Source organism: Melospiza melodia, chromosome Z (genome assembly GCF_035770615.1).
Source record: "Melospiza melodia melodia isolate bMelMel2 chromosome Z, bMelMel2.pri, whole genome shotgun sequence".
In the NCBI taxonomy this organism is placed as follows: domain Eukaryota; kingdom Metazoa; phylum Chordata; class Aves; order Passeriformes; family Passerellidae; genus Melospiza; species Melospiza melodia.
Genome location: NC_086226.1, coordinates 13,852,697 through 13,996,386, shown reverse-complemented (window position 1 = coordinate 13,996,386; position 143,690 = coordinate 13,852,697).

The following is a 143,690-nucleotide window of genomic DNA, read 5'->3' as shown; positions in this document are numbered from 1 at the left end:
AATGTATTATATATCATATATCAATAAATCCAGCCTTCTGATCAAGAAACAAGATTCCCGTCTCTCTCTCACCTCCAGCGACCCACTCAGGACGCTATAATAGTGCTACCACAGTGAGCATTCCTGTGCTACATGGGCCATGTTCAAGGCGTGATGGAATGCCCTGCCAAGCCCTATCTCCTCAAATGAACCAATATCCTTTTGGTAATTTTCATGGATATTGATCAGGCTTTGAAAGCACGTCCCAACTGTTTGAATAATTACACCAAAACCTTAAATTTCTGTATGCAAATTAATGGGGAGTAACATTGTACTTTGGAGGATCACCTTCTCACCAATCCTTGACTGTAAACATAAGGCAGAAATCCACTGTAAAAGGACCAAGGATTTCTAAGTCTGGGGGTTCAGGTACTGCTTTGGGAAGTTCTTTGCCCCAAATGTTCCCATGCAATACAGGATTACTTCCATTGTCAGTTTCACCAGGCTTACTATTGAGTTGTTTTTTGACCGAGGGCAAATGCTTTACTGACACACTGACTAGACAGGTTGAGAAAGGCTTTTCTGGTTCAAAATTAGACAAAGATGTGGTATCCAAGCCTAGTGCCTTGGCTAAAGTCACTCAAACATTTGGTTTTGGTTGTTCCACAGGCAAATCTGGACTACAAGAAGCAATTAAAACCAACCAACACCAGCGTATCATTTGATTTCACTCCATGCATTTTGTGAGCTAATTTTTGGCAAAAGATCCTCCCATATATATAAATTTTAAAACTTTTATTTTTACCTTTTACCTAAAATTTCACCTTTGAAAGTCCAATAGCGTGATCTATGATATCAAAAAACAAAAACCACGCCGAAAGAGCTCTATGATACCAACAATTGACACATTTATAAATAGTGTAAAATCAGAGTTTGCAGGTTCCACTAATGAACAGGGAATATGAGGCATGACCTGTGATCCCTCTGTTCAGTTCACATCAGTGTACTTGAATGAATTGTCATAATTGTTTTTAATCAATTTCTTCTTTTAATCAAGAAGAGTTCATTGGCCATTTTAGGCTTGGAAATTTTCCTTTGTGTTGAAGGGGAAAGGAACAAAGTCTCTTTGGCCACCAGCTATTTCACTGCCACTAGTGCGAAGTTATTATTATCCTGGTTGGTGTTTTTATGGAGACTCCAAGGCCTGTTGCCATTGTTATTTTTGTCTATTTTAGAAGGATTCTGCAAGCTGAGGTTTGAATAGTTCCAAGTCTGTTTCTAAATACCATCTTGCAAAAGCAGAATGAGCTCTCTCCCTCTGGCTTGTCAGCGTGTTAGATCTTGGTTCCGCATGTACCACATTGGATAATGTTTCCCTGATATCTTGGCAAATTACACTGTAATTCCTTGGCCTGAGGAGTATCAGAAAGACCTGCTGAGCTCCATGAACACTGTCAGCTGCATGGAAGTGAGCATCCTTGGCTTTGCTGAAGAAACTGGAGCTCAGCTTAGGTTAGATGCTCTTGAGCAGGAGAAAGGCTGGAATCGTCAGGTGTTTCCAGAGGCCGCGTGCCCAGAGGGACTGAGTTCTGGGGAGGAGCTGGATGTTTCTGCACATCATGGAAGGGAATTGCCAGACAGCTCAAGCCTCACCACAGGCAAACACTCCCAACTCTCCTCAGGCGACATTTGCTTTGGGTTTCAAGTTGTTCCCACTTGTACGTCTATGGAGATGCCCCTAAAACCACAAGACAAACCTCTCAGAACTGGTGTTACATTTCCAGAAATGAAGAAAAGAAGCCCAAACACAAGAAAGTTGCTAAGGCACTGGTTTTTAGAGAGGAACTTAATCCCCTGTGCAGTTTCTTCTCACTGGGAAACATGCCTGAAACCTGGGCATGAGGGTGTAAAGGCCACAGACTCTCTTCTGCTTCTTGTGCAGTGCTGCTGAAACACTCAGTGACTGTGTTTCTCTCCTAGCCCAAGGCACATTCTCCACATCACCAAGCCAGAGCCTGCCAAAACTGCACTGTCTTAACTTCAGTTGATGCCAATTTTGCTTTGGGAGTCAGTTCCTGACTTCGTCCATTCCCAAGGTCAAATCCAAACTCCCTGTATCCTGTTTCCCACATGTGTCAACTATGAAAAAACCCATCTACTTTACATATACTTTCCCAAATTCCCAATAATTTTCCCAAATTACTGACATAATTACAATTTTGTTAGCACGAATCACAAGACATTTGCATTAATGCAGAAAAGAGATATCTAAAAGGAGGGCAGGAACAAACAACAAAGTTATTTACACTCATGTTCCTTATGTCTGTTAGAAAGGCCAAGAAAGTGCAATCTTTGCTCTTCTGACACAGCTCTTTGTTCTTGATGCGGGGCAGCAAGTGCCAATATGCAGGAGCTGATGAAAGAGACAGGGACAAGGATGCAGCAGGCACAGTGCCAAGCTGACAGAGGGATGATCTCTGGCAGTGGCACTGAAGGAAAACACTTTGCAGGCAGGATAGAAAAAGGTTCTTTGTTTCATATCTTCTTTCAGTGCTGCTAAGAATGTAGCCTGGAGCAAGCTGGGAACACCAGAGCATGGAGCCCTTTCCAGGCAGGGCTGCATCTGCTGAAGGGCAGAGGAAGCCCAGTAGGGATCAGACACAAACCAGCTGGGGACTGAGGACCCCCTGTGCTGGCAGTGAGCAGCCTTGGGTTCTGCTCACTGCTGGTGGCATTTTCTATTGAACCATCTCCAAGGACTTCTGCTATGCTCTGTATTTCTAAGTGTCTTCCCTCTTGTTTTTTTTTGCTTGTCTCCTGCACCTTTATTTCTCCAAATTTTCCTACCCTGTCAGCAGCAGCCCCTGTCCAGAACTGACTATAAAATGTGAGCAAAGCAGCTGGGAACAGCAATGTGTGAAATCCTGTGGCTCAGGAATTCTTATGTCAGAGCCCTTCCTGTGCTTTTTGTTTGCCAGCACCTCCTTTTCTGTGCAAAAACTAGTCATCAGTGGAGTTTTTTTGTCTAAGAGCTCCTGAAAAGCAAATGTTGTGCTGGCATTCTCATGAGTGTATCCATTAAGTTCATTGCTAAGAAACAGAAAGTAAGGCCAGGGTAGCAGAGCAGGTGGGAGCTGGTCACTCCCTGCAAAGGGCTGGTGTATGATGTGAGAACACCACGTTCCAGGATGGGCCAGAAGGGTAGATGTGCTCCAAGGTGCTGCAGGTGAGGTTCGGGTTGACTCAGAGGGCAGTAAAGGCTGGTGAGCACCGGAAGATCCAGCTGCAGGCCTCATCCATGTCCCCTTCAGTGCTGGCATTCAGATGTCTGCAGCCTGGATCCAGAGCCCCTGGGGGGCTCCTGGGGCTGCCTTTGCACTCAGGGCGAGGATGCCCAGGAGCTGCTGAGGCCGGCAGCGGGGACCAGGGCTGGGGCTTGTGGCCTGGCAGGTGTGGCTGTGGGGACTGTGACATGCCAGGGCACGGGTCACAGTGGGAGCTGTGAGCAGGGGCACAGCCAGCTTGGCAGCTGAATGACATGGTTCTGCTGGCTGTGACATCACAGAGGACAGGTCACTCTGGCACCTCTGTCCAGGGGCAGCACCGGGCAGTTGGATTCTCGCAGCCAGTGAGTGCACACACATGGGACAGCTGGGCTGGCTGAGGGCTGGGAAAGGTGCCCTGGGGGTTTAAAGCCAGAGGGAGAGCTGGGACCCTCAGGACAGGGCACTGTCCCCAAGGCTGGGGGAAGTGGGGCTTGGGGCTCTCAGCATGGCTGGTGCCCAGAGAGGCTCTGGGGACATTCCAGGTGCTACCAGCCCCCTGCTCCCTCCCAGCCAGATGTACTCACCCCCCTTTCTTCCACCAGGCCATGTCTCCAACACTGGCCCTCATCCTGGCCCTGTTATGCACCCCCAGTGGGTTGAAAGCAGATATGAAAATTGATAAGGATGTGGTCAAGCGGATGTGGGAGCGCGAGGAGTTTCTGCATCAGGAGATGACTCGGCTCCTGCAGGAGGTGGATAACAACAATTCCATCATGGAAAGCCTGCTCCTTTCTGCACAGCAGCTGCTGTGGCTGCCTTGGTTCACTAATGCTGGGCAGAAGGAGAATTCAGAAACTGAAAAGAGTGAAACTGAACGGATGCAGGAGAGTGAGGAGTATCTGCTTCAGGAAATTACTCGGCTCCTGCAGGAGATTGATGGCAACAATTCCAATGGGGAAAGCCTATTCCTTTCTGCATGGCAGCTGCTGTGGCTGCTTTTGCTCATCAAGGCTCTTGTGCTCTCTCTGGCCTTCTGGTTGGTCAGGAGATGGAACTGTGGCTCTACCAGCTGCAGGATGCAGGAGGGATCCAGCAGCAAGTGGAACGTTGTCAGGGAGAAGTTCAGCAGCAAGGAGAAGGTCAGTGAGCATGAGAAGAACAAGGGTGCAGACTGCAGTGGCAGCACTTTGGCTGTGCCCAGCCCATCCCCGATGGGCACATCCAGGATAAAGCTGGAGTGGGCTATCAGCAACCTGATCTCATTGAGAATGTCCCTGCTCATTGCTGTGGGGTCACACTGGATGGTCCTTAAAGGTCACTCCCAAGCCCAACTGTTCTGTGATTCTGCAGCAGGGCCTGCCCAGCACTAAGGTGATGCAGGAGCTGATGGACGAGCTCCTTGGTGTCTGCCGAGTGCTCTCCAGGAGGAGCTTCATGCCAGAGCTGCACCCAGCTGTTGGGATGGACACCAGCCCTGCAGCCTGCAGTTTCCGGGAGAACAGCAGCACCTACCACCCACTGATCATCCTGCGGCCACCCCCCGGCCACTCCTTCATCCTGGAGAGCACCAAGTGGCCGCCAGCCAGGCGCATCCGTGTGGCGCTGGAGTGCCTGTGCTCCAGGGAGCAGCTGCTGGGGCACACGTGCTTTCTGCATGCCTCCGGTGGCCAGTTGCCCACAGATCAGGAGTGGTACCTGATGGACACCCTGTGCACGGGCTCCTACTTGGATGCCAAGAAAGTGACCCGCTGGGTGCAAACATTGGTGCTGTCGGCCTGGCTGCTCCTGCCGCAGTCATGCCACTGCCAGCTCACAGCGCTGCCCTGCGGCAAGTCCTGCAGCTTCCGGCTGAGCAGTGCCTCTGGCCTGCACTGCAGCATCGAGATGTCTCTGGCCGTGCAGCGAGGCTGCTCAGGTGCCTGCCTGAGCCTTGAGTAGGCAGCAGCAGCTCTGCCAGCAGCACCGTGTGGACCAGAGAGCTGCCGCCTCTCAGACTCGCTGCCACGATGCCACTGCTGCTGAGGTGACAGTGTTGTAACCAAAAAGAAGTTGAGGAAGGTGAAGAGAACCATTCCTCATGGGACATTTTTTGTTTTCTGTTAGGATTCTTTAGTTCCTTATTATGAAATCTGAAAGATGTAGCCAGACCATAATATTTCTAAAACCTCCCAAGGCAGAGCTGGGAAGGTTAACATGAATTCAAATATGTAGAAGTTTATGTTGAGAAAAATTATACATCCATAGGAGTTTTCCTACACCACTTTTTTTTCATTAAAAAGTAAAATGAAGTGCTTTGACTCATATTTGGTCTCCCAACATTGTTGTGCTGTAATGTCCCATTTTAGACTTCCAGGTCACTTCCCCAGGTCTGCCTATACCTCTCTCCCTTCCCTTGCCCCCCTGCTGAGTGAGTCCTGTCAATCAGGCTTAGCATTCCAGCAAGGTGTCGTGTGGTTGGTCAAGTTCAAAGGATGCCCCTCAGGCCCAGGGGTCATTGGCCTGTCTGGGTGTCATCTTCCCCTGAGACCCTGCCCCTCTCACCTGGTTGGTGGCTCACCTGTACCTCCCCTCCCCCTGTCCCTGAGCTTAAAAGGTGAATCAGACCATGCGGACGGGTTTCTGTTGGAGCAGTTGCCTACATTCAGACCTCTGTAAGCGTGGAATAAACCTCTGGATTTAAACCCTCCAGCAGAATCCATCTCTTTTTCTCTTCACCATCGCCTGAAGCTCTCCTCTTGAGGTAAACAGAGTTCCTAACAAACCTGGACTTGTTCAGTGCCCAGCTGCAACCTCCAGCAAGCCAAGGTATCTCTGGGGTGACTACACCACAGTTGTTGCCTTTGGCCCAGCAGCGAGGGTCAGACTGGCCCAGGCACAATATAACTGGTAATACTGGGATTCATATTCCAATACAACATGTCTCTTGAGATGAGAATACAGGCGAATGATAAACATTAGTAAATTGTCAATAGAAGCAACTATGGTGGCAATTCAAGATTTTGTTTGCTCTCCCACCACTCCATCTCAACTCTAGGAAGGTTTCTATAAAAAGAAAAAGAAAATTTGGCCCACTACATACCCGTTATTAAAAGGAAGGAAAAGCCTCTTGTATCTATGCCAAGGGTGACAGAGCCTAAGTGAAAAATGATCATCGCATCTCAATTTAAAACTGCTGGCAGCTACCCCGCACTGAGATTGGTTCTTCTGATCTTCAGCAGGGAGCTGGGGGTGTTCCTAGGAAAAGAAAACAACACAAACTTCCTGGGCAAAACCAAGCTGTGTAACTGCATAAACTTGGGATCTTTTGGGCTGGGTTCTGACTTGTACTGCGTGAAGTGCTCGCTGCACTGCTCTTGTTGATTCCCCCAAGTTAATAACTACTATGACAGTACTTGGAAGCATAACTTAGCACCAGCAGAGGACCTCCTCTTTGTCTTCCTTCTGGGTTAGAACAAAATAAATTTGAAGAGGAATATTGCCTGAAAAATTGTTCCTCTACAGCTCCAAGTTGATCCATAACAATTCTAACTAAGAGACAGCAAGAGACTATCAACTCTTCCAGAAGCTCTTGTGTGGTCGTGGCTGAGGGAGCTTTTCCTGCAGCCCTGGAAAGGTCTCCACTGGCTCTTGTCCAAGGATGGGGATCAGGGCTCAGGGAAAAGAACCAAAGGGCTCAAGGCAAAGGCTGAGAGAGCATAGCTGCCCCAGTGAGGCACAGAGAAAGCCCCATCATTTTTTTTCCTTTATATTTTGCTGTGAGGGAATGAAACTAAAGAAATTGGTCTCAGCATGCCTTCTGGAACTGCAGAGATCCCCACACATCAAACCCCAGGTGAACCTTTACCCTTACTAATTAGACTAGTCTTGCATTTCTCCCTCACTTACAAACTGTATGAAAACTCTGAGGCAAAGACTTAGGGATGCCAGATGTGAGTAATGGCCTCCTTCTAGTGACTGCATCTCTGTGCACTTTGCAAACTTGCAGAGTTTTCAAGAGAACTTAAACAATGAAACAGTTTTTGTCTCTCCTATCTCCTCCCACAAAATCCCTGATGTTTCTGGTCGTTTGGTGTTTTTTCTTTATGGTAAGAACAAAAGTGTGCTTAATCAACAGCACATTGCTATGGCATTCTTCCAACGGGCAAAAATATTCCATCTTCTGCTCACAGATTCTAAAGAAGAAAGAAAATCAGAAAAAATTGAGGTATTCAGAGGTGTTAGAAGGAAAAACAAACTTGTGAGACTACAAACTCTGTCTTATCACTTGATCATACATGGGTTTTGCCAGTCAGTGTGCTTGGAGAAAGATTCCCTTTGGGAGGTATTTTAAAAGTATTCCTTGGAATTGAGGGACACGATGTCACAATCCATCCCCCTGTGATGACACAGCCCACTGCTCTCTGACACCAGCCTCCAACCCCTGTGACAGCACAAAAGGCATTGAAACTCCTTGGAATTCCAAGATAAGCAGTGAGGGAACATGAGGTCACAATCCAGCACTGCTTGATGTCATCATGCAGAGTTTGGTGACATCAGAGTCCTCTACCCTGTTGTGAGAGATGAGGTAATATTTTGCTAAGACTAAAAGATTATTAGGTAAAAAAATGAAAGTTGTTGGTTCTGTGTGTTGTTATTTCTGGTTTGGATTTGCTCTAGTTAATTTGTTGTGTGTGGCTGTGAGATGGGAAAGCAGCTAGGTTAAAGAGCTGACCAAAAAGGAAGTAGGATCAGAGGAGAGGGGACAGAAAAGTAGGTGGTCAGGAGAGAATAGAAATTCCCAGGTACCCAGCCAATGGGAAAAGGGTCAGGGACTGCCCCAGGCCAGGAAAGGGGATAAAATGTAGTCCTTCTTTTGGAGGGTGTGTAGGTTTGGCTCTTGGGGGAAAGAGGTGAATTGTAACTAATAAACAGATTTCTTTTCCCTCCACGACTTTGTCTCCCCACTAAATTGTATCTAAAAATTCATTTTTAATACTGTGATGACACAGTAGGCCTTCCATCCCTGCAGGCACATGTTGTCAGAGAACAAAGGAAATACCATTTCCTAGCTTAAATTTCTACATCTCCATGATGCTCTCCCTCAGCCACCTGCATCACATGTCCTTGGCCTTGTCTCTGATTCGGGCTCCTGACACCTTGCCATGGTTTCCTGGCGACAGTCCTGGTGTCTGTTCACAGGGCCTCTCCTCTCTCTCCCTGGGAGAGGCCATCACATCCAGGCCTTTCAGGCCAGGCCCTGTACAAGGTTTTGTCCCTTTTGGTTTAAGGTCAGAGTTTGTCCTCTCTGCAGCCCTGCTGGATTGAGGCTGATGGCAACAAGGACACTTAGCACCTGTGTTTAGGGCTGTGGGACTGCTCAGCTTTGCTTGCTTAGTGGAATGGGTTCTGTCTAGGGGGCTCCAAACTCAGGAAGGAATTCTCTGCCTTTTGTTTCTGCAGCAGTGACAGAGAGGTGACTGTAACAGTATGTAGGCCCCTGAACAAAAGAAATCTGCTGATACACAAATGTCCAGAGAGATTGGAGCCTTGGATTTCCTGCGGGAAAAGGTGCTTCCCCCATGGCCCTGGGCCTAGGGCTGTGCCCCACAGGACATGGGTGCCACCCAAGGTGGGGCACAAGGGGAAGGCTGAGAAAGCAGAGCTCAGAGACTCTGTGGGGGAAATAGCAACAATTTCTTTCTTTTTTCTAAAAAAGGGTTTGAAAGAGCCTTGCTAGTGGTTCTGGCAGGAGGTCTCTTGCAGGGGTGGGGAGAGTCCTCAGGGTCTGGGGCCTTTCTCTTTAGGGACCGCCGGGGCTGCCCAGGTGAGCAGTGCCTGCTGTGGGGGGGAGCAGAGGGGCTGGGGTTGGGGCCCTGGACAGAGGGACCTGCCTCCTCCTGGGGCTGGTCCTGCTCTGGGACCAGCTGGGGGATGGCTTTGAGCCCTGGGGAGAGTGATCTCAGGAAGGAGCTGGAGTTGCTGTCCCAGCAGAGTGGGGTACAAGGACCAGAGGAACCCTGTCATGACTCTGGAGACCCCCTTTTTCCTGGGGTAACTAAGGCCACAGATAGTCTAGGTTTGCATTTCATGCTTGAAGAGGACCCTTGGCCAAGATGCTGATTTCATCTTGAGTTCCTTGAGCATCTGTGGCCCAGAATATCCCCCCATTAACTTCCTGCCACAGTCACATTTAATTTCTTTATCTCCCCTGTCCCATGTGCTCTGAAATGATGAAATGACAGAAGGGGTGGGGATAGAAGGGACCTTTAGAGATCATCTAGACCAAGCCCCCTGCCATGGTCAGGGACACTTTCCACTAGACCAGGTTCCTCAGTCCCTCACCCAACCTGACCCTGAACACTACCAATGATGGGACATCCACAACATCCATGGGCATTTTGCTCCTGGCTTTCACTCAAGCAGAGGAGCAGAATTCCCTCCCTTGACCGGTGGGACATCCCTATTTAGACACAGAGGTACAGAGGGGTTTCAGGGCTGCAAGCACACAGTGCCAGATCATATCCAATGTTTCCTTCTCAAGGATCTCTCCCAGTCCTTCTCCAAAGGGCTGCTCTCAATCCATTCATCACCCCTGCTGTTTTGCTAAGTTCTGGAATATGCCTTTCTGAAGAGGAGGCACTGGGAAAGAAGTTGTAGGTCTAAGAAAAGGAGGCTGAGCCAAGTGGTAGCATTGAAATACAGGTGGGGTAGGCATTCTAACTCTGCAGTATTTACTTTACATTTGAATACAGGCTGGTAGAAGGAGAGATCTGGCTTTACTTTCTCCCCAAGTTACCTGTTGCACTTTCAGGTTAGGAGTAGATGTAAAGTTCAGCTAATCACTCTCTCTATCCATGAATAATCCACTAGTGAAGTGACATATAGAAACATCCTTTTTCTCTTTTCTATCTTCTTAAGTGGTGCCCAATGAACAGAACACTTGCATAAATCACACAGAAAATCACTAAAATTGCTGAAATTAACACTGAATTCCATGATAGAAGCTTCTGAGAAAAGACTTGACAGGATCACTGAATAAACTCAAACTTGGGAGAGAAACATGCATTTTAGCACTGATCAAGGGGAAAGAAAAAGAAATGCTGTAAAAATTCCAAGTGGAAGATAAGGAGAAAGACAGGCAGCACAGGAAGTGCAAGGCCCTGTCAGATGACCTGTGGAAGGTAACTTTGTTCCCCAGCACTGTTAGAGGACATTCCCTGTAATTGGTACAAGCAGCTGGAGACATAAATACTGATTGATTTGGGGCCACAATCTTGGTAAGTGCAGAGGTGGTTCGATAACGTGACATGAGGGAGTTCCCTCAGAGCAACTGGGATGCCTGAAAGAAGTGAACAGCTCACCACAGCCTGGCCTGCTCGGCTGCTTTCTCTTTCTGACCCTCCTGGGGAGGCTCTGACATTTCCTCTTCCCGGATGGAAGTGCAGCTGCTGCCAAGGGAAACGTCCCCATACTCACTCAGTGTTCCCTTTGCTTGCCAGATGTCCCATCTGCTGTCCCTGTCCAGGAGAGCTGCTCTGCATGGGAGGAGGAGCCCGAGGGAAAGGCTTTGAAGATGGAGCAGCTGGGATCCCTCTGCTTGGAGCTCTGTTGAAAGGTACACGGACTTGCATGTGAACAGGGATTTTATATGGACTTGTACATATGTAGCCTGCTATTTGTACAGGCATATTTCTGTACATATGGTATCAGATTTATGAATGTACTATGTATATATATACATATAGATACCTGCATACATACAAGTTTTCAGTCACATATTTGTTTGTATATGTGTCTAGTTCTTTATGTGTATTGTAATATCTGTGTTTAGATTTCTGTGTGTACACAGTTGTGTAGGTATCTATTTTTATTGATGTAGATTTCAGCATATGTCTTTTTAAGTACGTATATTGGTATTTGTTTTGGTATATATGTATTTTTATATTTTTATGTATATTGATCTATTTCTATATATACTATATTTACATAAATTTCAAGATGTATAGCTGTGTATTTATATTGATGCAGTTGTATAGATATTTAGATTGGTAGTGATGCCTGTCTTTATAGATTGGTTTGTTTTATGTATCTCTTTCTTGAATGCAATAGGTAACATTTAATCTGTATTGTCATCTGTATATTGTAGTGGTTATTTATGTATTCAGTTCTATTTAAATGTGTATGGAGTTGTATAGTGGTGGAATTCTATTTGTTGAGTACTTGGTATTACAGGGAAATACTGATATTTTTGTATTTCTATATGGGCTGTATGTTTGCCATAATATGCAATAAATAAGGTTGTTAATTTTCCCTTGCTCTCTATGTATAGTGAGTGTTTGTAGAGGTTTGCAATAGATTCGTTTTTGTTAACAGAAGTTGTTATTTGTATGTTTTTAAATAGTGTGATGTAAAAAATTACTAATTTAAAATTTAACAGAGATCAGAGATTCTATGCTGTCAGCGCTGGTGTAGCAATTTATAAGAAATGCCATTTGTCAAGTGAGATGGATGCATTGTGAGTCAGAGAGGAGCAGAGGGTGGAGCTTCCTGAGTTGCTGCTGAGTGGCTGAAGTATATAATAGATCGTTGAGCAGGTGTGCCGATTGCATTGTGAGTCAGAGAGGAGCAGAGGGTGGAGCTTCCTCAGTTGCTGCTGAGTGGCTGATTATAAGAGGTGTCTGGGGAGCGTGGCAACCCGGAGCACAGCGAACAGGAGCAGGCAAACAAGGGTGTGGTGAGTCTCTGGGGAGTATACAAGGCAGTTTGGGCAGGCAGGTCAAGCAGGCAGGGTTGCCAGCTTTCTTGCTAGTAAGGAGTGCTCTGTGTTGTTTGAGGTCTTTCTGCTGCCTGGTTATTTTTGAGGTGTTTGTCAGTAATGGTTTCTACACGGTCAAAAGCTGTAGCTGGTATAAGTGACCAAGTCAGACCCTCCAAAAAGGATGCGTCTGTACAGACCCATCCGTGTCCAGAGTGTTTGAGCTTATTGGTGGCATCAGGGAGTGTTGTGGAGGAGTCCTGCCTGCGCTGTGAACAAGTGAATGACCTCCTTTCACTGGTGGCTGAGCTTAGGGAGGAAGTCGAAAGGTTAAGGAGTATCAGGGAAAGTGAAAGGGAAATAGACTGGTGGAGTTCAGCCCTACCATATTTAAGGGAGGCTTCTGACCAAGAGACTGAGGACTTATATGCCTCCTGCTCTCAGGTAATAGAAGGGCACCTGGTAGATGAAGAGGAATGGAAACGGGTCCCCATTCGGGGAGGTAATAGCAAAACGTCCTCCCCCTCCCCATCATCATCCAGCCAAGTACCACTTCAGAATAGGTATGAGATCCTGGATAGAGAGACCCAACTAGATGATTTAGGAGAGAATTGCCTGCCCAGTGAACCACCCAATTATGATTCATCTGCAAGATGGATCACTACCTCTAGCATCAAGAAGAAAAGAAGGGTAATCGTAGTAGGTGATTCCCTCCTGAAGGGAACTGAGAGCCCCACATGTCGACCAGACCCATCCCACAGGGAAGTCTGTTGCTTCCCTGGGGCCCGGGTACAAAATATCACTGAGAGACTTCCTGGGCTGATTCAGCCCCCTGATTATTACCCACAGCTGATACTCCAGGCTGGCAGTGATGAGATTGAGGAGTGTCAAGGCAATTAGAAAGGACTTCAGGGTACTGGGTCAGGTAGTTGATAGGGCAGGAGCACAGGTAGTGTTCTGCTCAGTCCCTTTGGTGGCGGAAGAAAACGATGAAAGAAACAGAAGAATCCACATCATCAAGTGTCTTAAGGTTGGTGTCATCGGCAAAATTTTGGATTCTTTGATCATGGGGAAACTTTTACAGCATCTTCTCTGCTGGAACCAGATAGGGTACACCTCTCTGTTAAGGGCAAAAGGTTTTTAGCTCGTGAACTGGCAGACCTCATTGAGAGAGCTTTAAACTAGGTTTGAAGGGGGAAGAGGAACCAGCTGAGTTATCTAGAAACAGGCCCAAGAATTGCAAGGCTGAGTTAGGGGTGAAGTCAGTAGCCCAGATGAGGTGCATGTATACCAATGCACGCAGCTTGGGCAACAAACAAGAAGAGCTGGAGGCCATGGGGCAACTGCAGAGCTATGATGTAGTTGCCATCACGGAAACATGGTGGGACGACTCACATAACTGGAGTACTGCACTGGATGGATACAAGCTCTTCAGGAGAGACAGGAAAGGAAGAAGAGGTGGAGGGGTGGCCCTTTATATTAAGCAAACTTTTGATGCCATCGAAATTGAAACTAAGGAAGATGGAGTTGAATGTCTATGGGTAAGAATAAAGGGGAAGGCCAACAAGGCTGACACCATACTGGGAGTCTGTTATCATCCACCCGACTAGGAAGAAGAGGTAGATCACTTATTCTATAAGCAGCTAGGTAATGTTTCAAGATCATCAGCCCTTGTTCTTGTGGGTGACTTCAACCTACCAGACATCTGCTGGGAACTTAATACAGCAATAAAGAGGCAGTCCAGGAAATTCTTAGAATGTATGGAGGACAACTTTTTGTGGCAGCTGATGGGTGAACCCACCAGGGGAGGGACTATGTTAGATCTGCTGTTTGCAAATAGAGATGGGCTGGTGGGAGATGTGGTGGTTGGAGGTCGCTTGGGGCAGAGTAATCACGAAATAATAGAGTTCTCAATATTTGGTGAAGTCAGGAAGAGCACCAGTAAAACTCTTGCATTGGACTTCCAGAGGGCAGACTTTGGCCTGTTTAGGAGACTTATTCAGAGCGTCCCTTGGGAAGCAGTCCTAAAAAACAAAGGAGTTCAGGAAGGGTGGGCATACCTCAAAACAGAGATCTTGAGGGCACAGGAACAGACCATCCCTGTGTGCCGAAAGATCAGTCAATGGGGTAAACGTCCAGCCTGGCTGGGCAAGGAGATTTTGGAGTAACTTAAAAATAAAAAGGGGATGTATCAGCCTTGGAAGAAGGGTCAGGTCTCTAAGGAAGTATTCAAGAAGGCTGCTAGAGCATGCAGAAAAAAATTAGGGAGGCCAAAGCTCAGTTTGAACTTAGAATGGCAACTTCTGTGAAGGATAATAAAAAATGTTTTTACAAATACATTAATGGTAGAAGGAAAGGTAAGACCAGCCTTTGTTCTTTATTGGACAAAGGAGGGAACTTAGTACCTGAAGATGAGGAAAAGGCAGAAGTGCTTAATGCCTATTTTGCCTCAGTTTTTAGTGGGAAGATGACTTGCCCTCAAGACACCTGCCCGCCTGGGCTGGTTGATGGTGACAGGGAGAAGAATGGTCCCCCCATTATCCAACAGGAGGCAGTCATAGAACTACTGAAATGCTTGGATATTCATAAATCTATGGGACCAGATGGGATCCACCCCAGGGTAATGAGAGAGCTGGCAAACGAGCTTGCAAAGCCACTCTCCATCATTTACCAACAGTCATGGCTCACTGGTGAGGTTCCAGATGACTGGAAGCTGGCCAATGTGATACCCATTCACAAAAAAGGTGCAAAGGAAGATCCTGGTAATTATAGACCAGTCAGCCTGACCTCAGTACCTGGCAAAATAATGGAACAGTTTATATTAAGCGCCATCACGCAAAATTTACAAGATGGCCAGGGTATCAGACCCAGCCAGCATGGATTTAGGAGGGGTAGGTCATGTTTGACCAACCTGGTCACCTTTTATGACCAGGTAACCTGCCTAGTGGATGCAGGGAAGGCTGTAGATGTTGTTTACTTGGATTTCAGCAAGGCCTTTGACACTGTCTCCCACAGCATACTCCTAGACAAACTGGCAGGCCGTGGCTTGTACAGCACTCTTTGCTGGGTTCAGAACTGGCTGCATGGCCGGGCCCAGAGAGTGGTGGTGAATTGTGCTGCATCCAGCTGGCGACCAGTCACCAGTGGTGTCCCTCAGGGGTCTGTGCTGGGGCCAGTTCTGTTTAATATTTTTATGATGACGTGGATGAGGGTTTAGAGTCCTTTATTAGCAAATTTACAGAGGACACTAAGCTGGGAACATGTGTTGATCTGTTAGAGGGACAGAGGGCTTTGCAGAGGGACTTGGAACGGTTGGATGGATGGGCAGAATCTAATGGGATGAAGTTCAATAAGTCCAAGTGCCGAGTCCTCCACTTGGGCCACAATAACCCCCTGCAACAATATAAGCTAGGGACAGTGTGGCTGGAGAGTGTTCAGGTGGAAAGGGACCTGGGGGTGCTGGTTGACAGTCAGCTGAACGCGAGCCAGCAGTGTGCCCAGGTGGCCAAGAAGGCCAATGGCATCCTGGCCAGCATCAGGAACGGTGTGGCCAGCAGGAGCAGGGAGGTCATTTTTCCCCTGTACTCAGCACTGGTGAGGCCTCACCTGGAGTACTGCGTCCAGTTCTGGGCCCCTCACTTTAGGAGGGATGTTGAGATGCTTGAACGTGTCCAAAGGAGAGCAACGAGGCTGGTGAGGGGCTTGGAACACAAGCCATATGAAGAACGACTGAGGGAGCTGGGGTTGTTCAGCCTGGAGAAAAGGAGACTCAGGGGTGACCTTATCACTCTCTTCAGCTTCCTGAAGGGTGGCTGTGGTGAGCTGGGGGTCGGTCTCTTTCTCCAGGCAACAACAGACAGAACAAGAGGACACAGTCTCAAGCTGCGCCAAGGAGATACAGGCTAGAATTAAGGAGGAAGTATTTTACAGAAAGAGTAATAAATACTGGAATCATCTACCCAGGGAGGTGGTAGAGTCACCATCCCTCAAAGAGTTTTAAAAAAGACTGGATGTGGCACTTGGTGCCATGATCTAGTTGAGGTGTTAGAACATGGGTTGGACTTGATGATCTTAAAGGTCTCTTCCAACCTAGAATTTCTGTGATTCTGTGATTCTGTAATGTGTTGTAATTTGTGCTACTCAAAGTCATGGGCAGATGTACATGCTGGAGGATTTTGGCCATGCAAATCTCCAGCCATGCCCAGCACGTGCCCCACCTGCACTCAGGCTGGGCAAGGGAAGCCCAGATTTGGGCTGGCAGCAGAGCCACAGTTGGCTCAGAACTCACTGCAAAGGCCTGCTGGCTGAGGAAAAGGTCAGGGCTATATTTTATATATTCTATTTCTTGGAGAACATATATTAAAATATATATTACATAGTATATTGTGGGAATCAGTAAAATCAGAAGGTTTTTGGAAAGCTGCTCCTTAATGAGGAGGATTTTTAGCCTAGAGGAACATAAAAATAAACAGAAGACCATGGACAGTGCCACTGCCAGGGGCCCAGGCTGTTAAAAGGAGGAATGGATTGTCCTCTTGGCCATCTGTAGCTGATACCCCTGTCAGCAATAAGTAGCAACTCTGGGGACTCCTGGGCAACGAGATGGGAAACCATCTATCTAAACCAGAATGGGACATCTTTTTCCGGCTTCTGACAATTTTACAGGATAAAGGACATGCAGACATTCAAAACATGAACTAAAAGACTTATTAATCTGGGTAAAAGCAAATACTCAAAATATAGACTTGAAGTCTCCTTTTACCTTTGACTGGATAAACTGGAAATTTTATAATCTAGTCTCTCTCAAAAAGGAAGAGACTTTGGTCAAACTAATGCCTGTCTCCAGAGCTTTAATGCAGGGCTTTGATCAGAATGATTGCAACAGAGACTTTCTCAAACAACAAAATAGAACACCTGGCTCTGAGACTTTAATTCCAAGTGGTGCTGGGCCTTCATCCTCCTCTGGGGGAATTTCAACTTTTGTTTGGGGTTCCTTCCCTTCTCCTGGTGTGTCCAGAGTTTCTCCAGGCTGTGTGGACAGCACCTCGATCCCTGGGAAAGGGGAATGAGATCAGCTTCCAGCTTTGGTCATGTCCTCTGTTTTTTCCAGGATTCCGTGCGTCACTGGTGCTTAGACAGGCTGTCCTCCCAACTCCTCCATGAAAACATCCACCCCCAGAATTCCCAGGAAAGTGTTTGGGATTTTTGTTGCATTCCAAGAATTTGGGGGGTAAGAGGTCATGTTCTGGGGAGGTTGGGAGTCAAACAAGTCCAGGAGATGAGAGTTTGGGGAAGCTTTGCAAAACAGGGGCTGCTGTTTCTGTGCCCTGCTCCTCTTCCAAACAAGATGCGGCTGAATCTTGTCCTGAAATTGTGCAGGCAGGGTCAGCCAAGGGGGACTCTGGATCTGCTCTGCCTGGCCAAGGAGCTGCAGGGTCACCCTTGCCACCGTTTCCCCTTTCAAGACTCTTCTGGGATTTTTGCTGCTGTTGGCTCCCAAGCCTCAGATTACAGCAGGTGGGAGGGCTTTGGATTTGGCTCTGCCTGCAGGGGAGTAGGCAGGGGGACGGCCAGAGGTGGAGTGTGGTAGCCAGGGTGTGAGCAGGGCAGGGATGGTTCTGCCCAGAGAGGTGGATGGGGTGGAGGTGGGAGAGCTCAGGAAAGTTTCAGTGGAGATACAGACAGTTCATTCAGAAGTCTTGAAGCCTGTCTCATTCTCTACTGGAGGGGAAAAAGCATGCTGAGATTGCAGCTTGGACCTGAGAGTTTTCCAGCTGTATCCCTGTGGGCAGGGATACCGTGTGGAACCTGTAACAGTTTATTGGAAAGTGTCACAAATACAAATTCCGGATCTGAAGCTGGAGAGCAGCCTGATTTGTATGAATCTAAAAAGATCCAATTTAGTGAATCCAGACATGAGTTAGCAGGCTCTGGCTTTCTTCCTGTCACCAAGAACTTGGAGCTCTTCTCCCCAGCCCTTCCTGGCATGGCTTCTGGGAAAATTTGTTGCTGTGGTGACAACCCTACTGCCAAGAATTTGGAGATTCTTGGCAGGGTTCCTGGGACAGCTAATTGCTGTGACAGCCCTACCTGTTGTTCTGGATCAGCTACAGTAGTGATGAAAGGGAAAAACAAAACACAGTCTAAATCAGTGGTAAACCTTCCATTGCAACTACCTAATTGGTCTAATATTAATCAAAATTTTTTAAAAAATTTGGATTCAAATAAACAACTCCTTGCCTTACCTGTATGTCCTGGGGTGACATTATGATGGTTGTATCCCCATTCATATGTTCTGTGCCTTTAAGACTGTCTCTGAAGAGTGAAGGTTTTGTTTGGGTTTCTCTTATCAAGGACACAGAGACGGACAGTACATAGGGCTGCTTTTGCCTTTTGCTTTTGGCTTTCTGCTTTGCTCTCTCTCTCTCTGTCTGCTCTCACTTCTGCTTGCTTTTGCTTCTGCTTATTATAGCTAAAAAGTCCAAATTCCTTCCTGGACTGTTTCTCCTCTTCTTTTTCTTCAATCATCTCGAACCTGCTTCAGACTGGGACCCGGAAACACCGAGGATTTGCACCGTTTGGCCTGCAGCAGCTGCGCCAGCACTGGAGGGACTAACAGAGCGACCACCCCCAAAAGAGACTTTCTGATTTTGTCACCTTTTTCAGAGCAGTGTCATCCGGTATTGTTCAATTTGTGCGCTGGGGGTTGCTGTGCCTGTCAAATAAACAGATTCTTTCCACTTCTCTCTGAGGAATTCTTCCCGAACTGGTGTGGGTTTGCTTTCTGGAGGAGCCCTCCTATAGAGATTCTCTACCAAATTTGCCCTAAACCAGGACACTGTAAGATATGGTTGTAATGATGTAAATCCACAATACAAAACTCTTTCTCACCATGATATCAAAGAACTTATAAGAAGAATGTAAAAAATTATCATAACTTTACCTGATCAGCCTCCAGCCGTAACATAGATGCTAACAGCCTGCAGTAAGCTCACCTCTCCAAAACATCTTGCTAATGTGCAAGTCAATGCTTTTGGAAAGCAGATTGCGCAATCTCTAGACAAGTTAGGAAAATTTGGGACAAAAAATGGAAAAGCTTGAAAAGACCCTTGAAGCACAAACAAACATTTTCAAAAAATCTGTACAGTTGGACTCTGATAAGAAGTCTTGTTGCTTTCCATGTGGTAAAGCAGGACACATGAAAAGAGACTGTCCTACAACAACAATCAAACCTAAGCCACTTTCTATTTGCCCTTGATGTGGGAAAGGAAGCCTCCTGCTAAGTACTGTCATTCTCAATTTGACATCGATGGCAAAGCTTTGTCATTAAACTCAAAAAAGAGCGCGGATTACCACCGCACCTCAACACAAGTAGTGACCTCCTTACAGTCAATTACCCAGTCAAGTGGCATTGATACCTCAGTCATTTATCCCTCAGTCAACCATCCCTCAAATGGTATCAGGTCAATACCCTCAAGTACAAGGTTTGAATTGGAGTCCTCAAAAATTGATACACCTTTTAAATAATTTCTGTTATGACAGTATTTCTACTGGAATTATCAGGTTTTTTTCAACAAAGACAAGATTTTTTGATTCTAGGCAAAGCCAACAAAAAAACTTTCAGACTTTTAGTCCTTCCAGCTGCTATTTCAATAAATTGTAACAAAGAGCTAATATATTTATCTCCTGCATTTAATGTTCCTATAGTGACTCCACCAAAAACACCTCTAGCTATTGCATTTCTTCTACCCATGAGCCAAGCAAAACAACTTTCTAGAGAATTAAGTGATGTTTGTGCCATTTGGAAGCTCAGGTTCTGAGTTCTTTTGGGGGTAATGTGTGGACTGCAATCAACCAAAACTGTCTTGCTGCCTGACTCACTGTGGTAAAAGATTTACATTACAGGCATGCTGGATACTGGTGCTGATCTGGTCACTGTAATCTCTCACATGTTTTGTCCCAGCAATTGGAATATGGTAGCTCCTGCAGGTTCCCTCACAGGGATTGTATGTTTGCAAAGTGCATCCATGATTAAGATTAGAGGTCCTGAAGGAAATACAGCAATGGTGCATCCTTTCATTGTTCAGAAGCTTCTCACCGTCTAGAGGAGAGACGTCCTGTCCCAATGGGGAGCAGAGCTGGAGGTGGGCCTGTGATGGAAACCATGTCAAAACCTGCCACTTGAAAGCTGAACTGGAAAACTGGTCTTCCTATATGCATTGATCAATGGCCTTTAGGAGAGAAAAAATCATATAGCCTTAAAAGATTGGTAAAGGAGCAATTACAAGAAGGTCACATCACACCCACAAATAGTCCCTGGAATTCACCAGTATTTGTCATCCACAGGAAGACATTGGACTCCTGGAGGTTGCTTCATGACCTGAGGATGATCAATCAAGTGATTGAGGGCATGGGACCTCTTCAACCTTGACTTCCTTCTTTATCAATGATCCCAAAACACTGGCCTCTCATTGTCATTGATTTAAAGCATTGTTTTTTCCACATCCCACTTCATCCCAATGATGCTCCAGGATTTGCCTTTTCAGTTCCTGTCGTCAATCAAAGAGAACCCATGCAGAGGTAGCACTGGAAAACATTGCCTCTAGAAATTAAGAATTCGCCTCTAATTTGCCAATATTTTACAAGCACAAGTTTTGTCTCCAGTTCGATAGAAGTATCCAAGCTCCATGACTTCACACTACATGGATGATTTGCTCATCGCAGCTCCAATGCAGCCTGAGATGGAGCAAACACATGCTAGTGTTGTTGCTGAAATCCAAAATGCTGGACTTAAAATTTCTATGACAAAAATTCAAGAAGTTCCACCCTGGAAGTATCTGGGTTGGAAGATGACTGAAAAAACAATAACACCACAGAAGATACAGCTCCAGACTAGTGTCAACACTCTGCAAGATTTATAACAGCTTCTAGGAAAAATCAATTGGGTCAGACCTGTTTTGGGAATCACCAACAATGAACTGGGTCCACTTTTTAATTTATTGAGAGGAAGCTGCATCATCAACTCTCCTAGAACTCTAATACCTGAAGCTTGTGCAGCCATTGACAAGGTCATGGAAGCTCTCCAAAGACAACAAGCTCATCGCTGTATTCCAGAAAAACCATTCTTTTTTGCAATTTTAGGAGAAAAAATGCAACTTTCTGGTCTCATTTTTCAATGAGACCCTTCTGAGAGAGATCCTTTGTTGATAATAGAATGGGTTTGTTTTCCCTACAGGTTTCTCAAGACTATTTTGACAGTTTTAGTGATGATAGCACAAATTCTGATTAAGGCCAGAACAAGATTGTTAAGTTTAGCAGGTCAAGAATTTGCAGTTATCTACTTACCATTGAAAAAGGATTATCTTCATTGAGCAGTACAAAATTCTGATGCAATATGCATTGGTATATTTTCCAGGTATTTGTTCTGTTCATTACCCAGCTCACAAATTATTGTAGGCAAAATTGAGTTTTAGAGAAAAACCTATGTTAAGTAAAGAACCTTTAAATACAGTAACTCTCTTCACTGATGGATCTAGCAAAAGTCACAAATCAGTTGTAACTTGGTTGAACCAAGCAACTAAAGCTAGGGAATCAGATATTCAAATAGTAGAAGGATCTCCTCAGATTGTTGAGCTTGCTGCTGTGGTTCAGGCTTTTCAGCTCTTCCCACAATCTTTTTAATTTAATATAATGAATTCTGCTTATGTTGCTAATGTGGTTAAAAGAATAGAAAGATCATTTCTAAAGAATGCTTGTAATGACACTTGATATCGTTGGCTTTCATGGCTTTATATAACTTTGCAATAACAAACTAATCCATATTTTCTCACATCAGGACTCATTCTTTCCTTCCTGGATTTTTAGTGGAAGGAAACGCCAGAGCAAACAAAGTGACAATGGTTATTTCAAACACCTTGCCAAACATTTTAGAACAAGCAAAACTGAGTCGTGCCTTTTTTCACCAAAACATGCAACACTTGTGTGAATGTTTCAAATTTCCAAAAGTCAAGCTAAAGCTATTATTAGTACTTGCCCTGACCATCAGCTTGTGCAGCCTCCTATTTCTGCAGGAGCAGTCAACGCACAAGGTTTGCAAAGCCTGCAGTTATGGCAAATGGATATCACTAAATATCCTTCCTTTGGTAAATTTAACAATAGTCATGTTTCAGTGGACACGTTCTCTGGTGCAGTTTTTGCTTCTCTTCACACAGGTGAAACATGTAATCATGTCTGTCAACATTTTTTGCACAGCTTTTGCTTCACTGGGTGTGCCCCAAGAAGTAAAAACTGACAACGATCCCGCATATATATCTCAAAAATTGGCCACATTTCTAAAAGAATGGGGTGTTCATCACATCCTTGGTATTCCTCATTCTCCCATAAGTCAAGCAATTATTGAGAGGACACATCAGACAATAGAATGCATTCTTGATCAAATGAAGGGAGAAGTAGAGGTCACACCAGAGATGAGGTTAAACAAAGCTTTATGTGTTTATAATTTCTTAAACAGCTCGGTTGCAGAACCCAAGCCACCAATTTTTAGACTTTTTTCAATTAACATGCAGGTAAAACTGAAAGAAAATCCCCGTTTTAATTAGAGAGAGAACAAATTGAAGGTCCTTTCAATTAATTACTTGGGGCAAAGGTTATGCTTCTGTCTCTACAGGTGCAGGAATTAAGTGGGTCCCAGTCAAAAACGTCAAACCATATTGCACCCAAGAACAGTTGACGAGTTCAAGACCGTAGAAGCAAGTACAAAGATGTGAGCGAAATACAGGGATCACGGGTTGCACCTGATGTTCCTTGTTCATTCGTGGGACCTGCAAACTCAGATTTTATGCACTTTATATATGTGTCAATTGTTTCGTAGAGCTTTTCGGCAAAAGCATGGTTTTTGCTTTGTTATGTTATAGATTCCCTCTACTGGACTCTGAAAGAAGAAATTTTTATTAAAGGTCAAGGGCAAAGTTTTAAAATTTATTTATATGGGAGGATCTTTTGCCAAAAATTAGCTCATGAAAAGGATGGAGAAAAATTGAATGTTATCCTGATTTGTTTGGTTTTAATTGCTTCTTGTAGTCCAGATTTGCCTGTGGAACAATAAAAAACAGATGTTTGGGTGACTTTAGCCAAGGCAGCAGGCTTGAATACCATATGTTTGTCTAATTTTGAACCAGAAAAGCCTTTATCAATCTGTCTAGTCGATGTGCCAGTAAAGGATTTGCCCTTGGTCAAAAAGCAACTCAATAGTAAGCCTGGTGACATTCACAATGGGAGCAATCCTCTACTGGATTGGAACCTTTGGGGCAAAGAATTTCCCAAAGCAGTACCTGAACCCCAAGACTTAGAAATCCTTGGTCCTTTTACAATGGATTTCTGCCTTATGTTTACAGTCAATGATTGGTGAGAAGGTGATCCTCCAAAGTACAATGTAAATTTTGGTAAATTTGTACTAAATAAAATTAAAATAAAATGGTATCCCATTATTTTGCATACAGAAATTCAAGGTTTTGGTGTAGTTACTCAGAATGTTGGGATATGCTTTCCAAGGCTGACCAATATTCACAACAATTACCAAAAGGATGTTGGTTCACCTGTGGAGATAGGGCTTGACAGGGCATCCCATCACGCCTTGAACATGGTCCATGTAGCACAGGAATGCTCACTGTGGTAGCACCTACTGCCAAAGCAGTCATTATGAAACATAGAGGAACAAGATCTGCTCATCACTATGATCAAAATTGTAAGTGATTTCATGCCTTGGAATGCCGCCAAAAGGGTTTCAGCAGGTTTGTTTTTACCCCAACTGGCTCCAGCAATGGCATTGAAACAATTAGATCAGATGTCGGATTAGATTGGATGTTGGCTGAGTAAACAAGATAATGCCACATCCACTGCTGACAGATGTTAAGAGTGTTGGGCATGCTACCCTTCAAAATAGAGCAGCAATTGATTTTCTTTTACTGGCACATGGACATGGTTGTGAAAATTTCAAGGATTGTGTGGTGTAAACCTCTCTGATCACATCCATCCACAAAAGCATACAAAAGCTGAAAGATTTGTCAGCTCAAATTAAAGAAGATAGTGAGTTGTGGTTAGATGATTTGTTCTAAGAATGGAGCTTTGCACCATGGCTAAGGGAACTTTGTAGAATAGGTCTCTATGTGTTGGGTGTTTTGGCAGTGATACTAGTAGTAATAGCTTGCATACGTTGGTGTGTGTGACAAATGATGGACGAAACTATCAAAGAAGTTTTTATCACACAAGAGAGACAGGTAGGAAATGGATTCAGAGAGTTGTCAAAATCTCACAGCGATGGTGGATGAAAACATAGACATTGAAGAAAAATTTTGAGTTAAGACCTTAGAACAAGTGAGACTTTTTTGAACAACGAATCGTAATTGCTATCAGACATGGCTTATGCCCTTTGAACTGACTGGACCTTCACAGCATCAAAATTGCTGCGTTGTAACATAGCAAGGCTTAATGTGAGCAAAAAAGATGCTTTAAACAAGTTATAAGCAGATATGCTATAGTAAAGCTATGAAAGGCAAGGTAGTTAATAAACAACATAACTATGAAAATTTCTTTTTAGTTGTATGTAAAGGGGGAATTGTGGGAATCCTTCAAATCAGAGGGGTTTTGGGAAAGCTGCAAAAGGCAGCCCTCAGAGACAGCAGAACTGTGATTAGAGCTAAGCAGTAGGCATAAGATTTGTCAACAAAAAAGGTATATAAGTAGAAAAGTAAGGACAAATAGAGCAATGATTTGTGTATTAACGCTTGGCTAGAATGACTCCCTAAGCTACAGAAAAGTATATCCAGTGAGATATTAGGATTGAAGCTAAATAATGGAGATCTATGCATTGTGTTTTAAGGCTTACAAGCTGGTTTTTTATTTGAAAAAAGCAAGCATTTCCACCCCGCCGCCAGCTGCTGCTTGTTGGCCACGCTCCAGTGCTTGGTGCAGACAAGGAGACTGAGGCGGTTGCAGCAATGCAGGAGTGGAGCCAGGCCCCGGCATTGCCCGGCGCAGCTGTGGAAGCTGTAGCAGTGGAGCTGTAGCACGAAGCTGCAGACCTGAGTGGCTTGGAAGGAGTACAGGGCTGCCCGGCAGGTGTTGCCTGAGCTGAGCAGCACTCGCTGGAAAAGGGAGCGGTTGATGAGTAGCCCCTGGGCTTGGCTGTCCCAGTGCACGGAGTGGACTCAGGGGCTGTTCACCAGGCGCCAGAGCTTGGCAGGGAAGGTGCTGGAGCTGAGCCCAGCAGGAAGCGGCATCTCCGCCATGGCGCCGATCACCGACTGTGGCCACAACGCCCGCAGCGCAACGGCCACAGCTGCACCGGCAGAGCATCGCCTGAGGGGTCGCTGTGCTTGGGCCCATGCGTGCCCAGTGCAGCCCTGGCCCGGGTCGGACTTGGCGGGGACGAGCGTGGCAGAGCCCGGGCTGCAGGCACAGCGCAGGTGGGGTGGCTCCCGCGGCTGGCCAGGCTCGACTTGACACGGCACAGCACAGCACAGCACAGCAAGTTATGGTGGGAGTTGGTGGGCAAGGCAGGCAGGGAAGGGCAGGGCAGGGCACTGGCAGCAGTGACAGGCTCTGTCCCCACGCTGAATCCCCTGCCTGGGTCACCATCCGTGGCAGAGAGGAAGGATATTGTTGTGGCTTGGCTGGGGAAAGGATGAAAAGGAGGAGTTAGAAAACATTCATTTGGACTCCTTTTCAGCAGACTAGCTGGTTCTATCTCACCATGTCTACCTGTCTTTGGCAGAGTTGGCACATTTCTCATTATTTGGAGTCAGCTACATCAGCAGGAATGGGCAGCAATTTTATCAGCATTGATATCAAAGCTAAAGTGCTGCCCCATGGATGGATGTTGCTTTCTTCAAAGGATTTTTGGCCTAGAGTTGTAGCAAACTCACGCTGGTGTCTTCCCAAACAGGGCTGCCTTTTTCTTTCCTCAGGAATCACTTCTTCTTTTTCTTCCCCTAATCTGGGGAGAGTTCCCATGCAAATGCCTCCTGCAGCCAACTCTTGTCACTGTAGACTGACAAAGGAGATCTTGCAATGGAGACTCCCTAGAGCTGCTGTGGGGAGCTGAAGGGGGAAGCTTTGTCCCTTAGTCTTGAAGTCTTGTTGGGAGCTGCTTGTGCTCTGTGGGACGGACAGCAATGATGTTTATCCAAGCCTTGCAGGTTCATTCCTGAGCTTCCTGACACACCACAGAGACTTCGGGGTTGTCGTATTGGCAAACAAATTTCAGTCTGGACACTTTTTGAAATGCTTCAAGAGTTCTTTTTTTCTTTTCTGCAGAAATATTGTCATCATTTATTGCTTCTAGAGAATCTCTTCCTCCTTTTTGGGGAATTTCCTTTTGCTGCCTTCCAAGATCAAGCCAATTCCCAGGGCTCCTTCCCAAACCGAGGTGTAACCCTTGGATTACTTATGCAGCTTTTCATTGCTTGTTTAGCATACATTTTTTCCTAATTTAATTTAATAAACTTTGTCATTATTGTTTGATTAATCATACGCAGTGTATTGATCACAAGCAGTGTATCAGTCTTAAGCATTGTAATTTTCTGCTCCAGAGAGAAGGTAGTTAAGTGTCTTTTGACAGACTCTTCTCAGAGTTAATGTTAAATCACCAAAAGTTTTAGTTTTGCTAAACTAACACTGATAACCTTCAAGGAACAAAGCCTGAGGACGTAAAAGTCTGGACATCTGGAATTTAGACTTGGTACCCAGCCAAGAGCATGTTGGAGTAACCAGAAGACAAAGAAAAATAAGAAACACATTTCAACCTCAGAACTCAAATCAACTCTATTGGCATTAGGAACTAGCCAGAGGCAGATTTCAAAAGTACTGCCAAAGTGGGAAATGGCTGGGGACCAAGACCACATGTTAATAGTAAAAGCACTTAGTACAGTTCAAGATAATGTATCTTTAGCTTTTAGTTGTATACAAGCACAGTTATGGATGCAGGCAACAGCAGCTCTGATCATATGGGAAGGGTGTGAAGGTAATTTTCCAGATGAAATTCGGAAAATTGTGTGAGATAATGCAACTGATTTTGAAAAGGAGTTTCAGTCTTGGTGGACTATGGTGAATTTCACCTATGATCCTTCTTCTAATGTGGCCACTGCCTTTGTGCTTACCACACGTAATGCCACTGTTTATGTTATCCATCCCATCACTGCCCTAGGATTAAACCATGAAAAACAATAATCTACCCTTCAGAACATAGAGCGTAGGCACAAAAGATGAATGAAAAGTGGCAAACAGTAAACTTAGAATCCTGCATTACTAGAGAACAGATGAGATTCATTTGTGAAAGCAATACTATTAATGCTCAGGATGTGTGTTTAGACACTGAACAGAGTATTTGCCACTTTGAAATTCATCCAGTCACTGACCAGAAAACTGTGCTTGTATATACTAGAAAAGGGGGTGTATGCCTGAGAACTGCCTGTGCTGCTGTAAAAATTGATAGCAATGATGTTATTCTGTCTAGTAGAAATCATTCTAATTTCTGTATTTGTAATTTTGTTAAGATTATCGAGTGTGATTTTTCATACTTAGCCCCAGTGACATCCCACCAGCTGATTAAAACCAATTATACAATGTATCACAGACTATCACCTACCCCTATTGAGATGAACCTTATATTAGTAAAACAATTAATTAAGCACCAAGACCTACTGAAGATCTTGAAAGAAATCCAAGAAAGTGGAAAGAAAACCTTAATTACTGTCCAACATCATCACTGGTAGGATGTGATCTTTGGGTGGTCACCAACTGCAAATAGAATCTTTAATAATTTGTGTCATCCCATTGTAGTTTTGTTAATATTAGTTGCGATAAGCTTATCTATTATATTGCTAATCTGGAACTAGAGAATACTACAACTAACAGCTGTATTAGCCTCTTTATCAAACGTACATAGTAAAACATTAAGAGACACTTATTGTCGTAAAGGTTTGCATTAAGTAAAAGAATTTACTTATTTCCTAGGAAAGGGGGGAATTAGAGTGAAAAATCCCCCAGAGTAAAAATCCATTTTGAATTAGGTGAAGTGTCTAGGAGATGTGAAAAGTCTGTAAGGCCAAAGCTGAAGGGAACACTGCAGGACAGCGATAGTGAGGAGACACAGATAAAAAAACAGAAACAGCTACAAGGCCAGTCTGCCCTAAGAATTATTTTAATAAAGAAGAACTGGCGATAAATGTCACGCGGAATGAATATGTATGAACCTATTGTGAAACTCTATGAATATGTATTTAGAAGAGAAGATAAAAAAGAGATCTAAAGTCCTCAGAAGCACACATGCTTTTTTTGAGGAGATCAATCTCCACATGCATCCAGCGCTGTAATAAGCATACCAAGCTTTACAACTTTTACAAAGTTGCGAGGTTTCTTCTTTTCTCCGCAAAACATCTGGCTCACCCTGACGGGCATGGCATGTGGGACGCAGTGCGGATTGGGCCCCTGCGGAACTCACTGGATCCTGCCCAGGCCCGCAGCTCTGCCATCCCGCTCTGCCTCGGCTGCTCCCGCTCCCACACACACACTGATCCTGCTGAATAATCTGCAAATGTAGAATACTTCTTAGGAAAATGTGTTCCTGGATTTTTGGCTATTGCACCTTCCAAGGCACATCAACAAGAAGGGAGATGATTCCCATGAAGCAGCCAACAAGCTGGAAGTGATGGCCAGGCCTTGGAAAGGCAGGTGACTTCTTGCCTGCATTGCCTTGTTGAGGTGCAGGGTACGACAGGCTTCAGTAACCTCAGACACAGGCCAGGACAGCAAGGCTTGGGAAGAAGGATGAACCACTCATGGTGGATACAAAGCATCCAGAATTTATGGGCACAAGGGCATTTGGACAAATCCTTGAAAAAAGGAACAAACTGATCAAGCCAATGCAGCAACTGTGCTGAATCAGCTCCGGCAGGGTAAAAGGCCATTCCGGCAGAGGCAGAAGACAAACACCCACTGGAGAAACCTCTCACTAAGAAGAAGGGAGAGACTGAGCATGCAGAATAATGAGCATGAGAAGGGAGAGGATCATAACCCACAGAAGACAGAATACTCATTATGAAGAGAACTAGAGAACTTGCAGTCAATGAACGCTAATTCCTTTCTTTGCTCAAATGTATAAATACTCAAACACTTTGGGTTCTCATGCTGCTGGCTTTGTGAATTTGTCCCTGAGCCCCCCTTTCTTCACAGAACTGTAAATAATTACCTCTACTCTGTGTGTGGATTGGGCTCTTGAACAACGGGTGGTTGAACCAATGGGCGCTGATAGAATAGGGGAAAAAATGTCAGTTTATTTGCCACACATGGTTATGTCTGGTGTAGAGCAAAACGGAGCTCACTGGTTTTCCTAAAGTAACAACTGGCACTCCTGGAACAAAAGATGTGGTGCTAAAGACAGCTTCTCCCTTGAACCCTTCCATGTTCCTCAATCCTTCTGCAACAGATGCAGCATCCCTAAATACATCAGTTTGAGAAAGACAGATGGAGAGAAGAAAGGGATAAACAATGAGGTTCTAACAAGAAATAAAGAAGAAAGCTGAAGTTCTTCTCATGCCATGTTTTTATCCCCGCTTCCCTGCCAATTCCAGAGGCCCACAGTTCCAATGAGTGCCTGCACTCTTGTCAGCAGGAAAGCCAATTCCACTCTATAGGGCTTACTGGTACTAAGGCTCCAATACCCTGCAGCCAAACCCAGTGCTGCTCATTAACGTGGCAAAATGGGGTTGGAAACAGCTCTGCACTTGTGAATTGTCCTGTGCCTCTTGGGAAAGGCATTTGGGAAGCATTGCACACATAACCTTGAAGCCCTCTTTCCAAAGAAATGTTCAAGAATTACCATGATAATAAAAAGAGCTGCCATAAGGAAAAATCAGCTGAAACAGGAAGGAACACACAGGATTCCTGTAATTTCTCTCTAATTTCCATTTCAGGTTTAGTGTCAAGCATAAAAACCCAGAAGACTCTTTGTATTCCTTATGAGTTTCCATTGCCATGGTTTACACAAAGTAGTCTTGTTAAAACTCAGCCATTCTTGAAAATCTTAAACCTATGTGAGCTTTGATTCTTGAGGAAAGAACTATTGTCTGATGTTCCACTTGCTTTTGTTGATTTTAGTGTTAAAATTATTACATGGTATAGCAGAAGAATGAAAAGAAGTGTAAAAGTGGCAATACAACTGGACAGGAATACCAATAGTCACAGTATGTTCCACATAACTTGGAAGAACAGCTTTGCTGTGAGCATTTCATTTCCAAAAGCGTGTTTCCTCTCATGGCTCAGTCCACATGACAGCTTCAGCCTAAGCCCAGGCTTAAAAGCCAGAAGAGATTTTTTCCTTCTCCAGCTGGGCAGAAATTGGGAACTGGCTCCTGAAGAAAGCTGCCAATGTGTTTATAGATTCAAGCAGAAATCCTTCCAAAGGCATCCCAAAGTTTGCAGGTACCGTGTGTATGTCCAGAAGAAATGTGGAAAGACCATTTCAAAGCTCCTGTCTCTACAAGCACACCACCACTTGCAAGAGGCATGAACACACTCCAAACCTGCCTCCAGACTGAACCCAGCTTGTCATTTGCAAGGTCCACCTGCAAAAGTGACAGCTCACCAATTTAACACAGCAGCTGCACTGCTGGCTGTGTCCCTATCATCAGAAATCAAGTCTTATTTATTTCTGTTTAGCATTTCAATGTTGTTTTCAGTATGTACTACTTCCACAGCTTTTGAAGAATGAAATTCTGCAGCCAGGATGGAGAGGAATCTGCCAGCCCAGTTCAAAGTAGAACTCCAGGAAACCACAGCCCAGGTTTTGTAGCTTTTGCAGTTTCCATGAAAAGGCTGAGTTCAATGAACAACCATGGAATCCCTGAGATTTGATCAACATGTTTCAGTAAACTAGTCGGCAATAAATTTGGGACGGGTTTCTGCCTTCAGCATGCAGCCTTGAAAATCTGCTGATGGAAAAATGCTGTCTCAGTCAACACTTGTGATTTTACTAGAAATCAGATGGAAAGAAAAAAAAATCCATTCCATTTGGCTTCTAGTGTCTGGATCTTCCTTTTAACCACATTCTTCCAACAGTAATCTATTTCATATTTCTTTGTTCTTGATTGGTTTTGCACTACTTAGAGGGAGAATTTCTGAAAATGAAAGTACTTTTAGACAAGGTTCCAGCAGTGCAAGTTCTGACCTTTGCTGTTGTTGTCTTTTAAACCAAGAGTTACAATGGAATAAAAAATATAGTCTTGATTTATCATGACCATCCAGCAGGGATAATGGCAGAGCAGTCATGTAGAGCAGCGCCTTCATGTATTCAGTGCCTGATTTCAAAGCTCCTTTTCACAAGGTGCAAAACACAATTCACTATTTCAGAATGCAGACAAAGAAGGATATTCCCATAAGATAAGCCACCACAACAGGAGTTTGAGAGAAACACAATTGGCAAGAAGAAAAGCACTTGGCCTAAAAGAGGTGAAGGTTTTGAATTAGGACACCAGACAAAACCTCCAGTGCAGAGTTTTTGCGTAAGGAAAATCAGTGCTTGCCTGGCTTCTAGCACAAGATGTGGGGACAGCTGTGACCACCCTGTGGATACTCCAGTCTTGGACAGTATAAAGGTGGTACCTCCAGAGAGACCTGGGGACCTCCACCACTGAGAAGACCAAGGGTGAAGAAGGACAGGCTGGACAACAGAGAGTCCATGTGGTGATGATATCTCCCCACTTGATGTCTCTCTCTTCCCCTTACCCTGCCTCTCTTCTCTCATTTCTATCTCCCTAGTTTGCATTTACTGTTCAATAATATTTTTACTATTGGCTATGCAAAAGGTTCTGCTTGCATCTTAATTTGGAAAGAAGCTTCTCTTAATAACCAAATAATTACACCACAGTTATCCACACAGGAGTCAGGAAAACCACCACACCAATACCTTCATCGAAATCCAAGCGGTGCCACTGCTTCAGCCTCCCCAATTCATATTTCTCCCTGTTTGAATTGGGTGTCTCCTCCTGTACCATGACAGGTGCTGGGACGCTGGAACTCTGAAATTTCTCTGTTTGCTGCACCACATGGGTGCATGGGGAAACAGAGCCGGCACTTGGAGACATGTCCAAAGAGAACAGAGATGTGGAAGGCAGAAGGAAGGAAGAAAAGTGGCCACCAGCTGCTGGCTGGACATGACTGGGCTGGTGGCCAATTCCCCTCTTCTTGCTCATCACAGGACTGGTACAGTCAGAAGCCAGAGGCCATTTCTGCATCAATAACAAAATAATTCATCCATTAATTTATGATCAGGGTGAGCCTTTGCGCTCATTCTGAAAAAGCAGCATTTCTGAATTGGGCAAGCTTGAACACATACTTTTCTTCACCAAAACGAGCATTCAAACCAGGAAGTACTGCAGGTAAGTACAGACTCTGTCCCATTCCTACGTTCCCATCTTAGCACCCAGTAAGTCCTACTTCAAGTCTGTGCTTTGGGAGAAAACACTCCCTTAAGAGCTCCATCAAAGTCTTCCCCAAAAGGGAAGGTCCTCAGCATTCACATGACAATTTAACACCACCAGCAGGTATGCTAAAATTTCCCATAGAGTCCAGAATGTTAAAAATGCACAAAATACCTGAGCAGGTCTTGCTGGAGCATCTCTCTCAGAAGGTGCCAGAGATGTCGCTTGGCTGGAGTTGGTGCTGTTCTGAGATGGAGCTGATTTTCTGTATGGATGGGCCAATATTTCATGTTACAAAGCCTAAATATCAACTGTCAAAATTTGTTCATTACAGGGAAAACAGAGTCCTTTAGTGTCAAGACTCAAGGAAACAGCATGAAGGTGAGTTGAGGGAGGTTTAGGCAGGATATCAGGAAAACATTCATGGCCCAGAGGGTGCTTGAGCACTGCAACAGGCTCCCCAGGCCAGTGGTCACTGCAGGAAGCTTCAAGTCTTTGGACAATACTCTTGGGCACCTGCTGTGGTTCTCATGGTGTCCTGTGCAGGGCCAGGATCCTGGCAGGTCCCTGCTACCTCACCATATTCTCACAATCTAAGCTTCATTAACCAGGCATTTTTTTTTCTTTTTCCCTTTCTCTGAGAGACTGAACTTACCCAGAAAGTATTGACTTCAAATTCTGTCTGTCTATTTCAGTGTAGCCAGGCCAATCAATCTGAAGGGTTTGAAAGAGATGTTCCTTCAGACTGAAGGAATTATCCTTTGCATTCCACTTGGCTACCTACAAGCAGACATGTAGCAAAACAAATCTTTATTATGCTTGCTTCACACAAACTACAGAAATGTGATTGATCCTGAACAGCTGATTGTGAGAACCCAGTTAAAACTAATTAATATCCTTTTGTAGAGAGCTTCATTATTCCTCCACCACATGAGTTTTAAGCCATAATAATGTTTCACCAACTGGAAGTAACCATGGATCTCCATTCATATCTAGCAAGAGTTCCTTTGAAAACAACATTGAGAACTACAATGTGGAAGGCGAGCAAGTAACTCTGGTTTCTTGTAAGTCCTCAGAGCAAGTAAATGAATCACCCTGTCCCTGTAGGGTCACCGATAAACAGCACTGCAAGGATTCTCTTCATTCTCTGCAGGCTTCATGGGCTTTGTTCTCTTCTCCTCAGGGGTACAACATGAAGCATTTGGTTTGGCTCTTCTCACATCTGCTTGTTTTCCCAAAGGAAAGGAAAACAGAAAAAGAAGTGTCAAATGGGAAGTTGGCAGAAGGCAAACTAGTTGATTTAAAATGATGATGGATCATCTTGGGGACAGAGCTGATTTGGAATATCCTTGTTGATGGCTTTGAACTCAGCATATTCTCTGTTTCTCTGACAATGCCCCGTCCCTCACTGGTACTGTATGGATCATATTGCAAAGGCACCCTGTACTCTACCAGCAACCAGACCTGTCTCACCTGAGTTTCTCTGTGCCAGCCCAAAGGAAAACTGACACCAACTTCCACAATTGATTCACTGCTGCCGTGACAAACATCCCAGGTACTCAATGTTAAATATTACCTTAGAATCTATGTAGACCACCACCAAGAATCACACAAATCATCACTCACATCTGAAACAGCACAACCCCAATGAGAAATTCAGAAGTTGAGTTTTGTCTCACCCAAAAAGCCACCATGATGCTGCCTTAAAATGCTCTGCACTTGGCTAAGACAGAGCAAGAGCTGCACTTGCAGGGGCAGGGATGTCCCTGCAGGCAGGTGACTGCAGCCACAGCCAGGTCAGAGCCTGTTTTTCTCAGGGCAGCTGGCTGGGCCTGGCTCAGCTCACTGCTGCAGGCAGCACCACTGAGTGCCTGGAAGGGGAATGTGCAGCTGGTGTCTGCCTGGAGCCAGGCTCCTTGGGGAAACAGCACTCAGAACACATTAATACAAATGGCACCTCCTAAGCACATTGTGCTTTGTGGGAAATGTTGGAATCTATGTGCAAGATGACACCAATATTTTCCTTTCACTTTCCTTGAAAAGAACCCAGTGTAGTTATGTGGCAACATTCACTTATTAATGACGAAGGCAAAAAATAAATCAAGCATAGATTTCTATATTGACCTTATGAATTTCTCTCTGCGATTTTCTCAAGGTCATTTTCTTTCTATTTCCCCAATTAAATTTAATGGATAATGACAGTGCTTAGGTACTCCAAAACCAAAATCTTAGCTACCAAAGCAGTGAAATTGAGTACATAAGGTGGTCCAAACCTTAACTTCCATGCTCAAATTTCAACCCATCAAACAGTATGGGAACAAGGAAGGACAGGAAGGCTTTCTCAGAGGAAAACAAACCAGTGGCTGAATGCAGTGACAAGAGACTGCAAGGCTGACCTGAGGCCAAATCACCTCCAGGTTGAGATCTCAGAACACAAGAGATTCCCTTTCCAATGAATATGCTACAGAATTGAATTACCAAGTTGAAAATCTTACAGACATTGAGCAACATTATGAAAGGCAACCATACCTCCAAATGAGTTACACGATATGACATCCTGTGCACTTCCAATGTGAGACACCTCACTGGCATTTGTCTAAAAACCAAAACAAATTTTCTGTAAAACTTCAGCCTACTCTTTATTACTGCTTATTAACTAGGCCCTCCATTTTAAACAAGCGCTATATTTGCAAAGGTTTCTTGTCACATCACTAAAAAGGGCTGCTTTGACACACTTCTCCCTCTGAAACAGGCAGCTGCAAAAGTGCTGTGAGGGAGCAACCCTCACTTAGCCTCTAATGCAACCAAGCTTCAAAGTAGCAAGTCGTCCTTTCCCAACTACAGGAATTTCTAGGCACATGTTTCCCTTGAAATTAAGTGCCTGAGAACAATTGAACTGGCCAGCTTATCTCAGCTAACAATCCTGATGAGTGTGGTTTACAAAGATTTATCAAGAATTCAGGGCAGAACCCAGGACTGGGATTTATTTGGCACGGTGGAAGCACATCATGGTGTAAGCTCCAAGAAGAGTTTCATCTGCACAATCTGAATTTCTACTCTCCACAGGCATGAAAACCCTTTCTCTTTTCCCCAGTTCTAGATGCAATTTTTTGCATAGATGTGAAATGGAAACAGTTTATCCTAGGTTAGTCAGAGGTTACAAAATTTGGGTTGCTTGGCTGAACTCATCATTTATACAGAATGTGTCACATTCTAGTGGAATTAAAAAATCACTAAAATGTTTATTAGCCTAAGTACACTTTTAAATAATAACAACTACTGCCATCTACCTTCTTCTTTCTGAAGGCAAAATTGTCTGAGATAAAATCTAAAATGCTATGATAAATGGACTGAAAATTCTGGATTAATTACCATGAAAAGGGAGATATCACTACCCAATAGAAGATAGAATATTATTCTATGGAAGGAATTCTGTAATTTAGAACGAATGAAGATTAATTTCTTTGTTTACTAAAAGTGTATCATAACTAGAAAAGCTTTGAAATGGTGCACATGTGGGTGCAGTTTTCCACTATGCATCAGAGCCAGGAATAAAGTAATGCTACTCCTAATACTAAAAAATAATTTCAGGAAGTTTCCTTTGTCCTGACATGTTCTGTGAGTGCAGTACAAACATGGAACCATGAGAAATCCATGCATTTTGGCCATGAGTCATGTCCAGAGCATGAATTTCCTGAATGTTGAAGCACAGAGAATGTCTGATTATCACCGACAACTCCTCTATGTCATCCCTGAGCACCATTTCCATCCCTGAGAGCAACCTCCCACTTCCACAGACACCTCCTTATGTCATCTCTGTGAGTTGCTTCTCCCCGGGCAGCTGCCTCAAAGGGGCCCTTGGAGCACCACTGGGGCCCCAGCCCTGCCCAACAGGTCCCGTGGGCTCAGCAGCACCTGACACCAACACCATGGCCAAGCCCCCCCCTGCTGCCAACCCACAGAGCCCCACACCTGCCCCTCACCTCTTGCCCCTGGCACCTCTGGCTCACCCTGACGGGCATGGCAGTGCTGGTGGGGACCCTGTGAGACACAGTGCAGACTGGGGCCCTGAGGAACTCACTGGATCCTGCCCAGGCCCGCAGCTCTGCCATCCCGCTCTGCCTCGGCTGCTCCAGCTCCCACACAAACACTGATCCTGCTGAAAATCTGCACAATGCAAAACATTTCTTAGGAAAATGTGTTCCTGTATATTTGGCATTTGTGGCTTCTAAGCCTCATCAAGAAGAAGGGAGATGATTCCCATGAAACAAGAATTACCCAACAAGCTGGAAGTGATGGCCAGGCCTTGGAAAGGCAGGTGACTTCTTGGCTGAATTGCCTTGTTGAGGTGCAGGGCTTGACAGGTTTCAGTGACATCAGACACAGGGCAGTAAGCAAGGCTTGGGAAGAAGAATGTACCACTGATGGTGGACACCAAGAATGCAGAATTTATGGGCACAAGGACATTTGGACGCTTCCCTGAAAAAAGGAACAAACTGATCAAGCCAATGCAGCAAATGCGCTGAATCAGCTCCGGCAGGGTAAATGGCCATTCCAGCAGGGGCAGACCATGGGCACCCACTGGAGAAATCTCTCACTAAGAAGAAGGGAGAGACTGAGCATGCAGAATAATGAGCATGGGAAATGAGAGGATCATTACCTGACAGCAGACACTTATTATGGAGACAACTAGGGAAGCTGCAGGCAATGAACACTAATTCCTTTCTTTGCTCAAATGTATAAATACTCAAACACTCTGGGTTCTCGTGCTGCTGGCTTTGTGAATTTGTCCCTGAGCCACCCTTTCTGCACAGAACTGTAAATAATTACCTCCACTCTGTGGGTGGATTGGGCTCTTGAAAAATGGGTGCTGCAACCAGCCAAGTTGGAACAACCCTCGCTGTGGCTCTGACACCCCCGCTCTCGCTGCAGCCACTGAAGGCTCTGAGTGGTCCTGCCCTGTGCTGGTGACAATGGCCACGTGTCCTTGGAAATGGGCAGTTCCATGTGCCAGGCTGGCCGGGACGTCGCTGAGGAGCGGGACATGACACAGTGGGGACAGAGGGATTTCACAATGGCACAGGTAAGGAATGCCCCGCCCTGTCCCAATCCTGGCTCTGCTCATTTCCAAGTGCAGAAAGGGGCACCCCACCAACCCCAGTAGCTGCAGCTGTGCAAACCAGGGCTAATGAAGTGTTTCTGCACAAATGTGCTGCACTTGGCTCTGAGTGTCCAGGTTTAGAGCAAATTTGGGGAAGAATCCCCCAAAGGAGCTCCGGTGGGAAAAGCAGATCCAATTGGCCCCTCCTCCCAACTGGTCCGGGAGGGAAAAAAATGCTTCCTTGGAGAAAGGTGGAAAAAAACTGTTTATTAAACAATAAAACCAAAACAACATCAAACAACGAGAGCCCTTGCCGCTCTAAAAGAGATGACAAACTGAGAAAACCCCGGGTTGAAGCTCAGCTCACTCAGTCTCTGATCAGTCCCTCCGGTGCTGGAATTGTTGCAGGCCAGGCCCAGCCCAGTGGGCCACAGCTGCAGCTGCCGGTGCTCTCCTGGGTGTTCAGTCCAGAGCAGTTTCAAGAGGTCCAAAGAAAAAGGAAAAAAAACAGGGAACTTCTCTGCCTCAGCTAGCTAGAACTAACTAAAAGCAAAGGAGAGCTCTGTCCCGCTGTCTGTTCATCCACAGACAACACAGCTCAGGAGCAGGAATTTGGAGGAGGAGTGCACTGTCTGAAAACAAAACTGCGCGCTTCTTCTCTCCCCCCTTTCATCCTCTGGAACACTCTTAAAGGTACAAAACTTATTATTCAACACAAACAGAATGAGATGATTTGGGATAAAAGCATCATATAGTCAACCCAGGACACTGAGGCAAAGGAGCAGCTCAACACCTCTAACCAGGGCAGCAATGTGCAGCCCTGCCAGCTCTGGGTGATCCTGTCATGGGCCTGTCAGTCTGTGAGGCTTCCAGCATGTACACGATCACTCAAATGTAATCTCTTTGACACAACCACCCGGCCTTGCCTCATCCCAGTTTCCTCAAAGGAAACAAGCCAGCAGCATGCCCAGGCACCCGGGTGCTCTGCAGGAGGAGCTGACATGGAAAGGCCAGGGAGGAGCATGAACACAATTCCAGGCTGACAGTTGTGCTGACTGGAGGTGGCCATTGAAGTTACTGACACATATAGAAATGTATATTACTCAGTTTATGATGGTTTTACTATAATTTTCTCCAGACCCAAGATTATTCCTCATTTCAGTCCGCTGGCACCAATAATAAGTGTTGTCCAGTCATTACAGGGAGAAATAATCAAGCGTGTTCTTGAAATTGGGTTCAATATTACCATCCAAAGCTCATTTTCAATGACATCTTGTCTTTGTCTTCAAGATCATGTTCATATCTTCCCATGTCTTATCTCCCGGATGCGACAGTCACAAGGACAGTGCTGTATGGGGACACAAAAGGAGGAAGCAATTTGTAAACACCAGAGCCCAGATCTGTAAAGGAACTGTATCCCTTTTTGGGAATGACTGGATTGTGTTGATTATGGATCCCTAGTTGTGAACTATTGGAAAAGCCTTTGTATGAACCAGAAAGGAATCCGTGGAGGTGTTAACACTGGGCTCTGGAATGTCCAACAGCCTTTCCATATGTTTTAAAAGTTATTGATGACAACCCCTGCTGTGGAGTTAGCAGATTTGATGGAACCTTTTGCACTGTTCATACATGAGTGCCTTTGCCTTGTACAGTAACTCCATATTTAGCTCAAAAAATGGGAATAGAGGAAGGAACCCTGTGGTATTTTGAGTATATTTCTCAAAAAACGACTAAACATTGTACTCGAGGGATGGCCAATGCACCTCAGAGCAGGAGCCACCACGGTCCTGATTGATAGAATATACTTGAAAATAAATGGGAAAAAAGTGACTGTTTATGTTTGCATGTGGTTATGCCTGGTGTAGAGCCAAAAGGAGGTCACTAGTTATCCCTGAGCAGAATCTTAAAGTGACACGTGGTACTCCTGGAACAAAAGACATGGTGCTAAAGACAGCTACTGCCTTGAATCCTGCTGGATTTGTTACAAGAATCCTGACTGATTTGATACCCAGCAAGTTGGAATATCATCAATCAAGAAAAGAAATGTAAGAAAGAGAGAAGACTAAAAGTCCCCACTCTTGGTGGGACTGGCTTTCCTCATGGCTCCCAGACCTTTAAAGGCTTAAAGAATAATTTATAACCCATGCTGGAATTCTTGCTGTTTGCATTTTTCCCTGTGTGATAATTCATTGTATTTCAGCTTTCATGAGATGTTTTGCAAATATTTGTAAGAGCAAACATTATTATCATAGAAAAGGAAATAAGTTTTTAGAAGTGAGACTTCCAAGAAAAATCTTGAAAGTATCTATATGGAAGATTGGTGCAAATAGCTTGGGAGGAAGTGGTGGGTAGTGGAACACTGAAAGCTCTGAAACCAACGACATCCCAAGCCAAGCCAGAGCAATAAAGCTTGTTCAAGAACATATTCTGCAGCTCAGATAAGCAAGATGAAAATGACTACTGTATGGAAGACCACAATGAAAGGTCAACTGAAGTCCAAAAGCTCAGTGAACACCCAGGGGTCTCCAAAGATCCCCAACTAGACCCTCAGAGACTATCTGCGCAGACTCGAGCAATTTATGCACATTTAATGATTTCTGAGAAACAGAATGTGTATGTACTGTATACACCATTGTGACCTCATGGCTGGTATTGGCTCTGCCACCGTGTGCTCCGCGCCGGCACCTATATAAAAAAGCAGGGCAGACACACATGCAGCATTCATCCAAAACCACAAACCACCATGCCCTGCCACGGTTGGAGAGGACGCCAGAGCAGGAGCCGGAGCCGGAGCAGAAGCCGCAGGCCCTCCCGGAGCCAGGCCATGCGGTGGAGGCCCCGGGCCATGTCCCGCCGCCGCGGGTATCACTGGCACTGCAGCCGGGGCCGCCGCCGCCGCTACCGCTGAGCCGAGCCCGGGGCTCGCCGCATTCAGCAAGAGCCTGGAGAGCGCCAGCCATGACTTGGCTTGGCTCTGCCAGTAAAGCACAGCAAGCTCACACCACAGTGTGCGTGTCCTGTGGTTCCTGTGCGCCAGCAGCAGGTGTCACTCGGTGTCTGCCCTGTGTCTACGCCTCTCTGCTCCCCCAGGACTTCCCGGCCTCAGGAGCTTCCCCCGTTCTCCACGCTTGACTGCTCCACTGTTGGTTGTGCCCCTCAGAAACAGGGCTCCTATTGCATGAGTGAATGCCTTGAGACCCAGCCCCTCAAAAAGTTTCTTTGTCCTTGCTGCACATGTGCCTAGAGTGACATGTGAGTCACCTTCCTGCCAGGTCAGTATGTGCAGAACTGTACTTAAGTGCTACTTCTGGTCAAAGTTCTCTGGAGGCAAAAAGGAAGCTGGAGCAGGGGCAGAGGGGGTGATGTCAGCAAGTGAGAGGTTGTCCTGAAGTCCCTCTTGCCAGGACAGATGCCATGGGGGTCTCTCACACAGAGCAAGACAGAGCAAGAGCCAGGACCCGCGGGGCAGATCCTGTGTCCTGGATCCAACCAGGAGGGAAATCTTTGCAGCAGTCAGGAGGAGCACGGCCAGGGCCTTGGGGTAATTGGATACCACCTGCCACGCGGCAGGTGGAAATGGAAGGGGTTTGTTCTTCCTCCACCGGTGTGCTCTAAGTCATGGGGTTTGCCAAGTTCTGTGTGGTGAACGATCATGTGTGACTTGTTCGCCTCTTGTACACTCTCCTTTTAGTGTTGTTACTACCATTTGTGTTCTTTTTCACTGCTGTTTCCAGTAAATTGTTCTTATCTCAATCCGTGATCTTTACCTATTTGTCCTCTTCTCTCCATCCTGTCACAGGGAAAGTGATAGGAAAGTCAGTGAGTGGCACATGGTCTGAGGTGTATCAGTGTGAGTACTAAACTAGGGAATACCATTCCTACAGCATAACAATGTGGAGAACTCAATTTCCTAAGTTACTTTCCTTGTCTAGTTCTACAGGAAAATCAGCCGGCTGTAATTGAACTGAAAGCCTGCTAGATAACAATTGTTTTAAAGTACAGATTTAATAGAAGTTACACAGAAACCAAAAATTAAATATTGCCAAAGAGTCTTTATAATAACACTTTTAAATATTTTAAAATATATGATGGGAGAAATTCCTGTGATCTTTTTCCAGTCCCACAGTGACATAGAATTCTATAAAGCAAATTACAATTGAATATTTTCAGCTCCTAAAAAAAGTTAAGCAAAATAGCAGAAAGAGTTACATTTGAGCTGCATTTCCAAAGCAGATGGTTGACTTTAATGCTTAAGGCTAAAGAAGAGGAAATGAGATGTGAAAAATGCATGTATTATTTGATTGGCTTTTCGCAAATATTAAAATTAATATTATATGTGTTGTGTTAGAAAGTAATGCTGTATTAATTATCTTAAGTATTGTGTTAAATATAGTTTTAGGTTATAAAAATTGTTAAAATAGAAACTATGCTATGTAAGATGCTTTATTTAACAGAAAGGACTTGCAGTGAGATAGCATCCACAGGACACCTAAATTTTACAGAGAAATGGAATTTATTGCCTTCTTATCAGAAGAAACTAACTTCTTCCCGTCTCAAAGGTGCTGTTAGGATTAGAAGGAAGAAGATGACACTGACCAGACAGAATCCTGTGTTTGAATGGAATTTATGCATCATGTATTAAGTCTATGAATATGCAGTGGGCTATTGTTCTTCAGGGTTTATCCTTTGTTAGCAGGGGTCCTTTTCCGGGCCCAGAAAAAGGTACCCGGACATCCGTAACTCTTTGTTTTTATTGTCTCATATTGTCCTAATTCAATTTGTCCAAATTGCTATTACTCTAATTGTGTTACTATTCTTTTTAACCATTTTATTACGATTAAACTTTTAAAAAATTTTAAAAACAAGTGATTGGCGTTTTTCACAATTTGGTAGCAGAGGATGGTTACTAACACCTTGCTGCTGGTGCTTTAGAAGAGTCAGAGTGGGGAAGGCGCGCCCTGCCCTCTTTGGCAGCCTCGCTCTGTTTCCACTGAAGTGACCAACAGACGCAGGTTACGATCTGTGGACAAAAGGAGGCAATAAAACAAAGAGAAGGGAAAAAGGCTCCCTACAACGGCGGTAATTGGCCCCCCAAGAGTAGTAGTGCGCACGAAGAACCCAGGAAGGAAAAAGGATTGGTAAATATTTCTTGGGGGGGGCAGGTACAGGGGGATGAATGTGTGTGAATGAGAGGCAGGCTGGTTGTCCCAGACCTGCCAAGTGAGTGATGAGTCTCCCATGCTGCATTTCCATCTTTTTGTGAGAAAAACAGCCAGTAAAGAGACGAAGCGAGTGATAAGAGAGTGAAAGAATCCCCCGGGGTAACTGGGACTGGGTCTCAGGGAGGGGTTGGACCCCTCAGAGGTAGGGAGCAAGGCTTCCTAGCCCAATCCACTAGGAAATGAGACAGGAGGGGCCCCTAAAACCTGCTGGGTTGAGGGATTTATATTCCAAGAACATCCAAGAGCATCCAAGAGCAGGATTGAGCAGAATTCTGTCGGAGTGAGGATATGCCCAAGAACACTCAGGGTGGGACAACACAGCAAAACAAATTAAATGCCCAAGAGCATCTGTAGTTGTACCACACCGCTGGGTTGAGGGACAGAAAATGCCCAAGAGCATCTGGGGTTGAACAACACAGCTGGATTGAGGGAAAAATACCCAAGAGCATCTGAGGTAGGACAACACAGCTAGATTGAGGGAAAATTACCCGAGAGCATCTGGGGTTGGACAACGTGGCAGGATTGAGGGAAAAATTCGTGCCGGGGCTGGGGGTCTGTCCTGCCGTGTGGACCGTAGTTACTGCACTGACCCCGAGAGCATCTGGGGTTGGATAACACAGCTGGGTTGAGGGATATCCAATAGCATCAGGACTGGCCAGTAATACCTAAACTTGTAATAGGTGATGTGAAAGTAAAAGGTACCTTACTGTTGTTTTGTGGTGTGTGAGAGTGAGACACACACAAAGTCAGCCTCAACTTCCCGGGCGGGTGGGAAGGGGGAGGCAGTGGAAAGAGGAGTGAGTGACCTGCACATCAGGCCGTAGCTCCCAGGTAGGCGGGGGCTTCTGGGCCGAAGAGGAGTGAGTGACCTGTGAACCAAGCTAGGGTTCCCTGGGCATCATGGTGGAAAACATGGAGGCCTTGAGAATGGTAAATAACAAGTCAACAACAGGATGAGAAAAAAAAGTATTAGCCTCAACAAGAAAACCACAGGTATTGGCAACAAAGGAGGGTTGGTGTGTAATCTGTAACCAATGATGAGCTCGGGTTTTGTAATATGTATAAGCTTAATTACCACTACTATAAAAGTGTCTCAGCTGGATCAATAAATCAGAGTTCAATGCTGATCAATTAGGATGTGGTCGTCTCCCTTTGCTTCCTCATTTAGAGCTGCAAGCACAGAGGCACTGCCAGATTTCCACCCCTGGGGTGTCTCTCCAAGGCTCATAAGCAGTCTCCAGCTGACAAGCTGCAGAAATTCAGCGAATGTTGTTGCCCTATTGATAAATGACACAAAACTCGGATAAGTTTTGTGGGTGCTTTATTAAGGGCCCAGGGAACTGGGGGACTCACGTCCCAAAATCCCAGCCCCCAAATTCACGTATGGGTGCTTCCCTCTTATACATGCGATTCACAACAAAGTCTCTAAGAAACAGTTTCCCGTTCCCCTTGCTTAGCCTCCAAGAAACAGTCCTCCGTTCTCCTTGCCTGGTCACAGACCCCTTGTGATACATTCCTTGGTTCACAAACAAGATCATTAATCCTCTGCTTATCTTATTCTAAGAGCATTGTATGCTGCCTCTAGACAGGTTAGCATTCTTACTTTCTTGCACTAGTTTAATTATTTATTAAATCTCTAAGACTACCTGCTAGGTAACACACAAAACCCAACACACACTTTCAACGGCTACAAAACTACTTTTTAACAAACAAGTTCACACACGACTCACTATAATTAAATATTTTGCTAAATTTCATTTCTTTTCCAACATTTCCCCCCTTTTGAGCATCCTTCAGTCCTGCTGCAAGGATGCTCAATCAACAGTAACATCTTCATAACGAGGTGGGGAGTGTTCTTCATTCTGCCGCCCGCAGGTCATCGCCTTCAGCAGCCAGAGAGATCATGTCTTTTCGATCACACCTAAGAGGCATCTATATACAATCCATATAGTCACTAGAAATACTAAAAACATTAGCACATATTGTATAGCAGACGTAATCCAGCCAGACAGGAGAAGCCCCAAAGAATCAAATACTGCTCCTATCCAATTATGCTGTGCTTCCCTTTCAATTTCCTTGGTTTTTGTTTCCACTTCTGCCAGTTGAGAAATATCTTTCTCAACTTCAAGTGTAACATTTGGAATGTGTACACAGCAATGATCTATTCTCCTACTCAGGTAACCACAAACTCCATGCTCTTTTAACAGTAGCAAATCCAATGCCATTCTGTTTTGTAGGGTCATTCTTGATGTAGCTTGCAATTGCAAATTTAGATCTTTAAATCCCTTCTTAGTAGCTGCTGCCAACCTTTCTGTCTGTCCTAACAAATTGTTGAGCATTTCCCTGTTTCGATATGTCGCTACCGGAGGGAATAATGACTCTAATATCCATCCAAATTGCACTCCTGAGCCAGGTTCATGCCACTGCTCCTCTAGGGATTCTTCCCTCTTTCTGAGTCCTTTCCTGTGGATCAATCTATTCTGTTTCCAGTATGGACACAATGTGGGAACCCCTAGGGTGATTTGTGTTACTGATCCATCTAGAGGTAAATGTGTGGTCCACTGTCCGTGTCCCAACACCCAGACTAAATTTCCAGGGCTATGCACAGTAGTATATCTGCAATCTATAGGCCCATCCATGGACTCTCTGCTAACCGTGTGATCATACCCCCTACACTCACATCCCCGCTTTAATGCCATTTTCACCAGTACCAATCCAATTCGGTCTTCCAGTGTATCACATGTAAAAACCTCAGTACAATTCCAATCCTCTTTCTGCGGTCTGAACTCTCGGGAAGATGTAGACGTGATAAAGGCCCTCTAATGTGACTGATTCTTTACTCCTGACCATTGGATGCACCATTGTACTTCCCCAAGGTAATTATAGTGTTCCAAAACACTAGGTCCCCATAATGTCTTCCAACTATTCCAGGTGTCAAAATTCTGTGTGACATTCAGGCAACTCATCTCATTTCGGTGGGATTTCGTTCTTATTCGTACTGTATTGCATGGCTCATCTATTGGGGTTGCAATTAAACACCTCCTGGTATTTTGAATCCAACCATAATGATTGGATTTCTTTTCACATTCCTCTCTAGTCATAGCCCGAATGGTCACACACAAATCCCTCCATACATCTACTGGTTTGGGAACTGACTGGCAGGACCATGAAACATTCTTGAATGTTTCAGGCATTTTGGTTACCAATATTATTCCCCAGGGAATTGGTTCACCTGCAGCCTGTGGTAACGGCAGGCAAGCTGTTATTTTAGTCACATTCTGCATGATCCCAAAATCTCTGATTAATCCTACCACTAAATTTTCCTGCTCAGTATTTCGTTCTATTGTATCATTAACTTCCCGCCTACTCCTTCTACCGTGTCTCTGTAAGGATAACATCATTCTGTCATGCCTCCACCATGCATTTCCAATTCTAGGATTAGTGACACTCGACCACCCACAACCTTTGCCTTCCTTCTCCCACCAGCTGGTCCCGTCCTCTATTCTGTCCCAGGTCAGTTCCCTATTTTGCTTCCACCATTTGACCCAAAGGTTCCTTTGATATCTTGATCTTACTAGGAAGGAACAATTTATTCTGAGAGGTGGCCCATCCCACATGTCCACTGCCATTGATACTGGATTAACCTTTACGTTTTCAGCACGATCCCCTGTCCATGGCAAAACCTTCATACTCACTCTTTTGTAATCAAAACTATCCCGTATTTTGACCAAACATGTATATTCTCCCGTATCGTTTGTGGTTACCTTGGTAAGATTCAGTACCGTGTTTCCTTGTTGTTTATCCTGATCCCAACCGACTCCTATCTTGCCTCGGCTTCTTTCAGCCCCCCGTTGCCATACTGCAATAACTTCACCGGCCTCAACTTTCTGGCTGTCGAAGATAACACAAGTTAATTGAACATCCATCCCTTCCATGACTGTAACTTTTGTTTCTTCAACCTGTACTAGAGTAGACCCTTGAACGGGTAATAGTCTCATGATCACTAGCAGTAATATAATTAAGAAGGCGGCTTTGCGCGGAAGATCATCTGGGTTGGAGACACTATCTGGGTTTCCCACTGGAACGGTGCCTTCTTTACCCTGGTGTAATGGATCCAAGCATCCATCCCCTGGACCTTCACCGCCGTGTAGGTCGTCATCATCACCTGGTGGGGCCCACTCCATGATTCCCGTAGCGGATCCGTGATCCACTTCTTGACGTACACCTGGTCCCCAGGCTGGATGTCGTGGACAGAATTCTCCAGCGTGAGCGGTCTATTCCACTGTAACGTATTTCTTAAAGAATTCAAGATCTTATTAAGTGACATAACATACTCTGCAATCGCCTGGTCCCCACTCACATGTACCTCCCCTTTTAATACAGTTGCATGATATGGTTTGCCATATAATATCTCATATGGACTCACGCCTACCTTTTCCCTTGGTTTAATTCGAATCCTGAGTAGGGCCAAAGGCAAAGCTTGAGGCCAGTGCAGTTTAGCTTCCTGGCAAATCTTTTTGATTTGTCCTTTCAGGGTTTGATTCATTTCCTTTCCACCTGCCCACTAGACTGAGGTCTCCAGGGGGTATGCAAATTCCAGGTTATATCTAACATTCGTGCTAATTCCTGCACTACCCCGGCTATAAAATGCGGACCCCTATCTGATGACAATCCTAAAGGTACTCCAAATCTTGGTATTATTTCTTTTAACAAGGTTTTTACCACCTCCTTAGCCTGATTAGTTCTACGTGGAAAAGCTTCCGGCCACCCTGAGAACGTACATACGTACACTAACAAGTATCTGTATCCCTGTGCCCTAGGCAATTCAGAAAAATCAACTTGCCAGTAATCTCCTGGTTGTGGCCCGACTTGCAACTTTCCCATTTGTATTTGTCTCCTAACTACTGGATTATTTTTCAAACATACTGGGCACATTGCATTAACTCTTTTTGCCATTGTTAACATCTGATTAGAGATTATCTCATTCTTCAAAAATTTTACCAATACTTCTGCTCCCCAATGACATTTATTATGTTCTGATTCCAAAATAAATTTCATTATGCGGGTAGGTACCACTATTTGTCCCATTGGTGTAATGTACCACCCAAGTTGATTCTTCTGTGCCCCTAGCAAGTTTATTCGTTTTCCATCTTCTGTTGAATATTTGGGCTCCTGATTCAGGTATGGGGTAGCCGGATTTGTTCTTACCGGTACCAATGCCATTTGAGTCCATACTTCCCGTGCCACTTGCCGTGCTGTAACATCAGCAAATCAATTTCCTCTGTAAACATCTCCTTCCGCAGTCTGATGTCCTCTAACATGCATTACTGCAACTGCTTTGGGACCGTGCACCGCATCCAGTAGCTGTAGCACTTCTTCCCGGCGCTTGATGTTGGTTCCCTGTGAATTCAAAAGCCCCCTTTCCTTCCATAACGCCCCATGTACATGAACCACACCAAAGGCATATTTAGAATCTGTCCAGATATTAACCCTTTTGTCCTTGCTCAAATACAGGGCTCTGGTGAGTCCAGTCACCTCTGCCTTCTGGGCCAAAGTTCCAGGTAACAAAGCCTTTGCCTCTATTACCCGATCCAATGTTACCACTGCATACCCGGCATAGCGAGTCCCATTCTCGACAAAACTGGATCCATCAGTGTATAGTTCCCATTCAGGTTCTTCCAATGGTTCATCCTTTAGGTCGGGTCTGCTGGCATACACTTGTTCAATTACCTCTACGCAATCATGCACCAGTCCCCCAGCCTCCTGGTCACTGCGTAAAAACTCTGCTGGATTAACATGATTAGTAGTCCTTATTTCAATATCATCCTGTTCTCTCAGGATAGCCTGGTATTGCAACATTCGACTGGATGATAGCCAGTGACCCCCCTTTTTCTCCAAAATGGCCATGACCATATGGGGAACAAACACTTTCATTTTTGCCCCCAAAGTCAATTTCTGGGCCTCTTGAATAAGAATTATTGTTGCTGCCACGGCTCGTAAACTTGAGGGCCACCTGGAACTTACCGAATCCAGTTGTTTAGAGAAGTATCCCACTGGCCTCTTCCAGGATCCCACCTTCTGGGCGAGGACCCCCAATGCCAGTTTTTGCCTCTCATTCACGTACAACTGGAATTCCTTGGTCAGGTCAGGGAGTCCTAGGGCTGGGGCCTCCTTTAGTGCCTGCTTCAATTCCTGGAAGGCCTTCTTTTGCTGTGTCGTCCACTCCAACCGATGCTGCTTCAAGGCCTCATACAGTGGCTTGGCTAGGAGACCGAAATTCATGATCCACAGTCAACACCATCCCACCATTCCTAGAAAAGATCTCAATTCCTGATGGTTACGAGGCAAAGGAATAGCACATATTGCCTCTATTCGGTTTACTCCCAAACGTCTCTGCCCTTGTGTGATCTCACAACTGAGGTAAATAACGCTATTTTTGACCAAATGAGCTTTTTCCTTAGAAACTCGATACCCTGCTTGGCCAAGCATGTTGAGTAATTTAATTGTTAATTCCACGCACATTTCCCTTTCCTTAGTAGCCAGAAAAATGTCGTCCACGTACTGCAGGACTACATACAAGGATGGGGATATTGTTACCTGGGTTATCTTCCATTCCTCCAGCTCCTTGGCCAGTTGGTTTCCAAAAATAGTAGGGGAGTATTTAAATCCCTGTGGGAGTCTCGTCCACATAAGCTGCTTCTTTCTCCCAAAATCAGGACTCTCCCATCGAAGGCAAAATATTTCCAACTCTCTACTGCCAGTGGGATGCAGAAGAAGGCATCTTTAAGGTCAATCACTGAGAACCATTTAAACTCCTCCGATACAGATGTTAACAAGGTATAAGGATTAGCAACAACTGGATGTATGTCTTTCACTATTTCATTAATAGCCCTTAAGTCCTGTACCAAACGGTACTTACCATTAGGTTTCTTTACTGGAAAAATTGGAGTATTATACTCCGATTCACATTCCTGTAATATTCCTTGAGCCAAAAATTGTTTAATTAACGGGGCTACTCCCCTCCTTGCCTCAAGCTTCAAGGGGTATTGCTTTATCCTCACTGGTCGGGCCCCTTCCTTTAGTTCCACCTTTACTGGCTGCGCAGCTTTAGATTTTCCGGGGACCCCTGACTCCCATACCCAGGGTACTACAGCCTGCTCAATTTCTTCTGGAATAGGAGAGGCATCCACTTCCTTGATCACAAAAATGCCTGCTATTTGTTCCTCAGGTATTTCCAATTTCACCCTTCCCCCTTCAAATATTATTTTCACATTAAGTCGGGACAACAGGTCTCTGCCAAGAAGGGGTGTGGGGCAGTTTGGCATATACAAAAATTGGTGATCTAATTCCTTCCCCCCAAACCTAAGATTTAAAGGTTGTAAAAATGGTTGTTCCTCTAGCTTCCCTGTTGCCCCCACCACCTGTACCGTTGTGTCACTCAAAGGTCCCAATCGTCTATTGAGTACAGAATAAGTAGCTCCAGTGTCTACCATACATTCTTGATCCTTTCCATCTATTTCTAAAACTACCCTTAAATCCTTTTCTAGTCAGCTTTGATTCTGATAGTTTCCCAAAACTAGTGCTTGAGCGACTTCTGCTGGTCCTCCCGTGAATCCTCCCACAGGAGCATTCCCCATTGGACCTGTCCTTAATCCCATGTTTCCCATGCCCATACCTCCTCTAACCGGGCATTCATTTTTCCGGTGTCCCAATTGTCGGCAAAACGCACACTGGTTTGGATCCAACCTCCCCATGTTAGGTGCAAACCCAAATCCTCCCTGACCTCTTGCCAACCCCCTTTGTCCGTGATTAGCTCCTCCCCGACCTCGACCCCTAATGGGTCTTCCTCCTGCCCCTGTCTGTTGCATTACAGCCAGAATACTAGCTTGTTGTCTTTTTGCAGTTTCTTTTTCCCTGTTGTTGTATACCTTCCACACTACCTCCAGTATTTTATCCAAACTCCTAGGATCCTCTCCTTCCAGCTTTTGTAACTTTTTCCTAATATCCTCTTATGATTGCCCCATAAACAACAATGCCAATTGAAGTTTTCCTGACTGATCCTCTACATCTAAATTAGTAAACTTCCGAGCCATGTCTTTTAATCGTTCTAAAAAGGCAGACGGAGACTCATTCTTGTCCTGCTTGACCGAATACAACTTAGACCAGTTCATAGTCTTAGGTATTCCTGTCCTAATTCCTTCCACCAACAATTCCTGATATCATTTTACAGCCCTTATTCCTCCCGTGGAGTTTGGGTCCCACTTAGCTTCCTCACTTGGTACCAATTCATCAACTGTCTCATTTAGTTGTCTCAACCGAATTTCCTCACAAGCCTTCTCTCTAGTGGCTCTAATAACCATTTCCTTTTCCGTGGAATCCATTATAGTATCTAATAATACCTGTAAATCATTCCAGTCCGGATTCTGAATCTTTATTACCATTTTAACCACCCTTGCCACCCTTTCAGGAACCTCCCAATAACTCCCTGCTGACTGCTTCCATATTACCAAATCCCCGGGGGAGAAAGGCATCTTTATAAGTATCCTTTCTCCCTGTGGTCCCACAGCTTCCCTTAACGGCGCAATTAACTGTGGCCCCTTCTGCCCCTTCCTTCCCTTGCGAGTCCGCCCTGCTAACGGAGTTCTTTTAACACTCTCATTCTTTTCACCATCACCACCATCACTATCACTCTCACTAGATCCCGTTTTTATAGCTATATCCGCAGGGGGAGCAGGGGGCACATTAGGAGCAACCGGAACCCTCGGAGGTGCTATACAATAAGACAAATCTTCCTCGACTGAAGGATACAAATTACACTCCTTTCTTTCTTTACATCCCACACACTCCCTTTCATCATTCACTTCTAAAACCAAGATATCGCATTCCTTTTGCCATTCCTCTTACCGATATAAAACGAAAAACAAATCCAAATATGGTATTTCATCCCATTTCTCATTTTTCCTTAAAAATTGCATCAAAGATTCCATTATCCCCAATTCCAGTGTACCATTCACCGGCCATCCCGCTTCCCCAATCTCATATTCAGGCCACCAATGATTACAATAATCTATCATTTTGCTTTTATCCAATTCTTGATAATACCCCTCACTTTTCCACCGTTTCAATATACAACCTAATGGTGTATTTCCAGGTATTTTACCATTGGCTTGCACTAAGGTTTTAAAAGTTTTAAAAGACACCATATTACAACCTTTAATTCCACTATTAATCCCAATAAACCAATATACCTTAAACCAATATACCTTCTCGCCGTCCTTCCCTAAAACAAACAGGAGGCGAGTTCTGGTCCTGCGTCCTTAGACGTCTTATGGCCGGAGCCTAGGCTTTTTTTACCAACCACCAAATCCAAATCCAATTATCACCTTTTTCCAATATAAAGCACCTTCGGGCTTACCTTGGCAGTTTTCCAACAGGCACGGGCTGTCGGGCACGACCGATTACTCCCCGAGAAGTGCTCGATGCCGGCTTGGAGTGGATCGGGACGCGAACCGCCCCAGCAGCCCTTGGAGTCCTGCCGCGGTCGCCAGAAAACTGTTGCCCGATTGATAAATGACACAAAACTCGGATAAGTTTTGTGGGTGCTTTATTAAGGGCCCGGGGAACTGGGGGACGCACGTCCCAAAGTCTGAGCCCCCAAATTCACTTATGGGTGCTTCCCTCTTATTCATGCTATTCACAACAAAGTCTCCAAGAAACAGTTTCCCCGTTCCCCTTGCCTGGTCACAGACCCCCTTGTGATACATTCCTTGGTTCAAAAACAAGATCATTAAGCCTCTGCTTATCTTATTCTAAGAGCATTGTATGCTGCCTCCAGACAGGTTAGCATTCTTACTTTCCTGCATTAGTTTAATTATTTATTAAATCCCTAAGACTACCTGCTAGGTTACACACAAAACCCAACACACACTTTCAACGGCTACAAAACTACTTTTTAACAAACCAGTTCACACACAACTCACTATAATTAAATATTTTGCTAAATTTCATTTCTTTTCCAACAGGTTGATCTTTCGAGTTGCCTGTCCCTTGGTTTATCGCTATACCCCTGTTCTCTCCTACTCCCTATCTTGCTGTCCCTCCAAAGCGTCTTCAAGAGTCTCCACCCTGCCCAAGCCCAGACTTCGCTCTCTCCTGCTACCTCCTGCTCATTCTGCGGCTCTTCCTCTTTCCCCGCTGCCCCTTCCCGCAGCTCTGCTCCCGTTCCCTGCTCTGGCTGTCTCTCCGTTCTGTCTCTATTTCTCGGCTCCGCTCCCTGTGCCACGCTCGGCTCAGGCTCCCAGGTGAACTGGCCCGGCAGCCGTTCTCTGCAGCCGGGACACGGCTTCCAGGGAGCTCTCCTGCAGCGGCCCGACAGCGGCCACTCAGGCCCGGGACAGGCGCCTCGGCCCTCGGGCCGGAGCGGGGCCGCTCCGAGCCAGCGGGAGCAGCTGGAGCTGCGGCCCGGGAAGCGGGGCCGGCACAGCCCCACAGCCCCGTGCCCGCCCCTCACAGCCCCTCTGCGAAATGGCGGCAGCGGGGGGCAAGGAGGCCGCGGGCTGCGGGCAGCGCTGCCTCCCTGCCGTGCCACACGCGGCAGGCGGCTTCAGCAGCACCACAGCTGCTCTGGGGACACTGCTCCCACAGCTGCTGACGAGCCGCCGAGCAGCACAATGCCGCGGAGTGCGCTAAGGGAGAGCCCGGGTGAATGACCAGTTAGGAACAAAGAACCGCAGTGTTCATCGGTGCCTCCCCTCGGGCAGCAATGGAGGGCCGGGGGTGGCGCTCAGACCCAACGCCGAGGCAGCTTGGGCAGCCTGCCTGGCTTCTGATTAGGAGATGTGAGCAAGACACCCTCCAGCCTGCTACGGCCCTCTGCTCATTATCTGCTGCAGCCTTCAAGGTGAGCAGCGATGTGTGCTTGATTCCAGAGCACGGCATTGGCCGAGTTGCTGCAGCTTGTCAGCTGGAGACTGCTTATGAGCCTTGGAGAGACACACCAGGGGTGGAAATCTGGCAGTGTCTCTGTGCTTGCAGCTCTAAACACCTGGGGCTTAACTGGTGCTTCAGGGGCAATTACACCAAAAGCACACTCTATGGCTTTCCAAGAGATTCTGAACTTAGCGTGCCTGGCACACAGAAGTCGTGACTATTTCCTTCCCACAAGAGTTGTTCAGCTAAAAGGCCACCCGTATTAGCTGTAATCTGCAGCAGCCGGCACATTTGTGTGCGTCCCGTGGCAGTACCTCAATGGTGTCTGAGGACAAGCAGGAGGGAGCTCAGGGCCTCTGGAGGAGGGCTTGAGGGATCTGGGGCACGTGTGGCATTTACTTGTGCCACTTGCATTGACCCAGACACAGGAGGGTTCTAGAGGTGAACCCCTGGCACCCTGGTGTTCTCAGCAGGAGTGTGGGGCTTTGACTGTGGGTCACTCTACAGGACACCAGGCCTGATGCTGGCACATGGGCTACATCTGCCTCAAAGGGAAAAAGGATCTTGGCTCAGGATTTAGTGGGGCTCCTTTAGTGAGCTTGAAGTGGGATTGCAAGTGGCAAGGGAATCAACCAGGCTCACTTGGGAGAAGCGTGAGCCCTGCACACCCATGTTGGCCTGACAGTGGAGGATGGAAGCAGTGCTGCTTTCATCAAAGGTGATGAAACTGTAGCAGAAGAAAGACATTTGCATCTGGGTTTTTTACAGCAGCCTTCATAGAGGGCTTCTCATAGTGGATTTCTGAGGCTGAAGATATGAGTGCCTCGGCATTCCCCTACGCAGTGCTGCCTCCTTGAATACATCGACCCTTCTCTGTTTTGCTCCTTCCATTCCTGTGCAGAATAAGGAAATTCAATAGAGAAGGAGGTCCAGGAATTCACAGGCAACGTGGGCATACACTGTGTAGTTCAGAGACACCACTATGTCATGAGGTCACAGAGCTCTGTTTGATGTGATGTTCCAAAGCTCCACTGTGTTGTTCAGTGCTCGCTCTGGGCAACACTGCAGCAGCAGCAGGAGAGTGTTGTGAGCAGGGGAGATCATGGCCCTGAGGCACTGCCTCCTGCTCCTCTTTCTCCTGGCCCTGCAAGCCCAGAATGCCCAGAGTGCTCCAACAGCTGGGCAGGGAGCAGGTAGGCAGGCAGGGGCCAGCACACAGCCCTGGCTGGCAGCAGCGGGGCCAGGACTAGGGCTGGCTGAGCCAGGAGGCCACCACGCTGTGGGCACTGGGGCAGACACACCAGGGCAGGAATGAGGGGCTGCAGCTGCTTTAGGGTGTAGCATGGGCAGAGGTTCCTAAGGAGCAAAAAGGTGGGCAGGTGTGGGAATCTCAAAATTCTGAGGCTTACGGAAAGCTGCAAAAGGCTGTCCCCCAAGACAGTAGAACTGTGAGTAGAGCTAAGCAGTAGCCATGAGAAAGGTCAGCAGAAAAGTTGTTTAAAAAGTAGAATAGCAAGGACAAATAGAAGAATAGTCTGTGTATTTGCACCTTAGCTGAAGGAACTTTGCAATATAAGTCTCCATGTATTAAGTGTTTTAATAGTTATATTAGCAGTAATACCTTGGATGCTTCAGTGTGTGCGACAAATGATAGACAAAGCTATCAAAGAACTTCTTATCATACAAGAAAAAAAATAAGGAATAGATTCACAGAGAGTTCTCGAAATCTCACAGAGATAGTAAATGAAACTATCGACAGAAGAAAGTTTTAAATTAAAACCTTAAAGCCGACGAGATTTTTTCAAACAATAATTCGTAACAATGGTCCAGCATAATTTATGCCCTTTAAACTGACGAGACTTTCGCAACATTAAATTGCTGTGTTGTGATATAGCAATGCTTAGTGCAAGAAAAAATATGCTTTAATTAATATGCAGAAATATAATAGTACAACTACGAAACACAAGTAATAAATGACACGATTATAAAAGTTTCTTTTAAAGTCAACCAAGAAAGAGAATTGTGGGAATCCACAAAATCAGAGGGTTTTGGGAAAGCTGCAAAAGGCAGGCCGCGGGAACAGGAGAATTGTGGTTAGAGCTAAGCAGTAGCCATGAGATAGGTCAGCATAAAAATTATGTAAAAAGCAAGGAAAAATAGAACAATCGTCTCTGTATTAACGCTTGTCTAGAATAACTTCCTAAGTTACAAAAAAGTTTATCTAGCAAGATACTAGGAAGTTTGAAGCTTAATAATGGACCTCTGTGCATTGTATTTTAAGGCGTACAAGCAAGTATTGTATTTGAAATAAGCAGACATTGTTTCAACCAAAGGTACATGTGCTTATAGTGGTTAGATAGAACTACTGTCAATATGCTTTTGCTTTGTGTGATTGGTCAAAAAACTTAGAAGCTAAGTTGCAACATTAAGTTCTTTGCCTGCTGCCTGGGATGTGAGCTGATGGCATCTTCCCATTGTCATAACCATGTAATGAGAGAGATGCAGGAAAATACATCAGCTCAAGGCACATTCCACAGAAGCCCAGCCTGTTTGTGATTTGTACATATACCCCAGGCCCGCGATAGGAAGGGGCAGTTCAGGCCCAGAACGTCAGCACCAGATCTCCATCACTCAGCTCTGCTTATCATCACTCAGCACTCGTTATCCAGCCTCCCGACCTGGCTCCAGGGATGGAGGGGGTCGTGTGGGCACGCCATGGCTTTTCAGTTCATGTGAGAGCTGCCAGCTCAGTGTCCCAAGGGCAGCCAGACACCTCTGCAGCTGTGAGAATACAGAAGCACCTGTGTGTGCCCTGTCAGTACCTTCCACATCCAGGCCTTGAGGTGTGACCATGAGAGGAGAAATGTGATGGTAACTTCTTGTGTGTGCTTGGTTGTAGTTATGGACACAGAGAGTGCTCTTCAAGACCCAGAGCTGGAGGCAGACACCGTGCTGATTCCAAGCTGGTACTTCAAGCGTGAGTAGTCAGTCTCTACTGCCTTCACAAGAATGAGCACTCCTTTTCCCTGTGTTATTCATGAGAAATTTACCTTCATAGGTGTAACATTCTTTTATAAATCTAACATAGGGAAGAATTATGACACAGTTCCTGAGGGATTCCCTGAAGGATTCCCTGATGTTGCAGAGGAGCTACTGACAGGCTTGGATGAAGCCCCATCTGGTTGGTATATCCCATTCCATTAACCGTGAGACCTGGGACGTGAAGCTTTTCGTTCCTGTAGGGGTGTTCTGAATCCTGGATAGCCAGAAGTGCTCAGTCAGTCTTGCTGCAGGGACACCCCATTTCCCACGCCCTGGAGCGAGCCATGGAGATGGTCCAGCACAGCATCTGCTCACAGCTGTGCTTCCAGATGATTGCCACGGACATCTCCAGCTGCTGCTGCAGATGTACCATTACTGGCCAGAGCTCCTGCGTGCAGACATTGGCAGCCAGATGCTGGCAAAAGGCCTCGGCTGAATTTGTTTCCACCTAACACTCAGCACAGCACAGAGGCAGAAATGGTATCCCACGCAGTCTTGGCTTCCCCTGCCAAACCTCAGGCTCAGGGATGGGTTGAAGCTGGACCTCAAGTATGAGTATGAACCAGAAGGCATTCTTTCTCTGGGTCATTTGGTTGATTAAGTCTTGGGTGGTTTGGGTCTGCATTTCATGTTGCATTGCAAAAAACTGGGCTATGGATTCCTCTTGTCTTTGGGCACAGCAGGCTCCTCACTGCCACTTGCCAGAATTCCCAGGCTCTGGCACAATGCTTGTGGTAAGGGGCAGTGGCTTCTGGTTAAAGTGTCCAATGTGTTTTGTGTAGAGACAGATTCTGAGACTGTGCAAGAGACCCTCCCTGTGGAAGAAAGTAACAGTGTGCCAGGCTCAGATGAAGAAACAGAAGTAATAGAGGACACCAGCAAACTCGCTGAGCCTGAGGAATATTCCGGTGAGTGCTTGGGCAATGCTGTCTTGGAAGAAGAGCGGCATTTCTGCTGTATCCCTGCAGTGCTCTCCATGGATGAATTGCAGCTGCCCAGCACACAGCCCTGGACTGCAGCCCAGAGGAAAAGACAGGGGCAGTGCTGCTCCCTGGCACACACTGGGCTCTTCCCCATGAGAACCTCTTGGTCCCTGATGCTGAGACACCAGAGCCAGAGGAAGAAATCTCTGAAGACAATAATTCTCGGGCATGTGAAGCAGACTGTGGAATTATGCCTAGTGCAGAGTGCAAACATTGTCTCTCACATTGTCTTTTCTACTGCCAGGGTCAGCTGCTGGGCAAAAAGTTGAGACTCCTGGACAGTGGGAATTCAGCAAAAAGTACCTCCTAGCATCACTTCCAGTCTCGGCTGTGATTCTGCTTGCAGCAGTAGTTGGGCACTTCGTCATATATCAGCTGCCCAAGAGAGACATGTGAGTTATTCATTGCTGCCATTGGCAATGAAGTGATTGCACCATGCTGGATTGCCCAGGCAGCTCTGTGGAAATCGCTGCAGTGCAGTTTAACTGTGCTCCAAATTCCTGTCTATGAGGCGTCTTCTTGGAAATCTGTTTCTACAGGAGGGCCCAGGAAGACAAAGAGGCATCAGGACAGGGCTGGGACTCTTCCTGGGAGAGCCGTGGCCTGCTTAGAGAAGAAACAGAATCAGGAGAAGGTCCAGGAAGCGGCGAGAGACCCCAAGCCAACGGGTTCAGGGACAGCTGCCGCCTCTTTCCTGAGATCTTTGCAGCAGAGCTGGCCCAGCTGTACAAGAACATGCGAGCAGACCTGTCACCTCAGACCACATGTCCCAGCTGTGCTCTGGCTGAGGGGGCTACTTCACGGGACCACTGGATTTCCCTGGAGTCTCCTCTGCCCACAGCCTCGTGGTGCCCCTGCAACCAGTACCAGCAGGAATATTTTATGTTTGAAAATGAGGATTAGTTATAGTGAGAGCGAGAGTTTTTATAAATAAATATCTGCCGAATTTTTTGGAAAAAAAAAGAAAAACAGGAGTTGCAAAACCAGTCAAACCAGTCGCTGCTAAAGTGAAGTTCTACCTGTTTGTTATTGTAATCACTGGTCCTTGTAGCTAATTTCTCCTTTTTTCTCGGTAATGACCCTGCCTGGGGCTAAGCTGCCCTTCTCCCCGGACTGTGAGGGGAGGGGACATGGGGGGGGGGGGGGTGGGGGGCCTCAGAAGAATGCAAAATAGCTTTGAGACCAGCATGCCTTGGCAAGGAACTCTGCCAAACTTACCGAAAAGTCCCCAAAACAACGAGCCGATATAGAAGTCTGGACGTGAGTGTCTTAGGGTGACGTTATGATCCTTGTGTCCCCATTCATGTGTTCTGTTTATGCTGGATATTATGTTCTTTGCCGTTAAGACTGGCTCTGAAGAGTGAAAGTTTTGTTTGGGTGTTCTTATCAGCTTGGCGGGACACAGAGACACTAGTTAGTGCACCTTTGTCTTTTTCTGCTTTTGCTTTTCGCTTTGCTTTCTCTCTCTCACTCTTGCTTCTGTGTTGCTTCTGCTTGCTTTTGCTTCTGCTCACTAGTTAGCTTAAACAGTCCAAATTCCTTCCTGGACTGTTTCTCCTTTCCTTTTTCGACCATCTCGAACCTGCCCTGGACTGGGACCTGGGAACACCGAGAGTTTGCACCTTGTGGCTGCAGCAGCGGCCCAGCGCCAGAGGAACTGAGAACAGAGCGACCACCTCCGAGAGAGACTTTTTGAATTTGTCATCTTTTTCAGAATGGTGTCATCAGGTATTGCTCATGTTGTGCGCTGGAAAGTGCATTGCCTGTTAAATAAACAGGTTCTTTGCACTTATCTCCGAGGAATCCTTCCCGAACCAGTTGGGGGGAGGGGCCGTGTGGGTTTGCTTTCTGGAGGGGCCCTCCTTTGCAGATTCTCTACCAAATTTGCCCTAAACCAAGACAGTGAGCAACAGAGTACCGAGCCTGCAGAGATGCTGAAAATCTTTGTGGCCCCTCACCCTGAGCGGGAAGACTTCAGCTGAGGCCAAGACCGTGGCTGGAGTCACTCGAAGTGGGGAAGCACGGGCTATGCCCACAACTCTCATGAGAACGGGACCCCCAGCTCTGCCCCTAGTGGACAAAGCTGCACATTCCTCCTCTTCCGAGTCGCCCTGGGAGCGGCCACGGCAGACCGCGGACCCGTCGAGCTTCCCAACCTTGAGCTGATCACTTTTAATAAAGGCATTAAAAGAAGAAAAACTCTCCTGTCCTGTTTATTTCAATAGTGATAGCGATAATTTTAGTGATAGTGATAGACAGTGATACTAATAGTGATTCTTTAAGTAACAATGATTGTGGTAAGTCATACTTAGTATTAGAGGACCTTGCTTATTTTAGTGATAGTGATAATGATACTTTTAGTGATAATCATAGTGATGCTTTGTATTAGCAGATGATGATTGTTTCTGTGATTTAGATAAATAAGGCTGTTTCCAAAAGCAGTAAATTCTTGCATGTTGTGGCTGTTTCTGTTGGGGTAGAATGCAGGGAGATTGGAGCAGGGCTGGGGGTGGGACAAGAGCTCTGAGAAAATTGCACTGCAGTGCAGGACCTGTTTGTGCCAGCCTCAGCTTGCTTTCCCAGCAGCACCCATTAACAAGGCTTTACTGCACCAGAATAAGGACATGCTGGTGAGGAGTGACATGCAAAAACTTCTCTAGGAGCTCATTTGGGATGCTGCCCTGAATCAGGAAGGTCTGGGCAGAGAGGAAGGATGTTCTGGGGAGGATGGCTGTCGTGTACTCAGCATATCAAGGAGACCTGAGACGGTGAATTAGATCAAGCAATGAGCACAAAGAGCATCAAGGAGCAAAAAGCTGGAATCGGGCTTTGCAAGATACTGAGGGGAAGGAATGTGATTTAGTCACAGGAACATTACTAAAAATTATTTTGATAACAGAGACACGAATTATAATAAAAATGACACTCTTTTTCCCACTCACTATGGGAAGAAAGCCAAAGGTGGAACAAAACACAGGAAGCATGCTGTGGTGTTTTGCTTGAGCGAGGGTGGCAGTTGCAGATTGCGTGTGGCTCCTTAACTGCTGTTTTGGGACTTAACTTTTGGTTTAGGGAGATTAAGACTGGAATGTAGGATTGTAAAGAAGGAGGCTTTCCAGAAGGAAAGAAGTGACCAAGTGCCCATCTCAGATGCAGAAAGTGAGGAACTGCGAGAAACCAACATGCCAGGGAACTGCTGTCCTGGGCTCATGACTCAGATTCGCTGTGGGCCTGCAGGCCTTTCCCCATGGCCGCTCCAGCTCGGCCATCTACAGCCAAAGCTGGAGGCGAGAGTGCAGCAAAGCTGCTGCCCAAGAAACGCAGCACAGCTCTCTGAGGCTGACTGTTGCCTGCAGTGTGTGGGGAGGATATTGCCAGCAGCAATTGCCAGAGAGATGCTTGAAGGCATCTCTGCACCCTGTGGGCTTTTGGAGGGTTTCTTCTACTTCTGCCTCAGGCCGTAAGGACTGTCGCAAGACACTGCTATTCCCTTTGGAGTGGTGACGAGGCACCACAGAGCTCCTCACCCTTGTCCCTCTCCTCTCCACAGCAGCTCCAGCTCCACCTCTGGGCTGTCTCTCATGGGCCTCTCAGCAGCCTCTGAGATACCCACCTCCTGAGAGGGCTGCCCAAGGCTCTTTTCAGAAGAGAGCTGTGCCTCAGCCCTTGAATCAAGCCTCACAAACTCTTCTCATATGGACATGCACACTTGCAGTCCTGCCGATGCACATGTGAACTGAGAGCTGTGGGACATATGCATGGTTATGCCCTGCAGTGCCATTTCTGAAATGCCTCAGCTGGTTCGAGGGAGCTGACATGCCACTGCAGCAGGAAAACACCTCTGGATTCAACGGGCTGCAACAAAAAGAATGCCCCTGGGTTTCTCCTTGTGTGTTACTCTGTCCAGACGCCAGTCCCTTGTTTTCTCTCTGTATCCCTTTTCCCTCCTACTCCCTCTCTGTCTTGCTGTCCCTCCAAAGCTTCTTCAAGAATCTCCATCCTGCCCAAGCCCAGAGTTTACTCTCTCCTGCTCCCTCCTGCACATTCTGCGGCTCTTCATTTTTCCCCGCTGCCCCTTCCCGCAGCTCTGCTCCCGTTCCCTGCTCTGGCTATCTCTGCGTTCTGTCTCTATTTCTCGGCTCCGCTCCGTGTGCCATGCTCGGCTCAGGCTCCCAGGCGAACTGGCCCGGCAGCCGTTCTCTGCAGCCGGGACACGGCTGCCGGGGAGCTCTCCTGCAGCGGCCCGACAGCGGCCACTCGGGCCCGGGACAGGCGCCTCGGGCCTCGGGCCGGAGCGGGGCCGCTCTGAGCCAGCGGGAGCAGCTGGAGCTGCGGCCCGGGAAGCGGGGCCGGCACAGCCCCACAGCCCCGTGCCCGCCCCTCACGGCCCCTCTGCGAAATGGCGGCAGCGGGGGGCAATACCTTGAACACTTCTGTGTGTGCGACAAGTGATAGACAAAACTATCAGGGAACTTTTTATCATAGAAGAAAAAAAAGTAAGAAATGGATTCACAGAGAGTTCTCGAAATCTCACGGAGATATTAAATGAAAGTATAGACACGGAAGAAAGTTTTAAATTAACACCATAGAGTCGACAATGCTTTTCCAAACATAACTTGTAACTATAGTCAAGCATAATTTATGCCTTTTAAACTGACTAGATTTTCACAACATTAAATTGCTGTGTTGTAATGTAGCAATGCTTAGTGCAAGCAAAAAATGATTTAAGTAAGTAATAAGTAGAAATATTATAATAAACATACGAAACACAAATCATAAATATTACAATTATAAAAGTTCCTTTTTAAGTGAACCAAGAAGCAGAATTATGGGAATCCACCAAATCAGAGGATTTTGGGAAAGCTGCAAAAGGCAGGCCTCAGAGACAGCAGAACTGCGATTAGAGCTGTGCAGTTGCCAAGAGATAGGTCAGCAGAAAAATTATTTAAAAAGTAGAAAAGCAAGGACAAATACAACAATAGTCTGTGTATTAAGGCTTGTCTAGAATAACTCCCTAAACTACAGAAAAGTTTATCTAGCAAGATATTAGGAAGTTTGAAGCTTAATAATGGGGCTCTCTGCTTTGTGTTTTAAGGCTTACAAGCAATTATTGTATTCGAAAAAAGCAGACATTGTTTCAACCAAAGGTACATATGCTTATAGTGCTAAGATAAAACCACAGTCAATATGCTTTTGCTGTGTGTGATTGGTCCAAAAAATTATAAAGTAAGTTGTAACATTAGGTTCTTTGTCTGCTGCCTGCAATGTGAGCTGATGGCATCTTCCCATTCTCAAAACCACGTAATGAGAGTGATGCTGGCAAATAAATAAGCTCAAGGCACATTCCACAGAAGCCGGGCCTGTTTGTGATTTGTACATATACCCTAGGCCCGCGATAGGAAGGGGCAGTTCAGGCCTAGAACATCAGCACCAGATCTCCATCACTCAGCTCTGGTTGTCCATCGCTCACCTCTGGTAATCCAGCCTCCCGGCCTGGCTCCAGGGCTGACCTAGCCACAGGTCGTGTGGGCACACCATGGCTTTGCACTTCATGTGAGAGCTGCCAGCTCAGTGTCCCAAGGGCAGCCAGACCCCTCTGCAGCTGTGAGAATACAGAAACACCTGTGTGTGCCCTGTCAATACCTTCCACATCCAGGCCTTGAGGTGTGACCATGAGAGGAGATATGTGATGGTAACTTCTTGTGCGTGTTCTGTAGTTCTGGACGAAGAGAGTGCTCTTTACACCCCTGAGATGGAGGCAGATACCATGCTGATTCCAAGCTGGTACTTCAAGCGTGAGTAGTCAGTCTCTACTGCTTTCACAAGAATGAGCACTCCTTTTCCCCATGTTATTCATAAGAAATTTACCTTCATAGGTCTAATATTCCTTTATAACTCTAACATAGGGAAGAATTATGACACATTTCCTGAGGGATTCCCTGAAGGATTCCCAGATGTTACAGAGGAGGTCCTGACAGGCTTGGATGAAGCCCCATCTGGTTGGTATATCCCATTCTGTTGACTGTGAGACCTAGGATGCTGAGTTTTCGTGACTGTAGGGATGTTCTGCATCCTGGATAGCCAGAAGCGCTCCGAGTCTTGCTGAAGGGACACCCCTTTTCACACGTCCTGGAGTGAGCCATAGAGAGGGTCCAGCACAGCATCTGCTCACAGCTGTGCTTCCAGATGATTGCCAGGGGCATCTCCAGCTCCTGCTGCAGATGTACCATTACTGGTCAGAGCTCCTGCGTGCAGACATTGGCAGCCAAATGTTGGCAAAAGACCTTCGCTTTTAGGGAATTTGTTTTCACCTAACACTCAACACAGCACGGAGGCAGAAATGATACCCCACGCAGTCTTGGCTGCCCCTGCCCAACCTCAGGCTCAGGGATGGGTTGAAGCTGGACCTCGAGTATGAGTATGAACCAGAAGGCATTCTTTCTCTGGGTCATTTGGTTGATTAAGTCTTGGGTGGTTTGGGTCTGCATTTCATGTTGCATTGCAAAAACCTCGTCTATGGATTCCTCTTGTCTTTGGGCACAGCAGGCTCCTCACTGCCACTTGCCAGAATTCCCAGGCCATGGTAGTGGTACCATGCTTGTGGTAAGGGGCAGTGGCTTCTGGTTAAAGTGTCCAATGTGTTTTGTGTAGAGACAGATTCTGAGACTGTGCAAGAGACCCTCCCTGTGAAAGAAAATGACAGTGTCCCAGGCTCAGATGAAGAAAGCCAACCAATACAGGACACCAGCAAACTCGCTATGCCTGAGGAATATTCCGGTGAGTGCTTGGGCAATGCTGTCTTGGAAGAAGAGCAGCATTTCTGCTGTATCCCTGCAGTGCTCTCCATGGATGAATTGCAGCTGCCCAGCACACAGCCCGCGCCTGCAGCCCAGAGGAAAAGACAGGGGCAGTGCTGCTACCCGGCACACACTGGGCTCTTCCCCATGAGAACCTCTTGGTCCCTGATGCTGAGACACCAGAGCCAGAGGAAGAAATCTCTGAAGACAATAATTCTCGGGCATGTGAAGCACACTGTGGGATTATCCCTCTGTGCAGAGTGCAAACATTGTCTCTCACATTCTCTTTTCTCCTGCCAGGGTCAGCTGCTGGACAGTGGGAATTCAGCAAGAAGTACCTCCTAGCATCTCTTGCAGTCTTGGCTGTGCTGCTCCTTGCAGCAGCAGTTTGTTACATCCTCATGTGTCAGCTGCCCAAGAGAGACATGTGAGTTATTCATTGCTACCATTGGCAAAGAAGTGTTTGCACCATGCTGGAGTGCCCAGGCAGCTCTGTGGAAATCACTGCAGTGCAGGTTAACTGTGCTCCAAATTCCTATCTATGAGGACTCTTCTTGAAAATCGGTTCTTACAGGAGAGCCCAGGAAGACATAGAGGCATCAGGACAGGACTGGGACTCTTCCTGGGAGAGCCGTGGCCTGCTTAGAGATGAAACAGAGTCAGGAGAAGGTCCAGGAAGCGGCATGGGACCCCAAGCCAACGGGTTCAGGGACAGCTGCCGCCTGTTTCCTGAGATCTTTGCAGCAGAGCTGGCCCAACTATACAAGAACATGAAAGCAGACCTGTCACCTCAGACCACGTGTCCCAGCTGTGCTCTGGCTGAGGGGGCTACTTCACGGGACCACTGGATTTCCCTGGAGTCTCCTCTGCCCACAGCCTCCTGGTGCCCCTGCAACCAGTACCAGCAGGAATATTTCATCTTTGAAGATGAAGATTAGTGATAGTGATAGTGAGAGTGGTGGTGATAGTGATAGGGATAGTGATAGTGGTAGTGGTAGTGATAGTGATAGTGATAGAGCGATTCTGCCAGTGATAGTGATAGTTATAGTAATAAGGATTCTTTTAATGATAGTGATAGTGACAGTGATAGATAGTGATAGTGATAGATAGTGATAGTGATTCTTTTAGTGACATTGATTGTGATAGCGATACTTAGTATTAGAGGACCGTGCTTATTTTAGTGATAGTGATAGTGACACTTTTAGTGATGATGGTAGTGATACTTTGTATTAGTGGATAATTGTGAAAAATAAATCTGTTTCCAAAAGCAGTAAATTCTTGTGTGTAGTGGCTGTTTCTGTTGGGGTAGAATGCAGGGAGATTGGAGCAGGGCTGGGGGTGGGACAGGAGCTCTGAGAAACTACCACTGCAGTGCAGGACCTGTTTGTGCCAGCCTCAGCCTGCTTTCCCAGCAGCGCCCATTAACAAGGCTTTACTGCACCAGAATAAGGACATGCTGGTGAGGAGTGCCATGCAAAAACTTCTCTAGGAGCTCATTTGGGATGTTGCCCCGAATCAGGAAGGTCTGGGCCGAGAGGGAAGATGTTCTGGGAAGGATGGCTGTCCTGTGTTCAGCATATCAAGGAGACCAGAGATGGTTACTTAGATCATGGGAGATGCGGCAGTCCCCTCCCCAGTGAGCTCAAAGAGGATCAAGGACCAAAAAGCTGGAACCAGGCTTTGCAAGATACTGAGGGGAAGGAATGTGATCTTAGTCATGAACATTACTAAAACGTATTTTGATAACAGAGACACCAATTATAATAAAAATGACACTCTTTTCCCACTCGCTATGGGAAGAAAGCCAAAGGTGGAACAAAACACAGGAAGCATGCTGTGGTGTTTTGCTTGAGCGAGGGTGGCAGTTGCAGATTGTGTGTGGCTCCTTAACTGCTGTTTTGGGACTTAAATTTTGGTCCAGGGAGATTAAGACTGGAATGTAGGATTGTAAAGAAGGAGGCTTTCCAGAAGGAAAGAATTGACTGAGTGCCCGTCTCACATGCAGAAAGCAGGGAACTGCAAGAAACCAACGCGCCAGGGAAACTGCTCTCCTGGGCTCACGACTCAGATTCACTGTGGGCCTGCAGGCCTTTCCCCATGGCTGCTCCAGCTCGGCCATCTACAGCCAAAGCTGGAGGCGAGAGTGCAGCAAAGCTGCTGTCCAAGAAACGCAGCACAGCTCTCTGAGGCTGACTGTTGCCTGCAGTGTGTGGGGAGGATATTGCCAGCAGCAATTGCCAGAGAGATGCTTGAAGGCATCTCTGCACCCTGTGGGCTTTTGGAGGGTTTCTTCTACTTCTGCCTCAGGCGTTAAAGACTGTCGCAAGACACTGCTATTCCCTTTGGAGTGGTGGCAAGGAACCACAGAGCTCCTCACCCTTGTCTCTCTCCTCTCCACAGCAGCTCCAGCTCCACCTCTGGGCTGTCTCTCATGGGCCTCTCAGCAGCCTCTGAGATACCCACCTCCTGAGAGGGCTGCCCAAGGCTCTTTTCAGAAGAGAGCTGTGCCTCAGCCCTTGAATCAAGCCTCACAAACTCTTCTCATATGGACATGCACACTGGCAGTCCTGCACATGCACATGTGAACTGAGAGCTGTGGGACATATGCATGGTTATGCCCTGCAGTGCCATTTCTGAAATGCCTCAGCTGCTTCGAGGGAGCTGACATGCCACTGCAGCTGAAAAACACCTCTGGATTAAACGGGCTGCAGCAAAAACCACACCTGGGTTTCTCCTTCTGTGTTGCTCTGTCCAGTTGTAAGTCCCGTGGCTGATCGCTATATCCCTGTTCTCTCCTACTCCCTATCTTGCTATCCCTCCAAAACTTCTTCAAGAGTCTCCATCCTGCCCTAGCCCAGACTTCGCTCTCTCCTGCTCCCTCCTGCTCATTCTGCGGCTCTTCCTCTTTCCCCGCTGCCCCTTCCCGCAGCTCTGCTCCCGTTCCCTGCCACCCTTTGCTCTCGTTGTCTCTCCGTTCTGTTTCCTGTCCCCGTCCGTTCTGTCTCTATTTCTCGGCTCCGCTCCGTGTGCCATGCTCAGCTCAGGCTCCCAGGCGAACTGGCCCGGCAGCCGTTCTCTGCAGCCGGGACACGGCTGCCGGGGAGCTCTCCTGCAGCGGCCCGACAGCGGCCACTCGGGCCCGGGACAGGCGCCTCGGGCCTCGGGCCTCGGGCCTCGGGCCGGAGCGGGGCCGCTCCGAGCCAGCGGGAGCAGCTGGAGCTGCGGCCCGGGAAGCGGGGCCGGCACAGCCCCACAGCCCCGTGCCCGCCCCTCACGGCCCCTCTGCGAAATGGCGGCAGCGGGGGGCAAGGAGGCCGCGGGCTGCGGGCAGCGCTGCCTCCCTGACGTGCCACACGCGGCAGGCGGCTTCAGCAGCACCACAGCTGCTCTGGGGACACTGCTCCCACAGCTGCTGACGAGCCGCCGAGCAGCACAATGCCGCGGAGTGCGCTAAGGGAGAGCCCGGGTGAATGACCAGTTAGGAACAAAGAACCGCAGTGTTCATCGGTGCCTCCCCTCGGGCAGCAATGGAGGGCCCGGGGTGGCGCTCAGACCCAACGCCGAGGCAGCTGGGCAGCCTGCCTGGCTTCTGATTAGGAGATGTGACCAAGACACCCTGCAGCCTGCTACGGCCCTCTGCTCATTATCTGCTGCAGCCTTCAATGTGAGCAGCCATCTGTGCCTGATTCCAGAGCACGGCATTGGCCGAGTTGCTGCAGCTTGTCAGCTGGAGACTGCTTATGAGCCTTGGAGAGCCTGAATATTTCCTTCCCACAAGAGCTGTTCGGCTAAAAGGCCGTGTTAGCTGTAATCTGCAGCAGCCGGCACATTTGTGTGTGTCCCATGGCAGTTCCTCATGGTGCCTGAGGACAAGCAGGAGGGAGCTCAGGGCCTCTGGAGGAGGGCTTGAGGGATCTGGGGCACGTGTGGTATTTACTTGTGCCACTTGCATTGACCCAGACACAGGAAGGTTCTAGAGGTGCACCCCTGGCACCCTGGTGTTCTCAGCAGGAGTGTGGGGCTTTGACTGTGGGTCACTCTACAGGACACCAGGCCTGATGCTGGCACATGGGCTACATCTGCCTCAAAGGGAAAAAGGATCTTGGCTCAGGATTCCTTTAGTGAGCTTGAAGTGGGATTGGAAGTGACAAGGGAATCAACGAGAAAGAAGCATAAGCACTGCACACCCATGTTTGCATGAGAGTGGAGGATGGAAGCAGTGCTGCCATCAAAGGTCATGAAACTGTAGCAGAAGAAGTGGGGAAAGCAGGTTACTTTCCAGAATTCGGTAAAAGAAAAATAGTACAAAAGAAAGACTCTTCCATCTGTTTTTTTTTATAGCAGCCTTCACAGAGGGCTTCGACTAGGGGATTTGTGAGGAATAAGACATGAGTGCATTTGTGAGGAATAAGACATGAGTGCCTCTTCATTCCTATGCAGAGTGCTGCTCCCAAAATATATCGAACCTTCTCTGTTTTAATCCTTCCATTCCTGTGTAAAATAAGGAAATTCAATACAGAATTCACAGGCAATGTGGGCATAAATTGGGGAGTTCAGAGACACCACTATGTCATGAGGTCACAGAGCTCTGTTTGATGTGAGCTTCCAAAGCTCCACTGTGTTGTTCAGTGCTCGCTCTCGGCAACACTGCAGCAGCAGCAGCAGAATGTTGCGAGCAGGGGAGATCATGGCCCTGAGGCACTGCCTCCTGCTCCTCTTTCTCCTGGCCCTGCAAACCCAGAATGCCCAGAGTGCTCCAACAGCTGGGCAGGGAGCAGGTAGGCAGGCAGGGGCCAGCACACAGCCCTGGCTGGCAGCAGCGGGGCCAGGACTAGGGCTGGCTGAGCCAGGAGGCCACCACGCTGTGGGCACTGGGGCAGACACAGCAGGGCAGGAGTGAGGGGCTGCAGCTGCTTTAGGGTGCAGCATGGGCAGAGGGTTCTAAAGAGCAAGGAGGTGGGAAGGGGCAGTTCAAGCCCAGAACCTCAGCACCGGTTCTCCATCGCTAGCACTGGTTATTCATCACTGGCAGCCGGTTATTCATCACTCAGCTCTGGTTGTCCATCGCTCACCTCTGGTAATCCAGCCTCCCGGCCTGGCTCCAGGGCTGACCTAGCCACAGGTCGTGTGGGCACACCATGGCTTTGCACTTCATGTGAGAGCTGCCAGCTCAGTGTCCCAAGGGCAGCCAGACCCCTCTGCAGCTGTGAGAATACAGAAGCACCTGTGTGTGTCCTGTCAGTACCTTCCACATCCAGGATTTGAGGTGCGACCATGAGAGAGGTAAATGTGATGGCAACTTCTTTTGGGTGTGTGCTTAGTTATGGACGAAGAGAGTGCTCTTCAAGACCCAGAGCTGGAGGCAGTTACCATGCTGCTTCCAAGCTGGTACCTCAGGTGTGAGTAATAAGACTCTACAGCCTTGAGAAGAATGAGCACTCCTTTTCCCCGGGTTATTCATGAGAAATACACATTCATAGGTGTAACATCCTTTTTTAAATCTAACTTAGGGAAGAATTATGACAAGGTTCCTGAAGAACACACTGAAGGATTCCCTGATGTTGCAGAGGAGCTACTGACAGACTTGGAAGAAGCCCCATTTCTTAACCCGGCAACATGGGAAGATGAGCTTTTCGTTCCTGTAGGGATGTTTTTTATCCTGAACAGCCAGAAGCGCTCAGTCAGAGTCTTGCTGCAGGGACACCCCATTTCCCACACCCTGGAGTGAGCCATGGAAATGGTCCAGCACAGCATCTGCTCACAGCTGTGCTTCCAGATGATTGCCACGGACATCTCCAGCTGCTGCTGCAGATGTACCGTTATTGACCAGAGCTCCTGCGTGCAGACATTGGCAGCCAGATGCTGGCAAAAGGCCTCTGCTGAATTTGTTTCCACCTAACACTCAGCACAGCACAGAGGCAGAAATGGTATCCCACGCAGTCTTGGCTGCCCCTGCCCTACCTCAGGCTCAGGGATGGGTTGAAGCTGGACCTCAAGTATGAGTATGAACCAGAAGGCATTCTTTCTCTGGGTCATTTGGTTGATTAAGTCTTGGGTGGTTTGGGTCTGCATTTCATGTTGCATTGCAAAAACCTCGTCTATGGATTCCTCTTGTCTTTGGGCACAGCAGGCTCCTCACTGCCACTTGCCAGAATTCCCAGGCCATGGTAGTGGTACCATGCTTGTGGTAAGGGGCAGTGGCTTCTGGTTAAAGTGTCCAATGTGTTTTGTGTAGAGACAGATTCTGAGACTGTGCAAGAGACCCTCCCTGTGAAAGAAAATGACAGTGTCCCAGGCTCAGATGAAGAAAGCCAACCAATACAGGACACCAGCAAACTCGCTATGCCTGAGGAATATTCCGGTGAGTGCTTGGGCAATGCTGTCTTGGAAGAAGAGCAGCATTTCTGCTGTATCCCTGCAGTGCTCTCCATGGATGAATTGCAGCTGCCCAGCACACAGCCCGCGCCTGCAGCCCAGAGGAAAAGACAGGGGCAGTGCTGCTACCCGGCACACACTGGGCTCTTCCCCATGAGAACCTCTTGGTCCCTGATGCTGAGACACCAGAGCCAGAGGAAGAAATCTCTGAAGACAATAATTCTCGGGCATGTGAAGCACACTGTGGGATTATCCCTCTGTGCAGAGTGCAAACATTGTCTCTCACATTCTCTTTTCTCCTGCCAGGGTCAGCTGCTGGACAGTGGGAATTCAGCAAGAAGTACCTCCTAGCATCTCTTGCAGTCTTGGCTGTGCTGCTCCTTGCAGCAGCAGTTTGTTACATCCTCATGTGTCAGCTGCCCAAGAGAGACATGTGAGTTATTCATTGCTACCATTGGCAAAGAAGTGTTTGCACCATGCTGGAGTGCCCAGGCAGCTCTGTGGAAATCACTGCAGTGCAGGTTAACTGTGCTCCAAATTCCTATCTATGAGGACTCTTCTTGAAAATCGGTTCTTACAGGAGAGCCCAGGAAGACATAGAGGCATCAGGACAGGACTGGGACTCTTCCTGGGAGAGCCGTGGCCTGCTTAGAGATGAAACAGAGTCAGGAGAAGGTCCAGGAAGCGGCATGGGACCCCAAGCCAACGGGTTCAGGGACAGCTGCCGCCTGTTTCCTGAGATCTTTGCAGCAGAGCTGGCCCAACTATACAAGAACATGAAAGCAGACCTGTCACCTCAGACCACGTGTCCCAGCTGTGCTCTGGCTGAGGGGGCTACTTCACGGGACCACTGGATTTCCCTGGAGTCTCCTCTGCCCACAGCCTCCTGGTGCCCCTGCAACCAGTACCAGCAGGAATATTTCATCTTTGAAGATGAAGATTAGTGATAGTGATAGTGAGAGTGGTGGTGATAGTGATAGGGATAGTGATAGTGGTAGTGGTAGTGATAGTGATAGTGATAGAGCGATTCTGCCAGTGATAGTGATAGTTATAGTAATAAGGATTCTTTTAATGATAGTGATAGTGACAGTGATAGATAGTGATAGTGATAGATAGTGATAGTGATTCTTTTAGTGACATTGATTGTGATAGCGATACTTAGTATTAGAGGACCGTGCTTATTTTAGTGATAGTGATAGTGACACTTTTAGTGATGATGGTAGTGATACTTTGTATTAGTGGATAATTGTGAAAAATAAATCTGTTTCCAAAAGCAGTAAATTCTTGTGTGTAGTGGCTGTTTCTGTTGGGGTAGAATGCAGGGAGATTGGAGCAGGGCTGGGGGTGGGACAGGAGCTCTGAGAAACTACCACTGCAGTGCAGGACCTGTTTGTGCCAGCCTCAGCCTGCTTTCCCAGCAGCGCCCATTAACAAGGCTTTACTGCACCAGAATAAGGACATGCTGGTGAGGAGTGCCATGCAAAAACTTCTCTAGGAGCTCATTTGGGATGTTGCCCCGAATCAGGAAGGTCTGGGCCGAGAGGGAAGATGTTCTGGGAAGGATGGCTGTCCTGTGTTCAGCATATCAAGGAGACCAGAGATGGTTACTTAGATCATGGGAGATGCAGCAGTCCCCTCCCCAGTGAGCTCAAAGAGGATCAAGGACCAAAAAGCTGGAACCAGGCTTTGCAAGATACTGAGGGGAAGGAATGTGATCTTAGTCATGAACATTACTAAAACGTATTTTGATAACAGAGACACCAATTATAATAAAAATGACACTCTTTTCCCACTCGCTATGGGAAGAAAGCCAAAGGTGGAACAAAACACAGGAAGCATGCTGTGGTGTTTTGCTTGAGCGAGGGTGGCAGTTGCAGATTGTGTGTGGCTCCTTAACTGCTGTTTTGGGACTTAAATTTTGGTCCAGGGAGATTAAGACTGGAATGTAGGATTGTAAAGAAGGAGGCTTTCCAGAAGGAAAGAATTGACTGAGTGCCCGTCTCACATGCAGAAAGCAGGGAACTGCAAGAAACCAACGCGCCAGGGAAACTGCTCTCCTGGGCTCACGACTCAGATTCACTGTGGGCCTGCAGGCCTTTCCCCATGGCTGCTCCAGCTCGGCCATCTACAGCCAAAGCTGGAGGTGAGAGTGCAGCAAAGCTGCTGTCCAAGAAACGCAGCACAGCTCTCTGAGGCTGACTGTTGCCTGCAGTGTGTGGGGAGGATATTGCCAGCAGCAATTGCCAGAGAGATGCTTGAAGGCATCTCTGCACCCTGTGGGCTTTTGGAGGGTTTCTTCTACTTCTGCCTCAGGCGTTAAAGACTGTCGCAAGACACTGCTATTCCCTTTGGAGTGGTGGCAAGGAACCACAGAGCTCCTCACCCTTGTCTCTCTCCTCTCCACAGCAGCTCCAGCTCCACCTCTGGGCTGTCTCTCATGGGCCTCTCAGCAGCCTCTGAGATACCCACCTCCTGAGAGGGCTGCCCAAGGCTCTTTTCAGAAGAGAGCTGTGCCTCAGCCCTTGAATCAAGCCTCACAAACTCTTCTCATATGGACATGCACACTGGCAGTCCTGCACATGCACATGTGAACTGAGAGCTGTGGGACATATGCATGGTTATGCCCTGCAGTGCCATTTCTGAAATGCCTCAGCTGCTTCGAGGGAGCTGACATGCCACTGCAGCTGAAAAACACCTCTGGATTAAACGGGCTGCAGCAAAAACCACACCTGGGTTTCTCCTTCTGTGTTGCTCTGTCCAGTTGTAAGTCCCGTGGCTGATCGCTATACCCCTGTTCTCTCCTACTCCCTATCTTGCTATCCCTCCAAAACTTCTTCAAGAGTCTCCATCCTGCCCTAGCCCAGACTTCGCTCTCTCCTGCTCCCTCCTGCTCATTCTGCGGCTCTTCCTCTTTCCCCGCTGCCCCTTCCCGCAGCTCTGCTCCCGTTCCCTGCCACCCTTTGCTCTCGTTGTCTCTCCGTTCTGTTTCCTGTCCCCGTCCGTTCTGTCTCTATTTCTCGGCTCCGCTCCGTGTGCCATGCTCAGCTCAGGCTCCCAGGCGAACTGGCCCGGCAGCCGTTCTCTGCAGCCGGGACACGGCTGCCGGGGAGCTCTCCTGCAGCGGCCCGACAGCGGCCACTCGGGCCCGGGACAGGCGCCTCGGGCCTCGGGCCTCGGGCCTCGGGCCGGAGCGGGGCCGCTCCGAGCCAGCGGGAGCAGCTGGAGCTGCGGCCCGGGAAGCGGGGCCGGCACAGCCCCACAGCCCCGTGCCCGCCCCTCACGGCCCCTCTGCGAAATGGCGGCAGCGGGGGGCAAGGAGGCCGCGGGCTGCGGGCAGCGCTGCCTCCCTGCCGTGCCACACGCGGCAGGCGGCTTCAGCAGCACCACAGCTGCTCTGGGGACACTGCTCCCACAGCTGCTGACGAGCCGCCGAGCAGCACAATGCCGCGGAGTGCGCTAAGGGAGAGCCCGGGTGAATGACCAGTTAGGAACAAAGAACCGCAGTGTTCATCGGTGCCTCCCCTCGGGCAGCAATGGAGGGCCCGGGGTGGCGCTCAGACCCAACGCCGAGGCAGCTGGGCAGCCTGCCTGGCTTCTGATTAGGAGATGTGACCAAGACACCCTGCAGCCTGCTACGGCCCTCTGCTCATTATCTGCTGCAGCCTTCAATGTGAGCAGCCATCTGTGCCTGATTCCAGAGCACGGCATTGGCCGAGTTGCTGCAGCTTGTCAGCTGGAGACTGCTTATGAGCCTTGGAGAGCCTGAATATTTCCTTCCCACAAGAGCTGTTCGGCTAAAAGGCCGTGTTAGCTGTAATCTGCAGCAGCCGGCACATTTGTGTGTGTCCCATGGCAGTTCCTCATGGTGCCTGAGGACAAGCAGGAGGGAGCTCAGGGCCTCTGGAGGAGGGCTTGAGGGATCTGGGGCACGTGTGGTATTTACTTGTGCCACTTGCATTGACCCAGACACAGGAAGGTTCTAGAGGTGCACCCCTGGCACCCTGGTGTTCTCAGCAGGAGTGTGGGGCTTTGACTGTGGGTCACTCTACAGGACACCAGGCCTGATGCTGGCACATGGGCTACATCTGCCTCAAAGGGAAAAAGGATCTTGGCTCAGGATTCCTTTAGTGAGCTTGAAGTGGGATTGGAAGTGACAAGGGAATCAACGAGAAAGAAGCATAAGCACTGCACACCCATGTTTGCATGAGAGTGGAGGATGGAAGCAGTGCTGCCATCAAAGGTCATGAAACTGTAGCAGAAGAAGTGGGGAAAGCAGGTTACTTTCCAGAATTCGGTAAAAGAAAAATAGTACAAAAGAAAGACTCTTCCATCTGTTTTTTTTTATAGCAGCCTTCACAGAGGGCTTCGACTAGGGGATTTGTGAGGAATAAGACATGAGTGCATTTGTGAGGAATAAGACATGAGTGCCTCTTCATTCCTATGCAGAGTGCTGCTCCCAAAATATATCGAACCTTCTCTGTTTTAATCCTTCCATTCCTGTGTAAAATAAGGAAATTCAATACAGAATTCACAGGCAATGTGGGCATAAATTGGGGAGTTCAGAGACACCACTATGTCATGAGGTCACAGAGCTCTGTTTGATGTGAGCTTCCAAAGCTCCACTGTGTTGTTCAGTGCTCGCTCTCGGCAACACTGCAGCAGCAGCAGCAGAATGTTGCGAGCAGGGGAGATCATGGCCCTGAGGCACTGCCTCCTGCTCCTCTTTCTCCTGGCCCTGCAAACCCAGAATGCCCAGAGTGCTCCAACAGCTGGGCAGGGAGCAGGTAGGCAGGCAGGGGCCAGCACACAGCCCTGGCTGGCAGCAGCGGGGCCAGGACTAGGGCTGGCTGAGCCAGGAGGCCACCACGCTGTGGGCACTGGGGCAGACACAGCAGGGCAGGAGTGAGGGGCTGCAGCTGCTTTAGGGTGCAGCATGGGCAGAGGGTTCTAAAGAGCAAGGAGGTGGGAAGGGGCAGTTCAAGCCCAGAACCTCAGCACCGGTTCTCCATCGCTAGCACTGGTTATTCATCACTGGCAGCCGGTTATTCATCACTCAGCTCTGGTTGTCCATCGCTCACCTCTGGTAATCCAGCCTCCCGGCCTGGCTCCAGGGCTGACCTAGCCACAGGTCGTGTGGGCACACCATGGCTTTGCACTTCATGTGAGAGCTGCCAGCTCAGTGTCCCAAGGGCAGCCAGACCCCTCTGCAGCTGTGAGAATACAGAAGCACCTGTGTGTGTCCTGTCAGTACCTTCCACATCCAGGATTTGAGGTGCGACCATGAGAGAGGTAAATGTGATGGCAACTTCTTTTGGGTGTGTGCTTAGTTATGGACGAAGAGAGTGCTCTTCAAGACCCAGAGCTGGAGGCAGTTACCATGCTGCTTCCAAGCTGGTACCTCAGGTGTGAGTAATAAGACTCTACAGCCTTGAGAAGAATGAGCACTCCTTTTCCCCGGGTTATTCATGAGAAATACACATTCATAGGTGTAACATCCTTTTTTAAATCTAACTTAGGGAAGAATTATGACAAGGTTCCTGAAGAACACACTGAAGGATTCCCTGATGTTGCAGAGGAGCTACTGACAGACTTGGAAGAAGCCCCATTTCTTAACCCGGCAACATGGGAAGATGAGCTTTTCGTTCCTGTAGGGATGTTTTTTATCCTGAACAGCCAGAAGCGCTCAGTCAGAGTCTTGCTGCAGGGACACCCCATTTCCCACACCCTGGAGTGAGCCATGGAAATGGTCCAGCACAGCATCTGCTCACAGCTGTGCTTCCAGATGATTGCCACGGACATCTCCAGCTGCTGCTGCAGATGTACCGTTATTGACCAGAGCTCCTGCGTGCAGACATTGGCAGCCAGATGCTGGCAAAAGGCCTCTGCTGAATTTGTTTCCACCTAACACTCAGCACAGCACAGAGGCAGAAATGGTATCCCACGCAGTCTTGGCTGCCCCTGCCCTACCTCAGGCTCAGGGATGGGTTGAAGCTGGACCTCAAGTATGAGTATGAACCAGAAGGCATTCTTTCTCTGGGTCATTTGGTTGATTAAGTCTTGGGTGGTTTGGGTCTGCATTTCATGTTGCATTGCAAAAACCTCGTCTATGGATTCCTCTTGTCTTTGGGCACAGCAGGCTCCTCACTGCCACTTGCCAGAATTCCCAGGCCATGGTAGTGGTACCATGCTTGTGGTAAGGGGCAGTGGCTTCTGGTTAAAGTGTCCAATGTGTTTTGTGTAGAGACAGATTCTGAGACTGTGCAAGAGACCCTCCCTGTGAAAGAAAATGACAGTGTCCCAGGCTCAGATGAAGAAAGCCAACCAATACAGGACACCAGCAAACTCGCTATGCCTGAGGAATATTCCGGTGAGTGCTTGGGCAATGCTGTCTTGGAAGAAGAGCAGCATTTCTGCTGTATCCCTGCAGTGCTCTCCATGGATGAATTGCAGCTGCCCAGCACACAGCCCGCGCCTGCAGCCCAGAGGAAAAGACAGGGGCAGTGCTGCTACCCGGCACACACTGGGCTCTTCCCCATGAGAACCTCTTGGTCCCTGATGCTGAGACACCAGAGCCAGAGGAAGAAATCTCTGAAGACAATAATTCTCGGGCATGTGAAGCACACTGTGGGATTATCCCTCTGTGCAGAGTGCAAACATTGTCTCTCACATTCTCTTTTCTCCTGCCAGGGTCAGCTGCTGGACAGTGGGAATTCAGCAAGAAGTACCTCCTAGCATCTCTTGCAGTCTTGGCTGTGCTGCTCCTTGCAGCAGCAGTTTGTTACATCCTCATGTGTCAGCTGCCCAAGAGAGACATGTGAGTTATTCATTGCTACCATTGGCAAAGAAGTGTTTGCACCATGCTGGAGTGCCCAGGCAGCTCTGTGGAAATCACTGCAGTGCAGGTTAACTGTGCTCCAAATTCCTATCTATGAGGACTCTTCTTGAAAATCGGTTCTTACAGGAGAGCCCAGGAAGACATAGAGGCATCAGGACAGGACTGGGACTCTTCCTGGGAGAGCCGTGGCCTGCTTAGAGATGAAACAGAGTCAGGAGAAGGTCCAGGAAGCGGCATGGGACCCCAAGCCAACGGGTTCAGGGACAGCTGCCGCCTGTTTCCTGAGATCTTTGCAGCAGAGCTGGCCCAACTATACAAGAACATGAAAGCAGACCTGTCACCTCAGACCACGTGTCCCAGCTGTGCTCTGGCTGAGGGGGCTACTTCACGGGACCACTGGATTTCCCTGGAGTCTCCTCTGCCCACAGCCTCCTGGTGCCCCTGCAACCAGTACCAGCAGGAATATTTCATCTTTGAAGATGAAGATTAGTGATAGTGATAGTGAGAGTGGTGGTGATAGTGATAGGGATAGTGATAGTGGTAGTGGTAGTGATAGTGATAGTGATAGAGCGATTCTGCCAGTGATAGTGATAGTTATAGTAATAAGGATTCTTTTAATGATAGTGATAGTGACAGTGATAGATAGTGATAGTGATAGATAGTGATAGTGATTCTTTTAGTGACATTGATTGTGATAGCGATACTTAGTATTAGAGGACCGTGCTTATTTTAGTGATAGTGATAGTGACACTTTTAGTGATGATGGTAGTGATACTTTGTATTAGTGGATAATTGTGAAAAATAAATCTGTTTCCAAAAGCAGTAAATTCTTGTGTGTAGTGGCTGTTTCTGTTGGGGTAGAATGCAGGGAGATTGGAGCAGGGCTGGGGGTGGGACAGGAGCTCTGAGAAACTACCACTGCAGTGCAGGACCTGTTTGTGCCAGCCTCAGCCTGCTTTCCCAGCAGCGCCCATTAACAAGGCTTTACTGCACCAGAATAAGGACATGCTGGTGAGGAGTGCCATGCAAAAACTTCTCTAGGAGCTCATTTGGGATGTTGCCCCGAATCAGGAAGGTCTGGGCCGAGAGGGAAGATGTTCTGGGAAGGATGGCTGTCCTGTGTTCAGCATATCAAGGAGACCAGAGATGGTTACTTAGATCATGGGAGATGCAGCAGTCCCCTCCCCAGTGAGCTCAAAGAGGATCAAGGACCAAAAAGCTGGAACCAGGCTTTGCAAGATACTGAGGGGAAGGAATGTGATCTTAGTCATGAACATTACTAAAACGTATTTTGATAACAGAGACACCAATTATAATAAAAATGACACTCTTTTCCCACTCGCTATGGGAAGAAAGCCAAAGGTGGAACAAAACACAGGAAGCATGCTGTGGTGTTTTGCTTGAGCGAGGGTGGCAGTTGCAGATTGTGTGTGGCTCCTTAACTGCTGTTTTGGGACTTAAATTTTGGTCCAGGGAGATTAAGACTGGAATGTAGGATTGTAAAGAAGGAGGCTTTCCAGAAGGAAAGAATTGACTGAGTGCCCGTCTCACATGCAGAAAGCAGGGAACTGCAAGAAACCAACGCGCCAGGGAAACTGCTCTCCTGGGCTCACGACTCAGATTCACTGTGGGCCTGCAGGCCTTTCCCCATGGCTGCTCCAGCTCGGCCATCTACAGCCAAAGCTGGAGGTGAGAGTGCAGCAAAGCTGCTGTCCAAGAAACGCAGCACAGCTCTCTGAGGCTGACTGTTGCCTGCAGTGTGTGGGGAGGATATTGCCAGCAGCAATTGCCAGAGAGATGCTTGAAGGCATCTCTGCACCCTGTGGGCTTTTGGAGGGTTTCTTCTACTTCTGCCTCAGGCGTTAAAGACTGTCGCAAGACACTGCTATTCCCTTTGGAGTGGTGGCAAGGAACCACAGAGCTCCTCACCCTTGTCTCTCTCCTCTCCACAGCAGCTCCAGCTCCACCTCTGGGCTGTCTCTCATGGGCCTCTCAGCAGCCTCTGAGATACCCACCTCCTGAGAGGGCTGCCCAAGGCTCTTTTCAGAAGAGAGCTGTGCCTCAGCCCTTGAATCAAGCCTCACAAACTCTTCTCATATGGACATGCACACTGGCAGTCCTGCACATGCACATGTGAACTGAGAGCTGTGGGACATATGCATGGTTATGCCCTGCAGTGCCATTTCTGAAATGCCTCAGCTGCTTCGAGGGAGCTGACATGCCACTGCAGCTGAAAAACACCTCTGGATTAAACGGGCTGCAGCAAAAACCACACCTGGGTTTCTCCTTCTGTGTTGCTCTGTCCAGTTGTAAGTCCCGTGGCTGATCGCTATACCCCTGTTCTCTCCTACTCCCTATCTTGCTATCCCTCCAAAACTTCTTCAAGAGTCTCCATCCTGCCCTAGCCCAGACTTCGCTCTCTCCTGCTCCCTCCTGCTCATTCTGCGGCTCTTCCTCTTTCCCCGCTGCCCCTTCCCGCAGCTCTGCTCCCGTTCCCTGCCACCCTTTGCTCTCGTTGTCTCTCCGTTCTGTTTCCTGTCCCCGTCCGTTCTGTCTCTATTTCTCGGCTCCGCTCCGTGTGCCATGCTCAGCTCAGGCTCCCAGGCGAACTGGCCCGGCAGCCGTTCTCTGCAGCCGGGACACGGCTGCCGGGGAGCTCTCCTGCAGCGGCCCGACAGCGGCCACTCGGGCCCGGGACAGGCGCCTCGGGCCTCGGGCCTCGGGCCTCGGGCCGGAGCGGGGCCGCTCCGAGCCAGCGGGAGCAGCTGGAGCTGCGGCCCGGGAAGCGGGGCCGGCACAGCCCCACAGCCCCGTGCCCGCCCCTCACGGCCCCTCTGCGAAATGGCGGCAGCGGGGGGCAAGGAGGCCGCGGGCTGCGGGCAGCGCTGCCTCCCTGCCGTGCCACACGCGGCAGGCGGCTTCAGCAGCACCACAGCTGCTCTGGGGACACTGCTCCCACAGCTGCTGACGAGCCGCCGAGCAGCACAATGCCGCGGAGTGCGCTAAGGGAGAGCCCGGGTGAATGACCAGTTAGGAACAAAGAACCGCAGTGTTCATCGGTGCCTCCCCTCGGGCAGCAATGGAGGGCCCGGGGTGGCGCTCAGACCCAACGCCGAGGCAGCTGGGCAGCCTGCCTGGCTTCTGATTAGGAGATGTGACCAAGACACCCTGCAGCCTGCTACGGCCCTCTGCTCATTATCTGCTGCAGCCTTCAATGTGAGCAGCCATCTGTGCCTGATTCCAGAGCACGGCATTGGCCGAGTTGCTGCAGCTTGTCAGCTGGAGACTGCTTATGAGCCTTGGAGAGCCTGAATATTTCCTTCCCACAAGAGCTGTTCGGCTAAAAGGCCGTGTTAGCTGTAATCTGCAGCAGCCGGCACATTTGTGTGTGTCCCATGGCAGTTCCTCATGGTGCCTGAGGACAAGCAGGAGGGAGCTCAGGGCCTCTGGAGGAGGGCTTGAGGGATCTGGGGCACGTGTGGTATTTACTTGTGCCACTTGCATTGACCCAGACACAGGAAGGTTCTAGAGGTGCACCCCTGGCACCCTGGTGTTCTCAGCAGGAGTGTGGGGCTTTGACTGTGGGTCACTCTACAGGACACCAGGCCTGATGCTGGCACATGGGCTACATCTGCCTCAAAGGGAAAAAGGATCTTGGCTCAGGATTCCTTTAGTGAGCTTGAAGTGGGATTGGAAGTGACAAGGGAATCAACGAGAAAGAAGCATAAGCACTGCACACCCATGTTTGCATGAGAGTGGAGGATGGAAGCAGTGCTGCCATCAAAGGTCATGAAACTGTAGCAGAAGAAGTGGGGAAAGCAGGTTACTTTCCAGAATTCGGTAAAAGAAAAATAGTACAAAAGAAAGACTCTTCCATCTGTTTTTTTTTATAGCAGCCTTCACAGAGGGCTTCGACTAGGGGATTTGTGAGGAATAAGACATGAGTGCATTTGTGAGGAATAAGACATGAGTGCCTCTTCATTCCTATGCAGAGTGCTGCTCCCAAAATATATCGAACCTTCTCTGTTTTAATCCTTCCATTCCTGTGTAAAATAAGGAAATTCAATACAGAATTCACAGGCAATGTGGGCATAAATTGGGGAGTTCAGAGACACCACTATGTCATGAGGTCACAGAGCTCTGTTTGATGTGAGCTTCCAAAGTTCAGTGCTCGCTCTCGGCAACACTGCAGCAGCAGCAGCAGAATGTTGCGAGCAGGGGAGATCATGGCCCTGAGGCACTGCCTCCTGCTCCTCTTTCTCCTGGCCCTGCAAACCCAGAATGCCCAGAGTGCTCCAACAGCTGGGCAGGGAGCAGGTAGGCAGGCAGGGGCCAGCACACAGCCCTGGCTGGCAGCAGCGGGGCCAGGACTAGGGCTGGCTGAGCCAGGAGGCCACCACGCTGTGGGCACTGGGGCAGACACAGCAGGGCAGGAGTGAGGGGCTGCAGCTGCTTTAGGGTGCAGCATGGGCAGAGGGTTCTAAAGAGCAAGGAGGTGGGAAGGGGCAGTTCAAGCCCAGAACCTCAGCACCGGTTCTCCATCGCTAGCACTGGTTATTCATCACTGGCAGCCGGTTATTCGTCACTCAGCTCTGGTTGTCCATCGCTCACCTCTGGTAATCCAGCCTCCCGGCCTGGCTCCAGGGCTGACCTAGCCACAGGTCGTGTGGGCACACCATGGCTTTGCACTTCATGTGAGAGCTGCCAGCTCAGTGTCCCAAGGGCAGCCAGACCCCTCTGCAGCTGTGAGAATACAGAAGCACCTGTGTGTGTCCTGTCAGTACCTTCCACATCCAGGATTTGAGGTGCGACCATGAGAGAGGTAAATGTGATGGCAACTTCTTTTGGGTGTGTGCTTAGTTATGGACGAAGAGAGTGCTCTTCAAGACCCAGAGCTGGAGGCAGTTACCATGCTGCTTCCAAGCTGGTACCTCAGGTGTGAGTAATAAGACTCTACAGCCTTGAGAAGAATGAGCACTCCTTTTCCCCGGGTTATTCATGAGAAATACACATTCATAGGTGTAACATCCTTTTTTAAATCTAACTTAGGGAAGAATTATGACAAGGTTCCTGAAGAACACACTGAAGGATTCCCTGATGTTGCAGAGGAGCTACTGACAGACTTGGAAGAAGCCCCATTTCTTAACCCGGCAACATGGGAAGATGAGCTTTTCGTTCCTGTAGGGATGTTTTTTATCCTGAACAGCCAGAAGCGCTCAGTCAGAGTCTTGCTGCAGGGACACCCCATTTCCCACACCCTGGAGTGAGCCATGGAAATGGTCCAGCACAGCATCTGCTCACAGCTGTGCTTCCAGATGATTGCCACGGACATCTCCAGCTGCTGCTGCAGATGTACCGTTATTGACCAGAGCTCCTGCGTGCAGACATTGGCAGCCAGATGCTGGCAAAAGGCCTCTGCTGAATTTGTTTCCACCTAACACTCAGCACAGCACAGAGGCAGAAATGGTATCCCACGCAGTCTTGGCTGCCCCTGCCCTACCTCAGGCTCAGGGATGGGTTGAAGCTGGACCTCAAGTATGAGTATGAACCAGAAGGCATTCTTTCTCTGGGTCATTTGGTTGATTAAGTCTTGGGTGGTTTGGGTCTGCATTTCATGTTGCATTGCAAAAACCTCGTCTATGGATTCCTCTTGTCTTTGGGCACAGCAGGCTCCTCACTGCCACTTGCCAGAATTCCCAGGCCATGGTAGTGGTACCATGCTTGTGGTAAGGGGCAGTGGCTTCTGGTTAAAGTGTCCAATGTGTTTTGTGTAGAGACAGATTCTGAGACTGTGCAAGAGACCCTCCCTGTGAAAGAAAATGACAGTGTCCCAGGCTCAGATGAAGAAAGCCAACCAATACAGGACACCAGCAAACTCGCTATGCCTGAGGAATATTCCGGTGAGTGCTTGGGCAATGCTGTCTTGGAAGAAGAGCAGCATTTCTGCTGTATCCCTGCAGTGCTCTCCATGGATGAATTGCAGCTGCCCAGCACACAGCCCTGGCCTGCAGCCCAGAGGAAAAGACAGGGGCAGTGCTGCTACCCGGCACACACTGGGCTCTTCCCCATGAGAACCTCTTGGTCCCTGATGCTGAGACACCAGAGCCAGAGGAAGAAATCTCTGAAGACAATAATTCTCGGGCATGTGAAGCACACTGTGGGATTATCCCTCTGTGCAGAGTGCAAACATTGTCTCTCACATTCTCTTTTCTCCTGCCAGGGTCAGCTGCTGGACAGTGGGAATTCAGCAAGAAGTACCTCCTAGCATCTCTTGCAGTCTTGGCTGTGCTGCTCCTTGCAGCAGCAGTTTGTTACATCCTCATGTGTCAGCTGCCCAAGAGAGACATGTGAGTTATTCATTGCTACCATTGGCAAAGAAGTGTTTGCACCATGCTGGAGTGCCCAGGCAGCTCTGTGGAAATCACTGCAGTGCAGGTTAACTGTGCTCCAAATTCCTATCTATGAGGACTCTTCTTGAAAATCGGTTCTTACAGGAGAGCCCAGGAAGACATAGAGGCATCAGGACAGGACTGGGACTCTTCCTGGGAGAGCCGTGGCCTGCTTAGAGATGAAACAGAGTCAGGAGAAGGTCCAGGAAGCGGCATGGGACCCCAAGCCAACGGGTTCAGGGACAGCTGCCGCCTGTTTCCTGAGATCTTTGCAGCAGAGCTGGCCCAACTATACAAGAACATGAAAGCAGACCTGTCACCTCAGACCACGTGTCCCAGCTGTGCTCTGGCTGAGGGGGCTACTTCACGGGACCACTGGATTTCCCTGGAGTCTCCTCTGCCCACAGCCTCCTGGTGCCCCTGCAACCAGTACCAGCAGGAATATTTCATCTTTGAAGATGAAGATTAGTGATAGTGATAGTGAGAGTGGTGGTGATAGTGATAGGGATAGTGATAGTGGTAGTGGTAGTGATAGTGATAGTGATAGAGCGATTCTGCCAGTGATAGTGATAGTTATAGTAATAAGGATTCTTTTAATGATAGTGATAGTGACAGTGATAGATAGTGATAGTGATAGATAGTGATAGTGATTCTTTTAGTGACATTGATTGTGATAGCGATACTTAGTATTAGAGGACCGTGCTTATTTTAGTGATAGTGATAGTGACACTTTTAGTGATGATGGTAGTGATACTTTGTATTAGTGGATAATTGTGAAAAATAAATCTGTTTCCAAAAGCAGTAAATTCTTGTGTGTAGTGGCTGTTTCTGTTGGGGTAGAATGCAGGGAGATTGGAGCAGGGCTGGGGGTGGGACAGGAGCTCTGAGAAACTACCACTGCAGTGCAGGACCTGTTTGTGCCAGCCTCAGCCTGCTTTCCCAGCAGCGCCCATTAACAAGGCTTTACTGCACCAGAATAAGGACATGCTGGTGAGGAGTGCCATGCAAAAACTTCTCTAGGAGCTCATTTGGGATGTTGCCCCGAATCAGGAAGGTCTGGGCCGAGAGGGAAGATGTTCTGGGAAGGATGGCTGTCCTGTGTTCAGCATATCAAGGAGACCAGAGATGGTTACTTAGATCATGGGAGATGCGGCAGTCCCCTCCCCAGTGAGCTCAAAGAGGATCAAGGACCAAAAAGCTGGAACCAGGCTTTGCAAGATACTGAGGGGAAGGAATGTGATCTTAGTCATGAACATTACTAAAACGTATTTTGATAACAGAGACACCAATTATAATAAAAATGACACTCTTTTCCCACTCGCTATGGGAAGAAAGCCAAAGGTGGAACAAAACACAGGAAGCATGCTGTGGTGTTTTGCTTGAGCGAGGGTGGCAGTTGCAGATTGTGTGTGGCTCCTTAACTGCTGTTTTGGGACTTAAATTTTGGTCCAGGGAGATTAAGACTGGAATGTAGGATTGTAAAGAAGGAGGCTTTCCAGAAGGAAAGAATTGACTGAGTGCCCGTCTCACATGCAGAAAGCAGGGAACTGCAAGAAACCAACGCGCCAGGGAAACTGCTCTCCTGGGCTCACGACTCAGATTCACTGTGGGCCTGCAGGCCTTTCCCCATGGCTGCTCCAGCTCGGCCATCTACAGCCAAAGCTGGAGGCGAGAGTGCAGCAAAGCTGCTGTCCAAGAAACGCAGCACAGCTCTCTGAGGCTGACTGTTGCCTGCAGTGTGTGGGGAGGATATTGCCAGCAGCAATTGCCAGAGAGATGCTTGAAGGCATCTCTGCACCCTGTGGGCTTTTGGAGGGTTTCTTCTACTTCTGCCTCAGGCGTTAAAGACTGTCGCAAGACACTGCTATTCCCTTTGGAGTGGTGGCAAGGAACCACAGAGCTCCTCACCCTTGTCTCTCTCCTCTCCACAGCAGCTCCAGCTCCACCTCTGGGCTGTCTCTCATGGGCCTCTCAGCAGCCTCTGAGATACCCACCTCCTGAGAGGGCTGCCCAAGGCTCTTTTCAGAAGAGAGCTGTGCCTCAGCCCTTGAATCAAGCCTCACAAACTCTTCTCATATGGACATGCACACTGGCAGTCCTGCACATGCACATGTGAACTGAGAGCTGTGGGACATATGCATGGTTATGCCCTGCAGTGCCATTTCTGAAATGCCTCAGCTGCTTCGAGGGAGCTGACATGCCACTGCAGCTGAAAAACACCTCTGGATTAAACGGGCTGCAGCAAAAACCACACCTGGGTTTCTCCTTCTGTGTTGCTCTGTCCAGTTGTAAGTCCCGTGGCTGATCGCTATATCCCTGTTCTCTCCTACTCCCTATCTTGCTATCCCTCCAAAACTTCTTCAAGAGTCTCCATCCTGCCCTAGCCCAGACTTCGCTCTCTCCTGCTCCCTCCTGCTCATTCTGCGGCTCTTCCTCTTTCCCCGCTGCCCCTTCCCGCAGCTCTGCTCCCGTTCCCTGCCACCCTTTGCTCTCGTTGTCTCTCCGTTCTGTTTCCTGTCCCCGTCCGTTCTGTCTCTATTTCTCGGCTCCGCTCCGTGTGCCATGCTCAGCTCAGGCTCCCAGGCGAACTGGCCCGGCAGCCGTTCTCTGCAGCCGGGACACGGCTGCCGGGGAGCTCTCCTGCAGCGGCCCGACAGCGGCCACTCGGGCCCGGGACAGGCGCCTCGGGCCTCGGGCCTCGGGCCTCGGGCCGGAGCGGGGCCGCTCCGAGCCAGCGGGAGCAGCTGGAGCTGCGGCCCGGGAAGCGGGGCCGGCACAGCCCCACAGCCCCGTGCCCGCCCCTCACGGCCCCTCTGCGAAATGGCGGCAGCGGGGGGCAAGGAGGCCGCGGGCTGCGGGCAGCGCTGCCTCCCTGACGTGCCACACGCGGCAGGCGGCTTCAGCAGCACCACAGCTGCTCTGGGGACACTGCTCCCACAGCTGCTGACGAGCCGCCGAGCAGCACAATGCCGCGGAGTGCGCTAAGGGAGAGCCCGGGTGAATGACCAGTTAGGAACAAAGAACCGCAGTGTTCATCGGTGCCTCCCCTCGGGCAGCAATGGAGGGCCCGGGGTGGCGCTCAGACCCAACGCCGAGGCAGCTGGGCAGCCTGCCTGGCTTCTGATTAGGAGATGTGACCAAGACACCCTGCAGCCTGCTACGGCCCTCTGCTCATTATCTGCTGCAGCCTTCAATGTGAGCAGCCATCTGTGCCTGATTCCAGAGCACGGCATTGGCCGAGTTGCTGCAGCTTGTCAGCTGGAGACTGCTTATGAGCCTTGGAGAGCCTGAATATTTCCTTCCCACAAGAGCTGTTCGGCTAAAAGGCCGTGTTAGCTGTAATCTGCAGCAGCCGGCACATTTGTGTGTGTCCCATGGCAGTTCCTCATGGTGCCTGAGGACAAGCAGGAGGGAGCTCAGGGCCTCTGGAGGAGGGCTTGAGGGATCTGGGGCACGTGTGGTATTTACTTGTGCCACTTGCATTGACCCAGACACAGGAAGGTTCTAGAGGTGCACCCCTGGCACCCTGGTGTTCTCAGCAGGAGTGTGGGGCTTTGACTGTGGGTCACTCTACAGGACACCAGGCCTGATGCTGGCACATGGGCTACATCTGCCTCAAAGGGAAAAAGGATCTTGGCTCAGGATTCCTTTAGTGAGCTTGAAGTGGGATTGGAAGTGACAAGGGAATCAACGAGAAAGAAGCATAAGCACTGCACACCCATGTTTGCATGAGAGTGGAGGATGGAAGCAGTGCTGCCATCAAAGGTCATGAAACTGTAGCAGAAGAAGTGGGGAAAGCAGGTTACTTTCCAGAATTCGGTAAAAGAAAAATAGTACAAAAGAAAGACTCTTCCATCTGTTTTTTTTTATAGCAGCCTTCACAGAGGGCTTCGACTAGGGGATTTGTGAGGAATAAGACATGAGTGCATTTGTGAGGAATAAGACATGAGTGCCTCTTCATTCCTATGCAGAGTGCTGCTCCCAAAATATATCGAACCTTCTCTGTTTTAATCCTTCCATTCCTGTGTAAAATAAGGAAATTCAATACAGAATTCACAGGCAATGTGGGCATAAATTGGGGAGTTCAGAGACACCACTATGTCATGAGGTCACAGAGCTCTGTTTGATGTGAGCTTCCAAAGCTCCACTGTGTTGTTCAGTGCTCGCTCTCGGCAACACTGCAGCAGCAGCAGCAGAATGTTGCGAGCAGGGGAGATCATGGCCCTGAGGCACTGCCTCCTGCTCCTCTTTCTCCTGGCCCTGCAAACCCAGAATGCCCAGAGTGCTCCAACAGCTGGGCAGGGAGCAGGTAGGCAGGCAGGGGCCAGCACACAGCCCTGGCTGGCAGCAGCGGGGCCAGGACTAGGGCTGGCTGAGCCAGGAGGCCACCACGCTGTGGGCACTGGGGCAGACACAGCAGGGCAGGAGTGAGGGGCTGCAGCTGCTTTAGGGTGCAGCATGGGCAGAGGGTTCTAAAGAGCAAGGAGGTGGGAAGGGGCAGTTCAAGCCCAGAACCTCAGCACCGGTTCTCCATCGCTAGCACTGGTTATTCATCACTGGCAGCCGGTTATTCATCACTCAGCTCTGGTTGTCCATCGCTCACCTCTGGTAATCCAGCCTCCCGGCCTGGCTCCAGGGCTGACCTAGCCACAGGTCGTGTGGGCACACCATGGCTTTGCACTTCATGTGAGAGCTGCCAGCTCAGTGTCCCAAGGGCAGCCAGACCCCTCTGCAGCTGTGAGAATACAGAAGCACCTGTGTGTGTCCTGTCAGTACCTTCCACATCCAGGATTTGAGGTGCGACCATGAGAGAGGTAAATGTGATGGCAACTTCTTTTGGGTGTGTGCTTAGTTATGGACGAAGAGAGTGCTCTTCAAGACCCAGAGCTGGAGGCAGTTACCATGCTGCTTCCAAGCTGGTACCTCAGGTGTGAGTAATAAGACTCTACAGCCTTGAGAAGAATGAGCACTCCTTTTCCCCGGGTTATTCATGAGAAATACACATTCATAGGTGTAACATCCTTTTTTAAATCTAACTTAGGGAAGAATTATGACAAGGTTCCTGAAGAACACACTGAAGGATTCCCTGATGTTGCAGAGGAGCTACTGACAGACTTGGAAGAAGCCCCATTTCTTAACCCGGCAACATGGGAAGATGAGCTTTTCGTTCCTGTAGGGATGTTTTTTATCCTGAACAGCCAGAAGCGCTCAGTCAGAGTCTTGCTGCAGGGACACCCCATTTCCCACACCCTGGAGTGAGCCATGGAAATGGTCCAGCACAGCATCTGCTCACAGCTGTGCTTCCAGATGATTGCCACGGACATCTCCAGCTGCTGCTGCAGATGTACCGTTATTGACCAGAGCTCCTGCGTGCAGACATTGGCAGCCAGATGCTGGCAAAAGGCCTCTGCTGAATTTGTTTCCACCTAACACTCAGCACAGCACAGAGGCAGAAATGGTATCCCACGCAGTCTTGGCTGCCCCTGCCCTACCTCAGGCTCAGGGATGGGTTGAAGCTGGACCTCAAGTATGAGTATGAACCAGAAGGCATTCTTTCTCTGGGTCATTTGGTTGATTAAGTCTTGGGTGGTTTGGGTCTGCATTTCATGTTGCATTGCAAAAACCTCGTCTATGGATTCCTCTTGTCTTTGGGCACAGCAGGCTCCTCACTGCCACTTGCCAGAATTCCCAGGCCATGGTAGTGGTACCATGCTTGTGGTAAGGGGCAGTGGCTTCTGGTTAAAGTGTCCAATGTGTTTTGTGTAGAGACAGATTCTGAGACTGTGCAAGAGACCCTCCCTGTGAAAGAAAATGACAGTGTCCCAGGCTCAGATGAAGAAAGCCAACCAATACAGGACACCAGCAAACTCGCTATGCCTGAGGAATATTCCGGTGAGTGCTTGGGCAATGCTGTCTTGGAAGAAGAGCAGCATTTCTGCTGTATCCCTGCAGTGCTCTCCATGGATGAATTGCAGCTGCCCAGCACACAGCCCGCGCCTGCAGCCCAGAGGAAAAGACAGGGGCAGTGCTGCTACCCGGCACACACTGGGCTCTTCCCCATGAGAACCTCTTGGTCCCTGATGCTGAGACACCAGAGCCAGAGGAAGAAATCTCTGAAGACAATAATTCTCGGGCATGTGAAGCACACTGTGGGATTATCCCTCTGTGCAGAGTGCAAACATTGTCTCTCACATTCTCTTTTCTCCTGCCAGGGTCAGCTGCTGGACAGTGGGAATTCAGCAAGAAGTACCTCCTAGCATCTCTTGCAGTCTTGGCTGTGCTGCTCCTTGCAGCAGCAGTTTGTTACATCCTCATGTGTCAGCTGCCCAAGAGAGACATGTGAGTTATTCATTGCTACCATTGGCAAAGAAGTGTTTGCACCATGCTGGAGTGCCCAGGCAGCTCTGTGGAAATCACTGCAGTGCAGGTTAACTGTGCTCCAAATTCCTATCTATGAGGACTCTTCTTGAAAATCGGTTCTTACAGGAGAGCCCAGGAAGACATAGAGGCATCAGGACAGGACTGGGACTCTTCCTGGGAGAGCCGTGGCCTGCTTAGAGATGAAACAGAGTCAGGAGAAGGTCCAGGAAGCGGCATGGGACCCCAAGCCAACGGGTTCAGGGACAGCTGCCGCCTGTTTCCTGAGATCTTTGCAGCAGAGCTGGCCCAACTATACAAGAACATGAAAGCAGACCTGTCACCTCAGACCACGTGTCCCAGCTGTGCTCTGGCTGAGGGGGCTACTTCACGGGACCACTGGATTTCCCTGGAGTCTCCTCTGCCCACAGCCTCCTGGTGCCCCTGCAACCAGTACCAGCAGGAATATTTCATCTTTGAAGATGAAGATTAGTGATAGTGATAGTGAGAGTGGTGGTGATAGTGATAGGGATAGTGATAGTGGTAGTGGTAGTGATAGTGATAGTGATAGAGCGATTCTGCCAGTGATAGTGATAGTTATAGTAATAAGGATTCTTTTAATGATAGTGATAGTGACAGTGATAGATAGTGATAGTGATAGATAGTGATAGTGATTCTTTTAGTGACATTGATTGTGATAGCGATACTTAGTATTAGAGGACCGTGCTTATTTTAGTGATAGTGATAGTGACACTTTTAGTGATGATGGTAGTGATACTTTGTATTAGTGGATAATTGTGAAAAATAAATCTGTTTCCAAAAGCAGTAAATTCTTGTGTGTAGTGGCTGTTTCTGTTGGGGTAGAATGCAGGGAGATTGGAGCAGGGCTGGGGGTGGGACAGGAGCTCTGAGAAACTACCACTGCAGTGCAGGACCTGTTTGTGCCAGCCTCAGCCTGCTTTCCCAGCAGCGCCCATTAACAAGGCTTTACTGCACCAGAATAAGGACATGCTGGTGAGGAGTGCCATGCAAAAACTTCTCTAGGAGCTCATTTGGGATGTTGCCCCGAATCAGGAAGGTCTGGGCCGAGAGGGAAGATGTTCTGGGAAGGATGGCTGTCCTGTGTTCAGCATATCAAGGAGACCAGAGATGGTTACTTAGATCATGGGAGATGCAGCAGTCCCCTCCCCAGTGAGCTCAAAGAGGATCAAGGACCAAAAAGCTGGAACCAGGCTTTGCAAGATACTGAGGGGAAGGAATGTGATCTTAGTCATGAACATTACTAAAACGTATTTTGATAACAGAGACACCAATTATAATAAAAATGACACTCTTTTCCCACTCGCTATGGGAAGAAAGCCAAAGGTGGAACAAAACACAGGAAGCATGCTGTGGTGTTTTGCTTGAGCGAGGGTGGCAGTTGCAGATTGTGTGTGGCTCCTTAACTGCTGTTTTGGGACTTAAATTTTGGTCCAGGGAGATTAAGACTGGAATGTAGGATTGTAAAGAAGGAGGCTTTCCAGAAGGAAAGAATTGACTGAGTGCCCGTCTCACATGCAGAAAGCAGGGAACTGCAAGAAACCAACGCGCCAGGGAAACTGCTCTCCTGGGCTCACGACTCAGATTCACTGTGGGCCTGCAGGCCTTTCCCCATGGCTGCTCCAGCTCGGCCATCTACAGCCAAAGCTGGAGGTGAGAGTGCAGCAAAGCTGCTGTCCAAGAAACGCAGCACAGCTCTCTGAGGCTGACTGTTGCCTGCAGTGTGTGGGGAGGATATTGCCAGCAGCAATTGCCAGAGAGATGCTTGAAGGCATCTCTGCACCCTGTGGGCTTTTGGAGGGTTTCTTCTACTTCTGCCTCAGGCGTTAAAGACTGTCGCAAGACACTGCTATTCCCTTTGGAGTGGTGGCAAGGAACCACAGAGCTCCTCACCCTTGTCTCTCTCCTCTCCACAGCAGCTCCAGCTCCACCTCTGGGCTGTCTCTCATGGGCCTCTCAGCAGCCTCTGAGATACCCACCTCCTGAGAGGGCTGCCCAAGGCTCTTTTCAGAAGAGAGCTGTGCCTCAGCCCTTGAATCAAGCCTCACAAACTCTTCTCATATGGACATGCACACTGGCAGTCCTGCACATGCACATGTGAACTGAGAGCTGTGGGACATATGCATGGTTATGCCCTGCAGTGCCATTTCTGAAATGCCTCAGCTGCTTCGAGGGAGCTGACATGCCACTGCAGCTGAAAAACACCTCTGGATTAAACGGGCTGCAGCAAAAACCACACCTGGGTTTCTCCTTCTGTGTTGCTCTGTCCAGTTGTAAGTCCCGTGGCTGATCGCTATACCCCTGTTCTCTCCTACTCCCTATCTTGCTATCCCTCCAAAACTTCTTCAAGAGTCTCCATCCTGCCCTAGCCCAGACTTCGCTCTCTCCTGCTCCCTCCTGCTCATTCTGCGGCTCTTCCTCTTTCCCCGCTGCCCCTTCCCGCAGCTCTGCTCCCGTTCCCTGCCACCCTTTGCTCTCGTTGTCTCTCCGTTCTGTTTCCTGTCCCCGTCCGTTCTGTCTCTATTTCTCGGCTCCGCTCCGTGTGCCATGCTCAGCTCAGGCTCCCAGGCGAACTGGCCCGGCAGCCGTTCTCTGCAGCCGGGACACGGCTGCCGGGGAGCTCTCCTGCAGCGGCCCGACAGCGGCCACTCGGGCCCGGGACAGGCGCCTCGGGCCTCGGGCCTCGGGCCTCGGGCCGGAGCGGGGCCGCTCCGAGCCAGCGGGAGCAGCTGGAGCTGCGGCCCGGGAAGCGGGGCCGGCACAGCCCCACAGCCCCGTGCCCGCCCCTCACGGCCCCTCTGCGAAATGGCGGCAGCGGGGGGCAAGGAGGCCGCGGGCTGCGGGCAGCGCTGCCTCCCTGCCGTGCCACACGCGGCAGGCGGCTTCAGCAGCACCACAGCTGCTCTGGGGACACTGCTCCCACAGCTGCTGACGAGCCGCCGAGCAGCACAATGCCGCGGAGTGCGCTAAGGGAGAGCCCGGGTGAATGACCAGTTAGGAACAAAGAACCGCAGTGTTCATCGGTGCCTCCCCTCGGGCAGCAATGGAGGGCCCGGGGTGGCGCTCAGACCCAACGCCGAGGCAGCTGGGCAGCCTGCCTGGCTTCTGATTAGGAGATGTGACCAAGACACCCTGCAGCCTGCTACGGCCCTCTGCTCATTATCTGCTGCAGCCTTCAATGTGAGCAGCCATCTGTGCCTGATTCCAGAGCACGGCATTGGCCGAGTTGCTGCAGCTTGTCAGCTGGAGACTGCTTATGAGCCTTGGAGAGCCTGAATATTTCCTTCCCACAAGAGCTGTTCGGCTAAAAGGCCGTGTTAGCTGTAATCTGCAGCAGCCGGCACATTTGTGTGTGTCCCATGGCAGTTCCTCATGGTGCCTGAGGACAAGCAGGAGGGAGCTCAGGGCCTCTGGAGGAGGGCTTGAGGGATCTGGGGCACGTGTGGTATTTACTTGTGCCACTTGCATTGACCCAGACACAGGAAGGTTCTAGAGGTGCACCCCTGGCACCCTGGTGTTCTCAGCAGGAGTGTGGGGCTTTGACTGTGGGTCACTCTACAGGACACCAGGCCTGATGCTGGCACATGGGCTACATCTGCCTCAAAGGGAAAAAGGATCTTGGCTCAGGATTCCTTTAGTGAGCTTGAAGTGGGATTGGAAGTGACAAGGGAATCAACGAGAAAGAAGCATAAGCACTGCACACCCATGTTTGCATGAGAGTGGAGGATGGAAGCAGTGCTGCCATCAAAGGTCATGAAACTGTAGCAGAAGAAGTGGGGAAAGCAGGTTACTTTCCAGAATTCGGTAAAAGAAAAATAGTACAAAAGAAAGACTCTTCCATCTGTTTTTTTTTATAGCAGCCTTCACAGAGGGCTTCGACTAGGGGATTTGTGAGGAATAAGACATGAGTGCATTTGTGAGGAATAAGACATGAGTGCCTCTTCATTCCTATGCAGAGTGCTGCTCCCAAAATATATCGAACCTTCTCTGTTTTAATCCTTCCATTCCTGTGTAAAATAAGGAAATTCAATACAGAATTCACAGGCAATGTGGGCATAAATTGGGGAGTTCAGAGACACCACTATGTCATGAGGTCACAGAGCTCTGTTTGATGTGAGCTTCCAAAGTTCAGTGCTCGCTCTCGGCAACACTGCAGCAGCAGCAGCAGAATGTTGCGAGCAGGGGAGATCATGGCCCTGAGGCACTGCCTCCTGCTCCTCTTTCTCCTGGCCCTGCAAACCCAGAATGCCCAGAGTGCTCCAACAGCTGGGCAGGGAGCAGGTAGGCAGGCAGGGGCCAGCACACAGCCCTGGCTGGCAGCAGCGGGGCCAGGACTAGGGCTGGCTGAGCCAGGAGGCCACCACGCTGTGGGCACTGGGGCAGACACAGCAGGGCAGGAGTGAGGGGCTGCAGCTGCTTTAGGGTGCAGCATGGGCAGAGGGTTCTAAAGAGCAAGGAGGTGGGAAGGGGCAGTTCAAGCCCAGAACCTCAGCACCGGTTCTCCATCGCTAGCACTGGTTATTCATCACTGGCAGCCGGTTATTCGTCACTCAGCTCTGGTTGTCCATCGCTCACCTCTGGTAATCCAGCCTCCCGGCCTGGCTCCAGGGCTGACCTAGCCACAGGTCGTGTGGGCACACCATGGCTTTGCACTTCATGTGAGAGCTGCCAGCTCAGTGTCCCAAGGGCAGCCAGACCCCTCTGCAGCTGTGAGAATACAGAAGCACCTGTGTGTGTCCTGTCAGTACCTTCCACATCCAGGATTTGAGGTGCGACCATGAGAGAGGTAAATGTGATGGCAACTTCTTTTGGGTGTGTGCTTAGTTATGGACGAAGAGAGTGCTCTTCAAGACCCAGAGCTGGAGGCAGTTACCATGCTGCTTCCAAGCTGGTACCTCAGGTGTGAGTAATAAGACTCTACAGCCTTGAGAAGAATGAGCACTCCTTTTCCCCGGGTTATTCATGAGAAATACACATTCATAGGTGTAACATCCTTTTTTAAATCTAACTTAGGGAAGAATTATGACAAGGTTCCTGAAGAACACACTGAAGGATTCCCTGATGTTGCAGAGGAGCTACTGACAGACTTGGAAGAAGCCCCATTTCTTAACCCGGCAACATGGGAAGATGAGCTTTTCGTTCCTGTAGGGATGTTTTTTATCCTGAACAGCCAGAAGCGCTCAGTCAGAGTCTTGCTGCAGGGACACCCCATTTCCCACACCCTGGAGTGAGCCATGGAAATGGTCCAGCACAGCATCTGCTCACAGCTGTGCTTCCAGATGATTGCCACGGACATCTCCAGCTGCTGCTGCAGATGTACCGTTATTGACCAGAGCTCCTGCGTGCAGACATTGGCAGCCAGATGCTGGCAAAAGGCCTCTGCTGAATTTGTTTCCACCTAACACTCAGCACAGCACAGAGGCAGAAATGGTATCCCACGCAGTCTTGGCTGCCCCTGCCCTACCTCAGGCTCAGGGATGGGTTGAAGCTGGACCTCAAGTATGAGTATGAACCAGAAGGCATTCTTTCTCTGGGTCATTTGGTTGATTAAGTCTTGGGTGGTTTGGGTCTGCATTTCATGTTGCATTGCAAAAACCTCGTCTATGGATTCCTCTTGTCTTTGGGCACAGCAGGCTCCTCACTGCCACTTGCCAGAATTCCCAGGCCATGGTAGTGGTACCATGCTTGTGGTAAGGGGCAGTGGCTTCTGGTTAAAGTGTCCAATGTGTTTTGTGTAGAGACAGATTCTGAGACTGTGCAAGAGACCCTCCCTGTGAAAGAAAATGACAGTGTCCCAGGCTCAGATGAAGAAAGCCAACCAATACAGGACACCAGCAAACTCGCTATGCCTGAGGAATATTCCGGTGAGTGCTTGGGCAATGCTGTCTTGGAAGAAGAGCAGCATTTCTGCTGTATCCCTGCAGTGCTCTCCATGGATGAATTGCAGCTGCCCAGCACACAGCCCGCGCCTGCAGCCCAGAGGAAAAGACAGGGGCAGTGCTGCTACCCGGCACACACTGGGCTCTTCCCCATGAGAACCTCTTGGTCCCTGATGCTGAGACACCAGAGCCAGAGGAAGAAATCTCTGAAGACAATAATTCTCGGGCATGTGAAGCACACTGTGGGATTATCCCTCTGTGCAGAGTGCAAACATTGTCTCTCACATTCTCTTTTCTCCTGCCAGGGTCAGCTGCTGGACAGTGGGAATTCAGCAAGAAGTACCTCCTAGCATCTCTTGCAGTCTTGGCTGTGCTGCTCCTTGCAGCAGCAGTTTGTTACATCCTCATGTGTCAGCTGCCCAAGAGAGACATGTGAGTTATTCATTGCTACCATTGGCAAAGAAGTGTTTGCACCATGCTGGAGTGCCCAGGCAGCTCTGTGGAAATCACTGCAGTGCAGGTTAACTGTGCTCCAAATTCCTATCTATGAGGACTCTTCTTGAAAATCGGTTCTTACAGGAGAGCCCAGGAAGACATAGAGGCATCAGGACAGGACTGGGACTCTTCCTGGGAGAGCCGTGGCCTGCTTAGAGATGAAACAGAGTCAGGAGAAGGTCCAGGAAGCGGCATGGGACCCCAAGCCAACGGGTTCAGGGACAGCTGCCGCCTGTTTCCTGAGATCTTTGCAGCAGAGCTGGCCCAACTATACAAGAACATGAAAGCAGACCTGTCACCTCAGACCACGTGTCCCAGCTGTGCTCTGGCTGAGGGGGCTACTTCACGGGACCACTGGATTTCCCTGGAGTCTCCTCTGCCCACAGCCTCCTGGTGCCCCTGCAACCAGTACCAGCAGGAATATTTCATCTTTGAAGATGAAGATTAGTGATAGTGATAGTGAGAGTGGTGGTGATAGTGATAGGGATAGTGATAGTGGTAGTGGTAGTGATAGTGATAGTGATAGAGCGATTCTGCCAGTGATAGTGATAGTTATAGTAATAAGGATTCTTTTAATGATAGTGATAGTGACAGTGATAGATAGTGATAGTGATAGATAGTGATAGTGATTCTTTTAGTGACATTGATTGTGATAGCGATACTTAGTATTAGAGGACCGTGCTTATTTTAGTGATAGTGATAGTGACACTTTTAGTGATGATGGTAGTGATACTTTGTATTAGTGGATAATTGTGAAAAATAAATCTGTTTCCAAAAGCAGTAAATTCTTGTGTGTAGTGGCTGTTTCTGTTGGGGTAGAATGCAGGGAGATTGGAGCAGGGCTGGGGGTGGGACAGGAGCTCTGAGAAACTACCACTGCAGTGCAGGACCTGTTTGTGCCAGCCTCAGCCTGCTTTCCCAGCAGCGCCCATTAACAAGGCTTTACTGCACCAGAATAAGGACATGCTGGTGAGGAGTGCCATGCAAAAACTTCTCTAGGAGCTCATTTGGGATGTTGCCCCGAATCAGGAAGGTCTGGGCCGAGAGGGAAGATGTTCTGGGAAGGATGGCTGTCCTGTGTTCAGCATATCAAGGAGACCAGAGATGGTTACTTAGATCATGGGAGATGCGGCAGTCCCCTCCCCAGTGAGCTCAAAGAGGATCAAGGACCAAAAAGCTGGAACCAGGCTTTGCAAGATACTGAGGGGAAGGAATGTGATCTTAGTCATGAACATTACTAAAACGTATTTTGATAACAGAGACACCAATTATAATAAAAATGACACTCTTTTCCCACTCGCTATGGGAAGAAAGCCAAAGGTGGAACAAAACACAGGAAGCATGCTGTGGTGTTTTGCTTGAGCGAGGGTGGCAGTTGCAGATTGTGTGTGGCTCCTTAACTGCTGTTTTGGGACTTAAATTTTGGTCCAGGGAGATTAAGACTGGAATGTAGGATTGTAAAGAAGGAGGCTTTCCAGAAGGAAAGAATTGACTGAGTGCCCGTCTCACATGCAGAAAGCAGGGAACTGCAAGAAACCAACGCGCCAGGGAAACTGCTCTCCTGGGCTCACGACTCAGATTCACTGTGGGCCTGCAGGCCTTTCCCCATGGCTGCTCCAGCTCGGCCATCTACAGCCAAAGCTGGAGGCGAGAGTGCAGCAAAGCTGCTGTCCAAGAAACGCAGCACAGCTCTCTGAGGCTGACTGTTGCCTGCAGTGTGTGGGGAGGATATTGCCAGCAGCAATTGCCAGAGAGATGCTTGAAGGCATCTCTGCACCCTGTGGGCTTTTGGAGGGTTTCTTCTACTTCTGCCTCAGGCGTTAAAGACTGTCGCAAGACACTGCTATTCCCTTTGGAGTGGTGGCAAGGAACCACAGAGCTCCTCACCCTTGTCTCTCTCCTCTCCACAGCAGCTCCAGCTCCACCTCTGGGCTGTCTCTCATGGGCCTCTCAGCAGCCTCTGAGATACCCACCTCCTGAGAGGGCTGCCCAAGGCTCTTTTCAGAAGAGAGCTGTGCCTCAGCCCTTGAATCAAGCCTCACAAACTCTTCTCATATGGACATGCACACTGGCAGTCCTGCACATGCACATGTGAACTGAGAGCTGTGGGACATATGCATGGTTATGCCCTGCAGTGCCATTTCTGAAATGCCTCAGCTGCTTCGAGGGAGCTGACATGCCACTGCAGCTGAAAAACACCTCTGGATTAAACGGGCTGCAGCAAAAACCACACCTGGGTTTCTCCTTCTGTGTTGCTCTGTCCAGTTGTAAGTCCCGTGGCTGATCGCTATATCCCTGTTCTCTCCTACTCCCTATCTTGCTATCCCTCCAAAACTTCTTCAAGAGTCTCCATCCTGCCCTAGCCCAGACTTCGCTCTCTCCTGCTCCCTCCTGCTCATTCTGCGGCTCTTCCTCTTTCCCCGCTGCCCCTTCCCGCAGCTCTGCTCCCGTTCCCTGCCACCCTTTGCTCTCGTTGTCTCTCCGTTCTGTTTCCTGTCCCCGTCCGTTCTGTCTCTATTTCTCGGCTCCGCTCCGTGTGCCATGCTCAGCTCAGGCTCCCAGGCGAACTGGCCCGGCAGCCGTTCTCTGCAGCCGGGACACGGCTGCCGGGGAGCTCTCCTGCAGCGGCCCGACAGCGGCCACTCGGGCCCGGGACAGGCGCCTCGGGCCTCGGGCCTCGGGCCTCGGGCCGGAGCGGGGCCGCTCCGAGCCAGCGGGAGCAGCTGGAGCTGCGGCCCGGGAAGCGGGGCCGGCACAGCCCCACAGCCCCGTGCCCGCCCCTCACGGCCCCTCTGCGAAATGGCGGCAGCGGGGGGCAAGGAGGCCGCGGGCTGCGGGCAGCGCTGCCTCCCTGACGTGCCACACGCGGCAGGCGGCTTCAGCAGCACCACAGCTGCTCTGGGGACACTGCTCCCACAGCTGCTGACGAGCCGCCGAGCAGCACAATGCCGCGGAGTGCGCTAAGGGAGAGCCCGGGTGAATGACCAGTTAGGAACAAAGAACCGCAGTGTTCATCGGTGCCTCCCCTCGGGCAGCAATGGAGGGCCCGGGGTGGCGCTCAGACCCAACGCCGAGGCAGCTGGGCAGCCTGCCTGGCTTCTGATTAGGAGATGTGACCAAGACACCCTGCAGCCTGCTACGGCCCTCTGCTCATTATCTGCTGCAGCCTTCAATGTGAGCAGCCATCTGTGCCTGATTCCAGAGCACGGCATTGGCCGAGTTGCTGCAGCTTGTCAGCTGGAGACTGCTTATGAGCCTTGGAGAGCCTGAATATTTCCTTCCCACAAGAGCTGTTCGGCTAAAAGGCCGTGTTAGCTGTAATCTGCAGCAGCCGGCACATTTGTGTGTGTCCCATGGCAGTTCCTCATGGTGCCTGAGGACAAGCAGGAGGGAGCTCAGGGCCTCTGGAGGAGGGCTTGAGGGATCTGGGGCACGTGTGGTATTTACTTGTGCCACTTGCATTGACCCAGACACAGGAAGGTTCTAGAGGTGCACCCCTGGCACCCTGGTGTTCTCAGCAGGAGTGTGGGGCTTTGACTGTGGGTCACTCTACAGGACACCAGGCCTGATGCTGGCACATGGGCTACATCTGCCTCAAAGGGAAAAAGGATCTTGGCTCAGGATTCCTTTAGTGAGCTTGAAGTGGGATTGGAAGTGACAAGGGAATCAACGAGAAAGAAGCATAAGCACTGCACACCCATGTTTGCATGAGAGTGGAGGATGGAAGCAGTGCTGCCATCAAAGGTCATGAAACTGTAGCAGAAGAAGTGGGGAAAGCAGGTTACTTTCCAGAATTCGGTAAAAGAAAAATAGTACAAAAGAAAGACTCTTCCATCTGTTTTTTTTTATAGCAGCCTTCACAGAGGGCTTCGACTAGGGGATTTGTGAGGAATAAGACATGAGTGCATTTGTGAGGAATAAGACATGAGTGCCTCTTCATTCCTATGCAGAGTGCTGCTCCCAAAATATATCGAACCTTCTCTGTTTTAATCCTTCCATTCCTGTGTAAAATAAGGAAATTCAATACAGAATTCACAGGCAATGTGGGCATAAATTGGGGAGTTCAGAGACACCACTATGTCATGAGGTCACAGAGCTCTGTTTGATGTGAGCTTCCAAAGCTCCACTGTGTTGTTCAGTGCTCGCTCTCGGCAACACTGCAGCAGCAGCAGCAGAATGTTGCGAGCAGGGGAGATCATGGCCCTGAGGCACTGCCTCCTGCTCCTCTTTCTCCTGGCCCTGCAAACCCAGAATGCCCAGAGTGCTCCAACAGCTGGGCAGGGAGCAGGTAGGCAGGCAGGGGCCAGCACACAGCCCTGGCTGGCAGCAGCGGGGCCAGGACTAGGGCTGGCTGAGCCAGGAGGCCACCACGCTGTGGGCACTGGGGCAGACACAGCAGGGCAGGAGTGAGGGGCTGCAGCTGCTTTAGGGTGCAGCATGGGCAGAGGGTTCTAAAGAGCAAGGAGGTGGGAAGGGGCAGTTCAAGCCCAGAACCTCAGCACCGGTTCTCCATCGCTAGCACTGGTTATTCATCACTGGCAGCCGGTTATTCATCACTCAGCTCTGGTTGTCCATCGCTCACCTCTGGTAATCCAGCCTCCCGGCCTGGCTCCAGGGCTGACCTAGCCACAGGTCGTGTGGGCACACCATGGCTTTGCACTTCATGTGAGAGCTGCCAGCTCAGTGTCCCAAGGGCAGCCAGACCCCTCTGCAGCTGTGAGAATACAGAAGCACCTGTGTGTGTCCTGTCAGTACCTTCCACATCCAGGATTTGAGGTGCGACCATGAGAGAGGTAAATGTGATGGCAACTTCTTTTGGGTGTGTGCTTAGTTATGGACGAAGAGAGTGCTCTTCAAGACCCAGAGCTGGAGGCAGTTACCATGCTGCTTCCAAGCTGGTACCTCAGGTGTGAGTAATAAGACTCTACAGCCTTGAGAAGAATGAGCACTCCTTTTCCCCGGGTTATTCATGAGAAATACACATTCATAGGTGTAACATCCTTTTTTAAATCTAACTTAGGGAAGAATTATGACAAGGTTCCTGAAGAACACACTGAAGGATTCCCTGATGTTGCAGAGGAGCTACTGACAGACTTGGAAGAAGCCCCATTTCTTAACCCGGCAACATGGGAAGATGAGCTTTTCGTTCCTGTAGGGATGTTTTTTATCCTGAACAGCCAGAAGCGCTCAGTCAGAGTCTTGCTGCAGGGACACCCCATTTCCCACACCCTGGAGTGAGCCATGGAAATGGTCCAGCACAGCATCTGCTCACAGCTGTGCTTCCAGATGATTGCCACGGACATCTCCAGCTGCTGCTGCAGATGTACCGTTATTGACCAGAGCTCCTGCGTGCAGACATTGGCAGCCAGATGCTGGCAAAAGGCCTCTGCTGAATTTGTTTCCACCTAACACTCAGCACAGCACAGAGGCAGAAATGGTATCCCACGCAGTCTTGGCTGCCCCTGCCCTACCTCAGGCTCAGGGATGGGTTGAAGCTGGACCTCAAGTATGAGTATGAACCAGAAGGCATTCTTTCTCTGGGTCATTTGGTTGATTAAGTCTTGGGTGGTTTGGGTCTGCATTTCATGTTGCATTGCAAAAACCTCGTCTATGGATTCCTCTTGTCTTTGGGCACAGCAGGCTCCTCACTGCCACTTGCCAGAATTCCCAGGCCATGGTAGTGGTACCATGCTTGTGGTAAGGGGCAGTGGCTTCTGGTTAAAGTGTCCAATGTGTTTTGTGTAGAGACAGATTCTGAGACTGTGCAAGAGACCCTCCCTGTGAAAGAAAATGACAGTGTCCCAGGCTCAGATGAAGAAAGCCAACCAATACAGGACACCAGCAAACTCGCTATGCCTGAGGAATATTCCGGTGAGTGCTTGGGCAATGCTGTCTTGGAAGAAGAGCAGCATTTCTGCTGTATCCCTGCAGTGCTCTCCATGGATGAATTGCAGCTGCCCAGCACACAGCCCGCGCCTGCAGCCCAGAGGAAAAGACAGGGGCAGTGCTGCTACCCGGCACACACTGGGCTCTTCCCCATGAGAACCTCTTGGTCCCTGATGCTGAGACACCAGAGCCAGAGGAAGAAATCTCTGAAGACAATAATTCTCGGGCATGTGAAGCACACTGTGGGATTATCCCTCTGTGCAGAGTGCAAACATTGTCTCTCACATTCTCTTTTCTCCTGCCAGGGTCAGCTGCTGGACAGTGGGAATTCAGCAAGAAGTACCTCCTAGCATCTCTTGCAGTCTTGGCTGTGCTGCTCCTTGCAGCAGCAGTTTGTTACATCCTCATGTGTCAGCTGCCCAAGAGAGACATGTGAGTTATTCATTGCTACCATTGGCAAAGAAGTGTTTGCACCATGCTGGAGTGCCCAGGCAGCTCTGTGGAAATCACTGCAGTGCAGGTTAACTGTGCTCCAAATTCCTATCTATGAGGACTCTTCTTGAAAATCGGTTCTTACAGGAGAGCCCAGGAAGACATAGAGGCATCAGGACAGGACTGGGACTCTTCCTGGGAGAGCCGTGGCCTGCTTAGAGATGAAACAGAGTCAGGAGAAGGTCCAGGAAGCGGCATGGGACCCCAAGCCAACGGGTTCAGGGACAGCTGCCGCCTGTTTCCTGAGATCTTTGCAGCAGAGCTGGCCCAACTATACAAGAACATGAAAGCAGACCTGTCACCTCAGACCACGTGTCCCAGCTGTGCTCTGGCTGAGGGGGCTACTTCACGGGACCACTGGATTTCCCTGGAGTCTCCTCTGCCCACAGCCTCCTGGTGCCCCTGCAACCAGTACCAGCAGGAATATTTCATCTTTGAAGATGAAGATTAGTGATAGTGATAGTGAGAGTGGTGGTGATAGTGATAGGGATAGTGATAGTGGTAGTGGTAGTGATAGTGATAGTGATAGAGCGATTCTGCCAGTGATAGTGATAGTTATAGTAATAAGGATTCTTTTAATGATAGTGATAGTGACAGTGATAGATAGTGATAGTGATAGATAGTGATAGTGATTCTTTTAGTGACATTGATTGTGATAGCGATACTTAGTATTAGAGGACCGTGCTTATTTTAGTGATAGTGATAGTGACACTTTTAGTGATGATGGTAGTGATACTTTGTATTAGTGGATAATTGTGAAAAATAAATCTGTTTCCAAAAGCAGTAAATTCTTGTGTGTAGTGGCTGTTTCTGTTGGGGTAGAATGCAGGGAGATTGGAGCAGGGCTGGGGGTGGGACAGGAGCTCTGAGAAACTACCACTGCAGTGCAGGACCTGTTTGTGCCAGCCTCAGCCTGCTTTCCCAGCAGCGCCCATTAACAAGGCTTTACTGCACCAGAATAAGGACATGCTGGTGAGGAGTGCCATGCAAAAACTTCTCTAGGAGCTCATTTGGGATGTTGCCCCGAATCAGGAAGGTCTGGGCCGAGAGGGAAGATGTTCTGGGAAGGATGGCTGTCCTGTGTTCAGCATATCAAGGAGACCAGAGATGGTTACTTAGATCATGGGAGATGCAGCAGTCCCCTCCCCAGTGAGCTCAAAGAGGATCAAGGACCAAAAAGCTGGAACCAGGCTTTGCAAGATACTGAGGGGAAGGAATGTGATCTTAGTCATGAACATTACTAAAACGTATTTTGATAACAGAGACACCAATTATAATAAAAATGACACTCTTTTCCCACTCGCTATGGGAAGAAAGCCAAAGGTGGAACAAAACACAGGAAGCATGCTGTGGTGTTTTGCTTGAGCGAGGGTGGCAGTTGCAGATTGTGTGTGGCTCCTTAACTGCTGTTTTGGGACTTAAATTTTGGTCCAGGGAGATTAAGACTGGAATGTAGGATTGTAAAGAAGGAGGCTTTCCAGAAGGAAAGAATTGACTGAGTGCCCGTCTCACATGCAGAAAGCAGGGAACTGCAAGAAACCAACGCGCCAGGGAAACTGCTCTCCTGGGCTCACGACTCAGATTCACTGTGGGCCTGCAGGCCTTTCCCCATGGCTGCTCCAGCTCGGCCATCTACAGCCAAAGCTGGAGGTGAGAGTGCAGCAAAGCTGCTGTCCAAGAAACGCAGCACAGCTCTCTGAGGCTGACTGTTGCCTGCAGTGTGTGGGGAGGATATTGCCAGCAGCAATTGCCAGAGAGATGCTTGAAGGCATCTCTGCACCCTGTGGGCTTTTGGAGGGTTTCTTCTACTTCTGCCTCAGGCGTTAAAGACTGTCGCAAGACACTGCTATTCCCTTTGGAGTGGTGGCAAGGAACCACAGAGCTCCTCACCCTTGTCTCTCTCCTCTCCACAGCAGCTCCAGCTCCACCTCTGGGCTGTCTCTCATGGGCCTCTCAGCAGCCTCTGAGATACCCACCTCCTGAGAGGGCTGCCCAAGGCTCTTTTCAGAAGAGAGCTGTGCCTCAGCCCTTGAATCAAGCCTCACAAACTCTTCTCATATGGACATGCACACTGGCAGTCCTGCACATGCACATGTGAACTGAGAGCTGTGGGACATATGCATGGTTATGCCCTGCAGTGCCATTTCTGAAATGCCTCAGCTGCTTCGAGGGAGCTGACATGCCACTGCAGCTGAAAAACACCTCTGGATTAAACGGGCTGCAGCAAAAACCACACCTGGGTTTCTCCTTCTGTGTTGCTCTGTCCAGTTGTAAGTCCCGTGGCTGATCGCTATACCCCTGTTCTCTCCTACTCCCTATCTTGCTATCCCTCCAAAACTTCTTCAAGAGTCTCCATCCTGCCCTAGCCCAGACTTCGCTCTCTCCTGCTCCCTCCTGCTCATTCTGCGGCTCTTCCTCTTTCCCCGCTGCCCCTTCCCGCAGCTCTGCTCCCGTTCCCTGCCACCCTTTGCTCTCGTTGTCTCTCCGTTCTGTTTCCTGTCCCCGTCCGTTCTGTCTCTATTTCTCGGCTCCGCTCCGTGTGCCATGCTCAGCTCAGGCTCCCAGGCGAACTGGCCCGGCAGCCGTTCTCTGCAGCCGGGACACGGCTGCCGGGGAGCTCTCCTGCAGCGGCCCGACAGCGGCCACTCGGGCCCGGGACAGGCGCCTCGGGCCTCGGGCCTCGGGCCTCGGGCCGGAGCGGGGCCGCTCCGAGCCAGCGGGAGCAGCTGGAGCTGCGGCCCGGGAAGCGGGGCCGGCACAGCCCCACAGCCCCGTGCCCGCCCCTCACGGCCCCTCTGCGAAATGGCGGCAGCGGGGGGCAAGGAGGCCGCGGGCTGCGGGCAGCGCTGCCTCCCTGCCGTGCCACACGCGGCAGGCGGCTTCAGCAGCACCACAGCTGCTCTGGGGACACTGCTCCCACAGCTGCTGACGAGCCGCCGAGCAGCACAATGCCGCGGAGTGCGCTAAGGGAGAGCCCGGGTGAATGACCAGTTAGGAACAAAGAACCGCAGTGTTCATCGGTGCCTCCCCTCGGGCAGCAATGGAGGGCCCGGGGTGGCGCTCAGACCCAACGCCGAGGCAGCTGGGCAGCCTGCCTGGCTTCTGATTAGGAGATGTGACCAAGACACCCTGCAGCCTGCTACGGCCCTCTGCTCATTATCTGCTGCAGCCTTCAATGTGAGCAGCCATCTGTGCCTGATTCCAGAGCACGGCATTGGCCGAGTTGCTGCAGCTTGTCAGCTGGAGACTGCTTATGAGCCTTGGAGAGCCTGAATATTTCCTTCCCACAAGAGCTGTTCGGCTAAAAGGCCGTGTTAGCTGTAATCTGCAGCAGCCGGCACATTTGTGTGTGTCCCATGGCAGTTCCTCATGGTGCCTGAGGACAAGCAGGAGGGAGCTCAGGGCCTCTGGAGGAGGGCTTGAGGGATCTGGGGCACGTGTGGTATTTACTTGTGCCACTTGCATTGACCCAGACACAGGAAGGTTCTAGAGGTGCACCCCTGGCACCCTGGTGTTCTCAGCAGGAGTGTGGGGCTTTGACTGTGGGTCACTCTACAGGACACCAGGCCTGATGCTGGCACATGGGCTACATCTGCCTCAAAGGGAAAAAGGATCTTGGCTCAGGATTCCTTTAGTGAGCTTGAAGTGGGATTGGAAGTGACAAGGGAATCAACGAGAAAGAAGCATAAGCACTGCACACCCATGTTTGCATGAGAGTGGAGGATGGAAGCAGTGCTGCCATCAAAGGTCATGAAACTGTAGCAGAAGAAGTGGGGAAAGCAGGTTACTTTCCAGAATTCGGTAAAAGAAAAATAGTACAAAAGAAAGACTCTTCCATCTGTTTTTTTTTATAGCAGCCTTCACAGAGGGCTTCGACTAGGGGATTTGTGAGGAATAAGACATGAGTGCATTTGTGAGGAATAAGACATGAGTGCCTCTTCATTCCTATGCAGAGTGCTGCTCCCAAAATATATCGAACCTTCTCTGTTTTAATCCTTCCATTCCTGTGTAAAATAAGGAAATTCAATACAGAATTCACAGGCAATGTGGGCATAAATTGGGGAGTTCAGAGACACCACTATGTCATGAGGTCACAGAGCTCTGTTTGATGTGAGCTTCCAAAGTTCAGTGCTCGCTCTCGGCAACACTGCAGCAGCAGCAGCAGAATGTTGCGAGCAGGGGAGATCATGGCCCTGAGGCACTGCCTCCTGCTCCTCTTTCTCCTGGCCCTGCAAACCCAGAATGCCCAGAGTGCTCCAACAGCTGGGCAGGGAGCAGGTAGGCAGGCAGGGGCCAGCACACAGCCCTGGCTGGCAGCAGCGGGGCCAGGACTAGGGCTGGCTGAGCCAGGAGGCCACCACGCTGTGGGCACTGGGGCAGACACAGCAGGGCAGGAGTGAGGGGCTGCAGCTGCTTTAGGGTGCAGCATGGGCAGAGGGTTCTAAAGAGCAAGGAGGTGGGAAGGGGCAGTTCAAGCCCAGAACCTCAGCACCGGTTCTCCATCGCTAGCACTGGTTATTCATCACTGGCAGCCGGTTATTCGTCACTCAGCTCTGGTTGTCCATCGCTCACCTCTGGTAATCCAGCCTCCCGGCCTGGCTCCAGGGCTGACCTAGCCACAGGTCGTGTGGGCACACCATGGCTTTGCACTTCATGTGAGAGCTGCCAGCTCAGTGTCCCAAGGGCAGCCAGACCCCTCTGCAGCTGTGAGAATACAGAAGCACCTGTGTGTGTCCTGTCAGTACCTTCCACATCCAGGATTTGAGGTGCGACCATGAGAGAGGTAAATGTGATGGCAACTTCTTTTGGGTGTGTGCTTAGTTATGGACGAAGAGAGTGCTCTTCAAGACCCAGAGCTGGAGGCAGTTACCATGCTGCTTCCAAGCTGGTACCTCAGGTGTGAGTAATAAGACTCTACAGCCTTGAGAAGAATGAGCACTCCTTTTCCCCGGGTTATTCATGAGAAATACACATTCATAGGTGTAACATCCTTTTTTAAATCTAACTTAGGGAAGAATTATGACAAGGTTCCTGAAGAACACACTGAAGGATTCCCTGATGTTGCAGAGGAGCTACTGACAGACTTGGAAGAAGCCCCATTTCTTAACCCGGCAACATGGGAAGATGAGCTTTTCGTTCCTGTAGGGATGTTTTTTATCCTGAACAGCCAGAAGCGCTCAGTCAGAGTCTTGCTGCAGGGACACCCCATTTCCCACACCCTGGAGTGAGCCATGGAAATGGTCCAGCACAGCATCTGCTCACAGCTGTGCTTCCAGATGATTGCCACGGACATCTCCAGCTGCTGCTGCAGATGTACCGTTATTGACCAGAGCTCCTGCGTGCAGACATTGGCAGCCAGATGCTGGCAAAAGGCCTCTGCTGAATTTGTTTCCACCTAACACTCAGCACAGCACAGAGGCAGAAATGGTATCCCACGCAGTCTTGGCTGCCCCTGCCCTACCTCAGGCTCAGGGATGGGTTGAAGCTGGACCTCAAGTATGAGTATGAACCAGAAGGCATTCTTTCTCTGGGTCATTTGGTTGATTAAGTCTTGGGTGGTTTGGGTCTGCATTTCATGTTGCATTGCAAAAACCTCGTCTATGGATTCCTCTTGTCTTTGGGCACAGCAGGCTCCTCACTGCCACTTGCCAGAATTCCCAGGCCATGGTAGTGGTACCATGCTTGTGGTAAGGGGCAGTGGCTTCTGGTTAAAGTGTCCAATGTGTTTTGTGTAGAGACAGATTCTGAGACTGTGCAAGAGACCCTCCCTGTGAAAGAAAATGACAGTGTCCCAGGCTCAGATGAAGAAAGCCAACCAATACAGGACACCAGCAAACTCGCTATGCCTGAGGAATATTCCGGTGAGTGCTTGGGCAATGCTGTCTTGGAAGAAGAGCAGCATTTCTGCTGTATCCCTGCAGTGCTCTCCATGGATGAATTGCAGCTGCCCAGCACACAGCCCTGGCCTGCAGCCCAGAGGAAAAGACAGGGGCAGTGCTGCTACCCGGCACACACTGGGCTCTTCCCCATGAGAACCTCTTGGTCCCTGATGCTGAGACACCAGAGCCAGAGGAAGAAATCTCTGAAGACAATAATTCTCGGGCATGTGAAGCACACTGTGGGATTATCCCTCTGTGCAGAGTGCAAACATTGTCTCTCACATTCTCTTTTCTCCTGCCAGGGTCAGCTGCTGGACAGTGGGAATTCAGCAAGAAGTACCTCCTAGCATCTCTTGCAGTCTTGGCTGTGCTGCTCCTTGCAGCAGCAGTTTGTTACATCCTCATGTGTCAGCTGCCCAAGAGAGACATGTGAGTTATTCATTGCTACCATTGGCAAAGAAGTGTTTGCACCATGCTGGAGTGCCCAGGCAGCTCTGTGGAAATCACTGCAGTGCAGGTTAACTGTGCTCCAAATTCCTATCTATGAGGACTCTTCTTGAAAATCGGTTCTTACAGGAGAGCCCAGGAAGACATAGAGGCATCAGGACAGGACTGGGACTCTTCCTGGGAGAGCCGTGGCCTGCTTAGAGATGAAACAGAGTCAGGAGAAGGTCCAGGAAGCGGCATGGGACCCCAAGCCAACGGGTTCAGGGACAGCTGCCGCCTGTTTCCTGAGATCTTTGCAGCAGAGCTGGCCCAACTATACAAGAACATGAAAGCAGACCTGTCACCTCAGACCACGTGTCCCAGCTGTGCTCTGGCTGAGGGGGCTACTTCACGGGACCACTGGATTTCCCTGGAGTCTCCTCTGCCCACAGCCTCCTGGTGCCCCTGCAACCAGTACCAGCAGGAATATTTCATCTTTGAAGATGAAGATTAGTGATAGTGATAGTGAGAGTGGTGGTGATAGTGATAGGGATAGTGATAGTGGTAGTGGTAGTGATAGTGATAGTGATAGAGCGATTCTGCCAGTGATAGTGATAGTTATAGTAATAAGGATTCTTTTAATGATAGTGATAGTGACAGTGATAGATAGTGATAGTGATAGATAGTGATAGTGATTCTTTTAGTGACATTGATTGTGATAGCGATACTTAGTATTAGAGGACCGTGCTTATTTTAGTGATAGTGATAGTGACACTTTTAGTGATGATGGTAGTGATACTTTGTATTAGTGGATAATTGTGAAAAATAAATCTGTTTCCAAAAGCAGTAAATTCTTGTGTGTAGTGGCTGTTTCTGTTGGGGTAGAATGCAGGGAGATTGGAGCAGGGCTGGGGGTGGGACAGGAGCTCTGAGAAACTACCACTGCAGTGCAGGACCTGTTTGTGCCAGCCTCAGCTTGCTTTCCCAGCAGCGCCCATTAACAAGGCTTTACTGCACCAGAATAAGGACATGCTGGTGAGGAGTGCCATGCAAAAACTTCTCTAGGAGCTCATTTGGGATGTTGCCCCGAATCAGGAAGGTCTGGGCCGAGAGGGAAGATGTTCTGGGAAGGATGGCTGTCCTGTGTTCAGCATATCAAGGAGACCAGAGATGGTTACTTAGATCATGGGAGATGCAGCAGTCCCCTCCCCAGTGAGCTCAAAGAGGATCAAGGACCAAAAAGCTGGAACCAGGCTTTGCAAGATACTGAGGGGAAGGAATGTGATCTTAGTCATGAACATTACTAAAACGTATTTTGATAACAGAGACACCAATTATAATAAAAATGACACTCTTTTCCCACTCGCTATGGGAAGAAAGCCAAAGGTGGAACAAAACACAGGAAGCATGCTGTGGTGTTTTGCTTGAGCGAGGGTGGCAGTTGCAGATTGTGTGTGGCTCCTTAACTGCTGTTTTGGGACTTAAATTTTGGTCCAGGGAGATTAAGACTGGAATGTAGGATTGTAAAGAAGGAGGCTTTCCAGAAGGAAAGAATTGACTGAGTGCCCGTCTCACATGCAGAAAGCAGGGAACTGCAAGAAACCAACGCGCCAGGGAAACTGCTCTCCTGGGCTCACGACTCAGATTCACTGTGGGCCTGCAGGCCTTTCCCCATGGCTGCTCCAGCTCGGCCATCTACAGCCAAAGCTGGAGGCGAGAGTGCAGCAAAGCTGCTGTCCAAGAAACGCAGCACAGCTCTCTGAGGCTGACTGTTGCCTGCAGTGTGTGGGGAGGATATTGCCAGCAGCAATTGCCAGAGAGATGCTTGAAGGCATCTCTGCACCCTGTGGGCTTTTGGAGGGTTTCTTCTACTTCTGCCTCAGGCGTTAAAGACTGTCGCAAGACACTGCTATTCCCTTTGGAGTGGTGGCAAGGAACCACAGAGCTCCTCACCCTTGTCTCTCTCCTCTCCACAGCAGCTCCAGCTCCACCTCTGGGCTGTCTCTCATGGGCCTCTCAGCAGCCTCTGAGATACCCACCTCCTGAGAGGGCTGCCCAAGGCTCTTTTCAGAAGAGAGCTGTGCCTCAGCCCTTGAATCAAGCCTCACAAACTCTTCTCATATGGACATGCACACTGGCAGTCCTGCACATGCACATGTGAACTGAGAGCTGTGGGACATATGCATGGTTATGCCCTGCAGTGCCATTTCTGAAATGCCTCAGCTGCTTCGAGGGAGCTGACATGCCACTGCAGCTGAAAAACACCTCTGGATTAAACGGGCTGCAGCAAAAACCACACCTGGGTTTCTCCTTCTGTGTTGCTCTGTCCAGTTGTAAGTCCCGTGGCTGATCGCTATACCCCTGTTCTCTCCTACTCCCTATCTTGCTATCCCTCCAAAACTTCTTCAAGAGTCTCCATCCTGCCCTAGCCCAGACTTCGCTCTCTCCTGCTCCCTCCTGCTCATTCTGCGGCTCTTCCTCTTTCCCCGCTGCCCCTTCCCGCAGCTCTGCTCCCGTTCCCTGCCACCCTTTGCTCTCGTTGTCTCTCCGTTCTGTTTCCTGTCCCCGTCCGTTCTGTCTCTATTTCTCGGCTCCGCTCCGTGTGCCATGCTCAGCTCAGGCTCCCAGGCGAACTGGCCCGGCAGCCGTTCTCTGCAGCCGGGACACGGCTGCCGGGGAGCTCTCCTGCAGCGGCCCGACAGCGGCCACTCGGGCCCGGGACAGGCGCCTCGGGCCTCGGGCCTCGGGCCTCGGGCCGGAGCGGGGCCGCTCCGAGCCAGCGGGAGCAGCTGGAGCTGCGGCCCGGGAAGCGGGGCCGGCACAGCCCCACAGCCCCGTGCCCGCCCCTCACGGCCCCTCTGCGAAATGGCGGCAGCGGGGGGCAAGGAGGCCGCGGGCTGCGGGCAGCGCTGCCTCCCTGCCGTGCCACACGCGGCAGGCGGCTTCAGCAGCACCACAGCTGCTCTGGGGACACTGCTCCCACAGCTGCTGACGAGCCGCCGAGCAGCACAATGCCGCGGAGTGCGCTAAGGGAGAGCCCGGGTGAATGACCAGTTAGGAACAAAGAACCGCAGTGTTCATCGGTGCCTCCCCTCGGGCAGCAATGGAGGGCCCGGGGTGGCGCTCAGACCCAACGCCGAGGCAGCTGGGCAGCCTGCCTGGCTTCTGATTAGGAGATGTGACCAAGACACCCTGCAGCCTGCTACGGCCCTCTGCTCATTATCTGCTGCAGCCTTCAATGTGAGCAGCCATCTGTGCCTGATTCCAGAGCACGGCATTGGCCGAGTTGCTGCAGCTTGTCAGCTGGAGACTGCTTATGAGCCTTGGAGAGCCTGAATATTTCCTTCCCACAAGAGCTGTTCGGCTAAAAGGCCGTGTTAGCTGTAATCTGCAGCAGCCGGCACATTTGTGTGTGTCCCATGGCAGTTCCTCATGGTGCCTGAGGACAAGCAGGAGGGAGCTCAGGGCCTCTGGAGGAGGGCTTGAGGGATCTGGGGCACGTGTGGTATTTACTTGTGCCACTTGCATTGACCCAGACACAGGAAGGTTCTAGAGGTGCACCCCTGGCACCCTGGTGTTCTCAGCAGGAGTGTGGGGCTTTGACTGTGGGTCACTCTACAGGACACCAGGCCTGATGCTGGCACATGGGCTACATCTGCCTCAAAGGGAAAAAGGATCTTGGCTCAGGATTCCTTTAGTGAGCTTGAAGTGGGATTGGAAGTGACAAGGGAATCAACGAGAAAGAAGCATAAGCACTGCACACCCATGTTTGCATGAGAGTGGAGGATGGAAGCAGTGCTGCCATCAAAGGTCATGAAACTGTAGCAGAAGAAGTGGGGAAAGCAGGTTACTTTCCAGAATTCGGTAAAAGAAAAATAGTACAAAAGAAAGACTCTTCCATCTGTTTTTTTTTATAGCAGCCTTCACAGAGGGCTTCGACTAGGGGATTTGTGAGGAATAAGACATGAGTGCATTTGTGAGGAATAAGACATGAGTGCCTCTTCATTCCTATGCAGAGTGCTGCTCCCAAAATATATCGAACCTTCTCTGTTTTAATCCTTCCATTCCTGTGTAAAATAAGGAAATTCAATACAGAATTCACAGGCAATGTGGGCATAAATTGGGGAGTTCAGAGACACCACTATGTCATGAGGTCACAGAGCTCTGTTTGATGTGAGCTTCCAAAGTTCAGTGCTCGCTCTCGGCAACACTGCAGCAGCAGCAGCAGAATGTTGCGAGCAGGGGAGATCATGGCCCTGAGGCACTGCCTCCTGCTCCTCTTTCTCCTGGCCCTGCAAACCCAGAATGCCCAGAGTGCTCCAACAGCTGGGCAGGGAGCAGGTAGGCAGGCAGGGGCCAGCACACAGCCCTGGCTGGCAGCAGCGGGACCAGGACTAGGGCTGGCTGAGCCAGGAGGCCACCACGCTGTGGGCACTGGGGCAGACACAGCAGGGCAGGAGTGAGGGGCTGCAGCTGCTTTAGGGTGCAGCATGGGCAGAGGGTTCTAAAGAGCAAGGAGGTGGGAAGGGGCAGTTCAAGCCCAGAACCTCAGCACCGGTTCTCCATCGCTAGCACTGGTTATTCATCACTGGCAGCCGGTTATTCGTCACTCAGCTCTGGTTGTCCATCGCTCACCTCTGGTAATCCAGCCTCCCGGCCTGGCTCCAGGGCTGACCTAGCCACAGGTCGTGTGGGCACACCATGGCTTTGCACTTCATGTGAGAGCTGCCAGCTCAGTGTCCCAAGGGCAGCCAGACCCCTCTGCAGCTGTGAGAATACAGAAGCACCTGTGTGTGTCCTGTCAGTACCTTCCACATCCAGGATTTGAGGTGCGACCATGAGAGAGGTAAATGTGATGGCAACTTCTTTTGGGTGTGTGCTTAGTTATGGACGAAGAGAGTGCTCTTCAAGACCCAGAGCTGGAGGCAGTTACCATGCTGCTTCCAAGCTGGTACCTCAGGTGTGAGTAATAAGACTCTACAGCCTTGAGAAGAATGAGCACTCCTTTTCCCCGGGTTATTCATGAGAAATACACATTCATAGGTGTAACATCCTTTTTTAAATCTAACTTAGGGAAGAATTATGACAAGGTTCCTGAAGAACACACTGAAGGATTCCCTGATGTTGCAGAGGAGCTACTGACAGACTTGGAAGAAGCCCCATTTCTTAACCCGGCAACATGGGAAGATGAGCTTTTCGTTCCTGTAGGGATGTTTTTTATCCTGAACAGCCAGAAGCGCTCAGTCAGAGTCTTGCTGCAGGGACACCCCATTTCCCACACCCTGGAGTGAGCCATGGAAATGGTCCAGCACAGCATCTGCTCACAGCTGTGCTTCCAGATGATTGCCACGGACATCTCCAGCTGCTGCTGCAGATGTACCGTTATTGACCAGAGCTCCTGCGTGCAGACATTGGCAGCCAGATGCTGGCAAAAGGCCTCTGCTGAATTTGTTTCCACCTAACACTCAGCACAGCACAGAGGCAGAAATGGTATCCCACGCAGTCTTGGCTGCCCCTGCCCTACATCAGGCTCAGGGATGGGTTGAAGCTGGACCTCAAGTATGAGTATGAACCAGAAGGCATTCTTTCTCTGGGTCATTTGGTTGATTAAGTCTTGGGTGGTTTGGGTCTGCATTTCATGTTGCATTGCAAAAACCTCGTCTATGGATTCCTCTTGTCTTTGGGCACAGCAGGCTCCTCACTGCCACTTGCCAGAATTCCCAGGCCATGGTAGTGGTACCATGCTTGTGGTAAGGGGCAGTGGCTTCTGGTTAAAGTGTCCAATGTGTTTTGTGTAGAGACAGATTCTGAGACTGTGCAAGAGACCCTCCCTGTGAAAGAAAATGACAGTGTCCCAGGCTCAGATGAAGAAAGCCAACCAATACAGGACACCAGCAAACTCGCTATGCCTGAGGAATATTCCGGTGAGTGCTTGGGCAATGCTGTCTTGGAAGAAGAGCAGCATTTCTGCTGTATCCCTGCAGTGCTCTCCATGGATGAATTGCAGCTGCCCAGCACACAGCCCGCGCCTGCAGCCCAGAGGAAAAGACAGGGGCAGTGCTGCTACCCGGCACACACTGGGCTCTTCCCCATGAGAACCTCTTGGTCCCTGATGCTGAGACACCAGAGCCAGAGGAAGAAATCTCTGAAGACAATAATTCTCGGGCATGTGAAGCACACTGTGGGATTATCCCTCTGTGCAGAGTGCAAACATTGTCTCTCACATTCTCTTTTCTCCTGCCAGGGTCAGCTGCTGGACAGTGGGAATTCAGCAAGAAGTACCTCCTAGCATCTCTTGCAGTCTTGGCTGTGCTGCTCCTTGCAGCAGCAGTTTGTTACATCCTCATGTGTCAGCTGCCCAAGAGAGACATGTGAGTTATTCATTGCTACCATTGGCAAAGAAGTGTTTGCACCATGCTGGAGTGCCCAGGCAGCTCTGTGGAAATCACTGCAGTGCAGGTTAACTGTGCTCCAAATTCCTATCTATGAGGACTCTTCTTGAAAATCGGTTCTTACAGGAGAGCCCAGGAAGACATAGAGGCATCAGGACAGGACTGGGACTCTTCCTGGGAGAGCCGTGGCCTGCTTAGAGATGAAACAGAGTCAGGAGAAGGTCCAGGAAGCGGCATGGGACCCCAAGCCAACGGGTTCAGGGACAGCTGCCGCCTGTTTCCTGAGATCTTTGCAGCAGAGCTGGCCCAACTATACAAGAACATGAAAGCAGACCTGTCACCTCAGACCACGTGTCCCAGCTGTGCTCTGGCTGAGGGGGCTACTTCACGGGACCACTGGATTTCCCTGGAGTCTCCTCTGCCCACAGCCTCCTGGTGCCCCTGCAACCAGTACCAGCAGGAATATTTCATCTTTGAAGATGAAGATTAGTGATAGTGATAGTGAGAGTGGTGGTGATAGTGATAGGGATAGTGATAGTGGTAGTGGTAGTGATAGTGATAGTGATAGAGCGATTCTGCCAGTGATAGTGATAGTTATAGTAATAAGGATTCTTTTAATGATAGTGATAGTGACAGTGATAGATAGTGATAGTGATAGATAGTGATAGTGATTCTTTTAGTGACATTGATTGTGATAGCGATACTTAGTATTAGAGGACCGTGCTTATTTTAGTGATAGTGATAGTGACACTTTTAGTGATGATGGTAGTGATACTTTGTATTAGTGGATAATTGTGAAAAATAAATCTGTTTCCAAAAGCAGTAAATTCTTGTGTGTAGTGGCTGTTTCTGTTGGGGTAGAATGCAGGGAGATTGGAGCAGGGCTGGGGGTGGGACAGGAGCTCTGAGAAACTACCACTGCAGTGCAGGACCTGTTTGTGCCAGCCTCAGCCTGCTTTCCCAGCAGCGCCCATTAACAAGGCTTTACTGCACCAGAATAAGGACATGCTGGTGAGGAGTGCCATGCAAAAACTTCTCTAGGAGCTCATTTGGGATGTTGCCCCGAATCAGGAAGGTCTGGGCCGAGAGGGAAGATGTTCTGGGAAGGATGGCTGTCCTGTGTTCAGCATATCAAGGAGACCAGAGATGGTTACTTAGATCATGGGAGATGCAGCAGTCCCCTCCCCAGTGAGCTCAAAGAGGATCAAGGACCAAAAAGCTGGAACCAGGCTTTGCAAGATACTGAGGGGAAGGAATGTGATCTTAGTCATGAACATTACTAAAACGTATTTTGATAACAGAGACACCAATTATAATAAAAATGACACTCTTTTCCCACTCGCTATGGGAAGAAAGCCAAAGGTGGAACAAAACACAGGAAGCATGCTGTGGTGTTTTGCTTGAGCGAGGGTGGCAGTTGCAGATTGTGTGTGGCTCCTTAACTGCTGTTTTGGGACTTAAATTTTGGTCCAGGGAGATTAAGACTGGAATGTAGGATTGTAAAGAAGGAGGCTTTCCAGAAGGAAAGAATTGACTGAGTGCCCGTCTCACATGCAGAAAGCAGGGAACTGCAAGAAACCAACGCGCCAGGGAAACTGCTCTCCTGGGCTCACGACTCAGATTCACTGTGGGCCTGCAGGCCTTTCCCCATGGCTGCTCCAGCTCGGCCATCTACAGCCAAAGCTGGAGGTGAGAGTGCAGCAAAGCTGCTGTCCAAGAAACGCAGCACAGCTCTCTGAGGCTGACTGTTGCCTGCAGTGTGTGGGGAGGATATTGCCAGCAGCAATTGCCAGAGAGATGCTTGAAGGCATCTCTGCACCCTGTGGGCTTTTGGAGGGTTTCTTCTACTTCTGCCTCAGGCGTTAAAGACTGTCGCAAGACACTGCTATTCCCTTTGGAGTGGTGGCAAGGAACCACAGAGCTCCTCACCCTTGTCTCTCTCCTCTCCACAGCAGCTCCAGCTCCACCTCTGGGCTGTCTCTCATGGGCCTCTCAGCAGCCTCTGAGATACCCACCTCCTGAGAGGGCTGCCCAAGGCTCTTTTCAGAAGAGAGCTGTGCCTCAGCCCTTGAATCAAGCCTCACAAACTCTTCTCATATGGACATGCACACTGGCAGTCCTGCACATGCACATGTGAACTGAGAGCTGTGGGACATATGCATGGTTATGCCCTGCAGTGCCATTTCTGAAATGCCTCAGCTGCTTCGAGGGAGCTGACATGCCACTGCAGCTGAAAAACACCTCTGGATTAAACGGGCTGCAGCAAAAACCACACCTGGGTTTCTCCTTCTGTGTTGCTCTGTCCAGTTGTAAGTCCCGTGGCTGATCGCTATACCCCTGTTCTCTCCTACTCCCTATCTTGCTATCCCTCCAAAACTTCTTCAAGAGTCTCCATCCTGCCCTAGCCCAGACTTCGCTCTCTCCTGCTCCCTCCTGCTCATTCTGCGGCTCTTCCTCTTTCCCCGCTGCCCCTTCCCGCAGCTCTGCTCCCGTTCCCTGCCACCCTTTGCTCTCGTTGTCTCTCCGTTCTGTTTCCTGTCCCCGTCCGTTCTGTCTCTATTTCTCGGCTCCGCTCCGTGTGCCATGCTCAGCTCAGGCTCCCAGGCGAACTGGCCCGGCAGCCGTTCTCTGCAGCCGGGACACGGCTGCCGGGGAGCTCTCCTGCAGCGGCCCGACAGCGGCCACTCGGGCCCGGGACAGGCGCCTCGGGCCTCGGGCCTCGGGCCTCGGGCCGGAGCGGGGCCGCTCCGAGCCAGCGGGAGCAGCTGGAGCTGCGGCCCGGGAAGCGGGGCCGGCACAGCCCCACAGCCCCGTGCCCGCCCCTCACGGCCCCTCTGCGAAATGGCGGCAGCGGGGGGCAAGGAGGCCGCGGGCTGCGGGCAGCGCTGCCTCCCTGCCGTGCCACACGCGGCAGGCGGCTTCAGCAGCACCACAGCTGCTCTGGGGACACTGCTCCCACAGCTGCTGACGAGCCGCCGAGCAGCACAATGCCGCGGAGTGCGCTAAGGGAGAGCCCGGGTGAATGACCAGTTAGGAACAAAGAACCGCAGTGTTCATCGGTGCCTCCCCTCGGGCAGCAATGGAGGGCCCGGGGTGGCGCTCAGACCCAACGCCGAGGCAGCTGGGCAGCCTGCCTGGCTTCTGATTAGGAGATGTGACCAAGACACCCTGCAGCCTGCTACGGCCCTCTGCTCATTATCTGCTGCAGCCTTCAATGTGAGCAGCCATCTGTGCCTGATTCCAGAGCACGGCATTGGCCGAGTTGCTGCAGCTTGTCAGCTGGAGACTGCTTATGAGCCTTGGAGAGCCTGAATATTTCCTTCCCACAAGAGCTGTTCGGCTAAAAGGCCGTGTTAGCTGTAATCTGCAGCAGCCGGCACATTTGTGTGTGTCCCATGGCAGTTCCTCATGGTGCCTGAGGACAAGCAGGAGGGAGCTCAGGGCCTCTGGAGGAGGGCTTGAGGGATCTGGGGCACGTGTGGTATTTACTTGTGCCACTTGCATTGACCCAGACACAGGAAGGTTCTAGAGGTGCACCCCTGGCACCCTGGTGTTCTCAGCAGGAGTGTGGGGCTTTGACTGTGGGTCACTCTACAGGACACCAGGCCTGATGCTGGCACATGGGCTACATCTGCCTCAAAGGGAAAAAGGATCTTGGCTCAGGATTCCTTTAGTGAGCTTGAAGTGGGATTGGAAGTGACAAGGGAATCAACGAGAAAGAAGCATAAGCACTGCACACCCATGTTTGCATGAGAGTGGAGGATGGAAGCAGTGCTGCCATCAAAGGTCATGAAACTGTAGCAGAAGAAGTGGGGAAAGCAGGTTACTTTCCAGAATTCGGTAAAAGAAAAATAGTACAAAAGAAAGACTCTTCCATCTGTTTTTTTTTATAGCAGCCTTCACAGAGGGCTTCGACTAGGGGATTTGTGAGGAATAAGACATGAGTGCATTTGTGAGGAATAAGACATGAGTGCCTCTTCATTCCTATGCAGAGTGCTGCTCCCAAAATATATCGAACCTTCTCTGTTTTAATCCTTCCATTCCTGTGTAAAATAAGGAAATTCAATACAGAATTCACAGGCAATGTGGGCATAAATTGGGGAGTTCAGAGACACCACTATGTCATGAGGTCACAGAGCTCTGTTTGATGTGAGCTTCCAAAGTTCAGTGCTCGCTCTCGGCAACACTGCAGCAGCAGCAGCAGAATGTTGCGAGCAGGGGAGATCATGGCCCTGAGGCACTGCCTCCTGCTCCTCTTTCTCCTGGCCCTGCAAACCCAGAATGCCCAGAGTGCTCCAACAGCTGGGCAGGGAGCAGGTAGGCAGGCAGGGGCCAGCACACAGCCCTGGCTGGCAGCAGCGGGGCCAGGACTAGGGCTGGCTGAGCCAGGAGGCCACCACGCTGTGGGCACTGGGGCAGACACAGCAGGGCAGGAGTGAGGGGCTGCAGCTGCTTTAGGGTGCAGCATGGGCAGAGGGTTCTAAAGAGCAAGGAGGTGGGAAGGGGCAGTTCAAGCCCAGAACCTCAGCACCGGTTCTCCATCGCTAGCACTGGTTATTCATCACTGGCAGCCGGTTATTCGTCACTCAGCTCTGGTTGTCCATCGCTCACCTCTGGTAATCCAGCCTCCCGGCCTGGCTCCAGGGCTGACCTAGCCACAGGTCGTGTGGGCACACCATGGCTTTGCACTTCATGTGAGAGCTGCCAGCTCAGTGTCCCAAGGGCAGCCAGACCCCTCTGCAGCTGTGAGAATACAGAAGCACCTGTGTGTGTCCTGTCAGTACCTTCCACATCCAGGATTTGAGGTGCGACCATGAGAGAGGTAAATGTGATGGCAACTTCTTTTGGGTGTGTGCTTAGTTATGGACGAAGAGAGTGCTCTTCAAGACCCAGAGCTGGAGGCAGTTACCATGCTGCTTCCAAGCTGGTACCTCAGGTGTGAGTAATAAGACTCTACAGCCTTGAGAAGAATGAGCACTCCTTTTCCCCGGGTTATTCATGAGAAATACACATTCATAGGTGTAACATCCTTTTTTAAATCTAACTTAGGGAAGAATTATGACAAGGTTCCTGAAGAACACACTGAAGGATTCCCTGATGTTGCAGAGGAGCTACTGACAGACTTGGAAGAAGCCCCATTTCTTAACCCGGCAACATGGGAAGATGAGCTTTTCGTTCCTGTAGGGATGTTTTTTATCCTGAACAGCCAGAAGCGCTCAGTCAGAGTCTTGCTGCAGGGACACCCCATTTCCCACACCCTGGAGTGAGCCATGGAAATGGTCCAGCACAGCATCTGCTCACAGCTGTGCTTCCAGATGATTGCCACGGACATCTCCAGCTGCTGCTGCAGATGTACCGTTATTGACCAGAGCTCCTGCGTGCAGACATTGGCAGCCAGATGCTGGCAAAAGGCCTCTGCTGAATTTGTTTCCACCTAACACTCAGCACAGCACAGAGGCAGAAATGGTATCCCACGCAGTCTTGGCTGCCCCTGCCCTACCTCAGGCTCAGGGATGGGTTGAAGCTGGACCTCAAGTATGAGTATGAACCAGAAGGCATTCTTTCTCTGGGTCATTTGGTTGATTAAGTCTTGGGTGGTTTGGGTCTGCATTTCATGTTGCATTGCAAAAACCTCGTCTATGGATTCCTCTTGTCTTTGGGCACAGCAGGCTCCTCACTGCCACTTGCCAGAATTCCCAGGCCATGGTAGTGGTACCATGCTTGTGGTAAGGGGCAGTGGCTTCTGGTTAAAGTGTCCAATGTGTTTTGTGTAGAGACAGATTCTGAGACTGTGCAAGAGACCCTCCCTGTGAAAGAAAATGACAGTGTCCCAGGCTCAGATGAAGAAAGCCAACCAATACAGGACACCAGCAAACTCGCTATGCCTGAGGAATATTCCGGTGAGTGCTTGGGCAATGCTGTCTTGGAAGAAGAGCAGCATTTCTGCTGTATCCCTGCAGTGCTCTCCATGGATGAATTGCAGCTGCCCAGCACACAGCCCTGGCCTGCAGCCCAGAGGAAAAGACAGGGGCAGTGCTGCTACCCGGCACACACTGGGCTCTTCCCCATGAGAACCTCTTGGTCCCTGATGCTGAGACACCAGAGCCAGAGGAAGAAATCTCTGAAGACAATAATTCTCGGGCATGTGAAGCACACTGTGGGATTATCCCTCTGTGCAGAGTGCAAACATTGTCTCTCACATTCTCTTTTCTCCTGCCAGGGTCAGCTGCTGGACAGTGGGAATTCAGCAAGAAGTACCTCCTAGCATCTCTTGCAGTCTTGGCTGTGCTGCTCCTTGCAGCAGCAGTTTGTTACATCCTCATGTGTCAGCTGCCCAAGAGAGACATGTGAGTTATTCATTGCTACCATTGGCAAAGAAGTGTTTGCACCATGCTGGAGTGCCCAGGCAGCTCTGTGGAAATCACTGCAGTGCAGGTTAACTGTGCTCCAAATTCCTATCTATGAGGACTCTTCTTGAAAATCGGTTCTTACAGGAGAGCCCAGGAAGACATAGAGGCATCAGGACAGGACTGGGACTCTTCCTGGGAGAGCCGTGGCCTGCTTAGAGATGAAACAGAGTCAGGAGAAGGTCCAGGAAGCGGCATGGGACCCCAAGCCAACGGGTTCAGGGACAGCTGCCGCCTGTTTCCTGAGATCTTTGCAGCAGAGCTGGCCCAACTATACAAGAACATGAAAGCAGACCTGTCACCTCAGACCACGTGTCCCAGCTGTGCTCTGGCTGAGGGGGCTACTTCACGGGACCACTGGATTTCCCTGGAGTCTCCTCTGCCCACAGCCTCCTGGTGCCCCTGCAACCAGTACCAGCAGGAATATTTCATCTTTGAAGATGAAGATTAGTGATAGTGATAGTGAGAGTGGTGGTGATAGTGATAGGGATAGTGATAGTGGTAGTGGTAGTGATAGTGATAGTGATAGAGCGATTCTGCCAGTGATAGTGATAGTTATAGTAATAAGGATTCTTTTAATGATAGTGATAGTGACAGTGATAGATAGTGATAGTGATAGATAGTGATAGTGATTCTTTTAGTGACATTGATTGTGATAGCGATACTTAGTATTAGAGGACCGTGCTTATTTTAGTGATAGTGATAGTGACACTTTTAGTGATGATGGTAGTGATACTTTGTATTAGTGGATAATTGTGAAAAATAAATCTGTTTCCAAAAGCAGTAAATTCTTGTGTGTAGTGGCTGTTTCTGTTGGGGTAGAATGCAGGGAGATTGGAGCAGGGCTGGGGGTGGGACAGGAGCTCTGAGAAACTACCACTGCAGTGCAGGACCTGTTTGTGCCAGCCTCAGCCTGCTTTCCCAGCAGCGCCCATTAACAAGGCTTTACTGCACCAGAATAAGGACATGCTGGTGAGGAGTGCCATGCAAAAACTTCTCTAGGAGCTCATTTGGGATGTTGCCCCGAATCAGGAAGGTCTGGGCCGAGAGGGAAGATGTTCTGGGAAGGATGGCTGTCCTGTGTTCAGCATATCAAGGAGACCAGAGATGGTTACTTAGATCATGGGAGATGCAGCAGTCCCCTCCCCAGTGAGCTCAAAGAGGATCAAGGACCAAAAAGCTGGAACCAGGCTTTGCAAGATACTGAGGGGAAGGAATGTGATCTTAGTCATGAACATTACTAAAACGTATTTTGATAACAGAGACACCAATTATAATAAAAATGACACTCTTTTCCCACTCGCTATGGGAAGAAAGCCAAAGGTGGAACAAAACACAGGAAGCATGCTGTGGTGTTTTGCTTGAGCGAGGGTGGCAGTTGCAGATTGTGTGTGGCTCCTTAACTGCTGTTTTGGGACTTAAATTTTGGTCCAGGGAGATTAAGACTGGAATGTAGGATTGTAAAGAAGGAGGCTTTCCAGAAGGAAAGAATTGACTGAGTGCCCGTCTCACATGCAGAAAGCAGGGAACTGCAAGAAACCAACGCGCCAGGGAAACTGCTCTCCTGGGCTCACGACTCAGATTCACTGTGGGCCTGCAGGCCTTTCCCCATGGCTGCTCCAGCTCGGCCATCTACAGCCAAAGCTGGAGGTGAGAGTGCAGCAAAGCTGCTGTCCAAGAAACGCAGCACAGCTCTCTGAGGCTGACTGTTGCCTGCAGTGTGTGGGGAGGATATTGCCAGCAGCAATTGCCAGAGAGATGCTTGAAGGCATCTCTGCACCCTGTGGGCTTTTGGAGGGTTTCTTCTACTTCTGCCTCAGGCGTTAAAGACTGTCGCAAGACACTGCTATTCCCTTTGGAGTGGTGGCAAGGAACCACAGAGCTCCTCACCCTTGTCTCTCTCCTCTCCACAGCAGCTCCAGCTCCACCTCTGGGCTGTCTCTCATGGGCCTCTCAGCAGCCTCTGAGATACCCACCTCCTGAGAGGGCTGCCCAAGGCTCTTTTCAGAAGAGAGCTGTGCCTCAGCCCTTGAATCAAGCCTCACAAACTCTTCTCATATGGACATGCACACTGGCAGTCCTGCACATGCACATGTGAACTGAGAGCTGTGGGACATATGCATGGTTATGCCCTGCAGTGCCATTTCTGAAATGCCTCAGCTGCTTCGAGGGAGCTGACATGCCACTGCAGCTGAAAAACACCTCTGGATTAAACGGGCTGCAGCAAAAACCACACCTGGGTTTCTCCTTCTGTGTTGCTCTGTCCAGTTGTAAGTCCCGTGGCTGATCGCTATACCCCTGTTCTCTCCTACTCCCTATCTTGCTATCCCTCCAAAACTTCTTCAAGAGTCTCCATCCTGCCCTAGCCCAGACTTCGCTCTCTCCTGCTCCCTCCTGCTCATTCTGCGGCTCTTCCTCTTTCCCCGCTGCCCCTTCCCGCAGCTCTGCTCCCGTTCCCTGCCACCCTTTGCTCTCGTTGTCTCTCCGTTCTGTTTCCTGTCCCCGTCCGTTCTGTCTCTATTTCTCGGCTCCGCTCCGTGTGCCATGCTCAGCTCAGGCTCCCAGGCGAACTGGCCCGGCAGCCGTTCTCTGCAGCCGGGACACGGCTGCCGGGGAGCTCTCCTGCAGCGGCCCGACAGCGGCCACTCGGGCCCGGGACAGGCGCCTCGGGCCTCGGGCCTCGGGCCTCGGGCCGGAGCGGGGCCGCTCCGAGCCAGCGGGAGCAGCTGGAGCTGCGGCCCGGGAAGCGGGGCCGGCACAGCCCCACAGCCCCGTGCCCGCCCCTCACGGCCCCTCTGCGAAATGGCGGCAGCGGGGGGCAAGGAGGCCGCGGGCTGCGGGCAGCGCTGCCTCCCTGCCGTGCCACACGCGGCAGGCGGCTTCAGCAGCACCACAGCTGCTCTGGGGACACTGCTCCCACAGCTGCTGACGAGCCGCCGAGCAGCACAATGCCGCGGAGTGCGCTAAGGGAGAGCCCGGGTGAATGACCAGTTAGGAACAAAGAACCGCAGTGTTCATCGGTGCCTCCCCTCGGGCAGCAATGGAGGGCCCGGGGTGGCGCTCAGACCCAACGCCGAGGCAGCTGGGCAGCCTGCCTGGCTTCTGATTAGGAGATGTGACCAAGACACCCTGCAGCCTGCTACGGCCCTCTGCTCATTATCTGCTGCAGCCTTCAATGTGAGCAGCCATCTGTGCCTGATTCCAGAGCACGGCATTGGCCGAGTTGCTGCAGCTTGTCAGCTGGAGACTGCTTATGAGCCTTGGAGAGCCTGAATATTTCCTTCCCACAAGAGCTGTTCGGCTAAAAGGCCGTGTTAGCTGTAATCTGCAGCAGCCGGCACATTTGTGTGTGTCCCATGGCAGTTCCTCATGGTGCCTGAGGACAAGCAGGAGGGAGCTCAGGGCCTCTGGAGGAGGGCTTGAGGGATCTGGGGCACGTGTGGTATTTACTTGTGCCACTTGCATTGACCCAGACACAGGAAGGTTCTAGAGGTGCACCCCTGGCACCCTGGTGTTCTCAGCAGGAGTGTGGGGCTTTGACTGTGGGTCACTCTACAGGACACCAGGCCTGATGCTGGCACATGGGCTACATCTGCCTCAAAGGGAAAAAGGATCTTGGCTCAGGATTCCTTTAGTGAGCTTGAAGTGGGATTGGAAGTGACAAGGGAATCAACGAGAAAGAAGCATAAGCACTGCACACCCATGTTTGCATGAGAGTGGAGGATGGAAGCAGTGCTGCCATCAAAGGTCATGAAACTGTAGCAGAAGAAGTGGGGAAAGCAGGTTACTTTCCAGAATTCGGTAAAAGAAAAATAGTACAAAAGAAAGACTCTTCCATCTGTTTTTTTTTATAGCAGCCTTCACAGAGGGCTTCGACTAGGGGATTTGTGAGGAATAAGACATGAGTGCATTTGTGAGGAATAAGACATGAGTGCCTCTTCATTCCTATGCAGAGTGCTGCTCCCAAAATATATCGAACCTTCTCTGTTTTAATCCTTCCATTCCTGTGTAAAATAAGGAAATTCAATACAGAATTCACAGGCAATGTGGGCATAAATTGGGGAGTTCAGAGACACCACTATGTCATGAGGTCACAGAGCTCTGTTTGATGTGAGCTTCCAAAGTTCAGTGCTCGCTCTCGGCAACACTGCAGCAGCAGCAGCAGAATGTTGCGAGCAGGGGAGATCATGGCCCTGAGGCACTGCCTCCTGCTCCTCTTTCTCCTGGCCCTGCAAACCCAGAATGCCCAGAGTGCTCCAACAGCTGGGCAGGGAGCAGGTAGGCAGGCAGGGGCCAGCACACAGCCCTGGCTGGCAGCAGCGGGGCCAGGACTAGGGCTGGCTGAGCCAGGAGGCCACCACGCTGTGGGCACTGGGGCAGACACAGCAGGGCAGGAGTGAGGGGCTGCAGCTGCTTTAGGGTGCAGCATGGGCAGAGGGTTCTAAAGAGCAAGGAGGTGGGAAGGGGCAGTTCAAGCCCAGAACCTCAGCACCGGTTCTCCATCGCTAGCACTGGTTATTCATCACTGGCAGCCGGTTATTCGTCACTCAGCTCTGGTTGTCCATCGCTCACCTCTGGTAATCCAGCCTCCCGGCCTGGCTCCAGGGCTGACCTAGCCACAGGTCGTGTGGGCACACCATGGCTTTGCACTTCATGTGAGAGCTGCCAGCTCAGTGTCCCAAGGGCAGCCAGACCCCTCTGCAGCTGTGAGAATACAGAAGCACCTGTGTGTGTCCTGTCAGTACCTTCCACATCCAGGATTTGAGGTGCGACCATGAGAGAGGTAAATGTGATGGCAACTTCTTTTGGGTGTGTGCTTAGTTATGGACGAAGAGAGTGCTCTTCAAGACCCAGAGCTGGAGGCAGTTACCATGCTGCTTCCAAGCTGGTACCTCAGGTGTGAGTAATAAGACTCTACAGCCTTGAGAAGAATGAGCACTCCTTTTCCCCGGGTTATTCATGAGAAATACACATTCATAGGTGTAACATCCTTTTTTAAATCTAACTTAGGGAAGAATTATGACAAGGTTCCTGAAGAACACACTGAAGGATTCCCTGATGTTGCAGAGGAGCTACTGACAGACTTGGAAGAAGCCCCATTTCTTAACCCGGCAACATGGGAAGATGAGCTTTTCGTTCCTGTAGGGATGTTTTTTATCCTGAACAGCCAGAAGCGCTCAGTCAGAGTCTTGCTGCAGGGACACCCCATTTCCCACACCCTGGAGTGAGCCATGGAAATGGTCCAGCACAGCATCTGCTCACAGCTGTGCTTCCAGATGATTGCCACGGACATCTCCAGCTGCTGCTGCAGATGTACCGTTATTGACCAGAGCTCCTGCGTGCAGACATTGGCAGCCAGATGCTGGCAAAAGGCCTCTGCTGAATTTGTTTCCACCTAACACTCAGCACAGCACAGAGGCAGAAATGGTATCCCACGCAGTCTTGGCTGCCCCTGCCCTACCTCAGGCTCAGGGATGGGTTGAAGCTGGACCTCAAGTATGAGTATGAACCAGAAGGCATTCTTTCTCTGGGTCATTTGGTTGATTAAGTCTTGGGTGGTTTGGGTCTGCATTTCATGTTGCATTGCAAAAACCTCGTCTATGGATTCCTCTTGTCTTTGGGCACAGCAGGCTCCTCACTGCCACTTGCCAGAATTCCCAGGCCATGGTAGTGGTACCATGCTTGTGGTAAGGGGCAGTGGCTTCTGGTTAAAGTGTCCAATGTGTTTTGTGTAGAGACAGATTCTGAGACTGTGCAAGAGACCCTCCCTGTGAAAGAAAATGACAGTGTCCCAGGCTCAGATGAAGAAAGCCAACCAATACAGGACACCAGCAAACTCGCTATGCCTGAGGAATATTCCGGTGAGTGCTTGGGCAATGCTGTCTTGGAAGAAGAGCAGCATTTCTGCTGTATCCCTGCAGTGCTCTCCATGGATGAATTGCAGCTGCCCAGCACACAGCCCTGGCCTGCAGCCCAGAGGAAAAGACAGGGGCAGTGCTGCTACCCGGCACACACTGGGCTCTTCCCCATGAGAACCTCTTGGTCCCTGATGCTGAGACACCAGAGCCAGAGGAAGAAATCTCTGAAGACAATAATTCTCGGGCATGTGAAGCACACTGTGGGATTATCCCTCTGTGCAGAGTGCAAACATTGTCTCTCACATTCTCTTTTCTCCTGCCAGGGTCAGCTGCTGGACAGTGGGAATTCAGCAAGAAGTACCTCCTAGCATCTCTTGCAGTCTTGGCTGTGCTGCTCCTTGCAGCAGCAGTTTGTTACATCCTCATGTGTCAGCTGCCCAAGAGAGACATGTGAGTTATTCATTGCTACCATTGGCAAAGAAGTGTTTGCACCATGCTGGAGTGCCCAGGCAGCTCTGTGGAAATCACTGCAGTGCAGGTTAACTGTGCTCCAAATTCCTATCTATGAGGACTCTTCTTGAAAATCGGTTCTTACAGGAGAGCCCAGGAAGACATAGAGGCATCAGGACAGGACTGGGACTCTTCCTGGGAGAGCCGTGGCCTGCTTAGAGATGAAACAGAGTCAGGAGAAGGTCCAGGAAGCGGCATGGGACCCCAAGCCAACGGGTTCAGGGACAGCTGCCGCCTGTTTCCTGAGATCTTTGCAGCAGAGCTGGCCCAACTATACAAGAACATGAAAGCAGACCTGTCACCTCAGACCACGTGTCCCAGCTGTGCTCTGGCTGAGGGGGCTACTTCACGGGACCACTGGATTTCCCTGGAGTCTCCTCTGCCCACAGCCTCCTGGTGCCCCTGCAACCAGTACCAGCAGGAATATTTCATCTTTGAAGATGAAGATTAGTGATAGTGATAGTGAGAGTGGTGGTGATAGTGATAGGGATAGTGATAGTGGTAGTGGTAGTGATAGTGATAGTGATAGAGCGATTCTGCCAGTGATAGTGATAGTTATAGTAATAAGGATTCTTTTAATGATAGTGATAGTGACAGTGATAGATAGTGATAGTGATAGATAGTGATAGTGATTCTTTTAGTGACATTGATTGTGATAGCGATACTTAGTATTAGAGGACCGTGCTTATTTTAGTGATAGTGATAGTGACACTTTTAGTGATGATGGTAGTGATACTTTGTATTAGTGGATAATTGTGAAAAATAAATCTGTTTCCAAAAGCAGTAAATTCTTGTGTGTAGTGGCTGTTTCTGTTGGGGTAGAATGCAGGGAGATTGGAGCAGGGCTGGGGGTGGGACAGGAGCTCTGAGAAACTACCACTGCAGTGCAGGACCTGTTTGTGCCAGCCTCAGCTTGCTTTCCCAGCAGCGCCCATTAACAAGGCTTTACTGCACCAGAATAAGGACATGCTGGTGAGGAGTGCCATGCAAAAACTTCTCTAGGAGCTCATTTGGGATGTTGCCCCGAATCAGGAAGGTCTGGGCCGAGAGGGAAGATGTTCTGGGAAGGATGGCTGTCCTGTGTTCAGCATATCAAGGAGACCAGAGATGGTTACTTAGATCATGGGAGATGCAGCAGTCCCCTCCCCAGTGAGCTCAAAGAGGATCAAGGACCAAAAAGCTGGAACCAGGCTTTGCAAGATACTGAGGGGAAGGAATGTGATCTTAGTCATGAACATTACTAAAACGTATTTTGATAACAGAGACACCAATTATAATAAAAATGACACTCTTTTCCCACTCGCTATGGGAAGAAAGCCAAAGGTGGAACAAAACACAGGAAGCATGCTGTGGTGTTTTGCTTGAGCGAGGGTGGCAGTTGCAGATTGTGTGTGGCTCCTTAACTGCTGTTTTGGGACTTAAATTTTGGTCCAGGGAGATTAAGACTGGAATGTAGGATTGTAAAGAAGGAGGCTTTCCAGAAGGAAAGAATTGACTGAGTGCCCGTCTCACATGCAGAAAGCAGGGAACTGCAAGAAACCAACGCGCCAGGGAAACTGCTCTCCTGGGCTCACGACTCAGATTCACTGTGGGCCTGCAGGCCTTTCCCCATGGCTGCTCCAGCTCGGCCATCTACAGCCAAAGCTGGAGGCGAGAGTGCAGCAAAGCTGCTGTCCAAGAAACGCAGCACAGCTCTCTGAGGCTGACTGTTGCCTGCAGTGTGTGGGGAGGATATTGCCAGCAGCAATTGCCAGAGAGATGCTTGAAGGCATCTCTGCACCCTGTGGGCTTTTGGAGGGTTTCTTCTACTTCTGCCTCAGGCGTTAAAGACTGTCGCAAGACACTGCTATTCCCTTTGGAGTGGTGGCAAGGAACCACAGAGCTCCTCACCCTTGTCTCTCTCCTCTCCACAGCAGCTCCAGCTCCACCTCTGGGCTGTCTCTCATGGGCCTCTCAGCAGCCTCTGAGATACCCACCTCCTGAGAGGGCTGCCCAAGGCTCTTTTCAGAAGAGAGCTGTGCCTCAGCCCTTGAATCAAGCCTCACAAACTCTTCTCATATGGACATGCACACTGGCAGTCCTGCACATGCACATGTGAACTGAGAGCTGTGGGACATATGCATGGTTATGCCCTGCAGTGCCATTTCTGAAATGCCTCAGCTGCTTCGAGGGAGCTGACATGCCACTGCAGCTGAAAAACACCTCTGGATTAAACGGGCTGCAGCAAAAACCACACCTGGGTTTCTCCTTCTGTGTTGCTCTGTCCAGTTGTAAGTCCCGTGGCTGATCGCTATACCCCTGTTCTCTCCTACTCCCTATCTTGCTATCCCTCCAAAACTTCTTCAAGAGTCTCCATCCTGCCCTAGCCCAGACTTCGCTCTCTCCTGCTCCCTCCTGCTCATTCTGCGGCTCTTCCTCTTTCCCCGCTGCCCCTTCCCGCAGCTCTGCTCCCGTTCCCTGCCACCCTTTGCTCTCGTTGTCTCTCCGTTCTGTTTCCTGTCCCCGTCCGTTCTGTCTCTATTTCTCGGCTCCGCTCCGTGTGCCATGCTCAGCTCAGGCTCCCAGGCGAACTGGCCCGGCAGCCGTTCTCTGCAGCCGGGACACGGCTGCCGGGGAGCTCTCCTGCAGCGGCCCGACAGCGGCCACTCGGGCCCGGGACAGGCGCCTCGGGCCTCGGGCCTCGGGCCTCGGGCCGGAGCGGGGCCGCTCCGAGCCAGCGGGAGCAGCTGGAGCTGCGGCCCGGGAAGCGGGGCCGGCACAGCCCCACAGCCCCGTGCCCGCCCCTCACGGCCCCTCTGCGAAATGGCGGCAGCGGGGGGCAAGGAGGCCGCGGGCTGCGGGCAGCGCTGCCTCCCTGCCGTGCCACACGCGGCAGGCGGCTTCAGCAGCACCACAGCTGCTCTGGGGACACTGCTCCCACAGCTGCTGACGAGCCGCCGAGCAGCACAATGCCGCGGAGTGCGCTAAGGGAGAGCCCGGGTGAATGACCAGTTAGGAACAAAGAACCGCAGTGTTCATCGGTGCCTCCCCTCGGGCAGCAATGGAGGGCCCGGGGTGGCGCTCAGACCCAACGCCGAGGCAGCTGGGCAGCCTGCCTGGCTTCTGATTAGGAGATGTGACCAAGACACCCTGCAGCCTGCTACGGCCCTCTGCTCATTATCTGCTGCAGCCTTCAATGTGAGCAGCCATCTGTGCCTGATTCCAGAGCACGGCATTGGCCGAGTTGCTGCAGCTTGTCAGCTGGAGACTGCTTATGAGCCTTGGAGAGCCTGAATATTTCCTTCCCACAAGAGCTGTTCGGCTAAAAGGCCGTGTTAGCTGTAATCTGCAGCAGCCGGCACATTTGTGTGTGTCCCATGGCAGTTCCTCATGGTGCCTGAGGACAAGCAGGAGGGAGCTCAGGGCCTCTGGAGGAGGGCTTGAGGGATCTGGGGCACGTGTGGTATTTACTTGTGCCACTTGCATTGACCCAGACACAGGAAGGTTCTAGAGGTGCACCCCTGGCACCCTGGTGTTCTCAGCAGGAGTGTGGGGCTTTGACTGTGGGTCACTCTACAGGACACCAGGCCTGATGCTGGCACATGGGCTACATCTGCCTCAAAGGGAAAAAGGATCTTGGCTCAGGATTCCTTTAGTGAGCTTGAAGTGGGATTGGAAGTGACAAGGGAATCAACGAGAAAGAAGCATAAGCACTGCACACCCATGTTTGCATGAGAGTGGAGGATGGAAGCAGTGCTGCCATCAAAGGTCATGAAACTGTAGCAGAAGAAGTGGGGAAAGCAGGTTACTTTCCAGAATTCGGTAAAAGAAAAATAGTACAAAAGAAAGACTCTTCCATCTGTTTTTTTTTATAGCAGCCTTCACAGAGGGCTTCGACTAGGGGATTTGTGAGGAATAAGACATGAGTGCATTTGTGAGGAATAAGACATGAGTGCCTCTTCATTCCTATGCAGAGTGCTGCTCCCAAAATATATCGAACCTTCTCTGTTTTAATCCTTCCATTCCTGTGTAAAATAAGGAAATTCAATACAGAATTCACAGGCAATGTGGGCATAAATTGGGGAGTTCAGAGACACCACTATGTCATGAGGTCACAGAGCTCTGTTTGATGTGAGCTTCCAAAGTTCAGTGCTCGCTCTCGGCAACACTGCAGCAGCAGCAGCAGAATGTTGCGAGCAGGGGAGATCATGGCCCTGAGGCACTGCCTCCTGCTCCTCTTTCTCCTGGCCCTGCAAACCCAGAATGCCCAGAGTGCTCCAACAGCTGGGCAGGGAGCAGGTAGGCAGGCAGGGGCCAGCACACAGCCCTGGCTGGCAGCAGCGGGGCCAGGACTAGGGCTGGCTGAGCCAGGAGGCCACCACGCTGTGGGCACTGGGGCAGACACAGCAGGGCAGGAGTGAGGGGCTGCAGCTGCTTTAGGGTGCAGCATGGGCAGAGGGTTCTAAAGAGCAAGGAGGTGGGAAGGGGCAGTTCAAGCCCAGAACCTCAGCACCGGTTCTCCATCGCTAGCACTGGTTATTCATCACTGGCAGCCGGTTATTCGTCACTCAGCTCTGGTTGTCCATCGCTCACCTCTGGTAATCCAGCCTCCCGGCCTGGCTCCAGGGCTGACCTAGCCACAGGTCGTGTGGGCACACCATGGCTTTGCACTTCATGTGAGAGCTGCCAGCTCAGTGTCCCAAGGGCAGCCAGACCCCTCTGCAGCTGTGAGAATACAGAAGCACCTGTGTGTGTCCTGTCAGTACCTTCCACATCCAGGATTTGAGGTGCGACCATGAGAGAGGTAAATGTGATGGCAACTTCTTTTGGGTGTGTGCTTAGTTATGGACGAAGAGAGTGCTCTTCAAGACCCAGAGCTGGAGGCAGTTACCATGCTGCTTCCAAGCTGGTACCTCAGGTGTGAGTAATAAGACTCTACAGCCTTGAGAAGAATGAGCACTCCTTTTCCCCGGGTTATTCATGAGAAATACACATTCATAGGTGTAACATCCTTTTTTAAATCTAACTTAGGGAAGAATTATGACAAGGTTCCTGAAGAACACACTGAAGGATTCCCTGATGTTGCAGAGGAGCTACTGACAGACTTGGAAGAAGCCCCATTTCTTAACCCGGCAACATGGGAAGATGAGCTTTTCGTTCCTGTAGGGATGTTTTTTATCCTGAACAGCCAGAAGCGCTCAGTCAGAGTCTTGCTGCAGGGACACCCCATTTCCCACACCCTGGAGTGAGCCATGGAAATGGTCCAGCACAGCATCTGCTCACAGCTGTGCTTCCAGATGATTGCCACGGACATCTCCAGCTGCTGCTGCAGATGTACCGTTATTGACCAGAGCTCCTGCGTGCAGACATTGGCAGCCAGATGCTGGCAAAAGGCCTCTGCTGAATTTGTTTCCACCTAACACTCAGCACAGCACAGAGGCAGAAATGGTATCCCACGCAGTCTTGGCTGCCCCTGCCCTACATCAGGCTCAGGGATGGGTTGAAGCTGGACCTCAAGTATGAGTATGAACCAGAAGGCATTCTTTCTCTGGGTCATTTGGTTGATTAAGTCTTGGGTGGTTTGGGTCTGCATTTCATGTTGCATTGCAAAAACCTCGTCTATGGATTCCTCTTGTCTTTGGGCACAGCAGGCTCCTCACTGCCACTTGCCAGAATTCCCAGGCCATGGTAGTGGTACCATGCTTGTGGTAAGGGGCAGTGGCTTCTGGTTAAAGTGTCCAATGTGTTTTGTGTAGAGACAGATTCTGAGACTGTGCAAGAGACCCTCCCTGTGAAAGAAAATGACAGTGTCCCAGGCTCAGATGAAGAAAGCCAACCAATACAGGACACCAGCAAACTCGCTATGCCTGAGGAATATTCCGGTGAGTGCTTGGGCAATGCTGTCTTGGAAGAAGAGCAGCATTTCTGCTGTATCCCTGCAGTGCTCTCCATGGATGAATTGCAGCTGCCCAGCACACAGCCCGCGCCTGCAGCCCAGAGGAAAAGACAGGGGCAGTGCTGCTACCCGGCACACACTGGGCTCTTCCCCATGAGAACCTCTTGGTCCCTGATGCTGAGACACCAGAGCCAGAGGAAGAAATCTCTGAAGACAATAATTCTCGGGCATGTGAAGCACACTGTGGGATTATCCCTCTGTGCAGAGTGCAAACATTGTCTCTCACATTCTCTTTTCTCCTGCCAGGGTCAGCTGCTGGACAGTGGGAATTCAGCAAGAAGTACCTCCTAGCATCTCTTGCAGTCTTGGCTGTGCTGCTCCTTGCAGCAGCAGTTTGTTACATCCTCATGTGTCAGCTGCCCAAGAGAGACATGTGAGTTATTCATTGCTACCATTGGCAAAGAAGTGTTTGCACCATGCTGGAGTGCCCAGGCAGCTCTGTGGAAATCACTGCAGTGCAGGTTAACTGTGCTCCAAATTCCTATCTATGAGGACTCTTCTTGAAAATCGGTTCTTACAGGAGAGCCCAGGAAGACATAGAGGCATCAGGACAGGACTGGGACTCTTCCTGGGAGAGCCGTGGCCTGCTTAGAGATGAAACAGAGTCAGGAGAAGGTCCAGGAAGCGGCATGGGACCCCAAGCCAACGGGTTCAGGGACAGCTGCCGCCTGTTTCCTGAGATCTTTGCAGCAGAGCTGGCCCAACTATACAAGAACATGAAAGCAGACCTGTCACCTCAGACCACGTGTCCCAGCTGTGCTCTGGCTGAGGGGGCTACTTCACGGGACCACTGGATTTCCCTGGAGTCTCCTCTGCCCACAGCCTCCTGGTGCCCCTGCAACCAGTACCAGCAGGAATATTTCATCTTTGAAGATGAAGATTAGTGATAGTGATAGTGAGAGTGGTGGTGATAGTGATAGGGATAGTGATAGTGGTAGTGGTAGTGATAGTGATAGTGATAGAGCGATTCTGCCAGTGATAGTGATAGTTATAGTAATAAGGATTCTTTTAATGATAGTGATAGTGACAGTGATAGATAGTGATAGTGATAGATAGTGATAGTGATTCTTTTAGTGACATTGATTGTGATAGCGATACTTAGTATTAGAGGACCGTGCTTATTTTAGTGATAGTGATAGTGACACTTTTAGTGATGATGGTAGTGATACTTTGTATTAGTGGATAATTGTGAAAAATAAATCTGTTTCCAAAAGCAGTAAATTCTTGTGTGTAGTGGCTGTTTCTGTTGGGGTAGAATGCAGGGAGATTGGAGCAGGGCTGGGGGTGGGACAGGAGCTCTGAGAAACTACCACTGCAGTGCAGGACCTGTTTGTGCCAGCCTCAGCCTGCTTTCCCAGCAGCGCCCATTAACAAGGCTTTACTGCACCAGAATAAGGACATGCTGGTGAGGAGTGCCATGCAAAAACTTCTCTAGGAGCTCATTTGGGATGTTGCCCCGAATCAGGAAGGTCTGGGCCGAGAGGGAAGATGTTCTGGGAAGGATGGCTGTCCTGTGTTCAGCATATCAAGGAGACCAGAGATGGTTACTTAGATCATGGGAGATGCAGCAGTCCCCTCCCCAGTGAGCTCAAAGAGGATCAAGGACCAAAAAGCTGGAACCAGGCTTTGCAAGATACTGAGGGGAAGGAATGTGATCTTAGTCATGAACATTACTAAAACGTATTTTGATAACAGAGACACCAATTATAATAAAAATGACACTCTTTTCCCACTCGCTATGGGAAGAAAGCCAAAGGTGGAACAAAACACAGGAAGCATGCTGTGGTGTTTTGCTTGAGCGAGGGTGGCAGTTGCAGATTGTGTGTGGCTCCTTAACTGCTGTTTTGGGACTTAAATTTTGGTCCAGGGAGATTAAGACTGGAATGTAGGATTGTAAAGAAGGAGGCTTTCCAGAAGGAAAGAATTGACTGAGTGCCCGTCTCACATGCAGAAAGCAGGGAACTGCAAGAAACCAACGCGCCAGGGAAACTGCTCTCCTGGGCTCACGACTCAGATTCACTGTGGGCCTGCAGGCCTTTCCCCATGGCTGCTCCAGCTCGGCCATCTACAGCCAAAGCTGGAGGTGAGAGTGCAGCAAAGCTGCTGTCCAAGAAACGCAGCACAGCTCTCTGAGGCTGACTGTTGCCTGCAGTGTGTGGGGAGGATATTGCCAGCAGCAATTGCCAGAGAGATGCTTGAAGGCATCTCTGCACCCTGTGGGCTTTTGGAGGGTTTCTTCTACTTCTGCCTCAGGCGTTAAAGACTGTCGCAAGACACTGCTATTCCCTTTGGAGTGGTGGCAAGGAACCACAGAGCTCCTCACCCTTGTCTCTCTCCTCTCCACAGCAGCTCCAGCTCCACCTCTGGGCTGTCTCTCATGGGCCTCTCAGCAGCCTCTGAGATACCCACCTCCTGAGAGGGCTGCCCAAGGCTCTTTTCAGAAGAGAGCTGTGCCTCAGCCCTTGAATCAAGCCTCACAAACTCTTCTCATATGGACATGCACACTGGCAGTCCTGCACATGCACATGTGAACTGAGAGCTGTGGGACATATGCATGGTTATGCCCTGCAGTGCCATTTCTGAAATGCCTCAGCTGCTTCGAGGGAGCTGACATGCCACTGCAGCTGAAAAACACCTCTGGATTAAACGGGCTGCAGCAAAAACCACACCTGGGTTTCTCCTTCTGTGTTGCTCTGTCCAGTTGTAAGTCCCGTGGCTGATCGCTATACCCCTGTTCTCTCCTACTCCCTATCTTGCTATCCCTCCAAAACTTCTTCAAGAGTCTCCATCCTGCCCTAGCCCAGACTTCGCTCTCTCCTGCTCCCTCCTGCTCATTCTGCGGCTCTTCCTCTTTCCCCGCTGCCCCTTCCCGCAGCTCTGCTCCCGTTCCCTGCCACCCTTTGCTCTCGTTGTCTCTCCGTTCTGTTTCCTGTCCCCGTCCGTTCTGTCTCTATTTCTCGGCTCCGCTCCGTGTGCCATGCTCAGCTCAGGCTCCCAGGCGAACTGGCCCGGCAGCCGTTCTCTGCAGCCGGGACACGGCTGCCGGGGAGCTCTCCTGCAGCGGCCCGACAGCGGCCACTCGGGCCCGGGACAGGCGCCTCGGGCCTCGGGCCTCGGGCCTCGGGCCGGAGCGGGGCCGCTCCGAGCCAGCGGGAGCAGCTGGAGCTGCGGCCCGGGAAGCGGGGCCGGCACAGCCCCACAGCCCCGTGCCCGCCCCTCACGGCCCCTCTGCGAAATGGCGGCAGCGGGGGGCAAGGAGGCCGCGGGCTGCGGGCAGCGCTGCCTCCCTGCCGTGCCACACGCGGCAGGCGGCTTCAGCAGCACCACAGCTGCTCTGGGGACACTGCTCCCACAGCTGCTGACGAGCCGCCGAGCAGCACAATGCCGCGGAGTGCGCTAAGGGAGAGCCCGGGTGAATGACCAGTTAGGAACAAAGAACCGCAGTGTTCATCGGTGCCTCCCCTCGGGCAGCAATGGAGGGCCCGGGGTGGCGCTCAGACCCAACGCCGAGGCAGCTGGGCAGCCTGCCTGGCTTCTGATTAGGAGATGTGACCAAGACACCCTGCAGCCTGCTACGGCCCTCTGCTCATTATCTGCTGCAGCCTTCAATGTGAGCAGCCATCTGTGCCTGATTCCAGAGCACGGCATTGGCCGAGTTGCTGCAGCTTGTCAGCTGGAGACTGCTTATGAGCCTTGGAGAGCCTGAATATTTCCTTCCCACAAGAGCTGTTCGGCTAAAAGGCCGTGTTAGCTGTAATCTGCAGCAGCCGGCACATTTGTGTGTGTCCCATGGCAGTTCCTCATGGTGCCTGAGGACAAGCAGGAGGGAGCTCAGGGCCTCTGGAGGAGGGCTTGAGGGATCTGGGGCACGTGTGGTATTTACTTGTGCCACTTGCATTGACCCAGACACAGGAAGGTTCTAGAGGTGCACCCCTGGCACCCTGGTGTTCTCAGCAGGAGTGTGGGGCTTTGACTGTGGGTCACTCTACAGGACACCAGGCCTGATGCTGGCACATGGGCTACATCTGCCTCAAAGGGAAAAAGGATCTTGGCTCAGGATTCCTTTAGTGAGCTTGAAGTGGGATTGGAAGTGACAAGGGAATCAACGAGAAAGAAGCATAAGCACTGCACACCCATGTTTGCATGAGAGTGGAGGATGGAAGCAGTGCTGCCATCAAAGGTCATGAAACTGTAGCAGAAGAAGTGGGGAAAGCAGGTTACTTTCCAGAATTCGGTAAAAGAAAAATAGTACAAAAGAAAGACTCTTCCATCTGTTTTTTTTTATAGCAGCCTTCACAGAGGGCTTCGACTAGGGGATTTGTGAGGAATAAGACATGAGTGCATTTGTGAGGAATAAGACATGAGTGCCTCTTCATTCCTATGCAGAGTGCTGCTCCCAAAATATATCGAACCTTCTCTGTTTTAATCCTTCCATTCCTGTGTAAAATAAGGAAATTCAATACAGAATTCACAGGCAATGTGGGCATAAATTGGGGAGTTCAGAGACACCACTATGTCATGAGGTCACAGAGCTCTGTTTGATGTGAGCTTCCAAAGTTCAGTGCTCGCTCTCGGCAACACTGCAGCAGCAGCAGCAGAATGTTGCGAGCAGGGGAGATCATGGCCCTGAGGCACTGCCTCCTGCTCCTCTTTCTCCTGGCCCTGCAAACCCAGAATGCCCAGAGTGCTCCAACAGCTGGGCAGGGAGCAGGTAGGCAGGCAGGGGCCAGCACACAGCCCTGGCTGGCAGCAGCGGGGCCAGGACTAGGGCTGGCTGAGCCAGGAGGCCACCACGCTGTGGGCACTGGGGCAGACACAGCAGGGCAGGAGTGAGGGGCTGCAGCTGCTTTAGGGTGCAGCATGGGCAGAGGGTTCTAAAGAGCAAGGAGGTGGGAAGGGGCAGTTCAAGCCCAGAACCTCAGCACCGGTTCTCCATCGCTAGCACTGGTTATTCATCACTGGCAGCCGGTTATTCGTCACTCAGCTCTGGTTGTCCATCGCTCACCTCTGGTAATCCAGCCTCCCGGCCTGGCTCCAGGGCTGACCTAGCCACAGGTCGTGTGGGCACACCATGGCTTTGCACTTCATGTGAGAGCTGCCAGCTCAGTGTCCCAAGGGCAGCCAGACCCCTCTGCAGCTGTGAGAATACAGAAGCACCTGTGTGTGTCCTGTCAGTACCTTCCACATCCAGGATTTGAGGTGCGACCATGAGAGAGGTAAATGTGATGGCAACTTCTTTTGGGTGTGTGCTTAGTTATGGACGAAGAGAGTGCTCTTCAAGACCCAGAGCTGGAGGCAGTTACCATGCTGCTTCCAAGCTGGTACCTCAGGTGTGAGTAATAAGACTCTACAGCCTTGAGAAGAATGAGCACTCCTTTTCCCCGGGTTATTCATGAGAAATACACATTCATAGGTGTAACATCCTTTTTTAAATCTAACTTAGGGAAGAATTATGACAAGGTTCCTGAAGAACACACTGAAGGATTCCCTGATGTTGCAGAGGAGCTACTGACAGACTTGGAAGAAGCCCCATTTCTTAACCCGGCAACATGGGAAGATGAGCTTTTCGTTCCTGTAGGGATGTTTTTTATCCTGAACAGCCAGAAGCGCTCAGTCAGAGTCTTGCTGCAGGGACACCCCATTTCCCACACCCTGGAGTGAGCCATGGAAATGGTCCAGCACAGCATCTGCTCACAGCTGTGCTTCCAGATGATTGCCACGGACATCTCCAGCTGCTGCTGCAGATGTACCGTTATTGACCAGAGCTCCTGCGTGCAGACATTGGCAGCCAGATGCTGGCAAAAGGCCTCTGCTGAATTTGTTTCCACCTAACACTCAGCACAGCACAGAGGCAGAAATGGTATCCCACGCAGTCTTGGCTGCCCCTGCCCTACCTCAGGCTCAGGGATGGGTTGAAGCTGGACCTCAAGTATGAGTATGAACCAGAAGGCATTCTTTCTCTGGGTCATTTGGTTGATTAAGTCTTGGGTGGTTTGGGTCTGCATTTCATGTTGCATTGCAAAAACCTCGTCTATGGATTCCTCTTGTCTTTGGGCACAGCAGGCTCCTCACTGCCACTTGCCAGAATTCCCAGGCCATGGTAGTGGTACCATGCTTGTGGTAAGGGGCAGTGGCTTCTGGTTAAAGTGTCCAATGTGTTTTGTGTAGAGACAGATTCTGAGACTGTGCAAGAGACCCTCCCTGTGAAAGAAAATGACAGTGTCCCAGGCTCAGATGAAGAAAGCCAACCAATACAGGACACCAGCAAACTCGCTATGCCTGAGGAATATTCCGGTGAGTGCTTGGGCAATGCTGTCTTGGAAGAAGAGCAGCATTTCTGCTGTATCCCTGCAGTGCTCTCCATGGATGAATTGCAGCTGCCCAGCACACAGCCCTGGCCTGCAGCCCAGAGGAAAAGACAGGGGCAGTGCTGCTACCCGGCACACACTGGGCTCTTCCCCATGAGAACCTCTTGGTCCCTGATGCTGAGACACCAGAGCCAGAGGAAGAAATCTCTGAAGACAATAATTCTCGGGCATGTGAAGCACACTGTGGGATTATCCCTCTGTGCAGAGTGCAAACATTGTCTCTCACATTCTCTTTTCTCCTGCCAGGGTCAGCTGCTGGACAGTGGGAATTCAGCAAGAAGTACCTCCTAGCATCTCTTGCAGTCTTGGCTGTGCTGCTCCTTGCAGCAGCAGTTTGTTACATCCTCATGTGTCAGCTGCCCAAGAGAGACATGTGAGTTATTCATTGCTACCATTGGCAAAGAAGTGTTTGCACCATGCTGGAGTGCCCAGGCAGCTCTGTGGAAATCACTGCAGTGCAGGTTAACTGTGCTCCAAATTCCTATCTATGAGGACTCTTCTTGAAAATCGGTTCTTACAGGAGAGCCCAGGAAGACATAGAGGCATCAGGACAGGACTGGGACTCTTCCTGGGAGAGCCGTGGCCTGCTTAGAGATGAAACAGAGTCAGGAGAAGGTCCAGGAAGCGGCATGGGACCCCAAGCCAACGGGTTCAGGGACAGCTGCCGCCTGTTTCCTGAGATCTTTGCAGCAGAGCTGGCCCAACTATACAAGAACATGAAAGCAGACCTGTCACCTCAGACCACGTGTCCCAGCTGTGCTCTGGCTGAGGGGGCTACTTCACGGGACCACTGGATTTCCCTGGAGTCTCCTCTGCCCACAGCCTCCTGGTGCCCCTGCAACCAGTACCAGCAGGAATATTTCATCTTTGAAGATGAAGATTAGTGATAGTGATAGTGAGAGTGGTGGTGATAGTGATAGGGATAGTGATAGTGGTAGTGGTAGTGATAGTGATAGTGATAGAGCGATTCTGCCAGTGATAGTGATAGTTATAGTAATAAGGATTCTTTTAATGATAGTGATAGTGACAGTGATAGATAGTGATAGTGATAGATAGTGATAGTGATTCTTTTAGTGACATTGATTGTGATAGCGATACTTAGTATTAGAGGACCGTGCTTATTTTAGTGATAGTGATAGTGACACTTTTAGTGATGATGGTAGTGATACTTTGTATTAGTGGATAATTGTGAAAAATAAATCTGTTTCCAAAAGCAGTAAATTCTTGTGTGTAGTGGCTGTTTCTGTTGGGGTAGAATGCAGGGAGATTGGAGCAGGGCTGGGGGTGGGACAGGAGCTCTGAGAAACTACCACTGCAGTGCAGGACCTGTTTGTGCCAGCCTCAGCTTGCTTTCCCAGCAGCGCCCATTAACAAGGCTTTACTGCACCAGAATAAGGACATGCTGGTGAGGAGTGCCATGCAAAAACTTCTCTAGGAGCTCATTTGGGATGTTGCCCCGAATCAGGAAGGTCTGGGCCGAGAGGGAAGATGTTCTGGGAAGGATGGCTGTCCTGTGTTCAGCATATCAAGGAGACCAGAGATGGTTACTTAGATCATGGGAGATGCAGCAGTCCCCTCCCCAGTGAGCTCAAAGAGGATCAAGGACCAAAAAGCTGGAACCAGGCTTTGCAAGATACTGAGGGGAAGGAATGTGATCTTAGTCATGAACATTACTAAAACGTATTTTGATAACAGAGACACCAATTATAATAAAAATGACACTCTTTTCCCACTCGCTATGGGAAGAAAGCCAAAGGTGGAACAAAACACAGGAAGCATGCTGTGGTGTTTTGCTTGAGCGAGGGTGGCAGTTGCAGATTGTGTGTGGCTCCTTAACTGCTGTTTTGGGACTTAAATTTTGGTCCAGGGAGATTAAGACTGGAATGTAGGATTGTAAAGAAGGAGGCTTTCCAGAAGGAAAGAATTGACTGAGTGCCCGTCTCACATGCAGAAAGCAGGGAACTGCAAGAAACCAACGCGCCAGGGAAACTGCTCTCCTGGGCTCACGACTCAGATTCACTGTGGGCCTGCAGGCCTTTCCCCATGGCTGCTCCAGCTCGGCCATCTACAGCCAAAGCTGGAGGCGAGAGTGCAGCAAAGCTGCTGTCCAAGAAACGCAGCACAGCTCTCTGAGGCTGACTGTTGCCTGCAGTGTGTGGGGAGGATATTGCCAGCAGCAATTGCCAGAGAGATGCTTGAAGGCATCTCTGCACCCTGTGGGCTTTTGGAGGGTTTCTTCTACTTCTGCCTCAGGCGTTAAAGACTGTCGCAAGACACTGCTATTCCCTTTGGAGTGGTGGCAAGGAACCACAGAGCTCCTCACCCTTGTCTCTCTCCTCTCCACAGCAGCTCCAGCTCCACCTCTGGGCTGTCTCTCATGGGCCTCTCAGCAGCCTCTGAGATACCCACCTCCTGAGAGGGCTGCCCAAGGCTCTTTTCAGAAGAGAGCTGTGCCTCAGCCCTTGAATCAAGCCTCACAAACTCTTCTCATATGGACATGCACACTGGCAGTCCTGCACATGCACATGTGAACTGAGAGCTGTGGGACATATGCATGGTTATGCCCTGCAGTGCCATTTCTGAAATGCCTCAGCTGCTTCGAGGGAGCTGACATGCCACTGCAGCTGAAAAACACCTCTGG